Source organism: Xiphias gladius, chromosome 8, assembly GCF_016859285.1.
Source record: "Xiphias gladius isolate SHS-SW01 ecotype Sanya breed wild chromosome 8, ASM1685928v1, whole genome shotgun sequence".
NCBI lineage: Eukaryota > Metazoa > Chordata > Actinopteri > Istiophoriformes > Xiphiidae > Xiphias > Xiphias gladius.
In genome coordinates, this window is record NC_053407.1 from 16771840 (window position 1) to 16916018 (window position 144179).

The 144179-nt window shown below is 40.3% G+C and overlaps 6 protein-coding genes across 8 annotated transcripts; 3 read left to right on the forward strand and 3 right to left on the reverse strand.

The window, feature by feature from the left end:
* The first annotated feature begins 16043 nt into the window (after positions 1 to 16043).
* On the forward strand, positions 16044 to 29453 carry rgma (repulsive guidance molecule BMP co-receptor a). Its single transcript, XM_040133564.1, has 4 exons — positions 16044 to 16492; positions 21136 to 21251; positions 23167 to 23684; positions 26241 to 29453. Exons 1-4 carry the CDS (start codon positions 16479 to 16481, stop codon positions 26943 to 26945), a joined length of 1353 nt encoding a protein of 450 aa, XP_039989498.1. The 5' UTR covers positions 16044 to 16478; the 3' UTR covers positions 26946 to 29453.
* Positions 29454 to 31554: 2101 nt separating this feature from the next.
* Positions 31555 to 58403, reverse strand: chd2 (chromodomain helicase DNA binding protein 2). 2 transcript variants are annotated; one of them, XM_040133836.1, is made up of 42 exons: positions 58077 to 58395; positions 56599 to 56665; positions 56393 to 56461; positions 53307 to 53362; positions 49821 to 51795; positions 45877 to 46111; positions 44901 to 44987; positions 44619 to 44680; positions 43995 to 44117; positions 43453 to 43632; positions 43110 to 43249; positions 42760 to 42985; positions 42569 to 42669; positions 42404 to 42445; positions 42086 to 42264; positions 41843 to 41967; positions 41518 to 41734; positions 41341 to 41430; positions 41032 to 41222; positions 40740 to 40928; positions 40446 to 40608; positions 40112 to 40264; positions 39299 to 39370; positions 38769 to 38918; positions 38530 to 38678; positions 38329 to 38425; positions 38152 to 38244; positions 37840 to 38013; positions 37499 to 37668; positions 37342 to 37383; positions 37082 to 37221; positions 36862 to 37000; positions 36600 to 36750; positions 36143 to 36265; positions 35900 to 36022; positions 35333 to 35473; positions 34935 to 35051; positions 34532 to 34710; positions 34343 to 34442; positions 34039 to 34231; positions 33617 to 33860; positions 31555 to 33510 (listed from the first exon to the last, which is right to left on the reverse strand). In XM_040133836.1, exons 5-42 carry the CDS (start codon positions 49880 to 49882, stop codon positions 33225 to 33227), a joined length of 5448 nt encoding a protein of 1815 aa, XP_039989770.1. In that variant the 5' UTR covers positions 49883 to 51795; positions 53307 to 53362; positions 56393 to 56461; positions 56599 to 56665; positions 58077 to 58395; the 3' UTR covers positions 31555 to 33224. The 2 variants fall into 2 exon arrangements, with proteins under 2 accessions (XP_039989770.1, XP_039989771.1); XM_040133837.1 differs by lacking the exon at positions 56599 to 56665 and having other exon boundaries at positions 58077 to 58403.
* Positions 58404 to 61609: 3206 nt separating this feature from the next.
* fam174b (family with sequence similarity 174 member B) lies at positions 61610 to 67097 on the forward strand. Of its 2 annotated transcripts, none has more exons than XM_040132843.1 (4): positions 61610 to 61937; positions 62507 to 63197; positions 64158 to 64289; positions 65231 to 67097. In XM_040132843.1, the coding sequence occupies exons 2-4, from the start codon at positions 62926 to 62928 to the stop codon at positions 65232 to 65234; spliced, it is 408 nt and encodes a 135-aa protein (XP_039988777.1). In that variant the 5' UTR covers positions 61610 to 61937; positions 62507 to 62925; the 3' UTR covers positions 65235 to 67097. The 2 variants fall into 2 exon arrangements, with proteins under 2 accessions (XP_039988777.1, XP_039988776.1); XM_040132842.1 differs by having other exon boundaries at positions 61610 to 61853.
* A 1248-nt stretch (positions 67098 to 68345) lies between these two features.
* Positions 68346 to 81085, reverse strand: st8sia2 (ST8 alpha-N-acetyl-neuraminide alpha-2,8-sialyltransferase 2). Its single transcript, XM_040132841.1, has 6 exons — positions 80680 to 81085; positions 79189 to 79245; positions 78024 to 78164; positions 77672 to 77929; positions 74644 to 74937; positions 68346 to 70596 (listed from the first exon to the last, which is right to left on the reverse strand). Exons 1-6 carry the CDS (start codon positions 80775 to 80777, stop codon positions 70284 to 70286), a joined length of 1161 nt encoding a protein of 386 aa, XP_039988775.1. The 5' UTR covers positions 80778 to 81085; the 3' UTR covers positions 68346 to 70283.
* Positions 81086 to 86385: 5300 nt separating this feature from the next.
* Positions 86386 to 123252, reverse strand: slco3a1 (solute carrier organic anion transporter family, member 3A1). The gene is made up of 10 exons (XM_040133180.1): positions 122602 to 123252; positions 116365 to 116821; positions 94178 to 94276; positions 93798 to 94070; positions 92712 to 92876; positions 92412 to 92610; positions 90412 to 90580; positions 89733 to 89905; positions 89540 to 89604; positions 86386 to 88194 (listed from the first exon to the last, which is right to left on the reverse strand). Exons 1-10 carry the CDS (start codon positions 122758 to 122760, stop codon positions 87842 to 87844), a joined length of 2112 nt encoding a protein of 703 aa, XP_039989114.1. The 5' UTR covers positions 122761 to 123252; the 3' UTR covers positions 86386 to 87841.
* An 18213-nt stretch (positions 123253 to 141465) lies between these two features.
* On the forward strand, positions 141466 to 143682 carry si:dkeyp-59c12.1. Its single transcript, XM_040133566.1, has 4 exons — positions 141466 to 141563; positions 141714 to 141767; positions 141884 to 141960; positions 142619 to 143682. Exons 1-4 carry the CDS (start codon positions 141515 to 141517, stop codon positions 143042 to 143044), a joined length of 606 nt encoding a protein of 201 aa, XP_039989500.1. The 5' UTR covers positions 141466 to 141514; the 3' UTR covers positions 143045 to 143682.
* Positions 143683 to 144179: the final 497 nt, after the last annotated feature.

Below are 144179 nucleotides of genomic sequence, written 5' to 3' on the forward strand. Positions count from 1 at the left end.
AGCCACTGGGATGTCAGTCACTTCAGATGTTGCAGAAATGGCTGTTAGAAATGTTTAATCTGGTCATTGCGTTTGCTCAGCCTGTATACAACATCTAACTTCTTGGATTTAGTTGGTGTTTTTATGATGCTTATCAGGTGTGACAGGTCTTTGTCGTGACGATCGTCATGCTTCATAATGTCTTCAACATAATCTACCGCAGACCCCCAAGAAAAAGGATGAAAGGGAAAATATCTGCAAAATAAGTGGGAACAGAGAATGATATGCCATCCGCGCCTCTCGTGACTGGCTTGATTAAGATCTAGCAACAGCGCATTTCTGCACTTTCAGCCAGGATTTATGTTGTTATTCCTTCGCTCCACTGGGAAGGCAGAGGAGGGCTTGGTGTAAACACCTAGAGAGGGCTTTCATTCTCTTTCTATGCAGGTGAGAAGCAGCAGCAGCCCTTGCTCCACAATGCACCTCTGGAGCGGGAGCCCCCTGCACAGCAGCTATCTCTTCACCGGGTTCGGGGGGTCACTATTTTCCCACCAGGGAAACTCTTGTTCAGTTCATATGCGAAGGATGCATTATGGCCTCTGAATGAGCATCGTAGCTTTCAATGTGCATTCCAGTGGGTTTCCGTTCTTACAGAGGACCAGTGAATAAGAAATCAGCATCTCTATAAAACGCTCTTTTTGGCTCACACTCACCCCTCCTCTCTCTTCCTAACCCCCCCTCCCACTGCCATTCTGTGAAGTTAGGAATCCATAGGAGGTTTATTTGAGATGCAAGCACAAGTGTGAGAACACTGGGCTTGGGAAAAATCCTTTCCTTTGGCCTGAATGGGGGTATTTCAAAACCGGACATTTTTTTCAGGGACTCCTTCAGCAACAGGCCTGGTCCGCTGTCGACTGAACAAAACACTGCTGCCATTCAGGAAAAATAAAGCTTCATTACTGCTAATTTGATTGACTGTCATTGTAATAAAAAAAAAAAGCTTAATTTACAGTCTTTCCTCCCTCTGTTGTTTCTGTGTAGTCATATAAGGATAATAATTGTAACAGCCCTATCTAGTAAATATGGTAGAGCCCAGACAATGTTAAAGGGCAGAGATCAGATGCTTTATCCATAGCTGAGGCTCTGCTTAGCTACTGGTGTTCAGATATGAAAAGAGAAGTCAGTAACACAGTGATACCCAGCCGCTTCATTCAACTCTGCTCCCATTTACACTTTCTACAAAACATCAAAGTTGGTCGCTGTCAGAGTTGAATCACAGAAACAGGGACACAGAAGAGAAAGTCCCTTTAAACTCAACATCAAATATGCTTTCGTGAGGACCAGTTTATGTGTCACAGACATGAATAATGCATTTCATTTGGGGGTTATGAGTTAATTTGTTATTTTAATCTTAAGACCTAATAATTTATGGGACTTTTTTTCTATTCGTGTGGTACAGAACATTTTAATCATAAAAATGTTTGCAACCTTATTTGCATGCATCCTTTCTGCATACATTTAAGCACCTAACTGTTTGGTGGAGTTCACATTTTTTGTATCTAGAAAAAGCTGCACACACTCCATTTCATAAGAAAGAAAGGAAGTCATTTCTGCTGGCTACCCCGATTGTATTTTCAGGAAGGAGTTAACACTGTGAACAGATCGAAGGATGACATTTGCGGAGGCATTGCCGGTGCAGCATAATGAGGTGAATCAATTATAATTATTGCAAAAAACATTCAAAATGTGGACTAATGCACAGATATGGACAGCAGTAGGAGGCTGGCTTTGAATACAAACTCTGACTTGGCTTGGCTATCGCCAGATACTTTGGCATTTTTCCTCCTGATGGCTTTTGCTCAAGTTTTGTTCTGCACCCAAATTTAGAGACTTCTAATGAAACCTTTCAGACTATATTCGGTGATGGCAGGGAGGCTTTCAGTAAGTCTGTTGCATAATTACTCACAGACTTTACATATCAATGGTGCTGATGGTGAAAATGAGTAATGCAACTATTTTTGTAGAGTAATTCTCTTTAATTTAAGAATTATTTGAACATATTTACTTCACAAACCTTTATTTTGCTGCCTGTCCAGGCTCAGTGAGATTATGTTGAATTGCAATTGATTTTGAAAATAATCTACAAACACAGTCCTTGTGTTTACTTCCAAATGAGCCTCTGTAGTGCCTGGATGGATTGGATCAATTTGTTGTAACTGATGTTGTCTCATTGTGCTGAATATTATGACTGAGAAAACAAAAATATCTGAGAACAAAGGTCCCTGGAGATGAAGTTGACACAAATCCAATTGTGCAGGAGACATTGCACATTTGTGTTTCATTCAGTCTGCTGTGGCTGATTTGTGTCTGTGCGCCTGAAAATGCAACGCAGTAGAGCAACGTCATGTAAGCTCTGAAAGGAAAGTGCGTAAAATGACTAAGTCCTTTCTCCATCCAAAAATGATTTGATTCTGCTACATGATTTTGATACAACTAAATCATTATTTTCCCAATTACATCATTGATTTTTTAGTTTAAAAATGGTCAGAAAATAACAATTTTAAAAATGGCAATTATAATTACCCAGGGTCCAAAGAGACATATTCAAATGTCTTGTTTTATCTGCTCTACAGTCCAAAACGAAATAATATCTGTAAGATCATACAATGAACTATCATATAGGGCTAAAACTAATGATAACTTATTTTAATTACCAATTAATCTGCCAATTATTTTCTTGATGAATCATCTATAAAATGTCAGAAAATACGGAAAAAAATTTGTTATAAATTTGTTAGAGCCCAAGGTGACATCTTCACATGTCTTGTTGTTGTCTGCTCAACATTCCAAAATCCAAAGATATTTAGTTTACTGCAGATAAGCTTGAAATTCTCAAATTTGAGAGGCAAAACGATCACTAAATTATCAAAATCGTTGCTGGTTAATTTAATGTCGATCCACTAATCGATTAATCAACTAATCGTTGCAGCTCAGCTATAATATATGACAAAGAAAAACATCGAATCTTCACATTTGAGAGGCTGGAACCAGGAAACGTTTGGCATTTTGGCTTGATAAATTGCTTAAACGATTAATAGATTATTAAAATAGTTGCTGATTCATTTTCACTTGATCAACTAATCGATACAATTGTTTCAGCTTCATCAGTCGATTCATCTTCACAATTGAGTTCATTTCAGTGCACTGCTGTTCACTGAGAACACACTGTATGATGTTAAGTCATTAACTGGAGCTCCAAATCCAGTTCATCTAAGTGCTAAATATTCCATAATATTTGGTTTGTTTACACTTTACATTCTTGTTGTAATATGTTCGGCTAAACAACACCAAGCTGTTGGAATAAACATCTTTTTGGGAGGTCCATCACCTTAATTGACAGTGAGGGTGAGCCTGACAGCTGTGATGGCAATGGGTGAGCCAATCACAGGTGCTCTGTGGGCCACAGGGAGGAATGTGAGGGACTGTTTGACAGAAGAGGCCATGTGCAGAAATAAGATGACAGGTGGTTAGCCTGATCCAACGCCAGGCTGCCAAAAGGAGTTTGCCTTTGGGAGCTCCGGAGATACACGACAGTGTTAATGAAAATGGCAGCGTATAAATGTGTTACGCTCCACAACAGCATATCCCAAGGTTAGGGTGGTTAAAAAAAAAAAAAAAAAAAAAAACAACAAAAAAAAAAAACAGTTTTAAATGAACTGAAATAGAAATTCTTGAATGGCATGAATGGAGGTTTTTTTTTTTTTTTACACCCGTGGACTCTTTTGAACTTCACTGGATGTATTCAGTTTTTAATCAAGTCTTAAACATAAAAATGGCTCATCTGCATCAGCAGTTGAGCGCTCGCATTTTCGATACAACTGTTCTGTGCATGATTTGGGTCTCAGTGAGAGTTGCTCTAAATACCTCATAACTCCCAGGAAGTAAAAGAAGACACTCCCATGTGCAACAATACAAGAGTGACACACATGCAACAGAAACACGCAAAGTACAAGTTTCTTTTTTTTTTTTTTTTTAAGTAAAGGCTTTTTCGTAGGTGTCTGCAAGCGTAGAACCATTTGTCTCTCAACATACTGTACTGTATTAAACCCTTTCACACATGTAGAGAAGCATCGACCAACAAATACATATCCAACATATGCTCCCTGGCTCTTAAGTACTCAAATCATGTACTTAAGTCAGTGCAACAATGTAAAAATATTACATTACAAGTAAAATTCCTTTATTTTAAATCCCACAGAATAATTTACAGAAAAATGCAGAAACATGCCCCCGTGAAGGATACATTACTATATATTATACTATTAGATTGTTAATATTGATGCAGCAATGTGTAAGCAGCATTTTACTGTCATAGCTGGGTAAAGCAGAGCTAGTTTTAACAATTTTATATACAGTTGGGTGGTTTAACCCAGTGGTTCGCAAATTGGGGTTGGGCCCCTCGCTGTTTTCACAAAATAAATCTGAGAGGTCCTGAGATGATTCACGATTGAAACTTTGATTTTGTTCTGTGAAATAATGGAAAATTTTGGATTCTTTTTTTATGTATTTTCTAATGTAAAATCTTAACTATAGCTGTCAGATAAATGTAGTACAGTAAAAAGTATAACAATTATCTATGAAATGTGGTTAAGCAGATGTAGAGAATAGTGAAATACTCCAGTACATTTGCTTCAAAATTGTAATCTACAGTACTTAAGTAAATGTATTTTATGATTTTCCACCACTGCTGTACTGCACACATCCCTATTTCCTTAACTTGCCAGCAAGACCAAACTAAATTCATGTTATTCTCCTAACTGGATACAATTATTTTACCCTCACCTTTAACTCACTATTTCATGCGTAAATGAAGACATCCACCCTTTCCTGTCGTTTTCTCCCACAGGTCAAATTAAGTCACCTGATATCTACAAGATACTGCAGGAGAAAACTGCTAAGCACATACACAAAAACATTACCAGTAGTCAATAGATGGTACAATTTGTCCCGTGGGCATGTATTAATGTGTACGTATAGATGTGTTCTCATCCCTGCCAGCATTATTCCTCCATATCACTGTAGATGTTCTCAGTTTCCACAGTGTTGCTGCTGTGCGAGGAGCCGTGCGTGCTGGGGCCTGTTTCTTAAGACTGCCATTCTGACACATACAAAAGTGCTGCTCATCCAGGCTTTGTGTCAAGGATTAGCAGAGCAGATATGCTGCGGCCACAGAGAGACACACATTCAAAATTGCTGCTTCCGCTTTCTCACATACCCTCACATTTGAAACGGCTGGTAAATTCCTGAGAGTATGACACAGGATTGTCCCACGTGGAGCATTGAAAGGCTCATCAGTAGCCTATGATGTCGGACAGTCTAAAAAGTGAAATCTACTACAGTAGATGTAATTAGCGAGTCGCCATGAGGGTAAAATGGTTAGTGTTATTGGCAAACAAAGTAGTCTGTCGGAAAATAATTTAACTAGCCTGGCAAGTCAAGGGTTTTATCACTGAGCTCACAGCACAGTACAAAGGGAATCCAGTTGTTTCTAACTGGTTTTTGACCAGAGAGCAGCATGAGCCATCAAGTCCAATCAGCGTTGCACGCTAATGTCACAACCCAGAGGTTCAGAGTGCAGGACTGAGGGCAGCAGGAGAGGCTTAATGGTCTGAGGTTGTCAGAAATATACAGCAGAAATGGGTTAAACTGTTAGACTAAACCTTCTTTATCCAGGATCCAATCATCTTTTGGACCTGAATGGTGTTTGAGTCTCAGTCTTTGCTTGCTGAGCTTTTATTTTTTCACTAAATAAACAGTTTGCAATTGTTCTCACATTTGTATGGACGATGTATTATTGTCTGCTTGATCGTAAATCAATGTCTGATGTGTGCTTTACAGAGAAGCTTGAAAAAAAAGAACTTTAAAAGAAAAGTTAAAACATGGCATGAAAGCACTGATTAAGCAAGAATAAAGACAGATGTTGTCACTGCATGCACGGCTGTCAATATAATGGATGATTTTTAATGTCAACGCCAAATAAACCTTTCTCTGCAACGTATTTGTTTTGCTTTCATTTGTGTTGATAAAAGCAAGAATCCAGCTGCATGGATGTCAGTAGAGCTGTAGATTGCTGTGAGGCCTGTCTATGCGGATCTCTGGATCTTCCAGCTCGCTTTTCATACACCCTTCATGCTTTCTGTATCTCTCTAAGTCTTCCCTGCCTGGTTTTATTTAAGCCGTTTGCCTGTGTGGTTCCAATTGGTTGCCTTAGAAGATTTTTTTTCTGCCCTCCATTGTGCAAAAACTGTACTGGCTGACGGTTGCCTCTGTGAAACCATGGCTTCAGTTCTTTTGTCAGGCTGCTGCATTGTGACAGCAGATTCGCAGGTGCATAAAGAAGGACTTGGGAAATGCAAAGAAAAATATTGTGGGAAAGGTATGTGTCTGAGTGCACATGCAAAAGAAAGACAATTTCTGAGAGACAGAAAAAGAAAGCAGGAGGACGTAAAATCCCCAGCAACTCCGGATGTTTTAAAATAATACAAATGAGCCCTGTGGGTGTCATATTGGATGGGTGTGGGTAGGTTTGGATAGTGGATAGGTGAAGATTTCAAAAAATGCATGAGGGTATTTTATACAAAAAACAAAAACAATACTGACCAATAAATTGGAGTCTCCATTCTTCAACAGCTTCTCTCACTATAACTGCTTTGAATCTACTCGGAAAAGTACTTGATGCCGCCAATCAATACTGTTAAAATGCATCAGAAGACAAGTATGGGCAGATTCTCCAGTTTTAGCACTGCAGAATTCTTGGCTCTGGGATCTGACAGAAAAAGAGTTTCTTATCTAAAATGGCAGAGTGATTTCAGATTTCCTGTGGGCTGCACTGACTGCCTGAGAGTTCTGGATTTATTTCCATTTTTCCACATATGGATGGTAATGCCAGTATGTCAGAAACACAACCTTCAGTAGGCTATATTGTAAAGATATTATAGGTAAACTCAAATGAAACTCTAAACCTATCTTTGCATTTGGTCTCATCTTGTTTATTTATCCACTACCTACTCTGCACTCTGTTTTATTCTCTTGTGTATGGGGTGTGGTCATGTTTTCCGAATGGGGTAAAGTGGGGTCTTAGACAAGAGATGGTGAGTGTTTGACTGCTGATACCTTGGAATTTGCTGCAAAGATACAGCTGGGATCATGAGTGCAGATCACCTTACTGTGAAAAAGAGACTGATAGCAGCTGGAAAGGAAATGAACATGTGTCAGCCATCTGGAAAAGTCACCCAAAACTGTGCTAAGACAAAGGACTCATTTTACTATTATGAAAGACTTGTTCTCCTTTTTCCACTGCAAATGAAGCAGAAAACTACAGTTCCTTTTTAGTCAGTTTCAACATAACTGTAATCAATGCAACAATATTTGGGTATTAGCACTCCTTGAAGTCTCCTTCAAATCACATTTCACATTCTACAGACTCTACTGCACTTTGATAGTCTGCAGTCCAAATGTGCTCCAAGTGAACCGTACCTGCTGCTGTCAAAAATCTAAAAGCTAAAAGCCTGAATTTGGTAGGTTATAAGAACTTTATGAGAACAGCTTTAAACTCTCCCTTAGACCGATTGCTCAGCCCTGAGCCTAACCACGAACACCAAATCTTGACATTTAACCTACAGTCAGTCCTCATAGGCTGCTGACATCATGCATGGTTACCATTTGTTTCACTCGAGAAAATTCAGGTTGAATACTGATTACAAGCGGGGCTTGAAACGAACTAGTTCAAATGACAATTTGTCCAAATATGTCTGAAGGCAAAAGTATTGAAGCTGTTCTGAATGGCCATACACAAAGAATGGGTGGTGTCATAAAGTGCATTTCCATCCAACTATTTTTTAATGCACATTTGTAGTCTGTGCATCAATAAGGCTGAGTGGAAATGCCAGAATTAGAAGAAAAAAATAAAATATTGCAAAAACTTTTCATGGTTGGCTGAGATGTAAAAGTCGGTGTATTGATAAAAACCAAATGCAAACCAGGTCCAGTGAATAAATCATGAAATTCATGAAGGTTTTGACCCAGACAGCCCTTTGACTACACTGAAGACATTGAAAATAGTAGCACACAAAAACATAAAATTTGTGAAATTTGTGTGGAGTGTTGAGGAGGCTGAAATTCCATAAAATTAATGCATGAAGCAAACATAAATACCATATTTCCACCACATTTTCTATATGATTTTGACTGGTGCTCTTTTAATTAGGCCATCTCACTGTGCCCTCTTTTTCTACTACTCTTGGAAAATTAGCCCCACCACCTGTTTATCTTTATGTACTCAACTCCTAATATTTGCATAGTTGTAGTGGATGGAAATGCAATTTAATTTACATTTTCTTTTGTAGATTTTCTGGAAATTCTCTTTAAATTTGCACCTAATAAAACCAGTTATACTTGTTCTGGCCCTTGAGCTCATCCAGGTGTGGTTTGAAACTCATATTAAGGAATATGGTATAATCTCTCACCTAATGAGGGACTTTAGGTCTACACCTCTCTGCTGCTAGTGCAATCAGTTTGTACCAACTAGAATCCCTTACTTCACTTTAAAGCACAAAAAGGTTGTCTCCTTCTCTATACAGAGACTCCCCAGTCTTGCTACGGGCTTTGGTGACATTCACAAATTAAAAGGAAACTTGCTTTCACATTTTTGTTCAGCTAGTGCGCAGAAAATAACTTGCTTGTCTTTAAATGTGCAGCTCAGAAGTACAAAGAGCTCATTTTCTGTCTCCTCACAACTTCAGTAAAGTTGAAGTGGCAGCTCCAGCTCCTATCAGGGTGCCGGACATAATAGCCGAATGCTAAATGGATGGCTGGGTGTACAGCCTTGGGCTCTCCCACTGGCAGAGACCTTTCAGACTTTGGCTTCAGGGGAAATTTTATTTCCTTGATCGTGCAGGAATCTGTGCACTTGATCTTTAAAAAAAACAACTATTGAACTGGTTACCTTTTTCCTGCTAGTGACAAAAACACAATTTAATGTGGTTGTGGTGCTTTATTCCTTTCAACCAATGGTGCATGGCCTGTGATATCACAGTTTCCTGTCATGGATATTCTCAGTTACTGTACCTACATGCCTTTTTGGACTCTTTTTCTAACCTCAGGGCTAATTTGGCAGCTCAATGTCTCAGTGGTTGCACAGGTCAAGAACAGTGCATGCTGTTTAATAGCAGCACAGGATTTTATTCTGACTAATAATAAACACTCTGGCGTTGCACAACAGTATATCATACCCTTCTGAACAATTGAATTAATGGAATATTAAGTGTTTTTTGTTGAGATTAACTTACTTTTTTCTTTCTTTTTGAGCCAATGGTTTAGGTGATTTATGTGCCCTGGCAGTTACCCTAAGTGTCTGTCAGGACATGTGATAGCACTTCGTAGAAGATAACCTATTTTACCTAATATGTCATTCGTCGTATCAATGGATTTGCAACAGTAAAAGGTATGCCTCTCCCTCAGTTTGCTTTGATTGGCACAAAGAGAGGAAATTTAGACAATGCATGGGCAAGTAGAGTCATAAAGACTGAATCACACACTTCCAAATTAGGCTTGAAGACCTTTATCATTCACTTTCCCTCTTTTCCCCACAAAATATATCTTAACTGCCACTTGACAAGGAGAGGTTGTAAATCATTTGCTATTATAATTGCATTTGTATCACACAATGGTGGCAACTTGTCTGAGTAAAGTTTTTAACAGTCACATAAATGTAAATCTTGACACACACCATCTACACATTTTGCGCAAACTAGCCTTGAACCACAAAGGGAGTTGAAGACAGCACGATCATTTTCAATTTTTTTAAGTTGCACAATATGACGATGAGGTTAAATATGTGGCCACTCCTACTCTCACTTTAATTAAAGTTACCGGTGAAAGGACCAGCCTGCGTGTTGAGACACAGGAGATAAAGTCAATGTGGCCTGAAGGCAACTATGACTCACTGATGTTATTTTGGCTCTGGAGTAGGGATTTTTTTCTGAGGGGGGCTTGAGTCTCCTCCTATTTCACAACTTTTCAGGAGAGCCATGCTACGTGAGGTGTTTGCCACAAAGAGCTCTCAGTAAAACATCAACAGCCTCCATCATCATTCCACTCTTCAGCAAACACCTGACCAAACACCAGGCGCCAACTACTCTTTGTCGTAGGACTCTATGAGCTATGAGGACAGGGCCAGTCTGTGGAACTCCACACCCGTTCAACATACTGTTAATTAATTAACCTCATTGCATATTAAGCACAATCCTCGAGCTAAGGCATCTACATAACAAATCAAACCTTTGTAGCTTGTTCAGCACCAATTTTTTACTTTTCTTTTACTTTTTAGGGTCTGTTCCAATTAACCTGCTTCTATTGCAACAGTCGAGACAGAGAAATTACAATATCATTTTACATACAACGATCAATAACAGCATCATTTAGCCAGGGGGATAGGTCTACTGTCTCAGAGAGCTGGAGATATCGATAAGTCTTTTTCCTGTAATTAGACGTCCGTGGGCTTTTCAATTAATCTGAACCTAAAGCACTGACATTTCCACAGCTCGTTAATGAACCACAGCACACTTTACAGAGATGGAGTGGACGACAAGGCTGCACAGGGATATGAACATGGATGACACACAGCCCTGCTGTCTTCACTAACATTACAAGACACATTTCCAAATGTTTGGGAGCATCTATTGGGAAATAGCTACTTCTTTGGCCTGACAAGAAGATAGCATACATCTTAATGAGTTTCAAATTAATGAGTTCTTTTAGCCACCACTAAATTCCACTCTTCAACAGTTTTAAGGAGTCTATAAATATTTCAGCATGGAAATTAGCCTTTTCTAGGCACTAGAATTGCAAATTCATTCCCCTCCACTGGCTGAGGACATAATTATGCTCTTGGATGGATTGTCCTGAAATTTTATTGAGCAACTGACCCAGTTGCTCGATCAAAAAAAAAAAAAAACTTACATAGGACTGCCAATTCATATTGCAAATAAAATCTACTTTACTGTGCAGATATTGGCAGGAATGACTCCAAACTTTTACTTCCAATAATAGCTATATTTGCTAGAAATAATGAAAATTTGAAAGGAATTAGTATATGAAATTGTGAAATCAAGCAAGTTGTGGGATTTGTAGGAGCAGCAAGCTTGGCTGGGGAACTTTAAAGTCAATGTGTGTGGTCAAAGTAATAAAGAGAGAGAGCTAGAAGCAACTGGGGCAAAAGGTGACCCATGAAAAACTTGCAAGCCAACAGTGCCATAATGATGAACAGTTACTTGATGGACCAGTTAGGAATACATTTTACATTGTGTCTTATTGGATTTTAGCCTTGTGATGTTTTCTACAAGCAAAGTGTGAGTTGACTCATATGATAAACATTAAAATGTTTGTTTGTATTAGGCAACAGAAAAAACTACATGCATCAGATTCCCTGTGCAGCTTGAGAATAAATGCCTGATTCCCATTTCCCACTACTGCCAATGCATGGAAGCTGCAAAGAGTTTTTGCAAAAACTTGAAAGTTTTTGCTGTTGTTATTGTGACAAGATGGGAAAAAAGGAAAGGCAGGAGGTAGCCCCTGCAGCTGTGCATACAGCACAACACTGCAGGACACTAGTAAAGTTCAACAACCAAGCAGATAGAAACCAAGACATAAAAGGGTTATGTAGAATTCAGTCTGGCTGTTTATTTTCCAGCAAACAGACATTAACAGCATTCACCTTTAAATGCACATAATGCAAACAATTGGACAAAGATTGTGAATCAGCTTGCTGTGATAAAGTCTACATTCTCTCTGTGGTTGTGTGCTATCGTCACTCTGCATTTACACAGGTCAAGGATTGATAATCAGAGTTTAGATGGAGGGGAAAATATTGGTGCAGATAGGAGGCTATTCCAAGATTATTCCAAGACATAGTGCTGCATGTCTGCAGCACAGAGAAATTGTATGTAAGCCATAGGCATACTAAATAGAGTGCTGCTAATACAGCTGTGACAGTGAAGAATATAATGGGTATCCTAATACTGAAATGTTAGATTAATTACTATATTAATCCACATAGTCATAAGAATAAATGTGATTCACGCAATTGTATAATTTTAATTTCAGTTTCCTTAGTGTCAAAATTGGAGTACCCATTTCCATTGTTTGCATGAAATGCAAAACAAAAAGATGAAATAATTGTTTTTATGACAATGAAGACAAATATAGGCATAATGCCAATATTTTCATTATTTCACAGACTGATTATTACAAAAAATGCATTTCACACATTCTGGAGTAAAACCTTATCTAATTTTATATTGATAAATCGAATACTAGATGGTCCTCTACTTTGTGTGCGGAATTTCAGAAGCAGGAAATTAAAGAGGCAGCTGTTTTATTGAGATAAGCCTCTGTTGTTTTTTTTCATGCATTTATGGCATCTTGCATGCTAATGGAGTCATGGCTGCTCACCAACATGTTTTCTTAAACCCTGTCAGGTGCAAAATTGTGATGGTCATTCATGGTCTAAAACAGTTATTCATTCACTAATGTTCCTCTCTGAAAATTGACTTGATGTGTTGTGTCTTTCATTGAGATCAGTTCTGTTTAGCAGCAGAGCTAATTATTTGTCTCGCAGTCTGTACACACTCTGTCTACTTCGGTCCATGTCTGGAATTAAACAGCGTGCATAATTCTCACTGGATTGCAGCCTGGCTTTTGAAGGAAAAAAAAAGAAGAAGAAACTCACCTTCTCTGCTTAAAACGAGAGAGGAGATTCTGTAATGAGGGTTTACACATTCAAGCCCAGTCCTCTGTGTGCACCAACAGGCCAATTTGCAAGCTTCCTGCATTCATATTTTTACTGACTGTGGCAGTAATTCCACACAGTGTCTGAGCCCCACATATCAACTGTTAATAGACATTTTTGAATTCATGCTCACACCATACAAAGACAATGCTGCTGGATGCACCTCCCCCTCCCTTTTAATGCCATTCCTGTACATGAAACACAAATCTTAGTCTATTTGTATTTTCACTGAATATCAAAGGACTCTCACTGGTTAACTGTGTAACATGTCTCTCATTTAATAGCCTCTTAAGAAAGAAATACCTTGGGCAGTAACACAAGTTCAGTTTTAATGCTAAACAATGTTCTCCAGACATATTTGATGCAGCCAGTGAAATCTGCAAGATGTGTTTGAGGTCAAAATACCACATCAGCAATACAATAGTCCATGCTTTGTGTATAGAGATATAGAGTATATGTATTCTTAAATGGACATTACTCCTTATTTAAGCCAGCTCTTATTGTGTATGGAGAGTACAATGGGAGGGCTGTCTCATTTAAAGAAGCAGATAGACATTAGCATTTGTTACAGTTGGTAGCCAACGCCGTCTTGTTTCAAGTCAACGAAACAGAACCATTTCTCTAATAAATGATACTCAAAGCAGTACATAAGCTACAGTATGTTCCTGAACAATTGCAAACGCTTTATACTGTATACTGCCATATACTGCCATTAGCCTCATTAATCTGTATTTAATCCCTTAATTTCCAAAATCAAAACGGGCACAACAGGTTTCTTAAAAATCTGAAAAATCCCTTCAAAGCTAAATAACGTCTTTTGCTCTTTTAGGCCGTATTTTTTAACAAAACCAATTAGGAACACAGTTCCTTTCATTTCAAATGTAATAACCTGTTATTATTGCTGATTAGGGCTGCAATTAACCATTATTTTCTCAATTAATCCATTCACGGTTTGATCTATAATTGTCAAAAAGTACTGAAAAATGCACAGAACCATGTCTTAAAGCCCAAGGCGATGTCATGAAAATCCAGAAATCCTAACGAGGCTTAGGTTATTATCAAATAAGGGAAAGAAAAGTAGCAAATCCTCACAACTGAGAAAATAAAATAGGGAATGTTTCATATTTTCAATCAACTCCACGTGACAAATTACAAAAGAGACTGCAATTAGCGGAAAAGATAACATATCTCCTTCAGGTGATACAAGATCACAGGAGGAAACTGGCCTGTCAAGTCTTTCTGAGCCGTCCAAACACAATGTATTGTGACACCTCAGAAATAAGAGGCATGACGCACTGTAATGAGCTCATTGTTATACTGCGAGAGTTCAAAAGCCAACTGGAAGGTCAGCAAGAGCATATGGTGTTTACCAATCTGTGTCTGATTCAGAAATACTGTAAACACTGACTAATTTCGCACCAAATCATGATTTTCCGTTAACAGGAAGACAACAGTGACGTTTTGATCCTCTACAGGGGAAGCCCAGCATGTGATAATCTGAAGAAATCAACAGGAAATGAAGCAAGATTTGAATGACCCCTCTGCATCTGTTGAATTGAAAGTATTTGACTTGCGATTAATCGTGTTGCAGAAATCTTGCAGCAGTTGTGTGACAGGAAAAGTTTGAGTAAATCGATCGGGGTTTTTTTGGATATATATTCCCTCTTTATCAAGAATTATTTTCTGTCTCCATATAGTTTCGGTCTCCCTTGCTGAGGCAGCCTGACCTTATCAAATTTTTATAATGGACTAAATTGCAGGCTACTAAAGGAAATCACAGAGAGCCGCAAGGGCTAGCATTACTGAATCCTTCTTTCATTTGTTGGCATAATAGTTACATGGCTGACTGTCACTGATTTGTTCTGTAAAATGAAGCAGAAACTGAATTGCAGCACAGAAAAAAAAAAAATCAAAGCATTGTAATAATCCAGTGATATGTAAAGCAGATCTGTTGTGTTAACTCGCCATAATACCTCAGCAAGGCAGCGTCTACACCAGCTGTGTTTGAGATGGGGCCTGCATCCGGCACCTCTAAAACCATTCTTTTCACACTGGGGTGTCACTCTTTCATGTTCTTCTGTTACATCAATGTAAAATATGCTGGCTCTCAGTGGCCATCTGGAGAGGGCAGGTCTGAGCTGTGATAGTAAATGAGTGGATTACAGGGGTCAGTTTCTTGCTGGATGCACAAAGGGATGATGTAATGTGACAGCCCTGTTCGGTAGCTGCATGAAAATAACATCTACTGCACCAGCGTTAGTAGGTGAAATCATGGGCTCACTAGGGCAGGTTTTAACTATCAGCTCTGCATTTCTGTTGGCCTGCCAGACAGTAAGAAAACTAAACTACTCATTCTGCTCCTTCAGTCAGATACTGTAAGTCTCTGCCCTCCCTGGTGTGATGGATTTTCTTCATCAGTGGGAAACTGGAGCGGAGAGAAGCAGTTATGTTGCAGGGAGTGGAGGCTTGAAAAGCTAGGGAGGAAGGGGGTGGTGGTATTTTCCTGCATGCAGTCTGATCCTAAAACACAGGTGCAGCCTCCATGCCTTTGAGCACACCCCACCCCCCTCCTCCCTGCTGCAAAGTGTTTGTCCATCTGATCCTCCATTAAATCCTGATTATTATGGATTTGTCTTTTTCCAACCTGTGATTTACAAAGATGAGGGACTGCTAAGGGTTTTCTTGGGAGGGTGTAGGTCTGACAATGGGGGTATTAGTTGGCAATTAATGTCAGAAATTAATATAGTAATATGCACGTGGATCATTTAAAATCTTATTTCTGTTGTCAAATGTGCAGAAGCAAAAGTCAGTATCCTGAAATAAGGCAGAAAATGAGGCACATATCCTCAGTACCTATCAAGACAATGACATTTGATTCAGGTTTAAGCATTGCTGGGGTTTCAGTCCTGCTTTTCTAAAAAAATAAGCGTGGAATGGTCAGTTTTGGCTTGTTTTTCAGTGCAACTGCGACCCACTCTGACTCCTATTCTCTAACTAGTACAAATGATGGGGGCTCACAGCTGAGATCTGGGGCTCCCAGCGGCGACACGCAGAGCCGATCATTGTCTCTCTCACACTTTCTCACTAGCCATTTCACAACATCTAGACAGCGGATCGAGCCGTACGCAGCAGCAGCAGCAACAGCCGCAGCAGCAGCTTTGCCCTCAGGGCCCCCCCCCCCTCCTTCTCGCTCCCCGACGTCGACCATAACTAACAATTTGGATTCAGCGTGCGGATTAGGGCAATTACTGGAGTTAATCTATCATAATGTCTGCTTTCCGATCGACTTGTAGTCAAATGAGTTAAGTTAGGGGCTGAGGAGGTCTGAGTCCGCCGGGTGCGAGAAGTGGCTGTTTAAATGAATCCCAACTAGAAGAAAGCAAGAAAAAAAAAAAAAAAAAAAAAAAGACTTTCATTTCACAGCAGAGCAGGACCTGGGGAAGCTGATCGGTGGACATCATGTACAGATTGGCAGATTTCACACTCAGAAAGCCACTGAGTGCCTTTGATTTCGGATTACTGTGACACACAGGACGTGTTTTCAAGGGGGAGATTTTTTTTTTTAATTTTTTTTTTTTAAGGAGTCCGCTTCCTCTCGCTCCTGTTCGCTGTCCTCCGGGTTCCAGCGGGACTCCAGAGTCGCGGAGAGCCCATGCAGTCGCCAAGGTCGGTTTGTTTTATTTGTTGGAGACTTGTTTTAGAATTTTAACCAACATCATCGGCGTTTATTTCACCCAGGGGTCTTGTCAGTTTTTGCTTTGCCTGCTGGGTCGCCAAACTATATCTGAATGTCCTAGAAAAAAATGCCCTTTTATCAACCATCTGTACAGTCACAGGAGCTGGATTTCTGCATTGTTGGGAACTTGATCTATTTGCCGGTGTCACACAACAAACTGGGGGGAAACTGAATTTGGTAAACGGAGTTGATTATAAAACTGCATTCACTTGACTCTTCCCGTTAAATGTTAAAGTATAGAGAGTCAACATCATGCAGCACTGTTTCACTTTCAATGTTGTTCACATTTATGACAATCTATCCCAGACCAAAAATACCGCTGAGGCTACTTTGATCCGACACAGAATAAAGGAGGATCTCCCTCTGAGCAGGGCAACGGGACAGACGCGCCCGCTGGCTGCAGAACTTCACCTTTCAAAGCCTAATTGCGTGACAGCTGTAATTAGACCAATAACCGAGCCGTCCATAAGGCTCGTAGGTAATGAGAGGTTTGGTTGTCCTCCTAATGCCATGTGCGTTTGTGTCATGACTCGAGGTTTCGCATCGCAGCTCGTAACAAGCGCCATCTGTTGGCAAGGACACTCAGTCCGCCGTGACTCCCGAGACGGATGCACCGGGAAACGTGGGCTGGTGCATCACAGTTTCGCACGGCGCGAAAGAGGCGTAGCGGCTCACCAGTACATTACTTACATTAAGCCACATCAACATGTCAGAATTTCGTATGCTGTAATCCTTTTGACAACAGGTTTGACAGGTGACGGCAGGGGTTTAAAGCAGCACACCATCTGAACGCGATTGGATCATACCGACTTGATTTATGGACACGTTTTATTGTTATATTGTGTCACCTTTACCTGTTGCAGCCTGTGGAGCACGCGGTCTGCCTGATGTCCCTATATTTCGTTTCTAGGCAAAGATTTTCTCATTCACAAATGGTTTGTCGTTTCAGTACATGGCCATGTAAAATCCAATGGGTAAAACTCATAGAAGCAATCAAAGAATTTGATTGATTTGATACATCAGCCACTAATACCGTTGTCCAAAAGCCAAAATACAGGCCACAGCGAAGGCCGAATGAGAAAAGGCTGTTGAAGAGAAGAGGTCCTGTAACCTAATTTGGATTTGAAGTGTACTGTATATGACAGTATTGTAGAATAAGGGCTGCAGCTGATTATTTTCACTGATGATTATTGAAGTCTATAAAATGCTAGAAAATAGTAAAAAAAAAAAAAAAAAAAAAGGGTCTCTGAGAAAAAACATGAATCCATGCATTGGAGAAGCTGGAACCAGACAGTGTTTGGCATTTTTGCTTCCTAAATGATGATTTTGATAAATTATTGATAAATGACTGAACTGATGAAATTGATTATCAAAATAGCTGCGGAAGAATTCTATATTGATCGACTACTTATTTAAACACTAATTAGGATAATTAGATATTCCTGATGAGAATAAATAGGGTTGTCCTGAATAAAAAAAATGGATGGTGGACTAAAATAATTCATTGTCTACTGATAAATGTAAGAAATCTGTCAAATAATTAGTTTCTCCAGTTTTATTGTCATTTTGCGGATGAATGCAGTCATGCCAAAGTAACTCTAAATATCTAGTGCTTATCAAAGACCAAAGCTTAGTTGTGACTATTACGATACTAGAGATGGTATTTTCATTTAAATATTCTTAAATATTTAAATAATCATTAGCTTATTCCTCATAAACATACCATAAAAATGACTAATGGACTAAAACTTTCTTAGTTGACCAAATACTTAACAACCAATCAGTCGAGTCATTGTCCGAATGGGGGCCATCCGTGTAAAAAGACGTACATATTAACATCTTGAGAGTTTATGTAAAAACATTTTGTACCTTTGTCTGCAAATTCAGTCCAACAGGGGGAATACATTTGGTCTATAAGCTATCTGCAACATCTATTTTTCAGATCTGACGTACAGAAACACCAATTCGGAGGTTTTTCTACCAACAGTCGACTAATGCTTGAATCAGTCGCAATTAGGGAATATTTACACCAAAGCCTTTATTGTGCTATTACAAAATTTTAATTCCTGACTTTGCTTCTACAACCACACTTTCACTGCTGAAAGCCAAAAATGTTCCACCGGGCAGCTTATACCTTTCAGCTGCGGTCATTCATTTCATATATGGGTGCCAGGTATATTGGAGCTGGAAATCAGTCTGCACAGGGCCACCCTTGTTGAAAACATGCATAGGCTCAGGCCTCATTGTACACGAACATATCCATCATCCGGAGGGACAGCAATCACAAAGACATTCACCGCCTTGTGGAAAACTACTGTACAGCCAGTCACAACCTGAGTATGCAGCCATCTGTCTGGTAGTATTTTGGTTTAAATTTCAGTAAAAGACACGAGTAATGTGCCGTTTGTACAACTGAAAGGCAGTTGAATGAGGGGGTCAATGCCTTTTGGGGGGTGGGGGTGGGGATGGGGGGTGAGGGTGGCTGGGTGGGGTCACTCTCCGCTTTTCTGAGTAGTGGTGGAAATGTATTCAAATCAGCAACATGCAAAAATTGAGTCAATCGATTTGGGGTGGTTTAAACTACAGCAGGGCATTATATTTTATTATTTTTCTGGGATTTTTTGTCATTTGACAACGTGAGGATGAGTTTACATCTTATAATTACAGACATACTAAACATATTGGTACTTAAATGCTTATTCTGATATTCTTTACCCTTAAATTCTTTAAATTTGGTGGGTTTTTTTAAACAGCATGTAAACCATCATGTAGCAGGACAACATTTACAGAAAATATAAATGAAAACTTAAATGAATTAATACTTTATATTGCGAGTTTTTGCTCGGTGTCTAGTCAAACATTTTGCAGGGAGGTGGGGTTGAGCTGGGGGAATATGGACTCATGACTGTCAGTATTTCTAAAATTATTGCTGTGGCCCAGTTTCTGTCTGAAATGTAGGTCACAAAAGTGTTTGTCTCGACAAACAGGAAAGTGAGATTGGATTAGCCTACCTTTAAAATCATACTTACAAAGCCTATATGTATAAATGGCCGTTCTTTACTTTCCATATGTGATATTCAGTTTGATGTTGACAGGTTATATTTTGGAAGTTAAATTCCATTAAAACCTTTTAAAATCCAGTTCCCTCCATTTATTTCCCCCTCACCTGGCTGACAGTATGCTGACAGCATCATACATAGCGCTGAAACTATTAGTCAATATTCACTTTGTCAGCCAACAGTAAGATTAATTTGACTTTTAATGATAATTGTTGCTCGTTTCAATCACTTGTCAAGCATAAGTGGCAACTGTTTGCTAGTTTCACCATGTTAAAAGTGCGGATTTGAAGCTCTCTGTCACGTTCTATAGTAAACTATCATATCTTTGGGTCTTGGGCTGTTAGCCGGCTAGTACAAGCAATCTGAACACATCACCTCGGACTCTGGGAAACTGTGATGGGCATTTTTCCACTATTTTCTGACATCTTACAGACAAAACGATTAATTGCAAAAATAACTGGCAGATTAATAGATGTTGAAAGTAATCGTTAGTTAGCCCTCATCATGTATAGACTATATTGCATCAGCTTGTCTTCATTGAGGCTATTTACGCTGGGTGAAATACTCAAACCCAAGACTCCCATGTTTTTGTGGCTGCGCAATACTATCGAATGGGAATATTCTTGATGATCATTTTGTATAGTTTATCCAACTTTCTAACCGACATATTTGGTATGTTTGGAAACTTTGGGACCCACATTAGAACATAAAATAAAACTGGATTCGATCAATGTTTGGCTGCACAGCACAAGTTTGACCTAGCAGTGGGTCTGTGAGGTTGGGGAGGTTATCTTGGCTTGTAGCCAACATTTTAGGTTCATGTAAACGTGCCACAGTGGGTTCAAACATGCTAGTGAGAAGTAATATGCAGAAGAAAAGTTGGTAAATGACGGTTTTCTGAGAAGAGAAGTGATGTGTGTTTTTTCCCTCCTTTTTCCTCGGCATTAATCCCCTCACAAGCTCTGTGGAGGGGAGGACATTGTTTTCCTTTTCAGGTTGTCCCTCCACAGAGGGGGTTTTTGTTGTCATCTTGGGAGCGAATCAAGCCTTTTCTTATATGGCGCTGTGGACAGCCGCTTTGTGGGTCGTGAAGACTCGTTCGGCGTGTAAGTCTGCACACTAAGATGTAATGTGAAACTTGGAGAGGGGGGTTTAAGGGCAGAACAGGCGGCCGTGATTGGTTCAGTGCGTCCGCTAGCCCTCAGAGGCTGCACCTTCTCGACACTCCCTGAAAGGAAGATAGGTTGCCAGGCTGCCTTCAGCCGTTTGTCCCGCACTGAGCGTTAGCTAGCTAACTCGGCTGCAGCCGTTGAGTTAACTCTCACACCGAAGAGGGCAAAATAAAAAACAAAAAAAAAACAAACAAACAAAAAAAACAACTGCTTCTTACCTGGTAGTAATGAGAGGACGGGACGGACTTCTTTTAGGGACTTTTTTTTTTAGTTTTCTCAACCAGGACAACCAGGCGGCTCTAACTCTGCTCCTCTGTCCTCTCCTTAATTCGGTTTGACCAGGGAGAGGAGTGAAGTGCGACCCCGAGCTGGATGGATGGTTATGGGGAAAAGAGGAAGACCCTCGGCGCTTGAAGTGTGCAGAGTCCTCGCCGTGTTTCTCTCACTCTTCCCCTCCGGTAAGAAACGACTCGTTACTCTGTAGGATAAATCAGCGGCCAACAGGCATCCTCTGCGTCGATACGGTTCACATGCTACAGGCTGAACTTTGTAAATCACAACGAGGTCTCCCCAGAAGTTCCTGGCGTTGACTGACTACTAGTTAGCTGCTTTTTCACTTCGAGCAGCAAAGTTGCCAGTTCCGTTCACTATTTATAAGCCGAAATATTATAGTGATATATTAATTGAACTACGGTTACTTAGTACATCTAAAATGATGAAGTGTTTAACTAAAGTCCTTAAATTGTTATAAATATAGCTAAATATGTATAATTCTCTGTAGTAATTGTTTGGAATCCCACCAAACTCCACTTGAAAAATGATTCGATTGAAGTAGATGACAGAAAATTAGGGCGAAGTGGCTTACTTGAAGATGTGTGGAAAAGGTTGAAGGTTTGGAAAATGTGACAGCAGGCTTGAAAGTGAGCAAGCAGAGATGTGATTTAATTTCGGTAGTTTTAGTCCATGTTTTATTTTTATTTCATCGCAGAAAGACAAAAACACCCCGAGAGGTCTTCTTGGAGCTGCTGCGGCTCTCAAACCTTGTTTTGTTTGGGGGGATGGGGCATGCCTCAGTATTTCACGTTAGCTTCATGAAAGTAACTGTTTTGTTCCAACCTTTAGTGTGGTCAAGCGAGGAATTACAATTTTTTTTATGCTAAAATGTAAAGAAACGTATATTTGTAGAGATTGGGGTGGGTTTTTTTTTTCTTTTTTTTAATTTGCCCGTTGAACTGTTTTTAAAGCCCACCACAGCCGCTATTTTTGAGGGGGAAAAAAAAAAAAAGCTCCTACGAAAAAACAAAAGAATATTCCCAATAACACAGCGGGTCACTTTTTGCAGTGAAGACACCCCGTCCACTCACCTTGCACATTCGCCAAACCCCTTATCGGTTTCCCTCTAAGGCCACTTACAGTCAAACAACAACGCGATAATGCACTGATAGTTGAGATCAAGATTAGTTTACTGCCACCTATCAAATGGGTGGGAAACGGAGAGGCGGTGTGGGGGTTGGAGAGAGCGGCGGTGAAGCTTTGAGGAGCGATATTGTTTAAAGTGTGACTTCAAAGTGTTGATATGCCCCCCCCCCCCCGTCCTCCAGAGGGACTGGGAGAAACTTCTCACAGCCCATTCAGATAAAAGCTCTATTAGTCGAAGGTAATACTAGTCAAACACAGTGTTGCAACAGGGCATCCTGAGAAATATTTGAAGAACATTTGTGTAAAGAGTTGGCCGGATGTGGCATTAAAGCTGGAGACAACAATCTGCAGTCAAGCAGCGTATGAAAAGGTAAGGGTGTTGATTAGGATCCCAAATGGTATTTTTACAGAAACCAAAAGCCACTGGGTGTGAAAGGGCAGTACACCTCTCTGCAATAAACAGAGAGGCCACCTTATATCCAGGTTGACCTGAGGGAGGCTTAAACCTGCTTACTTACTACTAGAAGACATTATTACATGGGGTTAAATGTATACATTTTTATAAAAAAAATAGACAAGGGTTCTTTTCCTCTCAAATCCTTTTTTTTTCTTCTTTTTTTTCCTTTTTTTTATAAGCATTGGAGTGTTTTGACCAGTTTTGACGAAATGCCAACTAGATAATAGACAGAACAACGTATGCGGCAAAAGATAACAATTACTGCTTTGTCACTAATACAATGTGTATGATTTAATGTATAGTATGCAGGAAAAGTAAGAAGAGATTTGGCATTGGAGCCTTTAAGAGAAACAACAATGGCTGTGTGGGCATTAGACGTTGATTACTTAGAAAAGTTCTTGATTAAATTGTATTTATAGCTTTATCTGTGGACTTGTATCATGTGAGCCCCTGGATTGCTTCTGTGGTTCATACGGTATCTTGTTCCACCCTGACAGTGAGTCTGCAGTGCAAGATCCTCAAGTGTAACTCGGAATTTTGGGCCTCCACCTCAAATTCTGGAACGGAGGAGGAGCTTTGCACGGCGCTGCGAGCGTACAACAGTTGCGTACGCCGGACTGCACGCACCTGCCGGGGCGACTTGGCGTACCACTCCGCCCAGCATGGCATAGAGGATCTAATGAGCCAACACAACTGCTCCAAGGAGGGGCCGACATCCCAACCACGTGCCCGGACCCCACTTCCTCCGCCAACCCCTCCACACCCGTCCGACAGACAGGTACACTCTGATAGCCCGGAATTGTGCAACTATGAGCGCAGTCTTCCACGCAACACGTCGCCGCCCAACTACACCCACTGTGGCTTCTTCGGAGACCCGCACCTCCGAACCTTTGGAGACGACTTCCAGACGTGTAAGGTGGAAGGAGCCTGGCCACTTATCCACAACAAATACCTGTCTGTCCAGGTGACCAACACTCCTGTGGTGCAGGGGTCTTTGGCCACCGCCACAACCAAGGTGGGGATCTTTTCTGATCACCCAGTATGCATGTTTGTGTGTAAATCTATTGATTGTATTGTCAATCAGCTAGGGTTCTCCATTGATCAAATAGTTGTTTTTGTTTTTTCTGAAAACAACATTATTCAAATTTCCAGAAGTCACAGAAAAGCAGCAAATCTCGAAATTTGAGAAGCCAGAACTCTATTATTTTGGGCATTTTTGCTGAGACAAGTACTTAAAGGATTATGAAAAAAGTTGCAGAGGAATTTTTCTGTTGATCCACTGATCGATTAATAGATCACTCTTTTCAGCTCTACAATCAAAAGGAAAATTATTCCGCAACAATTGCGATGATCAGTTAAAGTTGTTTATGAGGCAAAAATGCCACACATTAGCTGGTTCTAGCTTCTCAAAAGTTGTATCACTGCGTATCGAATATGTAGGGTATTTGGAGTGTTGTACGGACACAAAAAAAGAAATCGGAAGACTTGTGCTCAGTGAAATTGATAAAAATCTGCATTTTTGAAGTTTTCTAGGTTAAAAGATTAAAAAATAATAGACTAATTAATCAATAATATGCCCAAGCTGTACTGATTTACATTACTTGTTAGTGATTTAAATTATCACAATGTTTTTTGTTGGTTTTAGCTCCTTGAATGTCAGCGCTACAGCAGAATATCAAGCTGTTCATATTTTTGTATGCGCGAGTCTCTTCTTTCAAGTGGTGATACTGTGAGAGCTGCTGTGGGGCTGGTTTTCCGTCAGTCTGTGGACTCTGGTTAGTGTTTGGATGAGTTCCCTAATGACAGATGAAAAAGCTCAGCCCAGCACAATTGCTCAGATCTTGATAAGCTTTATAAATGATATGTTAGTGTTATAACAGCAGTGCTGCGATAAATGTTAACATGAGGCTCCATTTTCACTTTTCACTTTGGACAGTTCAGGCTGATGGTTGGCCTACTTAGAGTATATCCATACTGAGTACAGTAAAATGTTGTCTGCACATTACTGTAGGTATTTTCTTTACAACATAAGATAGTTAGCTTTATCAGCAGTGTATACCTCATTATTTTTGTTTTGTTTAACAGTATATTGGTTAGCATGGATGGCTGCCCCTAAAAAGGCTTTCAGTAGGACTTTAGGGCAAAAAGAAATAGGAGTATTTGTACTTGGCAAATTCACTTAGAGTTGGTTCGGTTTTGGCATCGTTTTTGACAGCAATGATTGTGGACCTCAGTCACAATGCAGAGTATCGTAACTGAAGTATTTAGACTGAGGTATAAGAGGACATTGTCCTTAATCACTTTCGTAGAAAGTATAATTTTCTGTAATCAAGGTTTCTTAATGACACTCTATTAAGCATTCATGTTTTTGTTTTGTTTTTTTTAGATTTTAAACTAATGACATTTTTATATTGCTGTTCTTGGAAGCAAATGAGACATTTTTTTTTTTTTTTAAGATCTTGATTCTGGACAAAGGGAAAACAAGGCAGCAGCCAGTGCCACCTGTGCAAACAAGGCCCTTCTGGTAAAGGATCTGCGTTTGCTGAGCTCTGTGTTGGTACATTGCTCATGCTACAACAAATAAAACTGTCTGGTTATTTCCATCTTCATTCTGATGGAGGGATAATAGAGGCATTTTTCCCTCGTTTGTTTTCATTAAAAGCTTAAGAAATTAACCTGGAAAAAAAACAGAAGTCGATGTAGGTAGGAAATGTTAGCTGAGGGTAAAGGGAATTGAGACAGAAGTGGTGCAACAGATGAACAGTCAAGCTAAGAAAGTATTCTGTAGACTCCCCCCATCCTCTGTCCCAAGTGAGCAGACTTCAGAGTCCTAAGGCTGTCCTGGTATTGCTGCTCTGACAATGGCTCATTGGTGTCCTGATGAAACCAAGCTTGCAGAGTCCTGACCAGTCTCACTTAATTAGCTACAGAGTGTATCGCTCCGTCCTGGCCCGACGCCACTCCCTGGAGCATAGTTCTGGGGTTCACAGGCAGGTTTTTCAGTGCTATGAATGGATCGTCTTTGTGTCTGCAAACTGAGGCCTGATTTTTACATGGCCCAGACTCGTGTTTTTTGAGGGCGTTTACCTTGGCCTCCCCCATGTTGAGCCGACGCTGAAATGTGACACTTAAGTGGGGTAGATGGCACATATTGCACAAACTTGTTCTTAATGTAAAAGTGTAAGCACTGTACTCTTTAAATTTCATGTTAACATTTACTGCGGATTAGTAGGATTCTGTGTGTGAGCAGAAAACATTGCTTCCAAGAAACCACTTACACCAAAACTGACAAATCCACTCATGTGCAATATCAATGTATAGTACATATCAATATTTCCTATTTGCAGTAATCTGACTTCAGCCATTGTGTCTGTTTACTCATTTATTTTACTTATTTTGTTAATAGATTCTGTTAACTTACATTTTGTTTTACCGATGCTCTTGCTATTGCCCTTTTCTACACAGCAGCTAATGACTGCATTTGTGCCTTTCTGAGAAGCTTTCAGTCAGAGTGAGATTATCATGTTTGCAAAATTTAAACGACATTTCTGTTGTGTCTTTTATCCTGCAGTTGACCATCATCTTTAAGAATTTCCAGGAATGTGTGGACCAAAAGATGTACCACGCAGAGACAGATGAACTGCCGGCTGCATTCGCAGATGGCTCCAAGAACGGAGGGGATTGGCACAGAGCGAACACCCTGCGCGTGGTGGAGAAGGTTCCTGGGCAGCATGTGGAGATTCAGGCCAAGTACATTGGAACAACCATAGTGGTCCGGCAGGTGGGCCGCTACCTGACCTTTGCAGTGCGGATGCCGGAGGAAGTTGTGAACTCCGTGGAGGAAGGCGATAACCAGGACTTGTACCTGTGTCTTCACGGCTGTCCTGCCAACCAGCGCATCGACTTCAGGAACTTCAGGGCTCGAACAGCAGAGGCCCACGGCACAGGCAGGACCAGGAGCGGCACCGGGGCACATGGCTTTACCTACCAATCTGCAGAGGCCAAATGCAAAGAGCGACTCCCAGTGGAGGATGTGTATTTTCACTCCTGCGTATTTGACCTCCTCTCCTCGGGGGACATTAACTTCACCATGGCAGCCTATTACGCCTTTGAGGATGTAAAAATGCTCCACTCAAACAGCAACAGATACCACATCTTTGAAAAGGGTGCTTTTATGAATAATGCAGCACAGAGGGGCAAAGATTTACTCTCTCTCTTCCTCATCAACCTCCTCGCTGTCTTATTGTGGATTGAGTGTTGCACAGTTCATCTATAGTCCCTTTACAACAACATCCTCATGGCGCATCTGTCAGTGAGTGCTAGAGTACCATCGCTGTGGTCTGCATGGGCTCCTCTCTTCTGCTCTGATTCTGTTAGGTGACCCGGAGCTTGCCAATAGGGTCATCCCAGCCCTAAGTCTCATTTTAGTTGTATTGTCATGTCTTGACTTCAGTCTAATGACAAGGGGATTCCACCTATCATCACATGTGTTTAGCTGGTTCATAGGACTGGTCTTTGAAGAGAGCAGCGGTGAGAGAGCCCAGCTACCCCAGAGCTCAGGATATCCACCTGGGATTAAATCCCACATTCTCACCAGGCCTGCATGCCTATGGGAAGCCGGACGAGATGATCTTTTGCAGAAAGAGGAGTTTGCTGATCCTCCCTCCCCTGATCCCCTCATTGCTGCCAAGCCAGTGAAGTTCTCTGTGGCTCATGTGGCAAAGCAAGAGGACCTGACAGGGGCTTTTGTTAACCTAAGGCCAGAAGCAGCTCTATGTTTGATTAGTTTCCAGCTTTGGAAAAGCCTGAGCCTTGTGGAGGAAGCACTCAGCCAAAAGGATGTCAGAGCAGCGTCTCCAGTTGTCTGCTTCGGAGATTAGTGGTTCATATTGTTAGGTTATATGTGCTTGCGTGTGTGTGTTTGTACGCGTCTGTGTGTGAGTACGTTAGTAGAATATGTGTGCAGAACTCAGCGTCTGTGGTTAATTTTGTGTGTTTGTGGGTGCAGGCGTTACCAGAAATGAGAAATCCGTCCCAAGTCTTTCTGTTGCACCCAAAGATTCAGAAATAGACAAGAAGAGATGCTCCACAGTCTCTTCAGATGGACTGTGTCCGCCAAGTAGCAAATCCCAGGAGGGAACTGATAAAAATAATCTCCTTTGATCTGTACATCATTTCCAGTGTCGTACAGCCTTTCCCTCCATTGTTTGAGCTGACATGTTGATCAGACAGTGTTCGTATTTTAAGTCTGTTATGTGAATGTAGCTAAAATGACAGCAGAAGAACAAACTTAGTTAAGGGCACTTAGAGCGTTTACACGTGTAGATCAACCAATCAAACTATGACACCTCTTTGAGGGCGTTTGGTGAATTTAACTCTCCATTTCCAGTAACAGTGGTGTAGATGCTGTACTATCTGTAACGACGTCACCTCTCGTCGGTTTAGCATTTTATAGACTACCACTGTGCTGACCTGACCGTGGCTTATTGAGTAAATGATAAGCATATGTCTGTAGACGTGTTTTCATGGCTTAAGTCATTGCCAAAGAACAAGCCCTTGTGCCAACATTTCCTCAACAACTGAATTTTCATCTTTCAGTCTTAAACAATTCACATTAGTGGGATTCTTTCTTGTATATAACTTGTGTTTGTGGGTCGATTTTGCAGTACGCATTAAAATTCCAGTAACACACTGTAAAAGCAGCATTTGTCTCTCTTTTTCTTTTCTTTTTTTTTTTAGCAGTCTCACCATTTTGCTTTTCTTGTGTTTCATGATAACACTCCTCATTACGAGGTTTCCTTTTGAACTTTGGCTCTCAGTTGCAGTATCTGCTAAAGTGTAAGTCATCCCTGTAGATACTGTTACTACTTGGGCACAGTTTGACAGTCATTTATCCTTTACACTGAAGTATTTGGCAGGCCTTACTACTGCTATTTGGAGTATGTATTGGTGGAGTTTGACAGCAACAAAAGAGAAAAAAAAATCATACAAAGAAATGATTGTAATGTTGAATCTTGTGTTAATAGATGTAATTTGTATTGTGAGTTTTACAGTATATGGTTCTACATGTGTAATGTGAGATTGTACATATGTTTTGTGAGTTGTTGAGTTTGAATTTGTATATTACCAGTTGTGTTTTGAATTTATCACTCCAGTTTTTGTACATCAGATGCTTTGGTGAATGTGAACCTTTTTTTATTTGAAAAGGGATTTTTTGCAAAAACATGAACGACACAGAACAAAGTATCCAAAAACAGCACACACACTTAGTCTTTGTAGATATGTTGGTTGTCATCACTTTTTGCATACTTGGGCGTAGATGAAGTAAAACACCCTGAATGCAGCCCACCTTCTCTAGGAAAGGGAATGTAGAAAGTGTTCTGGGGCGTTCATGTTTTTGAGTTTAAAGCACTTTATGTTTTCTCTTTCATTTAGCTCTTTTTTTTGTTTGAAATTCTGTGTTAGATTTGTAATGGTTAAAAAGAATTAAAAAAAACATAGCTGAATGGGAAATGCCAGAAAGATCAAACTGTGTTTGTATGTAAAGCAAATGTGGTGCCACACGCCAGCTGTTTATAATGTAAATTATTTATTGAATAAAAGAAAATGTCTTGTTAATGAGGTGCCCTCCTGTCTCATTTGCTGCTGTTGTGAGCATTTTTTGAAAAATTATCATGTGTTTTGTCTCGCCATAAGTCGCTGGTGTTTGACTGCCCCCTGCTGTAGAGTTGTTGAGATGGATGTGAGCAGTTGTCAAAACTTCTAATAAACGGTCTTGAATGGTCTTAGACTTTGACTAATGAGGCAAAAACTTCATAGTAAAAAGTAAAACACGCGCTATGTAAAAAGAAGTTGAAAGCAACTTTTAAGTTCAAAATTAAAACTGTATATACCCTTGGGACATGTATATTATGCCTGTATTGGGATCACAATGATTTCTGCAGCTGTTTTTTTTTTTTTTTTTTTTTTTTCCTTTCAAAGAAAATTGCACTATTTCGCAAAAATAATTTCACAAATTTGTTTTTTTTTTTTTAACAAAATAATTGTGCGTCTTCTGAAAATAAAATGTAAAATAATGGTCAAGAATCTTCATGTAGCACAGCTATAATTTGGTTTGCATGTCCCCTTTCACCTTAACCAGCTGTTTTTGGTAGTTATCAGAAAGCCTCTGGCTTTGACATCATGATTGTCTTGCATGGACTCGTCCTTTCAGGTCAGTCGGCATACACACGGGGCTGAGGTCAGGACTTTGGGAAGGCCATTTCAAAAGCTCATTTTTAGGTTGGATAAGAAATCCCAAACCCACTTTTGACGTGCGTTTCGGGTCATTGCCCCGTTATAACATCCGATCGTGTCAAGGATTAAACTTTCTAGCCGCTGGTTTGAAGTTGTCCTGAAGAATTCTGAGTAATCCTCCTCCAACAGTGGTCCATCCACTCTCAGTTCTGTACCAGTGGCAAACGTACAGTAAGTGTGCTTCTTAAGTGCATGCTTTAGTGACCCCTAAGTGTTGGAAAATCAGACTACAATCACAATCAGTCTACCCGAAATTAGCAGAGCTCCACCGGTGTCCTGTAATCGCAGCTTCATTCACACTCTGTCGTGATTAAGACATTGCATCCAAGATTATATACTGAATATGCTTCGGTATATTGTAGAATTCGAGAGGAAAGTTTATAAGACATCTCTCTCACATTTATGTTGACATAATCAATATAATCAATATGTGGTCATAAAGGGATGCATATGGTCAGCAAAAAAATTCAGATAGGCTGTGGCATTCAAACGATGATTGACTGGTATTAAGGGGGCCGAAAGTGTGCCAATAAAACATTTCCAACAACATTACACCACCACCAGCAGCCTGGACTGTCGACTCAAGATTTCTGATCATGGCTGACAGAAGTGGAACCTGATGAGGTCTTCTGCCGTCGTAGCCCATCCACCTCAAGGCTCGATGTGTGAAGAGTGGTCATCTGAGTTACCGTGGCCCGTCTGTCAGCTCCAACCAGTCTGGCCACCCTCCTCTGACCCCTCTCATCAACAAGGCGTTTCCGTCCGAGGAATCTCTAGAGTCAGTTGCGCGTGAAAATCCCAGGAGATCAGCAGCTTCAGAAATACTCAAACCCGCCTGTCTGACACCAGTGCTCATGCCTCGGCAAAAAGTCACTGAGATCACATTTTTTCCCCATTCTGAGGTTTGATGTGAACATTAACTGAAGCTCCTGACCTGTATCTGCAGGATTTTATGCATTGCACTGTCGCCACATGATTGGGCTAACTGGATAATTGCTTGAATAGGCAGGTGTACAGGTGTTCCTCGTAAAGTCCTCGGAGAGTGTATGCTTTACTGTCTTTCAGACTCACCAGAATTCTTTTACCTCACAGCTCAGCTAAAATAATTACTGAACTTTTTAAAATAATTAATATAGATCTGGTTAATGTGAACATCAGCAGGAGCCACACTAACATTTTAACATTTGACTGTATTCGTGCGGAATCCATCATATCATTAATTTTTTTCAGGTGGTGCACGATGTGTGAGGATATGAACAGACCTGGTCTCTCGTGTCATCTGACGGTCATTTGTTTCCAGAATGTGGGAGGTGTGTAGCTGCTGCCCCTTCTGGTCACTCTGGAGCTATCTTCGGTTAGTTGGGACCTAAGACCAGGTCTGACCACTTTAAATGACATCACTCGTAATTTTGGCACGCTAAAGACTAAAATGTTAATCTTTATAGATACCAGCCCTGAACATCTGTTGTGCATCTTTGCCAAAGAGATTATATGATGGTGCAATTATTAAGGTTTAAAAGTATTTATTGGCTAGATTTTAATCAAGTCAGCCACAAGGAAATGAAAGAAGACACACTGTCATTGTGTAACAAAGTTTATTACATATGTCCAAACATATGTACAGCACATTTCTCATGAAGAGTGGTTTTGTCACAAATATAAATTATTTAGACTTTCTTAAAGAACGTATGATACAGGAACTGTAGCTTGCTTAACGTGGAAGAAGAGATGTGTTGGCTTATCACTTCTAAATGTCGACTAAGTGCCCTGGACAAAACACACACGATTTCCTTTATATTAAGGTTTATATTTTCCCCTCAAATCATCAAGTCTTTTAGAAATCACAGAACCACATTACAAATTACCAGAATATGTGGACCCTTCACCAGTTTTCACTGAATTAGGATTTAGCCTTTCAGAGGAATTTCCTTAAAATGTGTCTGTTTAATACTACTTCCTGCCTGTGTTAGGCCCCAGTGCTGTCCATGAACCAATATACAGTATGGTAATACACACATAAATAAGGCACAAATGGAGAAGCATTTATAAAAAAAAAAAAAAAAGAAAAAAAAAGAAAGGGCCAGAGCAGGACCAGATTGGCACAGGAAAAGAGTGACGGAAGGTAATAAACATAATGAAATGTCACCAGCAACTTCCTGTTAACCTTTTTTTAATCAACCTACCAGCAACAGCACAACTGTCTGTGAATCAAAAATATTGTCAAACCATTGATGAGGAAAGAAAGCGTTTTCATTTTGTAGTACTTTCAGGCATAAGTGAGTACTTATGTGGAAGGATGGGGGAGTTAATGAAACTACGCTGAAGTACCGTCCTTAACCATTATAATACTGAAAGGCAAAAGTAAGGGATCTTTCTAAGTCATAGTGTTATGAACCTTTCCACTAGTTGTTGCAATAAATACTGCTCACAAAGCTTCCATTTCATTGGGCCTACTAAGAGGAAAGTGATTAAAGTGAACAAAGCAAGAGGACTGCAATGATTTATATAGATACACAGTTAAAGAAATGATTATTTGTACAAGGGAGAAATGTGAATTCGTTAAAACCTTTTTCAAACTATCTGCTGAGTTTTTCAAGGAAACATACTGGCTTGATTGATCATTCAAATTTGAAAAAGAACTAGGCCGTCCCGTCACGCCACCATTTTAACCCACATGGCGATGCTCAATGTTTCGGCTCAGCTACATGTTCAAGATAAACATTTAAAGGTGCAGATGATAACACATTACACATTCCTTTGTACTGAAATCTTCTAATGACATCATTTGCAAGACTTAAAGCTAAACACAAAAAAAAAAAAAAAAAAAAAAAATGTCATGGTTCCTTTGGGAAAAATCCCATACATTTACCATTCAAAAAGGCCAAAACCTTCAGGCACTTTTAGGATTGAGATCAGTCATCAGTTCATGCGTCCTAAATTCTCCTTAGATAATAGTCCATGGGACTAAGCATCGATAAGCATTCCATTCAGTCTTACCATGACTGACTGATCGAGTGGAGATGACAGGAGGAAACAAACTTCTTCCTTCAGGGCACAAAATCATTCACAGCCACAGTCACTGGGGGGTTCGGGGAGAGCAAAATAGTTTGGTTTTGCTGGTAAAGAGGGTACATGTTGATTCCCTTTCCAACTGTGAGCTTATGACTGGCGAGTCCAGACTTGTCCATCAGCAGCAATATGTGGCTTTGACCCTGGACAAAAACACCCAGATCAGTTTCTTAGCCAGCACTGGCAGACTTTATGTTTTCCTGTTGTTCCAGTTTGGCTCGGCGGCAGCGTTCTGCTCCGCAGGTCGCTCGAGTGGCGAGCGGGAGTCCTGGGGAGACTTCTGAGCCTGCGGGGAGCGAGGGTCCAACAGTGGAGGAGGTTTGTCAGGGTGGAAGGGCCTGCTGTAGTGCTCCTGCCCAGGTGGACCTGCCGGCCGGTGCTCCGGCATCCTCCTGAAGTCCTGAAGAGGGCCTTCTCGTCCCTGGTGGTAGTTGGGACGGAATTCATCAGGACGTCTTCTCTTAGGGTCTGGATGCCTTGGAATATCAGTCAAAGCAAGTTTTTTAAAACCATAAAACAACAACAAAAACCAAAACAAAACCCTAAACCCAAACAGATCACTAGGTTTATAAGAACCCTCACCTGTCGTAATAGGGTCTGTGACCCCTGTGGTCCCGGTCATTGCTGTACTGCTCATATGGCCTTTTTCGAGGGGAGCTGTTGCGGTAACTGCCTGAGCTGCGATACGTGTCTCCATGTGCACGTCGATCACCATAGTGATCCTTATAGCGATGTGGGTCATAAGGATGATGTCGGTCTCCCTGCCATGACTGGTTACTGTTACCGGGGTAACTGTATTTACGGTCCCTCTGCCAGTCTCCTCTATCTGTAATGAAATATGAAAAAGTTAATACTAAATGAACCATGTTTGGCTTTTCTTAGTGAGAAGGTTTAAGAGTGCTGCCAATACTTTGATAATAATTGTCATTCTATTGATGGTCTATATTTCTCCGTTCAGAAAATGATACCTATGCCTTAAACAAAACAGATCTATTCCCACGTACCGTCACTGCCAAAGTGCCGCTTGTTAGTCGCATTGTACGGTTCTCTGTGGTGCCCGTGGGGGCCTGGCTGAGTTGGATGAGATGCGGGTTTGGAGGATGGCTGTGTACCCATGGAGTCTCGACTAGAACCAGAAGGTTCTGGTCTGAAAGATTTTACCCTCCCTGCAGGATCATCCTTCTTCTTCTGCTCCTTCTGGAAATGTCAAAAGGATAATTTCCACGTTGGTTATATACAAGAGATCATGTTCACTTCAGGAGTCTTAATAAACCAGTGTGTTAACAACTTGAGACAGGAGCAGCTTGCCTCTTCCTCATGCAGTCGTTTCTTCTGTGCCATTTTATAAAGCTTGTGAAGCTTCCTGGCACCAAACTCGGTAAATTTAGACACAAAAATCCAGAGGTTTCTGCCAAAAAAGGCACAAGTAATCATTAGCTGAGTTATACAGGTTGGCATCAGGATTTGTTTCACAAAGCTCACATCCAATCATCTTACCTTCGCCATATTTTGACATGTTCGGGGTCACTGTAGGCTTTAAGGCACTCTGTGATTCGGTCTCCAATCTTCAGCAGGCATGTGCGTGTGTGCTGGAGCTGCTCCTGGTCGGACAGACCCTCGTCTGGTTTATCCAGCTGCTTAAGGGCCTTTTTCACCGGCCTCATGCGCTCCTTACACTAGACACGTAAACAAATTGGCCAGATTACTGAAATGCGCTGCCTGTCGGACGCCATGATTTTTAAAAAAAACAACAAACAAACAAACAAAAACAACAACAACAAAATCAAAGACCAAAGCATATACGCAACTCTTCAGCCAGGGTCTTCTTACACATTACTGATCGAGCTCCAGCGGCTTAATCTTTGCACAAAAAATAAAGAATAGAGAAAGAGAAACTTACAATACTGAAAGTTTCCTGGTCGAGTTCATCGTCCTCCTTTCCTTCAATGGGAACAGGCTCAGACCCAGCCGTAATGTGAACTGGACCTTGAGTCTTCTTCCCTTTCGCCCCTTTAGCCTGAAAGACAGAAGTACCAGACATCCCGACAATTCACCTTGTCCGCTATTCACATCTTTAACAGATGATTCACAGGGTGGGGATACAGAGGCAGAAGGCCTTGACTTTCGAGCCACCTTCCTTTAGCTGCGTGTAGAATTTTAATGCTATAATGATGTGCAACATACCAAAGAATAATATATATCAATAATAACATATATATGAATAACCTCAAGTCCATGTCAAAATGAAACCCTGAGTAAAGCACAAACGTAAAAGTCCTGAATTCTTTTCTGAAATACCTTTTCTTTTCTGGGCTTGGAGCCCTTCTTTTCTTTGTCCCCGTCCTTCTCCTTTTTAGGAGTCCCCTGTTTTTCTTTGTTCTCTTTGTTGTCCTTTTTCTTTTGTCTCTTCTTGGCGGGGGACTTCTCCGTTCCATCATCCTACTCAAACATGAGAAAAGACGATGCACGTTCAACACTATAATACATGTGCTGCTCCTCTGCTACTCTAGAAGTAAGGCTGAGTTATACTTCTCTGTAGAGGTTCGTGATGATTACTCTGTAGTTTCCTGCTTCACAGGATCTGATTTACAGTGTGGTGTGCAATTCATCCACTGACTGTTGTAGCCTCACTGCAACAGTAGATGGAAATGTGGTGTACTTTTAGAGCATTGGAAATAAAAAGCAGTTTCCATATAGCCCCTATTTGTAGGAACCTTTTTTAGGAGCAGCACAAACACTACAGTGGGGACCTACACATACGTACAGAGCCCTCACACGCACTTTAGGCACCACAGAACCTGGACAAAGAGATATAACTCAGCCTACACCCGACAGGTGACACTGCCGTGGCCTAATATGGCTGACCTTGACTTCGCCCTCCTCTGATGGGTTGTCCGACAGGCGGGGGGAGGAGATGTCGTTGCCCTGCTCATCCTTGAGAATCTTGTTCTCCTTTTTCACCCGGGGCTTCCTCTTCTTCACTTTGACCTTTAGAGGAAAAGATTGCACGAGTGATGTGGGAGGTAGGCGGCTTTGTGTTTAGATCAAAGACAAACTTCATGCGGTGAAAACAGTATGGATGAGCGACTGCCATTATTAGCAGCATACCTCTTCCCCTGCTTTAGACACGTCTGTATTGTCTTGTTCTTTTTTCAGCAGCTTGAGAAGATACTCGGCTCTTGCCTGCAACTGCTTAGCCTGAGGCTTCTTGCTTGGGTCGTCTGGGAGAATCTGTGCAGAGGGAAGTAAATGTTAAACTGCTTCATTCATCTTCTGATAGACAAACTGGATTTAAGAGATGCTGATAATGGTTTGAGTGCTAATGAAGACCAACAGAGAAATGTAACTGCAATCACAATTTTGGACCACCTTTTTGATCAGATCAGGTATTTTTCAAAGCTTTTACAATACATCAACAAGCTAGTTCTGGTTCAAATACTTACAATAGATCCGTTCATTTATTCTGAGATTGTGCCTGTGCTTTTGTATTTCTATTTTCCTTCATTATTCCTCATTATCGAACAGCTATCCAACTCGGTGTTTAAGGTAGACTTTTGGTGTTCACCTTATCAGCCAGTTTAAGATCGGGATCCGTCTTTATCAGATCCCAGTTGCCGAAGCCGTGCTCGTAGATGCCAAGCAAGAGTTGAATATCTTCCTGCAGATCCCAGTCCACATCAAAGTGGGCTACTTTGACCCTGCATGTCAGCTTGAACCTGTGGGAAACAGAGTGTTGTCAAATCTAATCTGCAACAGCCATGCACTTTTTCTGAACATCTTATCTTCAACATAATACAAAACCCACGCTCTTTGCAGTGGTATCTTACTTATTTCTCTCTGCGGGGTTGGAGGGCACTGCCTTGTGCAGCGGCTCAAACTCTTCCTCGTGCTGGATGATGGACTTGGCATTGACCTGCACCCCTGAGATCTTGATATTAATTCCTCGCCGCTTCCCAGGACCTTTGGCTGGAACAACAACATGCATCATTTTTGGGCCAGGAAAATAATATAATCTGAAAGAAATCTAAACAAGTAAAACCAACATACCTTCAACTGGGTTCTCTTTGAGGTTTTCCTCGTGCTCCTGCACTGCAGCCACACAGCTGGTATGAATCAGTTCACCCAGTCTCTTCAGGTCTGCTATGGATTTGTCCACCAGCTCAGAGTCTCGGGCGATCGCCTCTAACCTGATTTCAGAAAAGAGCACTTGAATTCATGGTTTGTCTGACAACTTAACTGGTCATACTTAGGCAATGTATTCCTAGATCATTTGATTGCCTGATAATATCATTTAACAATATGTTTACCTTTCAAGCGGCGACCCAAATTTCTTGTATGCCTTAATGAACCTGTAAAGGATATTATTATGACAACATTAATATCTGTGATCCTGAAAGGACACTAAAAAAAAATGCACCGGAGCTTCACTGCAACACAAAAAAATGAGTTTACAGAATACTTTACCTGCGGATCTCTGCATCAGTGAAACCCTCCACATTGTTCTTGCGGGCTCGAGGTCTGCCTCTCTTCTTTGGCTTCTTGTCATCATCACTATCATCAGTCTCACTCTCAGAGCCTGAGGAGCGGTGCTTCAGCTTGGAGCCCACATCACTATCACTATCATTGGCCTGAGCCTGAAAGACAGAAGACGCAAAGTGGCACTCATGAAATCACAGAGACCTGATTCAAGAGCTGAGAAGCTGGTGGAAGACGGCACATGACTTAAATAATGGCGTCATCGGTGCTGAAAAATGGGCAAACAACATTTTTACTTTCTCAAATTAAACTGTAAATTCTCCTCTTACCCTCTTGTTAGAGCTCCTACTTCTGGGAAGCATGAAGATGTCCTCCATCTCCCGCTGCTTTTCCTCCTCCTCAATTTTGCGTCGCTGCTCCTCAGGGATGATATCGTCCCATTCCCGAATGGGCCTCTCCTCAAACTCTGGAGTGCTCTCTTCCATGCTGGAGAAATTGGCCACCTGCAGCAACAAGCAGAGAGGAGCGAGAGACAAAAGAATCAGAAGTTGAGAGGGATGTCTGGCATTGTTTTAGATCAGGGTCTGAAATCACGTTTTTAGATACTCAACTTTAAATTACCAATGCAAACTTGCAGTTACCTTGAACTGAGAAAGAAGTTCATCTGTAGCACTTGAGCCCTGATCACTCTCTCTGGTTTCAGCCAACCTCAGGATCTCATCGATATCCATCTCCTACAGAAACATAGAAATTCTGGTTTCATTTTCAAAATATGTAACAAGTATTTTTACGGCAAGATTATTTACAAATTGTGATACCTGTGGTTCAGACTCCTCTCCTTCTGCCTCTTTGAAAAGATCCTCTGCACCAAACTTGAGAATAGCAGTCAGTTCTTCTTTATTGAATGGGTTTGAACTGTGAAAAATGGGGCAATGTTGAACACACGGAGAGCTTCAGCATCTCAACATTGAAAAAAAAATCAATATGCAAAAACCCGAAAATCGTTTTTGACGTCTTACTTAGTGTTTCCTGAGTTACTGTCAAGTACAGTTCGACCAGTGGTGTCCATTCTCTGAATGACAAGATGGTCCAAAACCATCTTCTTTTTTGCCCTCTCAATGATGTCCTCTTCCACTGTTCCTTTGGTGACCAGTCGGTATATATTCACCTATACAGAGAGCCCAGAGATATATTTTTAGACAATATATCTTACTAATTATGCAGCATATCTATAATGACGACTCGAAACCAGGATTACCTGTTTCTTCTGGCCAATTCTGTGAGCTCTGGCTTGAGCCTGCAGGTCGTTTTGAGGGTTCCAGTCAGAGTCAAAGATGACTACAGTGTCTGCTGAGGCCAAGTTAATCCCTAAACCTCCGGCTCGTGTGGACAACAGGAAGCAGAAGTCCTACAAAAACGGAAGAAACTGTTACTACAGATCTCAAGTTCATCCAAGTAATCGTGTTACTTGACCCTTTTTTCATCATTTGTCAAATAAACATCGCACCTGCTACTTTCAAATCAAGTCACAGGAAAAACAAGCTGAACATCTACTGCATGTCTGTTTAAGAAGTAGCATCATCCCTTCGCTGCAGGTGCTTTTTATAACATGGCAAAAATCAAATAATTGTGGGAAGTGCATTTGACAATGATATCAACAATTATAATAAAAAAACCAAAATAACTTATTTACTGCAGACTGAAGAAATATTTAGGGCTAAATCAAATCTCCTGACTTGTAATCTCTGTTAGTATCAGTTAGTAGCAGTAGGTCATTAGAATACCCACCTCTGAGCCTTCTGCATTAAAGTGGTCAAGTGCTTGCTTTCGGATTTCTCCCTTTATGGAACCGTCCAATCGCTGAAGAGTAGAGAGGCAAACAGAGAGATTTAACCTTCGAAATATTCCTGGGCACCTATCTGCTATAACCTTGGCACCACTCTTCTTTACATACCATTGTACCCTGTCTATAAGATCAGACCAATCATAGCAACACACTGCAAAGAATAAGTCAGCAAAAACAACCCGAGTCGAGTGACCTGCAGGAGTCTGGCTGGTCTTAAGGAGAAAATAACTTGATATAAATAACCACATGAACTCTCAGCCCGGCGGAGTATGTGTGCAACAACACTGACATCCGATCCTCACCCGAGTCAAACCCGCCCAACGCAACCACCCCAAAAGCCCCTTCCTGTAAATATCAATAGAGACAACAGTCAAAAACTGAAGTCTGCCTTCATAAACTGTCAAGTTAGATGGAGCCAGTTACACTTGTTAGAAAATGCTAGAGGAACCAGATGGAGGTATGATATTCAGTAACATTAACACGGGGACAGAGGTTGTGGTCAACAGTTTTTCACAATCCAAATAGATCTGCTCTGTCTAATGTTCCGTCACATACTTCCTTTTGTGCAGCAGACCTTTGTCCTTTTGATCTGTGATAGCTTAATGAGCAGGAAATGGTGTACATCTCTCAGAGGTACATCACTGCGGCAACCACAAACTCCTATACTGATGGTGGTACTGATTTTTAGGTGTTGCCCTGACACAACACATTGCTGAGTGAAATCTGACCTCGACCCCAAACTGTGCAAATCATACCTGGAATGGATAGCGGTTCTTGGCGAGGTATTCCGCCAGAATGTCCAACATCCTGACCATCTGGGAGAAGATCAGGACTCGGTTGCCTCTTTCTCTGAGTCTGGTCAGGAGCTTGTCGAGCAGCACCAGCTTCCCACTACCCCTCACTAGACTCTATGACATACAAATTCAAGGTGTTAACACTGTAAATTTAGAAATATTAAAGTAGCACGGAGCTATTTGTTGGGACTGTCATGTTTTCTTCTATGTTAAGTCACAACTAGTTTTTTCTTTACAGAGCAGAGTTGTCCTGAGGTAATGCTCGGAGCTAGAGAGGGTTCACAGGGAGACTTACCTGCAGGTGTTCCTGTTGTGTTTCATTGTCTCCATCCTCGGGCTGTTTAATGAGGAAACTATGGTTGCAGCACTTTTTGAGCTCCATAACGATGTTCAGGAAGCCGGCGGAGCTGCCTCGGGTGCCCTTGGAAAGAGCTTTGTAATTCCTTGTTAAAATCCACCTGGAAATATTCAGGAACAAATTAAGTTAATGGAGAGAAGAAATGCAGCTACTGTATGAGTGGTTTATGTGAAAGGCGAGTGATAACAAGGTTATTTTAAAAAAAAAAAAAAAGCTGAAATAAAATCATACTTGTAAAATTGTTTCTGCTGTGCAGACATGTCTACACGCAGGATCTGTTCCACCTTGGCGGGCAGAGATTTTTCCACATCTTTCTTGACACGTCGGAGAAGGAAGGGCTCAAGGACTTTGTGAAGACTCTGATAACCATTTTCTCTTCCTTTCCCGTGTTCGTCCTCAAAATCCTCCCAGGAATCAAACCTGCAGTGCACGGCAGAGATAACAAATGTCACTCATCTCTGGCCGGAAATTCAGACTGATGTTTTTGTTCAGTATCATATTCAACATCTAAACTAGGACGTACTTGTCAGGCATGAGGAAGTGCAACAGTGACCAGAGCTCTTTGAGAGAATTCTGCAGTGGAGTGCCAGTAATGAGGAGTCTGTGGTTGGACCTGAACTCCATTAATGTTTTGTACAGCAGGGAGTCATCGTTCTTCAGCCTGTGAGCTTCATCCACGCCCAGGAACGCCCAGTTAATGTTCCCAAGCACACCCTGGAGAAAAAATGTTAAGACGTCGTATGTTATTGACGCTCTTCATGCAAACGAAGACTGTGTAGTAAAATCATACTGTGAACACAACCGTAAACATTTGACTTATCGTTGCGCCTACCTTGTCTTTAAGTAGAATCTCATAAGTGGTTAATAGTGCATTGAAACGGATTCTTTTCGTTTGATGGTTCACCCACTCGTAGTCACGGATCTGCACAAAACAGAGGCAGGTTCACTTAACCAACTCTGGAGATACCACAGTGATAAAAACAACCCCCTCCAGACTAGTCCAACCTACGGTTTTCCTGCTCATGACGTCACCGAGGTAGACCACCACATTCATGTCTGGGGCCCAGGTGTCGAACTCCCTCTGCCAGGAGGTGAGCGTGGACAGAGGCACCACCAATAAGAATGGTCCGTACAGCTGATGCTGGTGAAACAGGTAGGACAGGAAGGAGATGGTCTGGATGGTCTTTCCCAGTCCCATCTCATCGGCGAGGATAACACTATTGCACCTGAGGTGGAGGAAGAAGGTAAAAGGATGGTTTTCGTTCTCACCCCGTCTTTTTTCCAAATAAGGTAAATACAACCAACACACATTATTTCATTTATTTGCACAGTACCTGCACCAGGAGTGAGCCAGCCAGTTCAACCCGTCCAGCTGATAATCTCTCAGTTCTAGGCTCTCATCTCCAATATATGAAGGTTGTTTCTTCAGAGCAACAAACCTTGGCCTTTGCTTTAACACCTGAAATAATAGTTAGAAACACTTTTCTTGAATTATGAGCAGAGAAATCTCACCATGTCACATTTAGCGTTCACTCATTCAATTCTGAAAGTAACGATAGGACTGCTTTGACTCTTACCTTGCAGTCCTTAGAGGGGACGGTTTTGCAGGAGTTTCGGTTCGTGAAGCTGTCTATGCAGTGCTGAAACTTCTTTCTAACCAGAGCTCCGTCTTCCCAGCTGCACTCTGAATAGGGTAACCCCATCCATTTACATAGATACTCTGGCTCATTGGAGGATGGTGCCTTGTGACTATGAGCTGTTTAAAACGCAGACGAATTATTAGGAAAAAGGAGTGTGACAAAAAGTAAAAGCAATTAATATTACACAGAAATGTACAGCACAGGAGACCATTAAAAACAGAATGTGCCTGGTGAAACATAGGAAAAGGGACTTACAGGGAAAGTCAGAGGATCCTGGTGTCTTTCCTGTTTTTGTTGCTGTTAATAATAAGATTCATTTTAGTACGACCTAAGTGGAATATGCAGTTCTATATTTAAAAAAATATATATGTCTGCAGCACTGAGAGACAACAGCAAATGCATTTCATAACGACTTCTTACCGATGACACGCTCCACAATCTGAAACTGCTTGTTCAAGTCGGCAGTGAGCTCCTGTTGGCAGTTATGAAATTCCACATCCTCGGGGGACGCCTTCCTTAACCTGAAAACAAGCACAGGATGAACAGTGAAACTTCCAAAAAAAGATGTACACCTGCAAATGAAATGTTAATGCCGAGACAAAGATTTTCACCATGAATTGAGCTCTTCGCTTTTCTTTTTGTAGTTGTCCAGTTTCTTTAGTCCCTTGACCTTCTGTTGTGTCAGAGAGTCCATGCTCTCCCATGTGTTGTGGATGTAAGACCAGCCCTTCCACTTAATCAGATACTGAGTCTCCCCCTCATCATTCTCAGGGTCAAAGCCTTCACATGGGTCCCCATTTTCCACTATAGCATACACAGTAGTGGAAGCCCCAGTGGCTAGAAGAGGGGGAAAGGGGAAAAAACATTACTATTTTTTTTTTTTTTAGACTGTGCCATAATGTATTTTGATGAGAAACAGCATAGTTTCCATCATGGTGAGAGACAAGTGAAAATGAATCACCTCCTTTTTTGCCTATTCTGTTGTCCATAACCTTCTCAATGGTCTCGCTGTCATCGTCCTGCTGCTCCTCGCCTGCGTCCCCCGTCATTTCAATCAGGTCATCAGAGTCTGTTTCGAAGTCGTGTTGGTCCTCTTTATAACTAAGACAACAGAAAGGCAGGGGGATAACCGCCGATGTACAGGTGGTGGTGATCTATCCATAGAGCAACTTTTTAGTAGCTGTTGTAATGGAGGTCTGGAGTCCTGATAAAACTAAACTAAAAGCCCCTGTCTACTTCACTGAAAAGGGAAACTTGCAAAAATTCTCTGGGAGGAAAAAAATACTTTGGGTTCAAAAATGCACCTTTTGACTTTTGTTGCGCCCCTTCTTCGAGTCTGTCTCTTTGGAGTGTCTTCCTCATCGTCATCGTCGTCATCGTCGTCCTCGTCGTCGTCATCTTCTTCTGCTGACGACTCCGGTTTCCTGGACTTACGCGCTTTCTGAGACAGCTGCTTTTTGACCGTTGATGATTTGGTCTGAGGTCTGTAAAACACAGAGTTAAGCACACAAACATGCAAACCACTTAGGGATGAGGAACTAATCTCCCGGATCATTGTCAAAGGGATTTTGCTCTCTGGCCATCCGGTGGCCGATTGCCAAACTGCAGCCACATATTTTAGAATTTGAAAAATATTTGCAACATGTTTTACGATTAGACTGAATTTTAATATTTTAGATGTTGTATTTTACACCGGATGTTTAGAACATCAGGCTGAGGGATTCAGGTATATACTTCACACCAAGGTAAGTGCATAATACAGTATTTTACTGCTCGCACAATATGGAATGATTTCGAGATGACCAGTGGGTAGCTGTCTGATGGCCAGGCTGCGCTACACTCTTACCTTCTAGCAGGAAGTCGTCTGGATCTAACTTTTTTCTCTTCCTGCTCACTGTCTGTACTGTCGGAAGCCTCCTCCTCCTCCTCCTCCTCTTCATCATTTGAGTCATCATCTTTCCAGATATTTCTTACAACAAAGAAATGCCACAAGTTCACCCTCAAGGCCCACCACTGCTATAACCAATTATAATTTCATGAAATACTGGCCATTGGTGGGTGTTCAGCACATCCCAAATTTAATCAGGGATAAGCCACTGATCTAACCAATTAAATTTGATGCAAATCTATAAATATCACCTGGCTGGCTGAAACTAACTGAGCCGATTCTGAGCCAAACAGATACCCATTTATAAATAAGCATTAAATGATAAGAATCACAATATGAACACATACTGGCAACAGAATGATGCAAACAGACATGAACTGTGAAAAACTACTGTATGGATCGAGTGTTAAATAACGAAAATCTTTGTAACAAAAAGTTCTGTACAAGTGTCTCAGCATGGCAGAATTCAAAAAGATTTGAAAGAATATGGTGCTGTGCTGCCAAATAAATTATAAATAAATAAAATAATAATTAAAATAATAATACAAATCCCACAAAGATGTTCACTCCCTTCATACTTACTCCTTTTTCTTAGCCCGTGATGTTTTTCTCTTGGGACTTTCACTCTCAGAGTCACTGCTACCCTGTAAATAGTCAACACAGCAGATACACAATTAATGAAAAGCTGCTTTTCCATATGAAATTTTGTAGCACTTCCACATAACATCCACTAGATGGCACGAGAGGCTAGTTTAAAACAGCCGCTGCCAACAGAGCTTATCGTGCATAGACAGGCCGTGCAGCATAGTATTTGTCTTTATTGTTTCATTGTTCGTCTTCAAGCTTTTATTCACATCAGCTTACCCCAGCTCCAATGTTTAAACGAGCCGGCTCCTGTCTGCTGCGATTTGACCTCCTGACTCCATACACATCTGGATGTTCTTCCCACATCTGTAATCACAGAGAAGCTGGTGTCAGAGAGCCACAGACTTACTGTTCCACTATACACAACGTGTCCAAATTCCATTTCAATTAGTAAGAATGTGCTATAGTGCTACAACTATAGCTTATTTTCATTATCTATTATTCTGCTGTTTATTGTTTCAATTATTAGATAAATTGTTTGGTCTATAAAATACAAGGCAGTATTGACAAATATCCCAGTTTCCCTGAAGCCAAGATGATGTTTTGAAATGTCTTATTTTGTACGACCAACAGTCCAAAACCCACAGATGTTCATTTTACGATTATATGAAATGGAGAAAAAGCAGCTGATATTCACAATGGATAAGATGTAACTGAGTGTTTTTTATTTTCGCATATCAAATTGTGCCATGAATGTCAATCAAAACTGCAACTTTGGAAAGCCATGAAGATTTATTTTGGAAAGATTTAATTCTTATATTTTGTTTTCCTGGATGTTTCTGTTGCTATCCTACCACCACCCACAATTTACTATACTGTTTTGCAGCAACAGCACAATTAAAAAGTCAACTGTCCTTTATCATGCATACTCACTAGTTTTAATAAACTCTCTCATCAGTTTTGTCACTTTTCCAACGTGAACTACATACTCATATTTAGAATGATGATGCAGTTTGGAGCTGGGACACAGCCACAGTCTAACACAGATAAAAAGACAATACAGCTGGAGTAAAACTTGCATAACTGAGGATGCAACTGCAACAGTCCTACGCGTCAAACCTTCATAATCACATTAACAGCCTGTTTACACAAATAAAGTTAACCATTTTTAGAGGAGAGGAGCCTTAATCCACTTTAGAAACATTAAGTCCCCACAGATGATTTAGGAATCTCTCGTAAGTTCAGTGACCTTTACCTTCTTCACATCTGCCAGACGCTCCTTCTTTCTAACTGGCTTGTCTTTGACTTCTGCTGTGGTTTGCTGTGATTTGGACTCGGCAGATTCGCTCTCTGACTCTGAGTGACTCTCTGACTCTGAGGAGCTGTTTGACTCGGAGTTGTGCGATCTCCTCCTCTCACTGCCATGCTCGCTCTCTGACTGACTCCCCGACTCTGACGCAGAGTGGTTGGATTCTTCTGAAGCTGAATTGCTACAGGGACAAGAAAATGTTCATTCTTTTGATTTTTTTTTTTTTAAGTGCAAACATATTCTGAATTTATATTTCTATAATAAGCAACTACATAATCAAAAAAAATGTGAGTTGATAGTTGCAGCAACTGAGTATCTTAAAATTCAAAGTCAAAGTTCACACTCACTAGCACATGGAGAAACTGCAAGAGCTTGATACACGAGTAAACGGTGACTCTTAGTCGAGAGGAAACAGAAACCTCATTACATCATGCACCGTGTTCCTTTCTCGGCTAACAGTCTTATAATGACCTCATTCTCTCTAAATCACACTAATCCTCTTACAGTCATTTTGAAAAGCCTAAGAGTTCACAGATCTGCTTTAAACACTAAAATAACGGGTTAAAACTGGCACAATCTGTAATTTAACAAGACATCAACTCTGAGTTGTTACACCCACTACAACAGTTTCAAGGTCTTTCCACTCTTCTAACCGCAAACAACTTCAGTAAGAAAATACCACATTAACCATAATCCATTTTATGAAACAGTGATCAGAGTGGAACAAGGATTGATAATAAATGAACAACACCACAGAAAAATTGCATTAATTACTCTCACACTTAGAAGCCTAACTCACATCCTCATTAGGCTTGAAACCTTTTTTATATGTTTGTTTTTTGGAGGAATAAGAATCTTAAAACTGTTTCCTATGCTTTTGAGCTCATGATTAAACTGAAGCAATGTCTACTTGTGACCCCTCCTCACAGGTTATGGCCTTGGCTGAACATGAACAAAACTGATCTTTTCTTCTCACAGTGTTTCATTTGAAGGATATTTTAGAGGCCGGAAAAGATGAATGTATTCAATATTTCACAAGAAAAAGGGAAATATCGGAGATGCATCAAGAAAATGAACATAGTGTTTTTGTTTTTTTAATAATTTTGATCATCTCAAGACCCCAGGATAATTATATCCTGGGTCGCCTTTAGAGGCCCCAACCCCCCGTTATTATTATTTTTTTAAAAGTGGCATATTACTCGGTGTCACTGCACACAAGGAGCTTCAAATATTTTTGGGACCCCTTTGAAAATAAGATGGTACATCTCAAGGGGTGTATCCTGATACAATAAAGTTCAAATTTGATTCAAATTTATCAATTTTGCATACAGTAAGTACTATAAACCTTAACTTATATTTACAAAATCACAGTCATTTGATGTGAGCGGGGTGGGAACCATCAATATTTAAAATGTCTTGGTATGGTGACCTCTCCTGTCTGGCTTTATCTGCATGCAGTATTTTGTAAGGACACATGGGGGCGTTAGACCCGTTCAGAATACAGGAAACACTGCTTTACATGGACTGTTTTGCAAAGACATATGGTCTCATGTCTTACAAAGATTAAAAATTGTTTTTATTCATTACTTCATCTATTGGGTATTTTTATGACAACACTTTTATTTTGAAGATTGAAAGGATTTATATTTTGCCTTATTAGATATGTAACAAAAAAAAACGGTCTATTCTGTCATTTATACAGTTATGGGAAATATAATGAAGGTGAGCAATAATTAACTTGTTGGACCTAAATAACTACAATGAAATTAATGATTACAAAAAGGTGATAAATGTCCCTGTCCCTTTCACAGGTTCAATGACCGAACTCGGAAGTACATGTCTCCTTCCGCTTTAAGTGAGGTCAAAAGTAGGCGGGACTGGGAAATGGTTTTGAATTGCTATTGGTTGACGTGTTGCTAGGTGGAAAACCTAGCCTATAGGAGTGCGTTGTGCAGGCCCTCCAAGGTCTGAACTGTTCCTGTTCCTCCTCCGTGTAGTTCTGAGCTGAGTTTTAATACAGATAAGTGAGCAAGCTGGGCACACAAAGCAAGGGCCATTTTGTGACTCAGGAGAGCATGTATACAATGCTTTACTAAGATATAATGTCACATAAAGTCACCAGATTTTCTGCTGCTCACTCTGCTGCTCTGCATGCCCACAGAGTTCATCTATCTGTATGAAAAAGTTAGGCTGTCATCAGCAGCAGAGGACATATTTCACTCACTACTAAAAATACTAAAATGGCTGCCACAAGATCACACACAAAAAACTACAAGTGTGATGTAACCTGCTGCAGTGTATTGTCAGTAAAATGCTATAAGGGTGATTACCTGCATTTAGCATCCAAACGTCTTTGTCTTTATCTAAAAACACAACAGTCTATTGAGATCAGGCTGCAATATTTGTTGTGAAAACATGGCAGCAATTCTAATACTGAGAACTTAAGCTAGGATACAGCATTGGTGCAATAAATACAAACATCCTCTTGTTTGTAGTGGCTAGTCACTTGTAGTTTCTGCATTGTCCTGACACCATGCAAATGATCTGGTATTAGTTTTTAAAATCATCTTTATTGATCAAAATGTAATTTTCAATATATTTCGATATATGAAGAAGAATTACCTGAGGATGATAAATACACACTTGCAAATGTTATCACTTAATGATATGAAAAACAGACAATATTGTGAAAACTGTCACCACACTCAAGTGTCCAGATTCTTGGCCACTGGGCCTTTATAATCTACCTGACAGGTAATACAAATATAACCAGATTTAAATAGAAATTGACATTGTTTAGCTGTAACACTCACAAGCATCAGACATTGTCAAAACAGATGCTTCAATCAACACACCAACCACCATGTAGCTGATAACATTGATTAATACAAAAGTGCCTTTTAAACTTATCTGATACTTAAAAATGACAGTAAATTTATGTGATAGGTGCCATCAGTGGATAAAATATCTTGTTTGACAAGTAAAAGGAAATCATTCAATAATTCTAATCATAAACAATCATTCTCTGTCAAAGAAATATTTAAATTGAAACTGTCTATTTACAAAAAGACCCCCAAGGCCAAAGTAAAAAAAAAAAACCTTCCCCTGAAAACAATTAAAGCTGAATGTTAAAATTGTGTTATAACATAAGCATGTGAACACTGGCATAACTTCATAATACACAAAAGTGAAGTAGTTTTCAGATGCTTTTACTAACCATCTAAAAACAAGACAAATTTATTTACCAGGCATTAAAATCTTAATTAAGGTTTTTAATAAGAAGAAATAAGGATGCATAAGCAAACTTGGATTTCCTATAACTTGGTCAAAACTTTATGTACATGTTCAAATAAAAAGTATAGATCGATATAAAAATGAAAATTGTAGCCACATGCAAACTGATTTGAGGTCCAAGAACTAAAGTATGTTATCTATAACACATCCAAAAGACTGGATATATTACTGACCATGAGTAACACCAAATCAAAACAGTGTTTCTGAAATAAATAAAATCGAAACAACAACGTTGATAAAATGGTGCAATGCAGTACCATCTAGATAGACAAGGTCATATTACATTATAGCGACAGGACATCAAACATTTGTGACATATCATTTGCAACATAATACAGGACAAATGAGCTTTCCTGTGGTCTAACACATACATCTTGTGGGCAATGATCTCTTAACACGGGCCTGAAACCTCAGTATTGAGTCAAGAAATGGAAGGAAAATCAGGGTGTGGCTATTAAACAGTAGCAAGGTCATTCATGACACTGGTGCACTTCATCAAAAACACGTCGCAAATGTATACACAGGTGATCAACCATGCTTGACAAGGTAAACAATCAAAACAGATATGGAAAAGGTAAAACGTATAAGGATCATACCTTGATGCATTGCTTTGAGTCGATCCTTCATCCTCTTGTTTTTTACTTTTATTCTTCATCATCGTAGTATCCTGAAAATCTCTGATAGGATGATCTTTTGTCCTGGTATTTACTGTCAAAAAGTTACGGGAAGCACGAACTATCGAACAAGTCCCACAAGATTGCCTTTGCGCAGATGGCAGTTAAAACCCAGGCGATGCGACACGAGTGAAGAAAAAGGCATTAAATCGTAAGAGTTGAGGATCATTACTAACATCGCTAATTTAAATCTAAGTAAGATAAATGACAGGTGCTGTTACAATAAGTCAAATATCCAACGCATGTTTTTCAATATAGTCCACGGATCAAGCCGCATGCAATTAATTCTAACTGCGTCATCAGATGAAGGATTAGAAAAATAAGATTTAAGGATGAGAAAATCAGTAAATTATGAACTACACAATGTAAACATACCAATTCAATGTGAAGAAAGGTGGTAGCCAATAAATGAACTATTAGTTTCACGTTCGCTCTATCACAGGGTTTAAATATTATTACGACTCGAATAAGAATAACAAATTGTAAAAATAATAACTTAACAATAAATTACAGAAATAAGCCTTGTTCCAAAAAGCTTGTAGGCCTCTACAGTCTTCATCTACTGTCAGACTCAGAGCGACAGAGGCGAGCAGCACACCAGAAAAATGGAGGAACGCAAATGCTGCTGTATGGAAAACAACGACAAGCACTCCCCCAGCACAGACGGCTCCTACGGCTCGACAAGTCAGCCCAAAAAACACACAAAACGCCAAAATTTCCGTTAAAACACCGATCACACGACCACAGCCCTCAAGTTTTCGTCAAAATCAAGCGATCGCGGTCGAAAAACAGCAAGAGAAACGGTCTGACGAAAGCCCATGGCTCCCTTCCCAAGGCTCAGCCGCCATCTAGAGCTTCTTCCTAGCTCTGAAAGCTTTGCCTTTGATTGACGTTATTTCCATTTACCCCACACTCAGGTGATGTTTAAGTCCCACCCCTTTTATTATGTTTAAAATGTTCTTTTATATGAACTTGCATAGTTTCTCAGACCCAGGACACAAGCATGACAATGAAAGCTTTCTTCCCACTTCATTATAAGGTAAAAACACTGAGAGGCTGTAAAAGTATATAATTTTTTTTTTTGCAGCAATTGCATCACTTCCTGCCCAGACAGGAAGGAGGACAACCAGGAGCCATTTTAGAGAGCCTTTGTAAACCATTTCTGGTCAGACCAAAACCATTTCATGTATCCTCACACAAATTAGTGTATTCTCCCAGTGTTTTAATATTTAATTAAGTAGAGATTTTCCAATGGAACGGATTAAAGCACAAGGGTGGATTTTAACCAACAATTTTTCTTTTATCGTGTCAATCAAGGGGATAATTTCCTCTGCAGAGCCACACCAGAAAAAGAACGAAAGCATTACTTCAGGAGCTTCATCAAACCAGTAAAAAGCACTTATGCTAGCTCATAATTACATGGGCAAACCTAGAGAACAGTGACACAAAGTCAATGCAATCCAAGAACATTTGTTGTCTGGATTAACTGAAATATTAAGACCAACTACCGATCTGAAGGACTTCAACGTTACCAAAATATTACGCCAAATATCCTCTTTGATATTCTGGTTAATTAGCTAATGAAACAAAGCCAGGGAAAAAATACGAGGACATACACTTTATTTAAAAACAACATTTGAATATCAAATGTACAAAGGCTGGTTTTGTTTTTCCCAAAAACAACAGTGTAACTTTTCAACGAGTCCACTATACAGCCAGCAACGGTGTTCCAGTGTCCATGTTGTTGTTAAGAAAAAAAAAATAAAAAATCCAAACATGAAAGTCCAGTCAGAAAAATGGTTTCATCTTGTCATAATTTGGCTAACTGCCAAATTACTTTCCATCTTCACGTTAAACAACGCTGTCTCCACTTCAGCAATATCCAGTTGAATGGGGTCTTGATAGGATAAAAAAAGAAGGAAAAGTTGTAAGCCCACAGTGCAACTGAAATGAGTAATGATTCACTGTCCAGCAGTTAAAGAAGGCATGCTAAACTAGACTAAAATTAAGACAGTTTAGTAGCTTATGTGGCTAGCTTTCAGTTGCATTAGCTAGCACTGCGCAATTGCGTGTGTTACTTTGAAATACGAACATTTGTAAAAATATACAGTTATTGTTTTTTTTTTTTTAATTTAAAAATTTTCTAAAAGAAAGTTGCTATTCCAATAAATTTTTCTTCAAAGTCATCATATCGACATAAAGTATAGAACGCAAACTACCGACTTGGACGGGTTTGTAACCCAGCTATATCACTTATTCCTTTTAGGATCAAAGCTGTTGAAATATTGTATTACAGCCAAACTTCGATGTACAAAATTCCGATGAGATGCACACAACGCAACTTTTCATGCATCACATGGAAATAAATAAATAGGTTTGGCTGAAGCTCCCACAATTGGAAATTGTTAACATAAAGTTATACAGTGAGAAGCACAACAACCTATACTCTTGATGTCATTTCTATTAAATTTTTGTTGAGTTGAGTAAATGTTCCAACAATTTGCAAAAAAAAAATTCATCAGCTGACCACCAGGGGTATGATGAGTCTGGTGTTAGCCTGATTCACATCATGCGTTGTGCATAAAACTTAATTACACAACAGCTGTAATGTTCAAACAAATTAAGATACAAAACAACAAAACACTGGCTTGTGACCAAACAATGCTGTGTACAAAATAAAACCCATTGCCTGAACAGAAGGATTACCAGAGGAAACCAAAGCAAAGACATGACTGACCCAAAGATAGACAAATAATAGCATCCAATAACTATTAAAGCAACCCTTCAACCAATGGTTATTTACTTACATCCAGAAAAGGTCCCTCATAGCTGTTAAAGCGTTGAAATACGGCAGTAAAATAAAAATAATTGTGACATGGTATTGCTCGATTTATCAGGCTTTCAATATAAGCCAAAAACCTATCAGAGATTTTAGCAAAAATGGAGAATATAGCAACTCCTGGAGAAATGTGGCTTTTTCTACTAAGTGCCAACAGTGGGCAACACAGCCAATTTTCACATAAAGCAGCACAATAAAAATAACTTATATTTTAGTTAATAATGAAAGTAGCTACATAATGAAAATTGTTATGCGTGTCATACCATAAAGTTTTTTTTTGTTTTTTTTTTTTTACACAAACTTACCATTTGTTTATGCACTTTACCTGCTAACATCTAGTTCTTTTGCTAGCCTTTAGTACTTAAAAGTGAATGGCAGCAATAAATATTCCAGACAAATGAGTCATTAAGATCAGCTTAACATAGTAGGGAGATATCCTCAAGCTCTTTAGAAATCCGAATGGGATACAAAGAACATATAATCTCTATTAAGTTACATTTTCTATTCATTATATTCATGAGCTCAGAAAGCAGGTGAATAAATATTCTGGTCAAACATGAACAACTTACAGAGCTGTCTTCTTTTTCTTCAGAATAGAATATCTTCACTCCAGTCCATGTCCCCGCTGTAGGAAGAATAAGTAACATACATGTGTTAACATACATCAGACTCACAAAAATAGAAAATAAGTAGACCACTCATTTTGGCTGGCTTTAACTGGTTTGAAGCTTTTGGGTCTTTTAAATGTTGACAGCAACTGACAAATACAACTGAAAGAAACTACTTCCAGCAAAAAATCCTTTGAAAGTGGGGAATGTGTTTATCTCCGAGAGAAAATACACAATTTTCTGCAACCTTCACAGTAACAACAACTATTGATTAGTAGCTCACGTCTATACAACGATGCTTGAAATTGACTGAAGACGGAGCTAATATAAAGCTTTAATCTTTTTTTAAGTAAAACACTTTGATATCAGTAAGATTTTTTCAAGTTTTGTTAGTTTTGTATTATTTTTCAAGAACCATATTTTCAAATTACCCTAAAGCCTAAATGACATGCATCTTTTCATGTCTCTTTTCAAGTTTTGATGGCTGTTCACTGCCCAAAATGGATCTTTTCATATTTTGCTTCATTAAAACCTTCGATACTACAATCTTCCCAATCAACGTTAACCAACTAACAACAATTATTGTCAGCCAACTGTTGTGATGTTTCACTCAATATCATGTGGTTTAAAACATCCTCTGGGGGTTTAAAATGTTTGGGAGGCCAAATCAGACAAACAAGGAAAATTTAACTGTTGTTATTATTTCACCACTGGAATCTGACTAATAATTACAACTGACTACGTGGACGATTACCATAATAAGTACACCGGATCCTCAAGTCTTTTAAAGGATTTTGCAAAAAACTGACTCTAGAACAGATGCTGTTCTGTTTTTTTCCCCCAGGGCAGGAAAAAAGCAACACCGGTGGTGCACGGTCACCGAAGGACCCTGCCTTTTTAACTAAGGGATGTGCAGATTTGAACGAAGCAAACGTCAGTCTGCATAGGTTGACAGTTCTTGTGCTATATGTTGCATTTACGTGCTCTAGGGAAAGTCATGCATCTCAAAGTTGTCAATAGACCGGAAAACTTTTTTTAAACATTATTTAAAAATCTACCAAATTCATATTATCGAATTAAGCAATTAATGCTGTTAACTGTATGGTTTGCCTTAATGTTCTTTTTAGCACATTTTTAGCCTTCTGCTTCTATCTGTAAGGACTGCTGCCTGTTTCTACAGATACTTCTTACACTTAAAAGAAAGAAAAAAATACATTGAAAAGGATAGCCAAAAAAATTTACTTTTCTGTGTTCAGAGCCACTTGCTATATGAATTTCATTTGGATATTTAGACAATTTTAGATTTTATCTTACTCATTAACCATTATCTGTGAATTTGTCACAGTACTGACTATATGTATTGATCACAACGAGGAGATAGTTCATGTTTATTGTCACTGTTCCAGAAATTGTGGTATTTTGCAAATTTCCCCCGAGGGAATAATACGGTTAATCTTATTTTACTTTAGAAGTAGCTTTTTAATTCATATTTTGGTGCACATGTATTTGCACTGACATTCTTATGGCAGCAAATAAAGCAACAGCTAGCTATAAAGACAAGCACTAATCGTCCTCTAACTTTCATTTGGCTGAAATTTTTGGGGTTCTCTGAGCATTTTTTCCAGGTGTCAGAAACTAAAAGCAGTGGAATGAGGAAATAACGAATTGTAGATCAAATCAAAAATGCGGCACCTAATATTAAGAGTTACATTCAACGAAGGGATATTGATAAAATTCATTTGACATTACTCTTGTTGATGCCTGCTTCCGGCCATAATTGAAATTGTATTTCTAGCACTAAACTGTATAAATAAATTAACAAAAAGTTCTTCTACAGTCACCCTTAAAAAATGTCACCAGTTTGCTAACTTACAAAATAGAATCAAAAAATGTAAATGTAACCAAATTTGGAAATGTTCGCACAGCTCTCAATCTACTGACTCGTATGGCAGAACGAGCGGGAAAAAAAATGTGCTAAATGTGACTCGAGGTTATATGTTTAACATTATCTGCACCATCTCTGTTAAACTATGAGTCTTAGAACAAGTCTTTAATTTGAGTACGACTCAAGTAGTAAAGTGGTAAAAACAAGCAATGAATGAAGCATTACAAAAGTTTGCGTGGCTGGTGTATTCACACCCTAAAATTTGAGGCATGATCTGATGTATCTTTAGGGATCGCAAACCCACCAAATTCAGTACTTGCCTAGCAGCCAGGTAGTGTTGTAAAATGACATTGTTTTAAATATGACTGTTATGAGTGATATGCGATTATTGTTGGGTGTTTCTATTACACTAGACAGTGTTATCACAAAAAGCAATAATCAAAGATCGTAAGTTCTTCACATGCTAGTTAGCTAGTAGAACATCGACATATTACAAATCTGAATGTTAGTAAAAATAATGGAATGTTTATTACAATAAATTATATGAATGAATCCGCTAACTCGAAGTCTATCAGTAATGTCTACACTGAAAATATAGAAGGAAATACTGCACAGTGAGGTAAACATTGAAGATAACCTCTGGGCACCTACTATGTTTATAGTAACGTTTCAGCTGTACAGTTACATGTCAAACTCCATTTTGATGATATGTCAAAAGAGTACTCTAAAATTTATGAGTTGAATTTACATACGTATTTAAGTCATAACGAAAATTATTTGAAACTAACCATAAAGTGTCTCGCACACAATCAGGTATTGATCATCTACGTATGTTTTTAATTGACGTGGATATCCTCGCCACAGCACACACTAGGGGGCAGAACTGTCCTGCCTTTAGACATGACTGTCATTGTTTTTAGTCAATTCAAACCGCTATAATGCACAGAAACAATATAAGAACTTAAGTTTAGCAGTACTTCCTAATAATTACATTGACATGAAAGTGAAAAAATGCACCGTTCACTCAGCATTTTATTCAGTTAAGTTTGCGTGGTCCGTAAAAACAGTTGATTTGATTTGACATATATGAAGAGTTCAATGCAAAGATAACATGCAAGGAATCTTCTGCAGATATTTAATCTATTTTAAGAATGATACTTACAAATCCCCGCTGCAGTGCTAATCACCCGAATCCTTCAATCCACGACTCCAGGATGACTAAATGTCAACCCTTTAAAAGAGAAAAATAAAGGTTCTGAGAGGCTATATGAAACAGCACACCCTACTGGCTACACGCATGTCGCAGTACAGACAAAGAAGCTAGTAAGACTGTAAAAACGACGCCTGGACAGGTTAATTAAAACATACCATTTAGCTAGGGTAAGATGATCTCCTTGCTTCTTTGACGCAATTTGTGAAACATCGAGACGAATCCCTGCAAAATACAAAACACGATTATGATCATTATTTTTGTAGTAAAGATTAACAAAACTGCTAGTTACGTTGGTTTAAAAAAAACAGATATAAATAGAGTATTGGATTTAAATAACTTTTTAAAGATTATTTTTTGAGAATGTTTCAGAGCTCATTAACATATTAAGAAAATCATAAATAAGTTGTTGCGTATTGAGTCAGAGAAATGTTTCATCTTTGCATGTCTTGGGGGCTCAAAATGCAACTAAACATGTCTTCAACAGTAACATCCTATTGAGAATAGCTTAGAGAGGACATTTTGTTATGTGCAGGGTGGTACTAATCCTTTGGATTTAACAATATAGTGTAAGATACAAATATCTATTATAAAAGATTGAACATAATCTGTTTTATTGTGCGTAGAATTTGCCTTCATATGTGGATAAATCAACAACCATGTCCGTGAGACCGTGATATTAAGATGATTTTTATTTTTTTTAGTTTATTTTATTGCAGTATTTAGAGTGTCCTCAAATTCATACTTGTAATGAAGGTTTCTAACATAAAATCTTTCTTTACATGTCGTGCAGGTGTAGTGTAACATGGAAAAACAAAATTAATGTACATATTTAAATTACTTCTCCATTCAGTGCCTCAAGGGGTTAAAAGCCAACACCCTATTTTGTATTTCGAAGTATATCTAAGCTTTTATAAACATATAGAACCTTTATTTAACAAAAAAACCGAGTATAGTTTAAGTGTAGTGTCTACAATGTAAGAATAGATGTAAATAGTATTATTCTGAGCATTTTGACAACTTGTCACAATTTATTGAACTATTTTTAAATAATAAGTTTTAAGCATCTAACACTTACCCAGATCCTGTCATTCACTACATTTTTACACTCTGTGGTAAGATAAGGTGAAAAATGTTCGACTTTTTTATGTTTTTTTGATTTATAACTCGATGAAAAACCTCAAAAAACGAATATACTGAAATTAAAAAAAATGTGCTCAAGATACTTATATTGATGTCAATCAGTCTCAACACAACATTTAAAAAATGAAACATTGGCTTATTTTTGTTGTTTTTGTCGAGCAAATTCAGACAAGGGCATTTGCCCTTTCAAGGACAAAGCAATTTTTAAATGCGTAGGTTGAAATAACTCCAAACAGGTCGAGAACAAATGTGCTTGTCCACATATGTACTAAGTTAACTCGAAATAGAGCTAGCAAACATGTAAATTCCATCAACTAAAACCAAAGTATATGCACTTTACACTCTACAGATCGTTTTCTTTATTCTTCGCTGACAACACACCATGGCCATTTTTACAACACTGCGTCTAACTGTCGTTCTTTCCACCATATTGCCATACACCCCCGATCCGTATTTTACAGCTATTAATGTATGATTACTCGGAAGTTCTTACCCATTATCCAGGCCGTATTCATCCCCCGCCATCTGCCTCGGCCAGTGTAGCGTTTTTGGGCGATTTTCGTCGTTTTGGTGGGTCTTTCGAGCGCATCGTTCTGCCCTTCCTCCTCTCCATTCTCGCTGCTTTGCTCCTCTGTTGTGTGTGTGTCCTCCTCTCCGTCTCTGCCTGAGCTGATATCCTTCAGCGGCTCTGCCCACTTTCCTCTCAACGTAAGCCAAACTCCACTTCCTCTCCAGCCCCATCTAGCTAGCGTTAGCAGCCCACTAAATACGTATAAAAAAAAAACGCTGAAACTCTTCTTGCCAGAACCTAAACTCACGGCAATATATTTTAAAACCTTTTTTTTTTTTAACAAAAAAGTGGCGTCATCAAAACATGTTTTATGTTGTTTTTTTATTACCCAGGAAAACAAAACAACGTAAATGAAGCTGTAAAGTCAGATCGAGCTAATTTTTTAAACAAAGTTGTAAACACTTAACCTGTTTGGCCGTCTAATATATGAAATAAACTAGTTTTTAAGGAAAAGAAGTATCATTTTGAAAAAGCAGTGTTACCTGCGTCATGGTAAGTGGTACTATACTACTGTAACTATGCAGATAGAACTACGTGTTGGCTAAGTGGCAGAAAAACACCAGTGTGTCTGCTTCCTGCCTTCAGGAAGCCACACAGGAACACTTTGCTCACAACAAAATTAGCATTAGCTATATTATGTGTGCAGTATCCTATGTCTTGCCAGAAACACAGGCCTTCTTTGAACCCTTTCCTTCATTTGAACCTTACCAGGTAGTGTATTTTATGTGCAGGGCTATTAATACATGATCAATAACGTGTTAATTCAGTGGTTTATATACAACAGACTTAAGACATCAGACTGTGTTCCTAATATAAATGTAGGCTACCTGATTGCCATTTTTCACAGTGATGAAAGTGTAATTGAGGCCATGCACCACTCCATTTTTGAGCAACATATGCCATGTTTTTATTGTTTTTTTGTATTGAACTAAAAGTTCATTTTTACAGATATGACTTGAGATAGTGCAACTTGAAAGCTGCTTCACGGTTAAGACCAGTTAGAAAAAGTGTAACAGAACATTTAGGCAGATGCTTTACAGAGGTCTGCCCGTGCCTGTGGCAAAGTTACCAAATCAATGAAATGACTCTCATTATTTATCTTATCTGGAAAGGTTTGAAAAAAGTAGTATCAGAAGTCTAATGGGGACAACCAAACTTGGGAAAATATGGCAGTTTAGTCACTGCAGCCTTTATTGGACAGTTTATGGAGTCTGTGGTATGCACTCCACCCCCATCACTGACCAATGAGGTGTTCGCCACGACAGCGCATGCTCTTTGCAGTGGAAGATTTCTTTAAAAAGATCCTCAGCCTAGCAACAGGGGCGCCCTGCAAGTGTATTACAAACCCAGACATTACTGGTGAAGTAAGCACAGCCTTATATTGACTGACTGGTTAGATGGGTTTGAATAGGGAAGTGCTTATCCACCAAATCAGTTAAGATCCCCGAAAATCTAAGTAGTGTCTTTCGCTTTTATCCGTTTGTTCACAAGTCGCCTAAATGTTAAAAATATAAAATTGTATATTTAGAGATTGAAAATTGGAAATGTACTCGTAATAGTCAGTGCTGTTGCATCTCAGAGCTCAGTGAAGATCTAACTCTCAGGAGCACCAATTCGGTTTCAGTTAGGGCAGGATGTTAATTGTCGGTGCAGCATTAAAGAAACACAGGAAAAGTAAATAAATGTCTGTTCAACTGGTCTGGCTAGTTCAGATGTTTTTCTTTCAATGCTTGATATAGTGTCTTAACTACAGACGCTACAGAAAGTACAGAACTTAGCTGTAGTCACTGTAAGCAAGTCTATCGTTAATGTAGCTTACAGGTTGCCATTTTATATGGGAGTACAAACTTAAGTTAGTAGTCAGTGGGGGCAGCCATGACAGTATATGGGCTTCATGTTTACAATAGTATGATATCACTTACTATGACACATTAGCACATTATGAAGTCACACTAACCCGCAGCAAGGATCAAGTACAGAGCAAGAATTTTTCATGAATTGGTTCATTGTCAGAATGGGAAGGCAGAAATGCAGCCATTTGCTCTGTAAAGAGAAAAGCACACAACACTGTTGAAGAAGGGTGTGCCTTAACACATTGCAAAAACAGCACCAACAACAGGCAGGTTTGCATTCAGGGGTGTTTAATCTTAGATAAAAGCATACACTGAATATAATGTTAAACTGCAAATAACCTTTGACAGTTGACCTAAGAACAACTAGGCTCTGTTCTTATGTTTACTTTTCCCTTAGAAAGACAAATGATGCTGTATGCTAGGTGTGGTTATGCTGTTCAGTCACCTTTTGACAATCAAATTGTCAAAGTGTGGAGATTAATGGTAAAGCATGTCTTCAACTTTTATTTCATGAAGGGACAACAGTAGCGCATTTCAAAATGCCAATCACAAGTTCCCAGAGGCCCATGTGCTGTGATCAGGTTGCTCCACAATGATATAGAAGAGATGACAAAAACACAAATCTTTACATTTAAGAAGTTAGAACAAGAGAACTCTTGCTATGTAGGTTGATAAAGTACAATGATGGCTAAACTGAAACTGAAGCATAAAAATCCCTAAACTGTGTTGTAAGAAAGCTTAAAACAATGTAACACGATCACCGTAGTCACAGTCTGAGCTGTTTCTCTGTGCAAAGTTCAGGCCAACCTCTCAGAATGTGAAAACCCCCTTCAGCTAAAGATTTGTATCGTCCTTTGTTGCAGCCAAATCATGCTTCACAGAGGGAAAATCTGCTCAATGAGCAATAACTCTCCATGCAGAATCAAGATAAAGTTAATGCACAGCTACTTTACGGTAGACTATGACTGTTGATTTTGTGGGCGTGTTAGTGCACAGCAGGTTCCTCACTTAGAAACTCATCTGATATCTTAATATTGTAACACATCTATTCTGAAACACATTTGAGCTACCGTTTTTATTAATGTTACAGATGTTGAGTAATGTTACAGATCATTAAGTTCTACTCAGGCCAGTCTGAGCTGTATTGCGAAACTTTGCGTCGAAGGAAAATGCAGGCTCTGTTGTTATTTTGTGCTGCCATCTGGTGGGCTTTGATCAAATCAAATAGCTCTCACATACATGAGTGCAGTAAAGCCCAGAACTCCCAGTAGTAGGTGTACAGATATGACACCAGACATCAAAAACAGGCAAAACTAAACAGGCTTTCCTCTGTCTTTGTTTTCAGATAAAGGGAGCCCGTACAGGTTCACACCCAGCATGAAATGCTGAATGAGTCTGATGCGTTTCTAAAGTAGTTTTAACTGCAAGTTCTCCTACACACTAGCCATCAGAGGGAATATTTCTAGTAGTGAATCCAAGTGTTGGTCTCCTTTTTCAATAGGACTGTGCAGATTGTAAACCCAGAGCCTAGCGAAAACAGAAGTGGGGATAAATCATAAATTGTGTCTGTCTGCGTCAAAGAGGGAGACAAAGACAGAGATTGATTTTGTGTTTGCTTGATGCCTATGGATTTGCTGAATGATTTTCACGGTCACTGATCAGTTGACTGCTTATCACTGTTTTGTCTCGTCGAGAATTTCCCTGGAATCTGCGGTCGTGACCCGGGAGTCTGCTGTCCTTGGAAAACTGTGTCTTCTATGGCCCATGGGTAAACAGAGCGATGCTGCCTTCAGATACCTTTGGCAACTTATCAACTGCCAGTTGACCCCAAATGTGCAGCAAAGTGGTAAGAGATGTTAGCAAGATCTGTGACACCAAGGCCTTGAAGATGTGACAACATACTATCCAACCTATGCACTGTGTCAAAAAAGTAAAGTAGAACTGTATTCTGTTTTTTTTGTAGATTACAGCGTTAGTGCTATTTTCAGTATTTTGTCATTAGACATCTTTGTTTTAATGATAGGCTATAGACACACCTGTAGCATGTTTTCTCTTCTAGATTTTGTGTCAATTATAAAAAAACTATGGACCACAGGGCCTAATTTCTAAGAATGCCAAAGTAATGTATTGAAAAAGCATTGGCTTGCTTTCTCTATAGGACAGTGGCTCTTCAGCAAAAGGAACAATGCAGTGATATGCAAGTAATCCAAATATAAGGCTCACTCTAAACAGGGTTCGTATCTACCATACCAGGACACCAAGGTGATGTCCTCCGTATTGTTACAGATAATGTGGGAAACATGATGTGTGTACACATCTAACTGTGATACTTTTGACTATTTTTTTGTAAAGTCTGTACCACAGATGATTAAATCACAAAACGATTCCAAACACACTTCGACAAAAATAAAAAACGAAAAAACAAAACAAAACAAAACAAAACAAAACAACCGTGCCTTGCAGCTCAAGCTGCCAACATAATGTTCTTGATGACAACAGGTCCGTGGGAGTTAGGAAGTACGAGGCTGTCCTGAAGGCAACACGAGCCCACATAATGCTCCTCTTCAGCACCAGGAGCAGCGTGCCAGCCCGCAGAGCGCTTCCCGAGGCGGATAATCCCCATCTCTACACGAAGTCCTAATGCAATCAGGAAGGGACTGCTGTAACTCACCTCAACGAAGACTGGCTCTGGAGGCAAATGCGAGCCACGACCTGAACGTCCACCAATAGGAAAAAGCCTGGACGGGCAGAGACATGGATCATTTGCGTTTCACATTGTCTTCATTGTGAATATAGGAAAATCTGACAATGATAAGCCGACCCTCTATAATGTGACAGCCGCTGTCGCATTTCGACCTGCAGAAACTTCTCACCGAACAGCTTGCATTTTGTTTTATTTTATTTTTTTTCCCAGCACCATGGTGACATACAATCTGGCTTTAACTTTCATCATTGCGGCCCTTTGGCGGGCCAGTGGCGAACCACAAACTATTTCTTCACCCCCGATAAATTCAACTTCATCACCGTCCATCATCAGCGAAGACGCGCTGACAAACAATGCCACAGACGCTGCCGTGGGATCCCGGATTTCAGCGCTAATAACGCATCTCCCAACTCTGAAAAACGTTGTTATTTTCGTCTGCGTGCTGACAGCTGCTCTCATCACATGCCTGGTCGTCAAAGTGGTCAGGTAGGCGGGTTGACGCAAATGGTTTTTTTCTCAGAGGGTTATAAGGCCTATAATAAACAGCCTTACAATTATGCCGTCACATATATATATATATATGCTGTCTGAAATCCCAGCAGCGTTCCCGGTAAAGTAATCGATAAGGAGCATGTGGTTGTGTCAGGCTCCATGTGACGGTGGGAGCCGAGAGGAAAGGTCCGGGCCTGTTTAATAATTCTACTGGGAGTTCTGGTGTGGATGCACCTGAGTAAGCAGCATCCTAACCTGATAGCGCCTTATGGGGGCTATTTTTAATCCCATGTGTCCGTGACCTGTGAATCCGATCAGCGCATAAGCGACGTGAAGTATATTTTTTCACATTTATGATCATAACCATAGTCTTTGTATTGATCACATAAAACTTATTTTAGCTTAACAGTAGTCATGTTGTATATTAGGGCTGCAACTAATGACTATTTGCATGATTGATTAATCTGTTAATCTGTTCATTTTCTGATCAATTAATCATTTTGTCAAAAAAAAAAACAGTGTCAATAAATAGTGGAAAATGCCCATCACAAGTTCCCAGAGCCCCATGTGCTGTGATCAGGTTGCTTCACAAGGATATAGAAGAGATGAAAAAAACGCAAATCTTTACATTTAAAAAGCTAAAACAAGAGAATGTTTGTTATTTTGGTTGATTAATTACTAATCGTTTATCACACTTGATGGAAATTAATGTCCTGTCAATTAATGTTATAGTACTATTTAATTTGAGGACAAAATTAGACTATTAAGACTACAGTACCAGCCAGTTTGAGCATTAATATGGTTGTAAGAACTCAAAATTTACCAATTTAATCTACCCCAGCTGGCGAAACCCGAGTAGGTTTATAGCTAAAGTTGTAGGCTCCGCCAGCCTGAATGTTGGGAGTTCATCTCTTGTGCTCCTCTCATGTGTGGCACTGATTTTCCTTCCCACAGATCTGGGAGACGAATCAGAAAAACACGAAAATACGATATTATAACGACGCCTGCAGAGCGTGTCGAGATGGCCCCTCTCAATGAGGAGAACGATGATGAGGATGACTCTACTCTCTTTGATGTCAAATACAGGTTTGTTCTTTTTAAATCCCCCCAAAGCGTCCTGCAACAGATATTCATGTCCTTCTGAGACCAAAGAAAACGTTTTCTTCCTTTCTCCTGTTTCTACTGCACGAATAAGAATGGTTGCAGGCCTCTACTCATTGAGGGTGATCCACACATATCAAAGAAGTTAGGCTAGTGATACCCTATGGACTCAGTGGACATACTGTAACTGTGGACATATTGACCACTGTGTGTGATCAGGGCATTATAAACTACGCTGTAATACACCATGTACAGCAGCTCTTTATTTCTACAGGAGTGTATGAAATATTGTAGTATTTCTTTTTGAGTGTTTGACTCCACTCAGCATATTTACTTAAAAGATCAGTGCAGATTATAAATAAACTGGACCTTTTTATAATATATTTTTTAAAATGCCTGGTATTACTCGCCTTAAAGTTGTGCCTTTTTCTCAAGCCTCTACTTATCTCGCTTGTTACCATTGTAGTCATAAAACGTTTTAGCCTTGATGTGCCTACGTAAAGCAACTTGTAACGAGAGTTTTGTGCAAAGTTAATTTGTCTGTGTTACTGAGGCAGCTGTGGCTCTTACTTCAGCTAAAGTCCTACTTACAGGGATGCAATACAAAACCACACTGACAGTAGAAAGTACACATTTAAAACGTGTATTTGAACGGCTTGTTTTTCTCGGAGAAACACATTACTTTAAAGAAACACTGTTTTAGTTGGAATCCCATGTTGACATTAGGTTTCACCCTTCCGTCCTTTCATTTATTCTTTAACACACCACCACTTCCTCGAAGGAAGATATGACGTCGTGTTTTCCTGACTTTCTTGACTTCCAGGTCAGACAGGACCGTGCAAGCAAACCTGTACCCTCCTCACCAAGTGGACAGTAGCAGCAGAGTATTTGTTGTAAAGTAATTGTGAGTTTTTCATTTTTTGCAGGTGAATCGCAGCATGGACATCCACATTTGATACCACCGGTTTTGCCCGGGACAACTCAAGTGATTTCCTACATCTTTTTTTGTTGTCAAGTCTAACCCAATCAACAACTTCATATGCTGCTTGTGCATGGCTTTTATTTGTGTTTAGAGGACTTGAGCCACATGGATATCATCGTTTGCTGCTTTACCGATGCTTCTATCACATTGTCCGAACTAACCTGCCTAGTTCTTTCCCGTGTTAATGTCATCATCTAGTCATCTCCAACAATTCAGTACATGGAAATAATATTTTATTTTTTAAATTGTGTGACAGTTACTGTAGTTTACATTTAATTTTTACAGTCGAGCTACAGTATAAAGTATCATGGACTGAAGAGTTTATGTAGGAATCAACGCCTGTGATCCAGGGTGAATCACACCTTTTTATGATTTAATTTGTAATCTTTAAATAAATACTTGGTGGCCACTAAAGACCATCAGTTGATGCACAAAGTGTTAACATGCAACAAATATTGTGCAGAGAATACTTTATTCAAATGTAAAATTTGCACACTATGAAAAATCTAGTTATATACACAGTAATTGATTTTTTTAATTAAACTTTAATACCAAATATATCTCTATCTACTAACCACTTTATTGTGCATATATACTGTCGAAGGCTTTCTGTCCTTATGTATGGTCCAAGTGCATATTTTTTTACTGTGTGTTGTCTCAGACATTCCTATTTTGCTGCTATGTCAGCTGACGTTTTAAGTTTTCAAATTTGATTAAAAACTCAAAGAATATCGTCAGTATATATTTGTAAGGTATTAATGAAGAATGTGAATGTGAATGTGAATGCTGTAATCTGCTGTGATCAGGTGTGTTCAATCATGTGACAATTTTATTTGATCAAGTAACCACTAAACAATATCATAACAGGTTTAAAGACTGTAGTGAAGTAGTTGAAGTATCTGACATGCACATTGTGCACCCAGTGTCTTATTTTCTAAATCAAAACAATGTTATATCACCATATAAAGTCTAGTTAAATTAAATAAAGGATAAATAAAAATTTATTGAAAAAATGTGGTATCTCTTGTTTGAGAGTGTACATGAACAGCTAGTCCAGTATTATGTAAAATCCCCCACAATCATTTCCATCAATGGCTCACTGAGTATGTTCATATTTAACTCTAAAAGGGCCATTTGTTTCCTGAAGAGTTGCTTCTCTGTCCAATACAGCCTCCGGTAAATAAGGTTTATCTGTCTTCGTTTGGGTGTAATATTCTGAATATTTTTCATAAATCAGTCACATCGTGTAAGCCATTCTCATCAAATGGGATTTTCCTGGACTCTGGATGTATCAGATGTACTAGTTTAGATGCAGTGGAAGCCGGCTTAGACAAATCAGTACAAACACTAGATAAGTATCTCAGTACAATACGTAAAACTAAAGTAAGTAAAGGCAACATTCATAGGCTTTTATGCATCTTACACACACTGGCAATGACATTTGATGGAAATATTTTTGATATTTGGCTTTAAAATGGGAGTTTTTACCAAATGCTGACAAATGATTCACATATTTTTCCCATGAAATAATTAAGAAGTCACTGTTGTGAATAATGAAAGACACAGCTAATTTGTCATATTTGTTGTATTTTTGATTCAAACACCAAAGGCACAATAATTCACCAAAAGTCTGATCCAAACTAAATGAAAGGAATAGCAGAGGAGTTCACAAACCTAGAGTTTGCAGAGTGCACCTAGATTAGGCTTCTGCAGCAAACGTGTGGGTTTGTTGTAGGTGACCTTGTGTTTTAATTCAAACTGTTGATAGTGCACCATACCCTACAGGTGCAGCCATTTTCAAATGACCTCCATCCCTGGTTAAATAAGAAAAAGAAAAAAAAAAAAAGAAGCTGCATTGGCCGGTTGTACAACATGTTCCTCCCCTTTCTTTCCAGGAGAAAGGACATTGTGTATTTCCCCTTTGTTAAAAACTAAAGTTATTGACATTCACGTCAGACTGGATGCATATATTGTCATTGTTTAAGATAGAGGTGGTATGAAGGAGTGTCTGTGAATGTTTAATAAGGTTCTTGGATCATTCATTGAGTCATATGTGAATCAAACCTTCAACCATGTTTTTGATTTAATGCTCTTCAGTATTCCTTTAGCAGACTACTGGCTATTTCATGTGCTTTTTCATCAGACTATATGTCCAATGTTCATTTCAATATTGTGTTACGTTTAACTTAAATCCCTCACTTTCAGTCCAGAAAGCTACAGATCCATATTTGTGCCTCTGCTAAGTGTGTCTCAGGCGAGTCCGTCAACCTTCTGCTGTTATCCCCTTCCATCTCGGCAACATCTTTTATTTTTATCTTTAGTTTTGTGTGAACCCCAGTCCTCTTAAGATGCTAATTCTGGACTTTTATTAGAGCTGAATCTTTTGCTACAGAAAGGTCCTCTCGTAAAACGAATCAAAGTCAGTGTGTCAGCTATTTGAAGACTGTAGCTAATTTCTCTAATCCCACATTTAAACCAAAAAACGTTAAATGTTCAAACTGTTTTGGAAGTTTATTGAAAACAAGTCCCTGCTTGGTCTCGGTCACAGAGGTGTTATGTGTACCCACTTCTGTTTACTCAGTTTCCATTTATTTGAAACACTACTGAAATAAAACGACTTCCTTTGAAGTGCTGAATCATTTTAAGGATGAGGCTCAAGTGTTATTTTTGACAGTCTGATCTTTTGTGTATTTTCTGCCACAGAAATGTACATTCACTTTGTCATTACTGAACAATTTAACTGTCATTGGGTCATTCAGAATATTTTGAAAATAAAATTTGAAATATACTCAAGTTGTATGTGTTAAGACAAGACAGACATGCAAAAGCTAACATTTTTTTCCCGGAACTTGGACTTTAAACAGATGTTAACATCCAGTATACATGAGAAAAAGTAAGATAAAACTATACAACACAATCCTCAAAGTTTCACAGCAGAAACTACATGTCAGTAGAAAATTTTCTAAGCTGTGGCAAATTCCCAACTCTGGGTTAATTAACTTAATATTGTGGGTCACAGAATGTTTCTATTTTTTCCCGGACTCAGATGAGCTTTCACAAATAAACCTTTCATTGCCTCAAACTGCTGACGTCTCTGGTGCAATTTTCATGTCTATTCTTAACGTAATTGGCAACGTAATAAGGCCAACATGCAAGTCAACAGGCGCATCCTGTGTAAGCAACACTTCTTATGGACAAATCACATGGCTGGGAGCACATGAGAGGCTATTTGTTTAGCTGCAGAGCTCTTTAAATGTTTCGTATACGTCTGTTAATTTCTATTAACAGAGGCATTTTGCCGCAGAAAAATACGCCGAGTTTGGCAAAAGGCCAAGTGTCAAGACATCTCCTGAAAACAACCCTAAAAACTCAACAACTCAATTTAGAGACTTTAACTGAGGTGGAGCTTGAAAGAGAAAAAAATATAATCCAAACTAGCATTAATCTGATGTATTAGTTTGATACTATTGGCCTTGTATTGGAGCTTCTTCCTTGGCCACAACTACATAAAAACAAGTCTGCAGACCTGCAATAAAATGCAAAGTTTTTTTTTTTAGTGTCTATTCATATCTGGGTTTCAGAACTGAGTAACACTATTAAGACAATCATGTAACTTGGATAAATCCTGGATGTTTTTTTTATTTCTGAGCATTTGAAGTGATCAAATTTTAAATGGTCAGATTTATTTTGTTATAGGCACAAATACTGGAAGCTTCATCAAATCCACGAATATCTGCATCAATATTGCATCATTAGTTGGATACTAACCCAAACAAACTATACAAGTATAATTCGTACACCATCTCAGCTGAATAAAGGCATTCAACTTATCATGTCTTTGTCCTCTCAGTGTTATTGCACTGAAACCATCGCTAACTGTGACTAGGAATTGATTTAAAGCAGGAATCATTTCTTACAGGGCTCATTTCTTACAGCATTTGTAAGAATATCACCAATACATTCATTAAAAAAAAAAAAAAAAAAAGCAAAGCTCCTCTTACTACCAACATACAACTTAAGTTTGACCTAACTACTAGCATTTCCAGGGCAGAAATGGGGCTGGTGTTCTTTGAGAAAAGTTTACAAAGTGAGTTTACTAAGTCTGTGTAAACATTCTTCTGTGAACAGCTGGTACACGCCTTATTTATCCTCACAGAAGCCGAGTACAATTCAACATACTTCCATTTGTTCGTTTGGTTCTCAAGGTGACCCAACATTATCACACGTCGGTTCTGTTTGACTGGACTTCTTGAATTTTTGCTCACGACTTACCTGTTTTAATGTGAGCATCATTTAAGGTACTTTATAAGAAGCTACAAAAGCAGACATGTAAAATGTTCTCTATCAGAGGAAAAGTTATCACAAGTTAAATATCATATCAGCTCTTTTAAAAAGAGCCTAATCAAAAGGGTTCATCATATTAAAAAGAAAAAATTGAAGAGTTGACCAACATTGTTTTTTCTTTTACCATCATTCTCCCTCAGTATTAAGTGCTTCCATCTTGTGGCCCAACCAGTGACTCACACAAACCATTAATTCAACTCCTCTTCATGCAGCTGATATTCTGTTACTACACACTCTTTATGAAGCCCTATCCTATCATAAACTAGGAATATTAATTTATGGCACCTCGTGACTAATTGAAATACACAAATATGTGTAATTCATAACCTATTACCATATGGGGAACTTAGTTTAAAATTGGCTGTTTGAGATAAATAAGGGGTCAATAGGCAGGCGTGACAGCATCTTCACGAACAGCAAAAGAGCTAGACAAAAAAGGTCTCATTATTTTAAAGGTTGCCATAGAAATCTCCTTAAAATGTAAAACACACCAGTGACACGAGTCACTAAAAGAGCTCAAAATAGAAAAAAAGTTCATTCCAATTACTGAAAATAAGTTAATTCAAGTTTCACAAAAGTACAGTAACAAGAAATCTCTTTGCACAAAGTCCTCTCAGTCAAGACGACGGTTTCCATGACAATCTTCCATCCAGCTATTTGCTCTGGAGCTCCTTCTGTGGTCTCATCTCAGTATCGCAGGTCCCAGTGTGGAGCCGCAGCGCCCCCTGTCTGTGCAATGTGCTCAGGGTCCTGAACTCCAAGGGCATGGTGTGAGGACTAGAGCTGGAGGTGTACTCATATTTTAGAGTATCGTAGTAGTGGTATTTAACTGGTTTGCCCTGTGGGTCGAGGGGAAAGGGCCAGAAGCCGTAAAGATGGATCTCCTCACAGAAGCGGGTGGCCATCGTGTACATGAGGAGGCCAGTGGTCGGACGCTTGATGTGGACATTGTTGGTAAGCCAGTACCTGTTGACAAAGGCATACAGTGTGTCATTAGCTAAAATAGAAATACAGCAAGAGGAAGTCTATGTTTAAGGTCTCCAGAGCTCTTTTAGCACACTGAAGTCGGTATTCACTAAGAAGCAACACGTATCTCCTTCAGTAAAGCCTTTCTCCCTCTGGGTTTCGGTGTTAAGCCAGATATACAGTACGCTAGGGCACACAGAAGGGAGCTGAATTCTAAAAAGTCAAGCAAGTAAAAATTCAGAGCTTGCTGGATATGTTTCTCTGTTGCAGACCAACAAGCTGCCCCTTCAAGAACCTTACCTTTTCTTCCTCTTTTTGCTCAGTGAATGCACTGCAGAAAAATCTCAACAAATCATTTAGTCTAGTGGTCATAAAATCTTCTTTCTTGACTTATGCTAAAGCATCTGGCAGATTAAATGACAGTCAATTGTGATGAAAAAAATAAAAGGTTAAGTCATTCATCAAGCAAAAGCACCAAACATTCTCTGGTTGAAGCTTCTCGAATGCGAGGATTTGATACTTAGCATTTTTGGTGGGACCGAAACAGCAGGGGCCAGCCCTATAGTCGCAAATGTCCATGACTGACTGACCGACTGATAAAGTCATTCATTAATCAGCTGAATGCCACATGACGTTACATCGTTGGTCTTTGCTCTTTCAAAATGAATTGGTGCAAACAGTTTCTATTGTGTCATCAGGGGAGGCACTTACAGGCACCGTTGCCAAGCTAGCAACAGTTTTTCCCTAGATTTGCCGACTTTTTGACCCCTTTAATGGGTTTTCTTCACAAAAACACCTAGCAACAAATCTAGAGACTTTCTGGACAAACCTTAGCTACTTTCTGTAGAAGAGAGTCGCCAGTATTGCCAGTGGGTCGGGCTCTCCTTCTGCAGGCACACTTCTTTATGCGTCTCGTGCAAATGACCGCTCGGCAGCTGACATAGACGTGAATGAACTAATAACTTTGTAATATAGCCGAAATCACAGCACAGCTGTTGTCTTTAACTTATGTATGTGGTGATTTGTCAGACGACAATGCGGTTATAAAACCAGGATTTTAGCAGTGCAGAGCAGCGCAGCAGCTTGGAAATGGCTTGGAATTGACTGCTGGTTAACATGTCATCTTAATGGGCCGCGTTTCAGTCGCTATTTCATACTTGTTCCGTTGTCTGACAACAGAAACAGAAAAACATGTATGTGAGAATATATGTGAGAGTAGGAGAGAAGCAAGCAGATAAAGAACAGTCCTGCCACATACTAGGTTTTGACCTAGTCCTGTTAACTATTATCTGACTTCTTTTTTCTTTCGACTTAATGGTTAATTAACAGATTAATAATAAAAGACAGTTGTTACTAGCACTATTCTTAACACAGTAAAACAAGGTTATTCCACACATTTACAATTCAAAGCATACTGGCTCAAGAATATTGAATCTAGTGTAATTTCCTCGGTAGCAGTGCAGCCATCTACAGAGGAAATAAATCATTTCTATCGGCCTAGTTTCAAGACAAAGACACACCTGAAATAATAACTGTAAGTAAAACAACTCTTGAAAGCTGAATATGAGATTAGTTCAGGTGGATATTTTTTTGCAGAGTGTTTGCTGAGCACACATGTTCTTTAAGTGCAGCAGACTGCACACAACACACAGTTGTGCCTTCTTCTACTTTAGGTGAGCTATGAGCTCCTATGGCAGTGAGATCCCCTCGCGATCCACTTCAGGGGCTGGTGGTCAAACATTCACTGCCCCAACTGCATTTTCCTTTCCAGTCAATAGCCCATTTTTCCAGCCTTGAGGCTATCGCCGCCCTCTCCAGCTCTCCTAACACTCTCTGCGGTTAGTGTGGAAGGTCGTGTTGAGATGCAGAGGTCGTACTATTTAAAGCGGTTCGTGTGCCATGAAGGGCAATCAGTGGGCAAGTTTACAGTCCGGCCAAACACTACAGCAGGTGATAAGCATCCCAACAAGCCGAACATCCACCGCTGTTCAGTGACCAAATTATGGTAGAGTAGATCGTCCAATTATCAGTGATATGATCTGATGTGGCATTTGGTTGGAATTGATATAAGCAGACCCCGTGGGTTCTACTGCACACGATAGGGATTTAAAGTTCAGCCTTACTGTGAAAAGGACAGTGTCAGTGGGAGCATTTATCAGACAGCACTATAGAACGGACAAAGGCATGCGTTTCATCTGCATGAGAAATTCAGGCAGATTATTTTCACCGATTTCGCAGACTGTTTACTACAAAAATCACGTCCCAGGTCTGCCCCTCTTGCGATGCCGAGTGTTAGTTGAGGCATACAAAATGGCATAATTTGGTCACTGAACAGCGGTGGATGTTCGGCTTTTAACGAGGCAGGAAAGATCCGGAGCAGAGTCTGGTTGTCATGAGACGGAGGCAAGGACAGCAAAAAAAACTACAGAGGGGGATTTTATAAAAGCCTGAAGGCAGCGGAGGCTTTGTTTTACAGATGCAAAAAGCCCTGCTCCAAAAAGATCCTTGACCAACACAAGATAAACAAAATGCACACACTATACCGCAGCTTAACAGCTTTGCTGAGAGGCCTTGTCAATCACAGAATCTAAATAACAATGTGGAGCTAACAAATGAGCAAATAAATTGATAAAAATCGATCTCTTCACAAATTCATATTTTCATTAGAAAGTATTTTCATAAATGTTGACTGTAAATCAGTGTCAACAGGTCGAGGATGAACGCCTGGTCAAACAGTGGAGAAATAAGCCTCAGCTAAAGGAATAGTTTGACATTTTGGGATATCCTCTCATTTGCTTTCTTGATGAGAGTTAGATCTATAGCATGAACAACAATTTATGCATCTGCTCAGAACTTCTTAGCCGCATGTCTGCTGGTTGCCTGGCAACCTCACAGCGAAGCCACTTCACCCGGCTGGTGTTCGCTAAGAAATAGTTAAAGCACGTAACTCCCGGTGAAAGCACAAACTGTTGCTTTTAGTTATGCTAGCGGCATGGTTCTAGCAAAGGAAATGTTACCCTGTCTGTCGTGCGGTCCACCACTTTGGTCCAGTCTGAAATATCTCAACAACCACAGGATGAATTGCAATGAATTTCTTATAAATAAATTAATGGCCCCCCAGATACTGAGTGACTTTGGCGATCCCCTGACATTTTCTTTGGTGCCATCATGAGGTTTGACGTGTGATTTGAATGAAATGTCTCAACAACTATTGGATGGATTGTTATGAAATTTGATGCACACATTCATGTACTCCTCAGAATGAATTGAGGACAAAATCTGAATTTGTCCAATATGTCAGTTTATAACCAAATGCCTGCAGAACTCATGACAGTCCCATTCCCATCAGCCTCAGCTGTACCTTTTGTGTATAGTGATAATTAAGCAAATGTTAGCATGCTGCCGAGCTAAACCAAGATGGTGAACGTTGTAAGCATTATACCTGCTAAACATCTACATTTCAGCATTGTAAGTGATGTTAGTAATTACATTTACAGCCTCATAGAGCTGCTACTGGTCTTGTTACATTTCTTCTTGTGTGTAGTTTAAAGAAACAAGACACAACACGCTAATCAGTGAGCTTTTGGGGTGTCGGTAGGTATAATTTTAAACTCTGAACTGAGCCAGGCGAACATTTCCCCGTTTCCAGTCTTTAAGCTAAGCTACGGGAGTGGTATTGATCTTCTCTTCCAACTCTCTGCAAGAATACAAACAAGTGCCTTTTCCAAAATGCCAAACTATTCCTTTAAGAGAGACAAAAAAAGATCCCGGTCTGCAAATAAAACCTAAACTATGTCATTCATTTTAGAATCAAACACACATTTCACACTTAATTATGACGGAATTGATGAGACATCTCGAGTGAGCAGACAAGAGTAGCTTTCTCACACTGACTGCCCCAGGTGATCAGCTCTACTGCTCCTGTATAAAATAGCCACCCTGGCTGAAGATTAGAGTTTGTCAGCCCCTTGATTATGCTGCTCACAGGTGCTCTTATGAGACGCAGCGCACCGGGAGCAGCGGCTGCGGGCCTGAGCTGCATCTTACCCTCTGACAGCATGGAGAAGGCGCAGCGAGGGGAAGGCGGTGCGTACATCTACAGCGTGCAGCAGGATGAGACGGAGGGCCCACTCCACGCGCTCCTCTCCCCCCTTGGCCATGAAGGCCGGGATCCACAGCACACTGTCGTTGAGGCTTTGAAGCCGCTGCAAGAAGCGGTCCCTCCATTCTTCATTGACCAGGTCCTGGAAGGCCCGCTGCACCACTGAGGGGTTCATGGTCACCAGGTTGGTGCGCCACCCCACATCCTGAGAGTATTCCTCCACCGGTGCCAGGTTACACCTTAGGACAAGCAAGCTTTGGTCACCCAATATCAGTGCCAGAAAATGTGACATTATTTCCTATCTTATAGGAATACCTGGTGTCTCTGTCTTTTGATCTGAACCTCTCTAACCAAACACATCTGCGAGCAGTTCAACAGGTAACTGAATGAAAGCAAACATAAAGGTTTCTCAATGTAGAGTAAGACCATGACAAGCAGCCGACACAGCTTCAGTTTAAGTATTTCATTGGAGGGGATGGTTCCATCATATAGTTAACACTCCTAATTCTCCCACAGGTTTCCCTTTCAATTTGCATTTAGTGACTGATAAAAACCTCTGACATCCCCTTTAGGGTGAGCACTCACAAATTTTCGCCTTACGGTTTTCTTTTTATTAACACACGCTGAGGAAGGCAGAGCCTGAAACGTCTGTGTGCGAAGTGGTATCTTGTTAATGAGTTAAATTTTTTTTTTTAAATTAAAAAAAAAAAAATTGTGAGTGCTTATCCTAAACGTGGTTTCAAGAGACTTAACACAAAGACAGCAAATAGAGCCTGTTCTTTCCTTTGTTTTGTCAAAACTAGGACATGTAAAGATGGGTGACAATTTAAAGGAAAAACCTGAATAAAAGAGTGGAGCAATATTCATGCAGATGCTTCCATAAAGGACATGAGGGGTCTGGTAAGTATGAAAATGATGAGAAACCTATGCAGTTCACTTTACAGTGATACTAATCATACTATAGTAAAACATTAATAAATGTTGAGTGGTACCAAGAAGTGAAATCTTGGGAGCTGACTACAGGGTATGTAAGGAGCACAGAAGCTATTCTAAGCCCTCATGCTGGCCCAACACCTTATTATGACACTTTTAGTTGACTTTTTCCTGTAATTTATCATCCATCTGCATGTCCCCAAGATTAGTCAAAGCATTTGCCCTGCAGGAACTTCTATCAGGGGTGAAACAGAAAATACAGAAATACAAGTGAGATTCAGCAGAGTAGCATTTTGGTGATTGACGTTAACCTCGGCCTCTAAGTAAATGCCAGAAAACACAATGCCGGTAATTATCTTCACGGTGGAGCATCTCAATTCTCTAAAACGTGGCAGGAAAACACACCAGGAGTTCTTTTTGTTAAATATCTTTGCTCACTGTAATTTACAATAATTGCTATCAATTTGTCGTCATCAATTTTTTCAGCTTTGTAATGATGCATTTTCCCTTTTGTTTAGTATAAGAAGTAGGATAATTTTCTCAACCAGTAAAAGAACATTTCATTCTTCACTTTATCCTTGAGAAAATTCAACACCACCAACTTTGGAAATTCATAGTTTTCAGTAGGGGACAGTAGGGGTTTCGATCTGATACCAAGTAATACCAGGGCCAAAATCACCGACATCGATACGCATATTGATACTTTTTATCATTAAAAGCAGCTCAGGTACTGTTTCGCAGGGTAGAAAAATGTCTCATGATTTATGAGCAGAATGCATCATTAATCGGCTACTTCCAGTTCTATTTTAATTACCACCAAATAATTTGCCAACATGGCCGTTTCATTCAACAATTAACTCTTAAATATTTATTCACACGCCTGTTAAAAGACAAGGCAGGTTCCATTAGTGAATAACAAATATTTCACGAGGGAATTCTCTGAGCTAAGGAGGTGATCGCTGTGCAACGGCAGCAGAGAAGCACGTGCACTAACAAGAGTGTTCATGTTTCCAGAAGGTAATGTTACATGAGTTGGATCCATTTTTTGGGCATCGATCCTACTGATGCTAGTATCGATACTCAAAACAAGACTTAGTATCGCCAGTATCGACAATTTGAGGATCGGCGATTACAACTGATAACATGTCCAGTTATTCCTGGACTTTACTGTAACACTGAGCTAAAAATCATCTATACCAAACACCCCACACACTGTCAACCTATTTGTGGAAATCAAGCACAGGGCAGAGAACTATATTTAGCCGAGACATTGTCTCCCTGTCTGATTCGTGAAAAAGCCAGAGCAAATTCCTCTGCTTCTCAAAATGCCACATTTATTGGGGTCTGCCTTCGGCCGACCCTTAGCGCCATTGCGCTGGCATTATTGTTATGCTGCCACAGTCTAGAAATCATGACCTCCCCTCGTCAGCGGATCATTGCAGCGGATAGAAAAGACAAGATGCGAAGGCAAGAGAATACATTTCAGAAATTAAAAAAAAGGGACAAAGAAGTCATTTTGAGGCCAATTCAGCTCAATGGGGGTTGCTATCACAGATAGCTACTTACTGCTCCATTTATACAACAACGCTGATTCCTCTCTGGCAAATAAGCGCACGACCCCTGATAGTACCGGTGTTTCTCTGAAAAGCACAATGAGTTGCTGCTGGATGCCAAAGCTTTTCAAAATGTCAATTTCATGTATAATCATGCATTTAATTGCTCTCATTCTGGCACTTTGTTTCCAAACTTCAGGCATTACAAAGCTTTGACAGCTTTTTCAAAAGTGCAATTAATATATTTCCAGCTGTGTGAGCAATAACTGCAAAACCTGAAATAAACTGAGAACTCGGGAAAGTGATTATCATTCCAATGTGAATTATACTCTTAGTAAAAGTGAGATAAATCTAAAACTGAGACTAATTTGCTAATCCATTTCAATTACAGTCCACTTTCACTTGCAGGTTTTATGATTTATTTCAAGTGGAAGACTTCCAACCCTGAAATCACTTATGCTGTTTCTGTGGGGGGGGGAAAAAATACCTGATAATAAAGTCGTGAGAGTCAATCTCGGGTCCACAGCTGCTGTTCAGCAGGATCCCAGAGTTTCCCACGATGGCGCAGCGCCTGTGATGTTGGTTCTTCATGGGGGATACATTTGGCAAAAGACGGTAGAGATTTTCTGAGATGTTTGTGGTGCTGTGGCGATCAAAAACATAGTGGATGATATCCCCCGGTTTCAGAGTGCCCTTCAGAATCGAGATGTCCCTCTCCGGGTCGAGGAATCTCAGGATATTCTTCCTGTAAAAAGAGAAGATACAGACTAGTTATGAAAGACTCTGCTTAGTAAAGTTTAAAAGCTTGCAGAGATAATTGTGGAGAATTATGATTCTGCCTGATGAGGTTTGAGAGGGTCTTGTTGAAGGTCCAGTTGTTTGACGAGAGCTTGGCAGTGTTATTGTTGCTCGGACGATGATGATTTCGATCTGTGCTCAATCTTGTCAAAGCAGTTGGATCCACGTGTGCCGCGGCCTTTCTAAATGAGGGTAGAAAGTCGTGTTATTGACACGCAATGCTGATCTTTGAAATTATGATCAGTTTTTACCATCTGAATCCGGGGTTTAAGGATAGGAGGTGTCATATTTTAGACAGATTTAAAGCCCTCTGTTTGTTTGGGAATGTAATTACATACATTTACTAAACTACTGTAATTACATGAGTGCAAATTTAACTTAGTATTACCATTTTATATTTCACACCTTTGCTCCAATATGTTTTAGAGAGAAACCATTGTATCTTAAGAATTTACACATAAAGATCACCTTAATATCAACATACATATTAAATATGATGTATTGTTCTAGATTACTCTACCAGTATTATAAAGTAGTTCTTCACAACCAAGTACAACAGTTAAATGCCATTTATACTTATTTGCCGCATACTGCAATACTGTTAAATAATAAAATAGAAGGTGCCATTTTCTGCATAACGAGTACTTTTGTTAAGTTACGTACATTTTAGTGACAATTCTTATGTTCTTTTAATTGTGCAAGTGCACTTATGCATTCGGTACTTTTCCTTGTAATGGAGCATTTCTTCATGGAGGTATTGCTGCTTCTGTTTACGTAAAGGCTCTGAATACTCCCTCCACTGTACATAAAAAAAACCCAGACTTCCCTGGACATGGCTTCAGTGGCGTTTTAGAATAATTTAAATGCAATGAAGTGATGTTATTTGAAATACAGCATTTTTTAAAAACCTTTACTTCAGCTTCATGCTTATGGCAGATGTTTTCCTTATCACATGGATACCACCACATTGACGGGCATTTGTAGCAGCTGCCTTCTCTCTGTAAAAACTAACGAGACACTCACTGTGAATGACTCACTGTGTTATCAAGGCTGCAAAGGAATCAAATGACCAGTACCAACTGAAAAAAATTATCCGGAGAGACCAGTTAGCTCCCCACTGATGGTCTATAACGACAGTATGTGTGTCTGTACTGTATGTGTGTTTGTATTTGTTTGTGCGTGTGTGAAAATAATTGGATTTCAGACCGGTGTGGTTTAGGCATGAGCCTCGGCAAGTTCATCTTCTTTGAACGTCCAGTATTCCTAGAGGAAAAAAAGGGATTTAAATTAAATTATGAATCACATACTGCAGCCCGAATTCTTGGTCGTTAATGGACAGATGCTCCAAATCCTTCCTGTAATCATATTTTGTAAAAAATAATGGACCCACTGTATTCACTACCAGGCGTGCTGTACATCCTCCTTTTAGGATTGAATGGAGGTGAAAGGCAGCGACGTCAAGGTATTTTTAGAGCAATCCACTGTGGGCCCATTTGCTGATGTAATGAGGAGAAATGTGGCCTTAATTGAGCCCCATTATACTGAAAGGGGGTTTTCTTTTCACAGGCAAGTTAGCAGTCTTTCCACGGGGATTTTGAATACACCAGCCAAGATGCATTTACAGTAAACATATTGTATATACATTGAATTTTTTTAAGCATCAGTCCATTTTGCAAATCATGACCTTGGCCACATCTGATAAAATCATGACAAGCTGCCAGCAGCTGAGTAAAACCCAAACAGAGGAGCGCTGCTCTGACAGACAAGTGGGCTGCTCCCATTCAATTTACAAACCTGGTGGCCTCTAAATATTTTGTTATAAATACACTAAGCGGCAATTGGTTCTGGTTCTTCTCCCCCCGGCGAATCACAAACCAATATGACCTCATTACAAAGTGAGCCACAGCCGGGTAATTGCATCCAAAACAAAATGTTCTTGCTGAAAGGGAAATGTGAGTATCCAAAAGATTGAGAGAGAAAAATGAGTACTCTTCTTTTTTTTTTTGCCTTTCAGGTAGCACAGCATCTTTACAGCTGTGATGAGAACAAGGAGAACAAGAGCTCTGGTTTGGTTGTACATGTGACAGAAGTATTTTGATGCTAAATTAAGAATGTATCTTCTTGCAGGTCAAATGCAAGTGGGGCATGTGTGTGACTTTGAAGATTTTTTTTATTTTTTTATTTTTTTTTTTGCTGCACTGCTCAACATCTCAAAGTCTGAAAAAAACGAAAGAGAAAAAAGAGGAAGCCTCTTTTGTTCCCAATCTGTTAACCCCCCCATCTCTCGTCTTTCTCTCTCTCTCACACACACACACGCACACACACTCACACACTCTCTCTTATAGTGTAAATGTATCCTATCCCGCATGCAGGCTGCTGCAAGACAAATAGCCTAATCCTCGGAGACCCAGGCAGGATGCTGCCGGAGCAGCTGCTACCGCTGCACCTAAGTGTTACAAATGAAGAAACACAGCACACACTCTCCACATTCAACTCCAAACTTCAATTCGGCTCAAATAAACTGCTTTATTCCACTCTTTTACCCCCCCTCCTCCCCCCATATATATAAAATCCTCTGAGAAAGCCTGAAGGAAATAACCTGCTGTACAGAACAGAACAAAAACAACAACAACAACAACAAAACAACAGACGGCACTAAACACACAATGCACGGGTAAATGACGCTAGGCTACTTACGCAGTTTCTTCCTCCACTTCTGCAATATCATCAACGATCAAAACCACGACCAGCAGCGTTACAAAGCCGAACAACAGCGTGCGGAATACAAGCGGCATGGCTGAGGGGGGGGGGGTCTGCGGCCGGGAGTCACTTCCTTTCAGCCAGCCCAGCGTTACGTTGACCTTCTTGTGTTTTTCCCTTTTATAAATCGAAAATCCGCTCAGTCATCTCCCCCTTTGTTCTTATCGCCGGAGTCGGACACTCCCAGGCGAGCTGCGGTCCTGGCGCGCCCCCCCACCACCACCACCCCCCTTTCTCAGAGGATGATTGCCGTGTGTCTGTCTCCCGACGGGGCGACGCTGCCGCCGTCTCCGCTGTTGCCTCGCTTCCCCCCGTCCAAACTTTGAGAGCGTGCACTCGCCGAGCCCTGCCACGGGGACGGCGAGCTGTGGACCACATGCGGTCTTAAAGGCGCAGGGGCCCACTCTCCGTCCTGACCCCCCCCCAGCCGGTTGGATCCCAGCCTCCAGGTGTTAGCTGGCCCACTGAGAGGAGGCGCGAGACTGCGGTGCACGGACGGCCGGCGCAGGGTCGCGCCAAGCGGACTCGCGTCCGAGCACGGAGGGGATCGGAGGGGGCGCAGCCCCGGGCAGCCGGGGATGTGCGGGCTGACAGCCCGCGTTTTAAAATGGAGGTCAGAGCTTCAGCGAGGCTCTTCTGGCCGCCAGACCCAGTGAGCGAGCCCTGGGCCGGACACCCGCTGAGGGTAAAGGGGACGTCTTTTTATAGGCCCGGTCACCAGTGGTGGAAAGTAGCGACCTACTTTACTTTATACTTCACTTGAGCGTTTCCATTTTATCCTTCGTTGAACTTCTTGACGGCTTTAGTTACTGATTTCGTGGCATATTAAGATCTTACATAACGAAACATATGATAGCACTGTTGAAGATTTAAACCAGTGGTCACCATCCATTAAGGCTTGTGGCTCCTTCCCGAAAAAGCAGCGTTTATTCGGGGGCCCCTTGTTAGATCTTAGATGAGTTGTGACGGTTCAACCCAAGACTGATTTCCCCTCCACACTTCTGTGATGGACCGAAGATGTAACATTAGCCCTTATTAAGAGAAAAAAAAAAGAAGAAGATCAAAACAATGAATGTTAACGTGCTCAGCAAAACTTTGTGTTTTCTTCTTTCCAACCCCCTCAGATTGATCTTGTGACCTTTGGAGGGGGTCTGACCCCTAGGTTGAGAACCACGGCGCTAAATTACCAAACCGCATCTTAAGTGGTTAAAAACCAGCTGCACCTTGACCGGCTAAAATGCTGCCGCACCATTTTGTCAGGTATAACTAGGATGACACCCAAGAGAGTGCAGACCTCCACCAAGGCCAATGGCAAACAACATACACCAGACTTCAGAGGGGGGGGGGTTTAAAAAAAAATTCAAATTCAAAAAGGTAGGACCCGGATGAGCCAGGCTGCAGGAGGTAGTTGTTACAATATGACCTGTTAGCTCCAGTTATTAGGCGGATGTCTGAGAAGGAAGTAATACGACTTTTTCTTCTTTTTCTTTTTCCATTTAGGGGTGAGATGTTCCCACAGAGTGATGGAAGGTTTTCGAAGCTTACATTTCTCAGGTCTTTTGCATTGCTTGGGGAATTTCATTTTTTTCATGTATAAAATGGCGGGACCGCTGATCTTGGAAAAAGAAATGCATCAGGCCAAAATATATCTCCATAAGACTGTATTACTGTTACTACTGCTGGCTTTACTGCGTCTAAGCTTTTCTTTGAGAATACACCTTTTTGAAAAGCTACTATTTATCATGAAAAGGCTAGCCGGGCATGTTTGCCCTCTCTCGCAGATTTTTTTTCCCGCTAAAATGTTTGCTACTGTTGGAGGAACAGCAAACACCGTTTTCACCTTTCGGAGAAACAGTTTACGTGGCAGTTCACTAACAGCGGCTCAATTAGTCTGTGATGAAGCGTTGAGTGAACACGTTCAAGTTTGAATGTTGTTACGAATGTTTGTCCAGAGGCCATTTTGATTAGAGCAGCTGTATTAACTAAAGTGGAAGCTGTCGGGTGAAGTAATTACAGTATGTGGCAACACTTTGGCCACATTTTTATGGTTTCCTGTTCACTTTTCCCTCATAAATAACTAAAAGTAAAACATTACTGCGTATAAAATTTGTCTTTACAGTATGTCATTGTTAAAGTGACTACAGTTTGCATTATACATTTGTTCATCATTAGCATCATCATCACCTTTGTGGACGTTCAGTCCTCCTCGCTTGGTGGCCATTGCAGTTGCCCATTGTATTGTTATCTATTTGCCGATTATGACTGAAACATACTTGATAGTAAACTGCAAGCAACGCTCGGTGGGTTGGTGTTTAATTGCAAATAAAGTATGAAGTGGTCAAAGCAAATCGAGAGTGTTGGCACTGTCGGTTTTTAAATTTCATGCACACATTATCTGCACAGTTTTATTTCACAGACACGAATAAAGGTTTCATTTACATAAAGTGAAAAGTGCAGCTGGAGCCTTGAGAGTGCACATAATGATGAGAACAATCTCAATCATATTTACCCTGGTAATAATATCTAATACTGTCTAACGCATTTTATATAGACTGATGTGATTCGACAAATTCATGTATTTTCCTAAATCTCAAATGCATCCCATATTGGCATTCTTCTTCTCCATTTTGGGATTGTTATTGTTGAAAAACCTGCATCCAAGCGTGAAAATCTAAATGTCAGCAGGCCGAGCTTAGTCACTCCAGCATATTCATATTCACTGAAACATATACAGTGAGTCCCAGAACATAAGTCAAAGTTTTCCACTGAGGATTTAGTGCATTATTTTTTTTCTGCTAGAGTTGTTGCGTAACAGTTCGTCTTACCAAGGCACCCATTAGGCTAATTGAGGCCTCTTGATTAAAAGAGAAAACCCTTGCCTGCAGCATCCTCTGTTTCGAGGATGGTGGCTGTGTGTGTGTGTGTGTGTTTAGCCTTTCGACAAGGACACTTTCCTAGAGATTCGCAGTTGTATTTTGTGGTTATTTGATGTGAAAGCATCAGGATTGAGGTGTGTATCAGCGAGTATTGTTAACAGAGGCAGATGCTGCTGATACCGTAGGTGTTGTCAAGCTCAAGCTTTCGTCTTGTTGAGTGTCATCGTGCTATTGTTAGATTTTTCAACCACCTGACAACCACACACACGCACACACACACACACACACACACACACACACACACACACAGACACTGGCAGAAACACACTTTACACTAATTTTTCAAAGCATGTTGTATTTACATTCACAAGAGCTTAGAATTGATAGTAATCATGACATGTTTTCATAAGAGGCTGTTTCTGCGGCTGCTTCAGTACACGAGCCAAAAGTTAAAATTTTGAATAAAGTTGTAATTTATTATTCATTGTTTACATGGTATCAATTATTTATTTCAGCCCAGTGAGATATATGATTGATTGAAAATGTTAGATTCATTCCAGTCCAGCAGAATGTATTTTGTTGTATTGGATAATGTTTGAAGATGACAAGGAAACGGTGCCTTGAAAAATGTTTTGTGCTGCTGCTATTTTTGGCAGAGTTGTTTTGAATTGCAGAGGGGTGTCGACTTTAGTGCTTTTTGGTCACTATTTTTGATTCATTTAAAAATTTTCAAAAACAAGCTTCTCCGGTCAGTCTTCACATTCACTGCGTGTAAATTGTGCACCGTGTGACAGAGACATTCTTACACCAAGCTGCCCTTCGCTGCAGCTACAGGCTCCGGTTGGCCACTAATTGGCTGTGTGCAGTTGCGACAGTTTTCTCCTTGAGACCTGCAGAGCGACCTTCTGATATATTTCAGGAATGTGATTGCTGTCTACAAGGAAAAGCCATCTTTTATTTCTTGCTGTCCACTTTAATGTAAATGATCGCTCATATGGTTAAAATGTTAAAGTCAGTGCTTTCACTTAAAAGGAACACTGACGATCATTCTTGTCCTCATGAGGAGCACTACTTCACATATGTAAATAGTTGTAGGATGTCTCCTGTGGTTCTGGAGGGAGCTTTCCAAAGTTTGAGAAAAACAAAATAGCCCTGATGACAGGATAAAAGATGTAGTTGCATTATGGGAAATGTAGGATCCAGCATGTCTTGAGCTTGATCCATACCGCTGCTTTGATTTCGACTATTCTCTTTCAAGTCTGTCTCTTGAGAGTCCTCCAAAAATACGGAAGTGCAACACTAAATAACTGGAATATCCCTTTAAGTATCTGCCAAGCTAGAGGTTGAAAATAAGCCTTTTGATCCACCTAATGGTTTAGAAGGCTGGTATTTATTGCTTTTGTATTAAGCCAGAAAGGGCCATTTCTCTTGAAAATCAGACCATATTTTGTTGCATCTTGGCTGCTTTGTATATTTTCATTACGTATGCAGTCATAAAAACTTTAAATTTAGGAAAAATTTACAGTTTTGGCCTCCCTGCCTCAGCAGTGTTTGCTGTTAGAGAATATATACTAAATCAGTATCAATATCAAGTTGCAAGCTGATGGAAGCTGATGGAAAGTTCTGTAGCTTTTAAAATATATGATAAAACCTTAAGTAGCAGCCTGGAAGAACTTTAAAAAAAAAAAAGATCCATGTTGCACATTATTTGTTGCATATTTACTTTCTTCATTTAGTTGAAAATGTGTTCGCTGAATTATTTAATATTTAGCATCACATTTTACAGCTTCTCAAATTCTCCATGCCTCCTTTGTACTCCTGAATAATAATTTACTGTTGAAATCTAAAAGCCAAACCTGAAGCTCTAAATCTGCTGCATGGATAAAAATATGAGATGTTTTTTTTTTGCTCGTGTGGTCCATTAGTTTCTCGGGTCAATACCTCACATCTTACTGAGTGAGCACTTAGTACAATAAAGTGTATAATGTAATGAGAACGTATTATGAGCCGTGAATAGAAAACTGACAGCTGGAAACTTCATGCTCTTCCCCTCACGGCGCTTCACTACTTAAATGAGAATGTTGAAAAGTTAAAAGAGTATTTTATGGAAAATAATATAGTCAGTATATCAGAGCCGATTAGTATGAGGAGCTCCGATCAATTTTAATTTCACTGGTAGGAATTAATGATGTATCCTTTTTAAATGATACATATAGATCACGCAGGTTAATCATCACAAAGTGTATATTTGTATTCAGTTGTCCTTTGGTTCTTATGGATATAAATCCTTTTCCAAAAATTGGAAAAGTTTAATAGATAACATTGTAACATGGTAAACTTTTTTAGTTTGTCAGAATCTATTACAGCTTTTAAAAACAGGTGTAAAAACCTATTATTCATTAAAGTGGAAAGAGGTGGGATCTGCATGTCACAACTTTCATTAGTCTTTAGGACCAATAAGGAAATAAGTTTTATTAACTGTTGGTGTTTTTATCCTGTGTCATGCTTCAGTTTAAGGCATAACATTGTTTGTATTGCGTATTTTTTTTATTTCATTGTATATTTTTTGCTTCTGAATGTCCACGTCTCTTATTGGACTTAAAACAAGTGTGTTTTCTGTGGGTTGTTTGACAGAATAAAACCAAACCAAATATAATGCAAGAATACTGGACACAGCAGCTCTCTAAAAGGGCTGTAAAGTCTGTAAAAAGAAAGCAAGAAACACTCGTATTTCAATTTATTTTCTGAAAAATTATTTATTTCCAGAGTAAAATAAAAGATATGTTGCCATACAAAAAGTGTAAGAAAAGGGACAATGTCAAAACCGTAACTGCAGAGAGATCAGTAGAGTAGCAGGTCGTATGTGCCGAGTCGCGTTAAAGAGTTCTTCAAACACAGGTCCCGGAATAAATTCAGCGTTCTTCACTTTGTTTGACCATTCATACACAGCCTCCTCTAGCGTTCCTGTTACCTTTATCCCAAATATTAAAGGCCTAGCTTGAAGACACAGATTGTGTTTTTTCCCCCCAGTAATGCAACATACTACTCTCATTGCTATGAATTGTCCCAAATCTTTTGTGACATCAGACACACACATCTCTTGTATATAATTTATATTTTACCTTTCAAACACAATCTAAGGAAACATTCTGGGCCTAATGAAATAAATATATTACTCCTAATCTTTTTTACTTGAATGTCAAAACACATAAAAATATTACTCTTGATTTTCATCTTTGCTTTCTCACTAGGTGCAAAAGTCAAAAGAAAATATAATTAACATTCTTAACTGAATAATCCCTTATTAAGACATATTAGGCTGAATAAATTCTGCAGATGTAAAAAACAAACATGGAAAATGAAACAAACTGCTATAATGAAAAACAAACTTGTAGTCTGACACAAGACTAGTAAAGAACATGGACGCATCGGATATGAATTGCACATTTGCACCTATGAGACAAGACTTCATAGTCTAGTCTAAGGAGTATCAAAAACAGTGCCTATGATCCAGCAAGAGAACAAGAAACTGAACAGTGCATGATGACATGCAAACACTATCTTGTTTAAAGTCATGAAACTGGATTTTCTGACAGTTAAAACATCTAACAGGCCACTATAATAACCCAGTCAGAGTGTTTCTGTTCTCTTTTTATACGGAACCTATCTGCATCGTACTAAAATGCATTAACCGATGAACTATTAGTGTGTAAACACTTGGCAACTTTTAAATATGAATAACTGAAGAGCCATCCCAACTTTCAAATCTCATTTGGGAGAGTGACAGGCAGAGCACACAGTGCACTGACTGAAAGGAAACTGTCATATCCCACACAGATCACTGGGATCCTGACAGACCTAAAAACAATATGGCAACTATAGTTGTAGTAGCATCATGTCCACTCACTAATAATCAACTAGGACTCAGCCAGACAGTACTGCAGAGGTCTTCTACCACCAAGTCAACACAGGAATCACCGGCAACACTGGACAACACCTCGCTGATTAATGTAAACGACTAAAAATGGACCCTTTCGAAAGTTTACCGAGGACATGGAGCCAAGTGGAGTGCAGCGTCTCCTATGACCTGGAGGGCCCGTTAAATAGATCGCCTTTATCAAAAACAATTTTGTTTCATCCTTTCAAGAAAAGTAGAATAAAATCATAAAATATTCCTTTGAGAGAATATGAATGTCCACATTGTCCTTTTCTTGATTTACAAACTATAAAACTGACTCCATATTTTCACAAAACTCATGGTCCTCTAGGTTATATATAAACTTCGTCCGGTCGACTAGTTTGGGGCCGTCCGTGAGAGAGGGGTAAAACTCAGTCGGAGTCATGTGGCACTCGTGGCCTTTGATGTACTTCTTGTAGTTCCTGCGTAAGCAATACCATGTGGTGGTGTAGAGGAGGAAGGCGACGCCCTTCAGGATGATGGCAAGGCTCACATACAGATGCCTGTAGGCTATGTTGTCATACAGCAGGCAAGCGCCCCTGTCGCCACAGTCTGAACTCCAGAAAAGGCAAGTAGAGTCGATCCCAGCACCGAAGATCAGAGGAGGAGGGATGAATCCTGTAAAACAGCGCCCACAAAATCATTCTCCTTCCATATCATAACTTTATGTGCATTCTGGGTTAATGCTAATTCACCTCTTCCCCCCCTTTTACTGATTTTTTTCCCTCCTTTCTTTTCATTATTTTATTACTGTACCCGGACACAGTATACTTGTGCCAACAGCCTCGGTAAATCACTTCTCAAATTTAAAACCACTACTCACTCGCCAGACCCGATCTCAAGACTTTTTAACTCTAGCAACCTCTCAGGTAAACGCTGTACTTGGGAAGACTGTCTCCCACTACTTTGCACCTTATAAACGGAATCAATTATAGAGGATTTCAAGACTTGAATGTCTCATCTCACTGGCCCATTTTAAACTCTTAACTTTGCATCTATTTAGTGATGTCTGTGATTATCACTGATGCTGTATTTGCTTTCGTTATGTCTGGCTATTTTTGTTTTATTTTCTTTCTGCTGTATGTGTGTGTTCTCTTGAGAACTGAGATCTTGATCTCAATGAGACTACCTGATTAAATAAAGGTTACATAACTGCTCTACATTTACACGCAGAATAATTTGCGTACCAGCACTTCTGAAGCTCACTATCATATTATTTCTCTCTCTGTCTATATCTATAACTGGCTGCTGGCAGTAGCTTCTCATTCACCATACAGTCATAAGAGTGATGCACAAAAAATAGCTTGGAAAAGAGGAGCAATAGCGGAAGAGTTATAGGGCCTGTCCTAATACCAACATAAACACAAAAAAGTGTATGACATGTTGGATTTAGCATGAATATTATTATTATTCAAGCTCAAACACTACACAATTATGGCAGAACCTCCATTATATTACATCAGAAATCTATTCTTCAAGATATCTTATATCAGACATTGTCGACATAAATATTAAATACAATATTCTTTTGTCAGTGATTAAAGAAAAAAAAAATTCTTTACCAAAACATTTCCCAAACACAGAAATCTTTCAAAATAATATCACGCTATGTCTTTTATGTGCAGTATGCCTACGTGCTTCTTGATAACTGGATTTTGACTTTTCTTACTTCCATTTCTCCTCCCACCTCCATCTGTTTTTCCACTGTCATCAGCTGTAATGCTGTATAGTTTTCCCCAGTTTATCTGTGCTGTGTGTGGAAATAAGTAAAACCAATAAAGCATCTGAGGTTGATTGAGCCACCTATGCGCGTGAGGGATGAGATTATCTGAGCGTGGGCCAGTGAGGTCTGGTAAAACCTCCACAAACTGTGGCGGATGCTGCAAGCGTGTAAGCGTGAGACAGATCCAGTCTATCGAAAAATTAATGTTTTATCTGATAAAAGCTGTTGAACAATTCTTACCAAGGAGTCGTAACAAAAGAAACAACACTCCAAGCGCGTACGATTTCAGTTCAGGGCTCACGGTCCTTCAAGAGAAGCAGACAGAATAAATCACTGTGTTTTATTTTCAAAATAGATTCTGTGACTGATCAAACCTGTTCAGGTATTCTTCCCAAACGCTGTATTCTCATACTTTTAAATCCACAAAACGTACCTGATTAGGATGATAACAGAGGGAGTCTGGGCCATGGCTCCGACCAGGCTGCAGGCACAGATCACACACAGGAAGATGAGGAAAGCCTCCTGGCAGCCCGGCGTCGGACATTTCCCCGGAACCGCTGTGGCCAATTCGTTTTCAGCGGATACACAGGAACATCCTGTCAGGTTCTGTAAATGAAATTACAGGGAGCACGTTACATCTGATGGCACACCATTTTCAAATTCGGACGAAAGCCCGGGATCGCCACATTGGAACTAAATGATCTGCACTTTAAAAAGAATAACATTCATGCTAAAACTCCTGCGGTGAGACAGCAGTGACGGTGAGATTTTACGCTGCTGAGCTGAGTGCAATCCTCTCTGCATGTGATTCGAATATAGAGGACATCAATCTGCAGTCTTCATCTGATCTCAGAACAGCAACAGTACAACTTGATTGCCCGGCAAAGGGCTAGCTAGTGACAGAATTCAGAAAAACTGGGACTTTTTTGACTTTGAACATTAAATTAAAAAAAAGCACGTAGAACATTTTTAATGAGTTCAAAGAAAAATTTGCATCATCTGTGATTAAAATGTTAGTTTTCCTGCAGTACAATGGGGTAGATAACTATCCCCTGCAGAGATTGTGATTCCATTTACTCTCACTGATCACACAGCAATCGTAGGGGAAAGACCTGAGAGTTAGTCGACGTGGTCCGAGCGCTTCCTGTTCGGGTGCAGCCGGCGAAGCAGGCGGACAGGTAGGTGACACCGTTGGAGCCGCACACGGGGCTGATGGAGGAGGTGAAGCAGTTGCAGTGACTGATGCACTGAGCTTCTGGTTTCTCGCCCACCTGCAGCGTCCTGAACGGAGACACAGAAAAACCTGAGCATCCTTTCCCACGGTAAGTACCAACTATATCTGTACAAGGCACATACAAAATCATAGAAGCACTCTCGCTCCTTTATCAGTGATACTACGGGTCTCTGGTTCTCCTCTAACATCTCCATGGAAACTGCACTGCACAGCTGCACCTGCTCTGGAGCAGGTTGGGTTCAGGCTATCAAAATCGAAAAGTAGTAAAAGCCTAAAGTCACTATTTCTACAAGACAAGTATCAAGTATTTTACTGGGGCTAAAGAAGAAACCTTGGACTCGCGCAGATGAAAAAAATTAATCCTCTTTCGGTGGATCCATGAAAACCTCCTCCTAACACAACGGTACAGAGAAATGTTTGCGTTTTTCCAATGAAAAGATCAGCAAAAAAATAAAAGGAAACGACAACAGCTGTATGGATCAGTAACAGCTCCTGACGTTTTCTATGTAACACTCACAGTGGATTTGCTTGTACACACCATGAATTGAGGAATAATGTATACATGTTTGTAAAATGTGTCCTTCATAATATCGTTACTGTGTAAAGGATCAGTGATTCCCCCCTTTTCTCCCCTCTCTCTTCTTTTCTATCCTCCCTCTTATAGCTCAGGCTTATGATGTGTGATGCTATGATACTGTTGTTTGGGCATTGTACAAAATACAAAATATAATTATTTTACAAACTGTCGAGTCTTGACTTCTTCTTTCAGCAGAAATGTACTGATTGAAATCATAATTGTGCGAGGTTTTTTTAGTTATTGTATGGCTCGTTGTTTCTTTATACTAAGTATCATTACGGTAAAACGTAGGCATTGTACCAGCACTGATATATTGTGTTTCTGATCCATTATTATTCTTGTGTATTTGTATTTTATTTCCTTTTTTGGACTTTCTAAAAATCTCACGTTATTCTACTTTAATTGATTTTATTTTCCTTTTTTATTTTGCTTTTAAATGTTGCTCTAATCTATTTCTTCTGCTTATGTAAATATTCTGTACCAATAAATTTGCTTTGCCTAATATTAAAAACTTTAAAATGATTCCCAGCTCTAGACAGCAGTCGGCTACAATGAATTAACTGACAGTGATCAAATGAGGGTGATATAATGGATGTCTCTGTATATAAAACAGCAGCACGGAGTAACAGTTGACCAGTTAATTAATCTAATTAAACGTCCAGTCTGTTGCATTCATATTCAGTCTGTGCAGCACTCAGGAACACAAGGCCAAGTTCAAAAATCTTTTCATAGACTCTGTGACATGACGCAAAGTAGTCTGGACAAGCCCACCGTGCCCCAGTGACCGTCAGGGGTAAGAATTTTTATTTACACATCTAGAATCTCAATAAAGTCCTCTAACCTTGGCAGCAGTGTTAATTTTCATTGCTATACTGTTGTTAAATGCTCATATAGACTAATTACAATAACTGGGTCCTTATGATAGGACACAAATGTTAACAATGCATTTTCATTTCACAACTTAAGGCAATAAAGCACACACTGCCAGGTGCAATAATAAGAATACTCTGTTCCTGATCTGCTGAAGTTTCATGTGGTTGGTTAATTGTTACAATGCCAGCTTTCTCATGAAAATGGATTCAGCTACGTTTTGAACCCGGAGAACTCTGTGATTATGTTGAACTTCATGTGAGCAGCTCAACATGCCCTAGTCACTTTATAGCGCTCCAACCCAGTGGTTCACATCCTTTTCTCCCCTTTCCTCTTCTGTTAATCATCTCAAAAAAGCCTAAAATCTCCTGCCTTAACCTGTATTCAGCATTAAATACACACAGCTGCCATATATTCAGGTTCTCTCTTACTCATTGCCATATGTGACCGTCACTCCGGCGACGGGGCCTGTGTCACAGCCCAGGAACAGGAAGGAGACGTAGCAGGCAGTGGATATCAGGTTGACCAACATGGCCATGCGGATAGCTCCCAGCGCCGACAGGTTCAGCTTCTTCACCAGCAGACCGCCCATGAAGATCCCCAGACATGCACAAGGAATAGCCGTCATACCTTGAAAAGAAAATGACCCAGAACTGGTTTATTGTGCTGGATATACTAGAGTGCGTGGCCATGCGTGTGTGAGCTTGTGCACGTTTGCTCTGAATGCAGACCTAACAGCTGGTTTGCTGAGGTGGTGGTGAGGTTGAACTGCTGCTCGAGGTACTTCCCCAGAAAGGCTGCAAAGCCGGCCACAACAGCGATCTCCATACAGGCTGCCAGGATGATGCAGGTGAACACTGGGTTGGACAGGAGGTGCTTGGTCACCTTGGGGATCACTAGCCATAAAGAAATAAGGAAGACCATTACTATCCTAGGATACTGGTTAGCAGGACAGACAGGATTCTCTTGTTGCCTCTACCTGTACCTGCTATGATCTCAGATGATTAAATTTGTCCAGCAATCAAGTGAAATCTCAATGGACAAAATGGAGGGTTCTAAAACCTTTTTCTTTTTTTCTACAGTTGTGCACAACAAAACACATTTGAGCTAATTCCAATGACTAAAAACTCGTTTAGGTTCATGAAGTAGCTTATGTAACAGCAAATTTTCATTACGTTGAGTGCTTCTACTTTTAAAACAAGCAGCTGCAGTGGTGGAACAAATTGCAACTAAGTACATTTAGTCAAGTACAAGTACTTTTAAAGTACTTCACTTGAGTACTTCCCTTCGATACCACTTTATAATTTTACTCTAATAGATTTCAGAAGGAAATCTTGTACTTTTTTAATCCACTACATACTATAGTTACTTTGCAGATAATGATTTTACACACAAAGCATGTGACAAGTGTATAAAAAATGCCATTTTATAGCTCAAACTATCCAACATGATGAAAAAAGAAAAATAATAGTTGAAATTATCTCAATCTGCAGCAGCTACAAAATTAAAATGCTGCTTACTTACTACAGTAGTATAATGTATAAAAATTTAACTCCGGCAAGGAAAACTACGCAAAATGTGTGAGTAAATTTTGCCGATAGCATTTTCGTAGTTTTGTTTAAGTTACATGCTTGATTCAGAATTGTTACCTGTAATAGAGTATTTTTACATTTTGGTATCACAACTGTTACGTAATTAAAGGAGCTGAATACTTTTTCCTCTTAAATTAATCAATATATCAAATTTATTCTAACTTTGAACGTGACTGTTCCTCACATAAAAACACTGCAGCACTACACTGGATCTTGCACGCTCACCCCTGAGTTGCTGACAGCAGGTGGGGCTGTTGGCAGGCTCGTGGTTTTGGACAACCCCATTGCTGGGCTTTGGAGTCTCATAGTCTGGATTCAGAGAGGGAGGGAGCATAACCTGCTCGCTGTCTGCCCCTTCCTCTCTCTCCCTGGTCGGCAGCGACTGAGGGAAGCCAAACATCAAGACGGCAGAGCCAAAGAGTAAGGCACCGCACAGGAGGAAGCCTGCCCACCAGGCCCCGATCCACCGCGGGTCATCTGGAGTGATGCTCAGCTTACCTGTGGAGAGGCACCGCAGAAGTCAATAAACCACATGCACGGTAAAAAAAACAAAACAAAAACAAAACACAGGAAATAACGCCACACTGGAGCAATATTAAACTCACTGGTGTCAATGAAGATAACGTCCACGTAGAATTTAGTGCAGAGGGAGCCAAGGATGAAGCCACAGGCAGGCCCAAACACCAGCGTAGAAAAGAGAATCCCTGCACAGAAAAGACAAACAAATACCAACTTTAATGTTTGGCCTGGTCTAACTTCAGTCATCGGGCACTTTCAGCAATAGGTTTTTAGTGACAAAAACAAGTAGAGTAGTTCTGTTAGAACAGCCATGGATATTGTACTTTAGGCCACCAACCAAAATCATTGGCCTTAAGTAAATGCATCCTGGACGATAATTTGAGACACCACCAAAAAAAACAGATATATAAGGGGATCATTTGTACCATGTGTGACCACAAGCAGCATGAAAATGTCCTCATGCCGGGAGATTTCAACAAATAGTGTCAACTTTTGCATACATATTGCTGATGATTTGTGATGCTCGTTGTGTTTAATAATCATTGTCATTATTAGTGGGACAAAGACAAATTTCCTGCACTGGCTGGACAAGTTTTATTCTAGTTTAAAAGCTCACAAATGCCTTAAAAATCAACATTTTATTAAGAATGCAGAGCAAAGGAACCATTTTATAAATGTATCAACATCAAGGAAGGTCAGGTGATTCCGTGTTTGCAAGTTTCTAACTTGTAAGTCTTGCTTGCTTTAATGTGGCTTTTTCTTGAAGGTGCAGGGGGAAGCAAGACAGCAAACAGGGAAACATTTTGGCTGTCATGAAAGATCAATTCAGCTACTTAAAACCACAAGGCAAGTGCAGCAGTGGTGGCAGCACACGCCATGACTCTGCTTGTTATGATCACATGGCTAAGCCTTCTCATCCCCGCCCGGTAACACAATGAACAAACAGATACAAACACACACGTAAGGGAGACACCTGACAACAACAAAAAACAGTTGTTTTGTTTCCCAATCTACTCTGGTGGGCAGCTGGGGATAAAAATGCGGAGCTTGATCCACAATCCTCGTTAGAGCGCCGCCAGCGCCGTGAGAGTCTGGCACTGTGACTCAGACTGCAGGCGGATAATGAAGACTCAAAGCTCAATTTGGAAGACAAATTTCCCCCTGTCTGTATGTCCTGTGATCTGTGGTATTATTAGACTGCAGCACGGAGTGTTGGACTGTATCTTGGCATGCTTAGATCTTGTTCTAAGTTGGAAAACTCACAAGAACGGGAATGCTAGCTTGAAATCACCATCAAAATAAAATGAAATTATCTCTGCTCATGCTGCTTCCTCCTCCCGCTTTGCAGCATTAGTAGCTTCCTTTTTTTTTCTTTTTTTTTTACTGGCTGCAGATCGATCTGAACATTGCTGCTATCAGCACGGCGTCTCCAATAAGACGTAGTTCGAATGCCAGGAGCAGGCACTTAATGAACAAGCGTGGAAACTGTGACTAAGCTCTGTATGTCTCTGCAAGTGCTGAGAGTGAATGCACAGTCTGCTTCCTGCCTTGACCACCCACATAGGAAGGGAGTCAACACATTCACATAATTGTAGCCCCATTCACATCATAGTTTATTCTTCACATAAAAGAAATGGCTCACAGCCTTGTTAGGTGCGGCTCAGTACCTATAAATTGGCATGAACAGGCTCATTTAGGCAAAGCAAGGCGTGAAACAAAAGAAAAGGGGCTTTCATAGTGGGATGGAAACATAATGCTGTTTTTTCACACAACCGAAACCTCTTTGCGGTTAACAGTCAAAGCACGGAAATGAACAAATATACAGATGTGTGTCCATGAAGTGTCAGAGCACGACAGGTTTCCTCCTGCTAGCTTCTCAGTTTTTGTAATATGTAAAGGAGGTAGGTAGCAGACTAGTGCTAATTTGCTCTGCTCACAGTCAAAATACAAGACCGCCAAATGTGAAGTTAGAGTTAAAAAAAAAAAAAAAAAAAAAAAAAAATCAAACTGGAACAACAGCAATTAGCCATATCTATCATACACAGACAGAGGGATTCACACCCAAAAACACACACAGACAACAATCAAAGGAGTGGTTGTGGCTCATCAGGGAGTGTTTACTGGACAACAGTGAAAACAAGTAACTTAACAGCACTTACATGTAGGAAGGCTGCAGTCGATCTGTGACTAGAAAATTTGCCTGCGGTGTCGCAAATGAGGCCTGTGCACTCTCTGTTTTGAGCGTTTCCTTAGAAACTGAGTTTTGACTCTTCATAACAACAACATCACAACTGCTCTCACCACAGGAAACCTCAAAGAGGAAATTCAGTTAGTGAAATCATATTCCAGGAGATGACGCCTCAGAAGTCCACGACCACCGAGGGGATAAATGTTTCCACTGAGATCTGTGCCCTCCCCAGGTTGTGTTAAGAAACGCTGCGTCCTTGATGATAACATTGTGCCACAGCACGAGACTCGCATGTGGAAAAGATCAGTAATCTGAGAAGGATCTTGCCTCCCCATCAATCTGCTGCATCTGAACAAGAAAGGAGGGGCGTGCGATTTTGAATTTGGTGATAATGTCCTCGTGAAGGATTAAATAAAATATTTTTGATAGCTTTCTTTTTTTTTTTTTTTGTCTCAAGGTCACAGCCGGCAGAGGAAAAGCATGCAGCAAAGCTGAGTCTTTTACAGTGGGATTAAGCTGGCACGAACATGACCTGGATCTTGTAGTCAAAACACAAGCAAAGTATCAAGTCCAGCACTGCCTCAGTATGGTTTCCCTCGTTTTTTCCCCTCCATCAACGAGAACCTAATCTACTTAATGTGAGATGCTAAATATAAAAACTATTTCTTTTAAGTTCCTACATGGAAAGACAGAAAATACCAGATCTCAAATATCACAAACATTCTGTCCAAATGGAAGAATTAATTTTACCAGTTTGACTTAAGGGAACGGTTGAACATTTTGGGAAATACTTTTCATTGTATTTCACAGAGCCAGTCGCAAAGATCGATATGATTAGCCTAGCTTAGCATTAAAAACTGGAAGCAGAGGGAAACAGTCTTTATGCTAAGCTAAACAAATTGCCACCCAAGTTTAGACGTTAAAGCACAGTCCAAAAATTGGGGAAATATACTTATTCGCCTTTTTTTTCCCTTTTTTTTGCTGAGAGTTAGATAAGAAGATCGATACCACTCTCATCTCATTACGGTAAATATGAAGCTACAGCTAGCCGCTGGTTAGCTTAGCTTAGTTTAGCTTAGCTTAGTACAAGGACTGTAACCAGGGGGAGACAGTTAGCCTGGCTTTATCCAAAGGTATCTGAATCCAACCAACAGAACCTCTCGAGCTCACTGATTAACGCTATATCTCGTTTGTTTGTACAGGTTTAACAAATGAGATATAACATGTTAATCAGTGAGCATTAGAGGTCCTGGTGGGTGAATTTTGTTACCTTGGACAGACACCTATTTTTTTTCCATTTCCATTCTTTATGCTATCATGCCATTATGTTTTAGATATATTCTTCTATGTGCAGACAAGCTTCTGTGTACGGGAGCAGAGCAGAGCAAATGTCACGTGACCATAAATCTGAGCTGATTTGGTCTGCTTCATGTGAAGGATTCCCCTGGGCACATATTGTCAAGCTTGGATACTTTTACAACAAACTTCTCTTTCCCCATCAACCTTGGTGCTTCCTCCTACTCTCATTCCAATTCACTAGCTCTGACTGTGACTGAAGATCTTCGCTCTCAGTTCAAAAATAAAAAAGGAAACTGTGCCTGTACAGGCTGTAACGGGACATATTTCATGTTTTTAATGACAGGATTAAACGGAGAAAAAACAGAAACCCTACGTTAAGCACATTAAATCTCCATGAAGGACAATACACGACCACAGCCGTGGGTAATCTTTGTAATACACTACTTTTCAAAACTGCCTCTAAATCCCTTTCCCCTTCCAGCAGTCCTGTTACGAGATAAGTACAAAACAAACTAATTTGTTCATGTTGTACTTTGCCTGAGCCTTTTAGTATCCTGTGAATTATACTCTCAGGGGAGCATGTCAGATCTAATTCAATAACAAAGCTCGGCTCTAGTGTTTTTGTCTCCTTCTAATTTGTTTAGAGACCATGAGGCTTGTCCTTTTCCGGATACTAATTAACCCACAGATGCATCCCATAACCTACACGCTACATTTGGAAAGTTAACTTGATATAAATGTTGAATATACATGTGCTCACACATTTCCTTTTTTGTATCTTGCGCAAAGTGTAGATCACGATCAGCATTTCAAATGTAGTGCTTGTGGTTTGGCAAAAGTGGAAATCATCATGCTACTAATCTTCACACTTGGACAGCATTTCCACACACGGTACAAGCACCTGCATCTTACAGACGTGTAATGGTTGAGCCAAAACACCATGCAAGGATTAAGACATAACAGAAAAGATAATAAGAGTGACAGGCTGGGCTGCACTCTTCATAAAACCACCCCTGAGATTAACGTGGAGCTAGGTGAAACCAAGCGAGAGGCCGTTTTAATGCCGCTCGACACGGATACAAGGTCCTCCACAAAGCTGACGGGCTTTTAAAAAGCCCCCAGTCGCAAAGGTTTGTTTCTTTAGACAATCCAAGCCAAGCGTTTGAGATTACAAACAAACACAGCACAAGGCTAAACAGAAAAGCTCATGGCAATCGAAATGTTAGAGGCATTACGGCTGCACCATTCTCAGTTCATTTCCTGCTCTCACTGTACAACGGGAATTCCTTCTCCTCCTCCATTAATCCTGCTCAAGTTGGCTCAGTAATCCCCGAAGCTAAATAAGAGCAGAGGGCCACTGCGATGTGGAAGGCCAAACAACAGCTTGTGCCACTTTCACGTGGGGCCAGACTGAAACTGAGAGTGAGTTAAATGATTACTAAAGATAAAGCCAAGAGCCAGTGTCTCCACCTTTCACCTCAGGTCCCTCGACATGACTTCATGTCAGAAGGTCAATCGAGAGCAGGGAAAAAAAGAGCTTTGGGACAGAGGAACTGCATAAAGCCGGCACAAGATTTTTAAAAGTAACTATAATGTTTTAGGACTATGAGATTTATAGAGCTTTCAAACCAAAGGCCTCTCTTCCTCCCCTGCTGTACATCAGATCCTAACATCCTCTGTGTACAAGTGTAAAGACATTTTTAAGATTGAAGAGATTCAGGAGAAACACTCAAACCAGATGATGTCAGACTGAGAACAGGCTATTTCCTGGATGTCCACTGAACTAGGATGGCATCACTCTCACTGACAGCTTTACAAGAGACACAGACAATAACGACAAGACTTGAACTAAGAAAATACATTCTGGAAGTTGATGAAGTTAATGAAATTAATTCAGGAAGAGCACAAACTTCACGGCTTCTTATCTATGGCTTTGAATGGAAAATGTGTCACGTTTTTATGCTTATAGATCTCCAGAGGAAAAAAATGAAACAGGCTTAGAGAATCTCTTTTCACGATCCTGTCTGGCTGATCAATATTACCGATTAAATCCTGAAAAGACACAGTTTGTCGGGAGTGAAGCTCTGAATGTTTACACGAGTTTTTGCATGAATGCATCACATCTGGCAGATATCCAGTGTCTGGTAAATTTTGAGGAAAGAGGAGATTTTCATGCATGCTATTGCTACTAAGACAAGAACCAGAAGTCGCGTGCCAGTGCTCTTAACGTGTGCAGTGGGTGAACAGCCTGACAGCGTAAAAAGGTGTACAGCGCAAGGATGTGTGTCGAATACAGATTCACATCTAAACAGTGATTTTACGGGTTTCCAGCAATCCGTTTTATTTCTAAATAGTGAAAGTGTCTGTATATATGTTGTTATGACATTGGGAAATGCGACTATTAACCATGGATGGATACGCCGACGTCACTCAGCCTTGCTGCCAATTTGTCCCAGTGGCCTCTCACAATATTGCCTTGAAAAACAGAAAAAGCATTTTCCACATAGACCATCAATATAACAGAGCGTCCGTAAAACCTCTGACACCTCAAAATGCAAACAAGGTCAATTATTGCTTTCTGAGTCATGAATTTTAATACCATGACAGTTTTACACTGTATTTGTTAAACTTGAGCCAAACTGCTGACTACAAGCTAGACAGTGGACATGTGTCTGACAAAATCACTAACATAACATGACAGATAATTACTGCAAGAGGCTAAAGAGCCTCCGTCTCACACATTTCCCTCTCAGGCTTGTCAATGTGAGGCTGTTGGCCGGGCTACTTCCCACAATCCGCTAATCTCATCTCCTGTTTCAGTCCAAACGAGCCACATTGGGGAAGAAATCATCATGTGTCTGCATATCTTCCATGCTAGTGTACTGTAGGTAAGGATCTTTCAAACCACTAAATGTCCAGGATTTGGAGTTCCCTCATCCAATCACAGTGACTGGCCGGTCACCAACTTGAAGCCTCTTTTGGGCAAAAATGGCAGTAATAATATTTAAGTGAATTTATCACACACACGGTCGCCTACACGTGTCATCTTCTTTCACAGTCCCAAAACTGTAAAAAAGACAGAACATAGGGCCCATATCAGTTTTTCACAAGCTGCTGCAATTTTACGCTAGCATTTCATTTTGAAATTGCATTTAGATATTGGGTCTTAGTACGTCATTCCTAAGTAAAACGCTATTCAAGTGAGCCATTACATAATCTCTCCGGTTCTCAAATTACTGCCTGTTAAATCTGCTAATAACGAAGACAGGCTCTGCTAAACATACTGTACCTGCAGAATATTTTCAGCTATGAAACTTGAGATACTCAAAGAGCATTTTATCTGCTCGTCTGCTCTCTGTAAAGTTTTGTCTCTTCCCGTTTCTTTTTTGTACTTTTTTCACTGTCACATCTGATCTCCATCTCAAAGTCATTCGTCTTCAAGCTCTCTGAGGGAAACTGACAAAATTCTTATCTTACATATCTCAGAGAGCATCTATTTGAGGCACCACCTCCCCTTCTATCTTTGGACGATACTACTGACACTCTGATCCTGAGGACTCTCGCTGATTGGCTCCATGACATTTGGTTTACGCCTAAAAATGCGAACCTTTACACAACAACAAAAAAACAAAAAAAAACAAACAAACAAACCCGAAGACAGGAAATGAGCTCATTCAGACATAATAAATCTCTTTACTGAGAACAAATCAGATTTAAAATTGTGTGAAGGTTTAGCAAAATCCAAATGTCAGACAGGATTGGAGTATGACATCAATTTATGCATTTAGCTGTTATGTACAGCCAGCCCCTCTCACGGCGACAGGATTAATCACAAACAGATAAAAGTCATGCAAAAGTCACCTCTAAGGTCAAGTCTATTTTGATGAGGTACAGAGGAGATTAATGGCTACCAAATCTTCAGCGACCCATAAGTAAGTACTAACAGCATTAGACAGCAGCTTTTACCCCAGGAAGTGAAGCCGTAGCCCACCTGAGTGGCTTTTAGTATCAACGTCAACATCCGTTGTCAAGGAACACATTTTCCACACTGAAGGCAGGACGTCCTACTGGGTAATTTAATACATACCTTAAAAATCCTATAGAACAGATATTTGTACCATTGTACATTTAACAAAGCTTCTAAGCCCTATGAAGGACACCATGGATCTCCAAAATGTCAACTTTTAATGACCGAAGAATCAAACAAACAAACAAATAATTTAAAAAAAAAACTTTTGTTTTGCAAAGCGTTCTTTGGTTTATTTTGCTTGAGAGGTTTTTTTCAAACCATACAATTTAAAATCACCAAAAACTGGAGATACATGGATGGAAAGCGATTATTGATGAATCTGCAGATTATTTTCTAAATATATAATTTGTCTATAAAACGCAAGAAAATGAACAGTGAAAACCCCAAAAATATTACGTTTACTATCATATATGACAAAGAAAAGTGAAAAATTTGAGAATTTATGATACTGGAAACAGCAAACATTTGGCATTCTGGTGATGGTTTGTCGGTCAGCTGTAGCCTATAGTAACCCATTTGACTCTACACAGCCATGACCTAAATAACAAGCCAAAGCTTAAAGTAGGTTCTCAACTCACATTCAAATGCCATTACATCAGGATCATCCTACTTTAACTTCCGCTTACGTCCAAACTTATAAAATTGGAACCTGGCCCTCTGCACATGTCCGGCTGTGACGTGACACCAAAACAGTGTCTTAACTCCTTAATTCCACTGGAGCAGGCGAGCGTTGAAAGGGTTTCACTGGGGCCATATGGTTGCTATATAAAAAGTGTACCTAAAGGACACATTTAAAACTATTAGCATTATGACCCTGAGGATGAGCAGTGGGGTTACCGCAGAGCTGCGTCCAGGCTGCAGCCGGCCGACACACCGGTTACTCAGCGGCTCTCTTCCCCTCAACACCCTGTCAACCTAAGCCGAGCTCTGGCTCAATCTAAGCCTCCGAGAGGTCGCGGCCTGAAATGTAAGGTCAACGTCAGGCCTCACTGAAGGCTTCAGTCCCTCATATCAGCAGCCTGTTTTAACAGACTCCTGATACAGGTCTAGACCGCTGATAAGAGATTCTTTTTATGTAGCTCCACAATCAAGTGACTTCCACTGACCTGACTGTACGTGCACTTTGTGTTGTACTACATCGGCTTCTGTAATTCAACACAAAACACTCCATTATTTTACGCAGACGCCTGCATCTTCACCGCCTCACATCCTAATGTCAGACACATGAAGCTTGTTATTACTATAAATACGAAATGGGAAATGGTGCTTGATGTAACATTAAATGCAAGACTACGGCACAAATATGATTTATCCATTCACTACCAATCTTTTCAGGCAGAGGAAAAAACTGTCAAACACAATAAAACACCCTGAAACATTTTTGTAAATGCTAATTCTATTTAGTGTGAGCATGTCAATATTAAAAGTGTAGTATATTATCTGGCCCTTTCACGGATTTAAAAAAAAAAATCATTGTAAATTGAATATCTTTGGGTTTAGACTGTTGGTCAAGACGTTTAAAGACGTCCCATTGTGCTCTGAAAACTATTTTTGACATTATATGGACTAATTGAATAATCTATTATACTATACATACTAACTGTTATATATCAGAGGTAAAAAAAACAAACAAAAACCAAAAACCAAAAAAAAAAAAAAAAAACTGTAAATGCTGACTGAAGATCTGCAGTGCCCAACAGATCTCTGTCCTATTCTATAATTCAGGGGCTGCGACAACCGAGCTGCCACATCCCATGACTCTTTGGATGACAATACAGAGAAAAATCACTTAAGTAAAACACACTGCCTCGGGATCGGAAGAGGAAAAAAGGTTATCTGAAAGAGTGAAGCCTTGTCACGGAAATAAATGCTTTCTTAATCTAAAATAGAAAAAAAAAAAAAACCACATCCGTCTCTCTTACATTATGTAAGCCAGAGCAATGCCATCATATTAAACTTTGGGAAAAGAGTGTGTTCATATCCTGTGTGTCTCCTTCCAGATAAATACAGTAATACTGATAATAAATGCAGAGAAGAGGTCAAGTCAACAAATGGACGTGAGGGAAATTAAAAGTGGGAATGACTGTTTAAAAAGCGTCAGTTGCATTTAGTTCACAGCTCCCGTATTTTCTAGCTAATTTCTTGGAAGCTCAGATTTTACTCAGAAATTTCCGAGAGAAAGGCCTATGCAATTTCATACTAATGATAAGGGAAATGGGTGTGTTAGTTGCAACAGTTATTAAGTTCAATCACTCATTATATTTTAGTTTTTAAGAAAAAAACTAGGAAATCCTCCTACTTTTTGTCATCTACTAGTTATATTAACTTACACTATCATATATTATTTTGTGGTATAGTAGATATTTCCGTTAAAAAATATTTTTTTGTTAAATGTTGAGGTGTATTGTTGCTTACCCTACTTTTTTTCATTAAACTTTCTTACTCTAAAGAAGAAGTGGTAAAATGTTTCTTGTGTGTATACAGTATGTCTGCCTGTAATCATGTTCTTCTTCTACCTTGGAGGTCAATAGCATTAGGCACCTTTAACCTGACATGCAGTAACTTAATCTTTGAGTCCAATTAACCTTGTGTCATCACACTCCAACTATTCCAGGAAGCAGTAAAATCCCTCATTAACCTGAAAGCCATCAGTATTAGTTTGCTTTAACTGGAGTTCACTTGTTTTTGTTTCATGTCCTATAGATTTAAATCCACACTCCCGATTACTGTACTTATCGTCATTGATAGTAGCATGAAGATAAACATTTCAATTCTCTGTTTCTATGAATCAGTGCTGCCAGGTCTTTTCCGCGCAAAGCTAGCAATTTTCAGATATTACAGTAATGCAAGCTTTCGACCGCATGCTGTTACAATAATAATGATGGTCTTTCCGTTCCATAAGATTACATAAACAGACCAGGCATGTTTTCAAGCAGGGCACTGATGTGATGTTGGAAGCTCAGAGGACTCGGTCAGGCTGCCAACTCTGAACACCGGGTCAGCAAAGTAGAGAGAGAGAGAGAGAGAGACATCCAGAGAGACAGAGGGAGACAAGGGTGGATAGACGGTGGGTAGGAGTTAATGTAACAGAGCAAAGCCATGTCATTCTGCCCCGCTACACTGATCTGTTTGTAATCCTGCTTCAGATGTTTGCTTGGAGCCGGGACGGAGCTACACACAGTCTCCATTGTTGGGCAGTTGGGTGGTAGGATGAAGGCATGGAGGAGTGCGGGCGCAGGACCAGAGCGTTTACGTCTATTCACTGGAGAGTCGCAGCTGCTCTATTGAAGACGAGGAGCCCAGAGAGGATTTGGGACTGTTTGACAGCAGCTGGTAACAGCTTCTTCAGCGGGTGGCTTGGCCTAATTATCAGGATAGAGATGCCAGCAGGCCGCTTCCCTGCTTTCTCCAGGAACATGTGAGAAGAAGGCGCACAATATACAGCTGATTGTACAACACCATGTCTGCCACCAATTATAACGGAGCACTAATTGTGCTGCATCCTGAGGAAGAGGAGAACCGACCGGGCCAAATGTGGAAGGTGTTTTGAGGAGGAAAAAAGATGAATGAGAAGTAAAGACCCATAGGTCTGGGTGAAATGGCTGAAATCAGAATAACGCTATTAAGATGAATATTTCTTCCGGTATTCATTTAAATCCCAAAATGGCAAATTAAGAAAAAGTTAATCAAGCCCAAGTTCAATGCGATGAACTGTGTTATACTTCCTTTAGAATCTCTTTTAGAGTTTAAACAGCTTTAGCTTCAGCTTTAAGTAACTAAAAAAGTAGAACTCAATGATTCATTTCGCATCCACAACCACCGTTTGTTTGTTGCGTTAAGACAAAAACACTGCAGTGTTGAGTGTTGGCCTAATCAATGTTCACAACAAGCAGCTACAACCTGAAATTCAGATAAACCCCAGACGATACAATATGAGGTGTTGATTAAGTATGAATATGACACACTATTAGGCTACTGCAGTAACAGTAGCCTCATTACTTCGCACACCTTCAATCACGAGCTACGCTCTCTGAAGGTTCAGATTCACAACACGTAAGCTTAAATTGTTTTTGTGATATGCATAAAAATTCAACTGGGAGATTATGACGACTGAGACTGATGTGACTGGATTAGCTTCCCCGCTGTTCTGCAAAAATACATTTCCATTTGCAAATGTGCTGCTCCAGCATAATTAGTCTTCCCTTTTTGAATGTTGTGAATGTTGAATGTGTTTTACACTTCTCTTTGCGAATAAAACAGTGCAAAGATTGTGAAAAATATTCAATATAGAGATTTCTTTGCCTTGGAGCCTAGGGAATCCAGGTATTTTGCCGAGTTGGCAAGCGGGCCCTCGGTGAAAACCAGCTATTGAAATGTAACTCTATCCACTGGTATGCTTTACATCCGACTAAACTCTTCACATATTTATAACAACAAGACCAAGTGACGACAGCCATGCCAGGGGCTCTGTGAGGCTGTACTCAGTCACAGTGATGCTTTGAGCTACATGCTAACATCAGCATGCTAACATGTTCACATTGACAATGCTAACATGATGATGTTTAGCATAAGTATTACCATGTTTGCCATGTCTACCATGTCTACTGCTTTAGTTAAGTGTTTTAGTATGTTAAAGTTTGCTAATTAGCGCTAAATAAAACATACAGCTAAGGCGGAAGGGAATTACGCGGGATTTATATTCCTGACTACAAACACATTTGATTTTTGACGTGGTCAGACAGCACGTCTAGCAGTTCTGAGAGACCATAAACCTGCCCGTAGTTATGCAGGTATTTGGTCATTAACCAAAGACCTGGACAAAGTGAAATGTTGACCTCATGGTGGCCCAAGAGAAAAAGTCAGGAGACCACCAGAGACAGTTTTCAAATTCATCTTTGGGGGACCATGAATCCATCACACAGTTGTTGAGATATTTAAGTCTGAACCAAAGTGGTGGACCGACCGACTGAAAAAAATCATCATTCCTAGAGCGTCTGTTGCTCAGCAGGGAGAGCGGGTTGTAAGAAGGAAGGTCGGTGGTTTCGATCCCAGGCTCCTCCATTTTGCATGCAGAAGTGTCCTCGGGCAAGATACTGAACCTCTGCTTCTGATGGCCGTGCCATCACTATGTGTCAGCGTGCATGTGTGAATGGGTGAATGTGGCATGTAGTGTAAAGCGCTCTGAGATGCTGATAAAACTAGAAAAGCGCTATATATAAGTGCTGTCCATTTACCATTTAGAGCGACATCATTTTTTTGGAATCTCTTTCTGTAACACAGTGATGTGATTTAATCATGTCATCACAATATGAATCCTCTAAAAGTGACTAAAAAAATTGTATTAAGTTATCGACATAAACCCAAAACTGAGGATTCATATTATACAACAACAAAAAAATCCCCCTGGATAACAGTTTGATTTACAATTTGAGGTTTCTATATCACTGAAAATCAAAGTGTTTTGTGGCAGGAAAAACATTTAACGCTTATCAAATGAAGCATTACATGGTTGAATTAGAGTTGAGACTCACTTCTGTTTGCCCACTGAGTAAATAAAAGTTGACTGAATCAAACAGTTGACTATAATTCCTGCCCACCTATTGATCAGAGTCCATTTAATTAGGCACTGTTATCCCTCTCTCTCCACCATCAATGATATGGGGATTAAGTGCTGAACATGCTTCTGAGTAATCCTAGGAGCCCACAGAGCAACCACTTAAACACCACTCAATCAATGAGGCCTGGGATTTGTGGTAGAGCCACGGGTGCAGTGTGAATCTGTATTTCCTGGGCAAAGCCCTTGTCCAAGGTCGGGAATGCTCATTTTTCAGAATGAAACATGAGTACTTAAGTGTATAGCGAGTCCATGATGGGCGATGGGTGTGATGATGAGTCGCCATCCCTGCGAAGTTCCGGCCGAGCAAAATGACAGCGGCATCTTCCACAGCAGGGGCAGAGATAGGACTAGGCATCTCAATCCAATAGTAAACAAAAAAAAAAAAAAAAACAGCCTAACAACCAGTCTTTTCTGTGGCAACGGCTTGCTGATGCTGCTGTGTTTATGATCTGGTCTCCTCCCACCTCTTATCCCAACACTCCTCCCCCAATAGATGACAAAAAAAAAAATCCCCTTTTTAATCAGCAGTGACAGAGCCTGACCCAGATTGCCTCAAGAAGGCTGCATGGTGGCGTGTTGAGGTTTGCTGAGGCCGAAGGGCTCGTGATGGAGAGGAAAAGGTGCCACAAGCATGTTTAGGTCAAAATAAAAGCCGTGATTCAGCAGGGTGCTACACAGCGGACCTTTCAGGCCACTGAGCCTCGTATCCACTGCTGCAGATGGCACTCTGAGAGAGTGAGAGAGAGAGAGAGAGAGAGAAAAAAAAAAAAAAACATGCTTGTGGCAATAGCCAGAAGGTTCAACATACGGCTCTGCAGGCTCTGGTGAGAAGGCCCAGGGTCTCATATCTGATATCCATTGCCGATCCATTTCATGAAGAGGTCTGACCTATTTGCTGGCTTCCAAACTCACATTTTCTCTGTCCCCTGATGGTCCAACTGAGGGATGACCGGAAAAGTTGGACCTTTAAAAATCTTTCAAAGGTCAACCTCTCCAGACAGTGCAGTGCAGGGGCCTGTTTCACAAAGATATTTCTGACTGGTTTGCAGTGTCACACAAGTCTTGATTTTGCCCTTAGATTAGTCCAATGCAAGTTAAACAGTTTCACAAAAATAAAGAAAGACTTATTTTAAGCCTAAAGAGTTACCCAGCCTACCCCCACACCAACTCAAGGTTAAGAGCCACGTTTCCATGGTAACAATTGGTGACACCTGCTAACCGGTGGCACCGAATGACGAAAAAGGACAAAAAGAGTCCTACTTAAGATAGTCAGGAACTAGAAACCCATGTGCAGCTGATGAATATGGACGTCTGTCTGAATCCTTGCTATTAGTTTGATCTAAGCCATAGTAAAAGCTTATCTTTGTGGGCTGACATGAAGCAGTATGATTCAAGCTGCTCTCTGCTGCTTGTGGACAACAGGCCGCCCTGTTTCCTGCAGCTACACTCTGCTAAGTTAATCAGTGCACGTCAAGCAGTGGCCACATTTATGGGAAATATGGCTGGTTGAAAAATACCAGAATCTTCCTTTGAGTTATTTTAGTAGTGGCTGCAGGTTTCATCAGTGTCTCACAGCCACAAACACGGAAGGAATATAATTCCTTTTCAACACCTGTAACACTGTCTACAGCTGAGGAATATGAACAAATTGAGTGTCACTACAATCCAAAGAAAGTTAAGATGTGAAGAAATAAAGTATCTCACAGATATAAAAAGTGACATGATAAAAGATGTGGGGCCGCAACTACCAATTATTTTCACTATTGATATGTTACCATTTTTTGTGTAATTGGACTAAATGGACGGATTCATTTATATAGTGCTCATACACACGTGCACATACACACTCACCAATGGCTACCATGCAAGGGGCTTGCCTTGCTCAAGGACACTTCGTCATGAAGACAGCTGGAGATCGAACCCCACACGCTGCGATTACTGGATGCCCCGCTCCAACTCCTGACCCACAGTTTCTCAGCTTATCTAACTGTCCCTCTTTTTCACGTTGTTTGAGACATTTTTATTTTTTCTTCATGAAATGCAGTAACTATGAGCAACTAAAATGTCACATATAAATTCCATGTCATTACCAACGCCGCCACCAACCCTGAACACTCTCTACACAGCAGCACTTTTCAAATCTTTATTTAAAATACTAGCCAAGATCTATGTGATGACTATATATATTTATATATGTATGATGTTAAAAAACAGAGTGAAAACATGTTTTATCTGTTGCTTCACAGAACAGTTAAGATGAAATCTGGTTCATTTATGTTCCTCTGCTTTCCTCTATGTTGTCAAAAACAAAACAAAATGGGGGATTTAACTTTGGACATTTACATCTGATATGACCAGCCAAACACCCAACAGACAGGACTGGACAGACTATAGCAAAACATGCACTTACATAATTACAGAGTTGCTGCCATACTATCCCACAAAACCAGCAGATTGACTGGGGGAGGTGATTCACTTCAGACACGCGGCCAGATGACGAGCCCTCCTGAGGCTACTAAACGGCCTGACACTCAGCAGAAATTTGTGAATGTAAAAATCAACTCTGTGCCACGTCCACACCCATCTGAGGTTCATTTAACATTTTCAGATAGTTTCGCAGACCTACACCATCTCACTCATATCAGAGCTACATGTAAACAAACAACTCCTCAATGAGCTCTCGTCATCTGCAGACAACGGCTATGGAAAAATCTAAAATTATTAACAGTGGACAAATTTGCTCTGAATGTTTTCCCTCATCACTGCGCAGGACTGAGAGATGACCCTACTAGATTCAAGGAAGGATGGCAGACTCAAATCAAATAACTCCCTCTGCTTAAATCTAATGAAACTTTCACTCGGGGCAGTCCCTAATCAATCACGACGTCTTCCTATTTACCAAAGCAGGAACGCTGTGAAGTGTGCAGTCTCCCTCTACACAGCATGTTGGCTCAGTTCCTTTCTGACTCCTTTACATGATCTGATACTCAGAGTATTTGAAGATAATTACTGATTAGCATTGAGACAGCAGCAGCATGTTGTTGACCAGTTGGATACAAGATAATCTCATGTTCACTGCCCCCAACCAACCCACACTAGGACCAGACTAAGAGTAACAGGGGGCGGCCGCTGTAGTCGGGGCCTGCAGCCCCATGTAAAATTCTCTGGGTCATTCAGCTCGTAGCTGACTGCAGCCTCCTGTCACACATAGCAGAAAGGCAAGCCCACACAGTTCTTAACAGCGATGCAGAGGAGCAGCAGCTGGCTGATGAACGGTTTTACTGCAACACCGTTTATCATCTTGAGATAAAACAAACTGGTGTTGCTAGGCAAACTCAGCATGCAGCTTATGGCAGGGACGGAAAAACCCATTTAGAATCTAATCCTTCAAGATGACATTAACATGCGCTGAGTTTAAGTAGCTTATATAAACGCCCTACTGCAGCAACTCTTTGGAGTCAGAGCATTTTAGCAGGAATGTTGACAAGTCTCTCGAGGATCCTTCTGAGACCTTTGTCACTGTGACTACTGCTATCGGTTTTCCTAACAAACCTGAAGCTAAATTTATCCCCACATAGCTGAAATGAGCACAATGTGATCAAATATATCATTAGGAAATAGCTGGAATATGTAAGTTTGAGGAAGCTTTGGTAAAAGACAGCTGTAAGGCCTGAAAATAAAATATAAACCAGTGGTTGGCAGTAAAATATAGAGTTATGGAAGCCACATATTTTTATACATCTACTCTCCAGATACAGGCAGTTATCTTGTCTCGGGCCACAACGGGAAAAAAAGGGCCTTTGTGTTTCCCCACAGCTCGTCTATCATTCCTAGTTTGGTAGTTAGGCACAGAAAGAGAGAGAGAGTGTATGTCTTCTACAGTGCCTCTGACAGGCTTGTGTTCGGCAAAAAAACTCAGACGCACTTCATTCTCTCGGCTGCTGCGCTGCTGTATCGAGCGACTGCTGTCTGTCATTGGCGCATGGAGTTGTAAAGTCCAGCTGAAATCACAATCACAATCCCTTCCTGCATGTTTTCATTTGTAGAAATGAAGTGGACCTTAGCCAGAAAGCTAAAGTGGGCTGTTCAAAGTAAGCGGCTCTTTTTTCTTTGCGTAAATTTCTGTTGTCTGGCAACTAGTTAGTCAATGACAGAACACTGACGTTAGTGCTTTATGCAAATACAATTTAAATCAGCTATTTTGACTGATATGCAAAGACATTTGCTGGTTGTGTAGATAGATTACCAATGACAATGCAAATGCAAAGTAGGGGGTGCTGTCATGAGACCAATAAACATAAAATATATATATTTTTTAAACTGCATTAGTTGCATGTTTCAAGGTACAGCAATGTTGGCCGGACAGTCAAATTTGACTTAGTCCAACACTTTGGTTTATGACCGAATACCAGCAAGGCTATTACTAATAAATGCTAGTATGCTAACCCGCTAAACTGAGATGGTGAGCATGGCAAACAGTATACCTGCTAAACATGGGCACGTTAGCAATGTCACTGTTAACATGCTGTTGCTAGCATTTAGCTCAAAGCACCATAGTGCAACAGTACAGTCTCACAGAGCTAGCATGGCTGTAGGTCAGTGGTGGAAAAAGGATTCAGATGCTTTACTTAAGCAGGAGTAGCAATACTATAGTGTAAAAATACTCTGCTAAAAGTAAAAGTACCACATTCAAAATTTTACTCCAGTAAAAGTACAGAAGGATTAACAGAAAAATGCACGTACCGTATAAAAAGTAAAAGTGCCAATTATGCAGAATGCACCTTGTCAGTGTTATGTTTTTTTACATTATTGATTTTTTCCTGCTGATGCATTTATTATGAGCAGTATTTTAATGCTGTACCTTATAATAATCTACTTTTACTATCTGGTAGTTTAATCAATAAAAACGCATCACAAACTCCTGCAAAGTCCATAGTCCAACTACACAGGTGTTATCTTTTATGCTGCCTAGTGAAGCCTCTTTTTAGGATTGATATACTCCTCACCTTTTTTTTTTTTTTTTTTTTTAAAAACCTATCAGGGCGGGGCAGCATACCCAGTTATAATTCTTATTGGCACATAGAGTTTGGTGACATGACGTAATTCCCAGCAACCTACACCAGACAATAGGTTCTAATAAGCCAGAGTGATTGAAAACACAAACACAAACCTGGGTGGATGTGTAGAGCCATGAATTTAACTAAATCAATAAAATAAATGTAGTGGAGTAGTGGATATTTAAACTAAAAAAATTGTATTTAAAAACAGTACTTGAGTAAATGTACTGAATTGCTTTCCACCACTGCTGTATACTCTCAGTCCTAAAAAGTTAGCACTGGACATCTAACTTACAAAGCAGATAGGGTATATATGCTTCAGCAGTCGAAAAACCTGCTATTTAGACTTTAAACTTTATAACGACCTGAGCAAGACTGTGTCACTTATGCCAGGAAAAGAAGCTGCTTTGGAAAGTTGCACCTTAAACCTCCTCCTCCTCCATCAGCACTTTTAAATCTGATCGTACATTTCTTATATTTATAATGCAACAAGTGACGTCCACATGTCCAACTCTGTGGGATTTTACATGAAAAGGCTAGACATTGATGAATTAATTAATGTCAGACTTTCAAATTCCCCGTACTGCGGGCACTGCATAGCGTAGATTACAGTTTAATGAAGAGATCCCAGACTGTTTAAAAGCGTCTGAAACCTGCAGAGGCTGCGGGGTGGAGACTGTGTTGTACAATACACAATGTAAGCTCTAAACCCTTCTCTGTGTGTCCTGTACAGTATATTTATACAGTCAGGGGTCCTGTGGGAAGAGCCAGAATTAGCTGTGGATAGTGAAAGGTCATAGAGCAGTGGGAGTGGAGATCCTGTTGACGCAATCTGTCCAATTATATTTGTTTCTTTTGGCCAGAGACGAGTGCCTCCTTCTAGACTCGGGAAACAACCCAAAACAAAACAATCCGATAAAATACATGTGTTTATGTTTGACCCTGCTTTTGAAGCTGCTTTTTGAGGGCGGTGGTGACGGCATTCAAACCGGTTTCTTAGGAACACTGAAGAACATTGCACCAATTAGCAGCACGAGCTCCTACAAAAAAAAAAAAAAAACTTAACAATGACAGAGAACATTGCTTAAGCAGAGAGAGACGAAGACAAAGAGCTCTCTAAAAGAGTCAGTGCAAAATTTGCCTGAGTGTGTTTCACACTTGTTTACGCAGCAGTAAGCCATGGACTGCTGTTGTATACACAGTGAGAGAAGGCAGTCGGAGCCTCTGGAGGAGTTGTTTTTCACAGGCCTGTGTGGTATTCATGTACGTCCTGGCCCACTCAGAACTACCTCATAGCTGGCTGGTTGAAATTCCTGCCTCACTCTGTAATTATGGCTCTTCTCCAGGCCTCTCGACTCTGCTCTCCCTGCACCGCCATACTCTTAACAGGGCAGGGAGCTGCACACTTGTCACCTGGCCATTTAGCTCAGGCTCTAATTTTAACAATAACAGATCACCGGGCGAGAATGTGCTTTGACAACAGCGGTGCGCAACAGTTGCAGCGTGTTTAAAAAAAAAAAAAAAAGAAGAAGCTTCAGTTACACTTGGGGTCATGTATCATAAATCGGGGTTAATTGTGATGTTTTAACCTTGGAGTTTAAATCATGGGACATCAAATAAGTCAAATGAATTAAAGAATTACAGTGAAGCAAATACTCTGCTTTAAACACACTTCCTGATCAGTTTATTAAAAAGCTTTAACAATGAATGTTGTGAAAGAGTCCACACGCCAAACAGCACGTAGAAAAGACACAGTATGAGCAGAGGAAGTTTTACTGTACACGTTCATGTAGCACATCTGCTTGCAGCTTCTAGATATGCAAGCGTAAAAGTTTCTGGTCTCAGATTTCAAAGGTGTTTCTGTCTAACAGCTTCTTTAACCACTCCTTAATTCTCCCTCATTTATAAATCCCAGAGTATAACTACGTTTATCTGATCTTAGATTCGATAATTGTGATGTTGACATGCTAAATACCATTGGACTTATTCACAGGTGTGTTTTACAGAGGGTTAAAAGACTGAAGCTGAAGCCTTGAAAATAAGCAAATGGTTTGACAAAATGTTTCGAAACTCAACTTTCTGCCGCTGCTTCAACAATATGGACTTGTTGACGTAAACTGATGAATAATCCAAATACATTATCAGTATGTGAAAAGAAATCTCACAGAATTTCAGACAATCTACTCCATTCATGCAGCTGGGGGCACATGACATGCCTGCAGCAGAAGGATTAGGACGATCAGCTGAGCGCGACTCAATACCACATTGTTCCTCGCTGCTCACCGCTTGCTTTTCCTCCAACTCTCCTTGCAGCTTATCAGAGGAGGACAGAACCAAATCTCTGCCCCCCTACGCCTGCCAAACTTCAATCACTGACTGTCCAGTTCCCACCGTAAACTGCTTACAAGTCACTATGACTGTGCCAAAAATGTAAAAGTCTTTTTTGGGCTACTTTTTTTTTTTTTTTTTTTCAAACAAAGCTCTAGGTGATTTTTGTAAAAACAGCTAATGTTCAGGACACATAAATACAGCGAATGGCAATGAAGAAAATCAGCTTTGGGCTTGAGATTACAAGATTGCACACTGCTGCCTTTGTTCGCAGGTCACATCTGTATTTGAGTGACAAAAGGCAGCCACACAGCCTGCTGCTGTGTGAATGTATCAGAAAGGGTGTGTGCCAGCCTGAACTCATCCTCCATTCAGGCTCATTGTCTCTGCTCCACGCTGATAACAAAAACACACACTACGCAAACACATGCCATCAACTCCATCAAAGGCAGATGTGGCAGTCTGGACAACAAATTGAAGGCAGGCCTTAGTAAAACAAAGAAACATACTATTATATGGATTTATGGCTGTGGATCAAAGGTACCTGTGGAAAGGTTTACCAGGCAGGAAACCTGTGAAAAAGCTACTGTTTTTAACTTTTAACAAATAGTTTTGGGAAATATGCTGATAACAGTATTATGTCTGTATGGTAAATATGTAGCTGGGGCTGGCAGCCAGTTAGCTTAGCCTAGCATAAAGACTGCTCCATGCCTCTTTGAAACAGTTGTTTATTACACTTTGATTTTTACACATTAAACATACAAGGTATAACATGATAACTAGTGAGCTTTGGAGATGCTGGTAGGTGGATATTTTTTTACCTTCGGAGAGAGTCAGGCTAGCTGTTTCCCCGTGTTTCCAGTCTTTGTGCTAAACTAAGCTAAGCTAACGGACTGCGGGCCCCAGCAGGATACTTACCATACAGAAATGAAAGGGGCCTGAATCTTCTCATCAAGCTCTGGGCAAGACAGCAAATAAGCATGCTTCCCAAAATTGGCACTGGGTGGTTGTTCCTTTAAAATATCTGACATAGATTAAAAGGGAAAGGCTACAGAAGTGAAAATCCTCCATGGCTTAAAGAGAAAAGTATTAAAGCTACCTTCTGTATAACAAAACAGCAAAATATACATATCACAGCAAATACATATCCCTAAACAGCCAGTGTGCGTTCAGAATTCTGCACAGAAAGCACTTTGAAGGCATCTTTAAACCTCACAGAGCCACATCAGCACCACATTGCCTTTGAGAGAAGGACTGAGCGAAGCAGAGACATTTAACCTGCATCTGGCCTCATCATCCACTGAAACCTCTGTAACGGAGATTAAAAGGCTCTAAGATGTGCTCACCTGGCACTCACGTGAACAGGCCTGTGCTTGAACAAAGGGAGATGGTGTGCAGCGGAAGAGCACAAATACAGTATACGTACATACTGCGTTGACTCAAACCATGCAAACGTTGCACCTGATGATGAACAAACAAATTCATGGCTGACTTTCTGCTGTACCAGTTCAGTTGCCTTGGGAAATCAGTGTGCTGCAGCAAACAGATTTTTACTTTCCAGCGTGATAATCATCTGTTTCCTTGAGCCCTGCTTATCTTTAACAGTAATTTCATTCGGCCAATGGCTCTCAAACCTTCCCTCACTGTGGCCTTTGGCAATCCTTCTTTCATTTTTGTCTTTTTTTCCACCAATAGATTAGGCGCAACCTGGATTTTGGACATTTTGTTCATACAGTTTCATGAATATGGCTCACCTATATAGAGTGAGGAGTCTTTCTTCTTCACATGATCATCAATATAGGACACCCCCAGAGGCTGCACCGGCGTGGCTCCGATCCCCAGCAGGACCTGGGCTCCGATCAGCAGCAGGTACATCATGTTGGTGTTGGCTTTGTTGGAGCACAGAGCATCCTCTGCCGGCTGGGCGTCCCTGCCGCTGGTGTTGGAGCAATCATCCCGACCCATATCAGTCCTCCACATATCCCCTATCTCATACTGATTTGTCAGAAACTCCGGGAGAGCTGAGAGAAGGGCGCCGAGCGCCATGACGATGCCCCCACAGCCTATCAGACGGGGGCGATGTGCTTTGGCCCCAAAGTAGCTGACAAACAGGATCAGTGCCAGGTTGCCTATCTCAAAGCTGCTGGCTATCACTCCAACATCAGCGCTCTGCAGGTTGAACCGCCGCTCCAGGGTGGTCAGCACACTGACCTGAAAACAACAGCAGAGCACAAAATCAAACCTGGCTCATGGGAATGATGCTGAACGAAGCAAAAAATGTGGCACAAAAAAACAAAAAGCCACGGATGTGGGAAATTGTCACCAACTGAAAGAGAAAACTCATATGATTCATCACAATACACATAAGCATTTCAACTCTATGACCCCCATTTACACCTCGCATTAATGTGTGATCTGTTACTGCAGGTGAGAGTGCACGCACAGAACACATCGTGATCTAATCGTGATCAGATCGGCCAGTGTGCACCTCGATGTGACGTGTAAATGCAAATTGCACGATGTGATTCTGTCACACAGCATATCAACTCCGCCTCTTCCTGCTAGCCTGAGCAAGCCCAGCAAACACTGGCAGTAGCAGCAGCTAGCAAGTCTTCCCTCACAAAAAGGGATTTTAAAATGAATAATGCCCGTCTACTAGTGTGCCAGCTCCACCCAACTAATTTGCATATTAAGATCCGAAGAATGGAGATAAGAAGAACGCTGAATACCAGGGGGGAAATGCAAAGGCCTGTGGATCAGATGTCATTATCCAGATAACGTATCCAGATACAGATCACATATTAATGTGTAAACGGGGTCTACAGTATATTTGATTCTTTTGGACATGGTCTTGGAGAAATCATCAGTCACGCGGTTTTAAACTGTGCCTTTCCATTGGAATATCCTGACTGACAAGCTGCTCAGATGTTCCACACCGTGTCTCCTCCCTGCCAACAGGCCTCTGTTTCTGATTAGCCACGCACAGCAACATGTACTTCCGCAGCTTTAGTTAGAACAGCTCATCACAAGCTTTCTCTCTCTTTCACCAGCTGTCATCCACACAAGAGTTGGAGCCTACCAGTGACTTCCAGCTGAAGCAAACACAGCAGAGTGGTTGTTCACAAAACCATTTGTCAGATGTCATTCGTCAGATGTGATTCAAAGGTCAGTGATTAAACACTGTCAGGTAGTAAAGCCTTTATCAAATGAAGCATAATCAAACTATTTTGTAAAGCAGAGCAGGGATGTGTTTGCTTGTGATATGTGGGAGCAGTCTCTCTGTGCCTATGAAACCACAGTGACACATTTAAAGAATTATCAAGCTATTTTCAGATCTTTCCCAAACTGTCCTTGAAAGGGCATCACAATTTTTCCATTTTCCCAACCGGCTCCATTTAAGAATTTTGTATGAGCTCTTAAAAAAAAAAAAAAAAAAAGGACCCTGCCAACACAAACATCCCGTTCTGAAAAGAATGACTTCATTGTTAAGATAAAACAACTCTCAGTTTGTTGTTGGAACATTTTTCCATCAAATGCTCAATTTTGCCAATTTAATGTACACAGTGGATTTGAACTGGAGGAGAAGTTGTTTAAACAACATAATGACTTCAGGGCCAAATGTGGAAGTGGCTGATCATTTTTTATGCAGCTACACTTGAATTCCACCTTCAACTTGACATTCAGCATCATACCGGGCTACATATAAAATGTCATACAGAAATACAGTTTCTTTCTGTTGAGCAACTGTACACTCAGTCTTTTAAAACTATTTGTAAAATATCACATATTGAGAACCACAATATTTTTGAAAAAAGATACTTGTCTTTTTTTTTTTCCCCCAACTTTCTGCGGCATTCAGCACGTATCATCCACTTTCGACCTCAGTGACACTTTACACACTAAATCTGCTTTACAGTCCACACACCAGATGTGTTGCTGAATTACAAATGAACAGTAATGTTACATTTTAGAGCTACAGGATTTTGAAAATTCACTTTGTTCTATAATACTACAATCTGTCCTGAAGGAGAGAAGAAAGCCTGTACCCTTCAGTCCCACCTGATCCCTGGTATTAAACTATGATCTGTTTCTAAAAATGCCTGTCCCGTTTCAGACAAGGGTTAAGGCACACCAGGCAATTAGATGAGGAGATATCATTGTCAACAAAGACAAACATTGTGTAGCCTGTTTGCTTTATCTTTCAAGTTTTGTTTTTACTTAGTTTTTTAAGTTGTCCTCTGTGACTCTTAGGAGGCAAAAGTGACAGCAGGTCGTCCCTTGCAGCTGCTCTGAACACGACTGCACTGACTCCTTCACTACGGATCAAGGCACAGGGAGGATGATTGTTGGGAGTGGTTCGTGCCGGTGCCCTTCAGTGATGTTGAGTGGATGGAAAACTTCAGAATGAATCATGGCGTTTCTGCCCCCTCGGGCGGCTCTTTCTCCCAAACGCGAAACGCACTGGACATGGTGCATTTACGCCTGGCTGGCTCCGCCCCGGCTTGGATCTGATCAAAACGTTGCCTCATCCTGTTCTTAGAAGCGATGCCAAGCCCAAACAAGCTTTTAACGTTGTAGCTTTAGCTCTACACAGACATCAACACTGCAATAAAGTATAGCAGAGGGAATGAAGCCATGATTTAATCAGATCCCATCCCAACCGAGAGCTCCTTCAGTGGAAACACTCTGGATGAGCTAAGGTCTCGTTGCCAGGTTCAACATGTTTGTGCACCTCCACTGCGACTTAAACAGGCAGCCTTCCAGGAGAATTAAAAACCAGAATAAACGATACAGGAAAAACCGAGTGGATTGCAGATTGGTCGGCAGCCACAGCCACATTTTGTCCGGATAACAACTTAAACTGTGGAAATGTTTAATCGGTTGCACGGCAACAAAACAAACCTCGTCATGCCGCGTGACATCCCATCACCTAACAGAAGAGTGAGTCTTGTCTGAGCAAAAGGAATCCCAACTTCCAGCGACTTATTTCAGGATGTAGTGACAGGGTCTGTATTATCAGCACGCAGAAAAAGCTGCTCAATGCCGACATTAACTTCAGCACATTAAGGTTTGGCACTGATATGAAAGTGCTGAAACGGTGCTATTTGTGAAGGCATGGCAGCTGTTTATAAGTGAAGCCTCAGCTTTTTAGAATCATTTCCACTCTGTTTTATGAGGTGTGACTTACTCAGGGTTGACTGAAGGTTAGCTAAATGTACTTTTACTCTTCTGAATTAGCTATTTTTAAGAGCCGTCCTTTTTGAATCCAAAAGAAGCTACATCGATGGTATTAGCTTTGGGCATACGGCATATTTTCTACGTTTGAAATTTATTTTATCCGTACCTTTTATCCCAATTCTTTGAGCACAAATGAAGTTATTAGGAAGTTGGATTTCTACATTTTTACCACTTTCTCAAGAGCAACTGACGTCAGGTACTACACCTATGACCAAGACCAAGGCTGATGCCAGTAATAAATTACCTGGGGGATGCCTGTTTTGAATTACGTCTCCTTATATTAACCTGAAATAAAACTGAATCATTTAAGGTCTCAGCATAAATTTAATTAATGGATAAATAAATATGAATAAGTATTACTTAATGACTACCAAGTATTATCTGGACAAATACATGCACTTTATTTGAACATAGCAGTCAATGCTGATATTCAATATAGTTTTAAAAAAGATAATAATGCTCCTGTTGAGCAGTTTGGGCTTCTCCCCCCAACACTCATCTGATTCAGTGCGACCGCAGTTTGACAGGTCTGCTCAGCTGAGACGAACACAGTTCAGGCTCAGGTGTTAGTCGCACTCTGCAGCTCGAGCCCTGAAGTGTCAGATTTGGTTCTTATCAGGGACGTGTTACTCTCAACAGCAGAGCTTAGACCCTCACGTGCTGCATACGCAGAAGTCACAAATAGAGCTTCCCATGGCTTTATGTATAATACTAACTCCCACAATTAAAATAATCTAAAATTAACGTCAACATATGTGACGGCATGCTTGAATGTGCAGCCAAATCTGGTACATTTCAGAGTCCCCTAACGTCAAAAAGGTGGTACACAAAATTCTCACAAAATACAATTGTTCCTGTAGTTTTTCATTGGTTAAAACAAGACAACTCAACTGACTCCACTGTAAACTGCATAGAATCTAGATGACCTACTCAGGTTATCAATACTCACATCAGGATTGCAATATTTTTTTTGCACATTGTTTTTTGACATTTTACAGATAAAACAATTACTCGATAAACTGGAAAAGTAATCATCAGATGAATCAATAGTGAAAATAATCATTAGTTGCAGCCCTAATGTCAAGTAGCCAAGTCATCAACTGCTGAGGAGGAGCCGTTCATGAAATTATTAACTTCTGATATGAATTTTTAATGGAAACCACAATCCCTCCAATCAAAAACAGTAAAGGTATCAAAGTGATTTTCCAGGAAGTGAGAAAAACCCAAGTAAATCGCAAACAATGACGGTATCATACTCAGATCCTATCTCCCGTGGCATTTGCCTGTACAGGTTGACGGGCTGCAGTCTGGCTGCTAAGCCAGGACACGCACTGTTTTGCTAAGTGTCTTGCACTGTAAGCAGCTCACAGAAAGCAGAGGGGCCATGATAGTTGAGTTGTGTCTCTTCGCTGCCAGCAAACACTCTTAAGTCCCATCATCCAATCAGATATAACACAGAAGCTCATGTAGGTTGATTCCAGTTCACCAGATTGTCACCGAACCGGGTACCTAACGTCCTGCCCCTGTAAATGAAGCTCCGTGTAAGGGAGCTCTGTTTCTGCCGATGAACACAAGCAGGCCAGAGAGCCTCATGTGTTTGTCTAAGTAAATGATTCCAAACTGCACCTGAAGCCCCGCGTCTATTGTTCAAACTGAACAGGTGTGCAACACCACTGTGCCATAACAAAAAGCAGAAATGCGACACCTGTTTTATCAGAAATAAATGACAAAGGGGAAGAGGATCCTCTCTAGGATGTTCAGCCTAACGGACTGTGAGTGACACTGCTGTGCTCTCTGGCTGCTCTGAGCCGCAGGATGCTCGATGCTCGATGCTCAGCAGGTTCACTAACAGAGAAGATAAGATGTTCCACTCCAAATATGGCAAAAGCATTTAGTGTTTAGTCTATTAATTGCAACTGAGCTGAGGAAACAGCGTGATTCTCGGAGTACAAACATTGCAAATGTCAAAACTAAATGTTCACAGTGGTTGCCGGAGGCTGTGTAGCTCCCCTGGGACACTTTGAGGAATATTTTGGAGCACTTCGGGGAGCTTTGTCCCACAAAACCTACATTACAGCCTCGGCGGGCTTTCAGCTTTTTGCTCCTCTTGATTTTTTTCATCTCAATAGGATGACAGAGATAGTCATCATTTTAGGTTTTAATAAGTACAAAGAACATATTGGAAACGTTAAGCGTCACCGTGGTTGCTTTTGCTATGACTGGAATAATAGTAATACTGAAAGAGTGAGTAAAACTCAGAAGTAGGAAACAGGAGGTATGGGAGGAGGATGTCCTTGACCTTGAATCACATTTTGGGTAAAAATCAGCCAATTTCTGCCGTCCCAAATACGATAAGACTATTATAATTAGTGCCAACCAAAGATTAAAAGGTCACCCCGTGGTTTCTACATAGTTGATTAATAACTGGCTCCGTTTGAGTTGTGACACATGGGAGGAAAATTGGACATAATGACAGACAAGCAGTGGGACATTTCCCCACAATAATAACTTAACACGGGACAGCTGAGCAGCACGGAATCTGCCCCGCAGGCTGCACTTCACCGCGCAGGAGACAGGTTTCTATCTCGGGTCAATGCTCAGCCGCACGTTCTTTTTAGTCCGCGGCGCGAGGGGAAGCAGAAGCCCCAAAGGCGAGGGCCAGACCCGGGTAAGACGAGTCTAGCTATGACCCTTAAGGCAGCAGGGGTCTCGGTGCAGGCAGTGCCCTGCCGTACGGGTTGTGTTGCACTCACCAGGTACGCCCCGACGGTGCCCTGGGCCAACATGAGGGCGCACTCCGATATCAAGAATATCTTGATATTTGAGAAGCACGAGGAGTTTCTGCGGAGGCCGTCTGCTTCCAGCATGTCCCCGCCGCTCCGGTCCGAGTCCCGGTGCTTCTTCACCTGCATCCTCCCGGGCTTTACCCACACACAGCACTACGAGAAGCCGAAAACACACACACACACACGCACACGCACGCACGCACACTCGCGCGCTCACACACACGAGGGGTGACCGCAGGAAGACACTGGTAGGTACAGTGTTTCGCTTTCCCAAGAAGACTACATTCGCGGTCCTCCTCGTCGCTGCGTCTCCCGTTTCAGCCCTCTCTCATTTGACAGGCTACGAGACACACATCCGAAACTCCGCGGGGCTCTGCCGGTCGTCTGCGCCTAAACATTGCCTCCTCGTCGACGCGCAGGAGCATGTGAACTCCCTGAAGGTGTTTGCAAAGGCACCAGAGAACCACGGGCGCGCAAATCTCTCTCCGATCTCATGTTTCCGTCGCGGGGTTCTGGGGGTTTTAGCTGCAGGTGAAGGTCCAGGTGACAAGTTTCTTCCTCGTCTCTTCTAACTCCCGCTGCCGCTCCGGACTGTCACGGTCCTTCGCGGACAATGACGGCTCCCTGTGTCTGCACTCCCTCCTCTCTCTCTCTCTCTCTCTCTCTCGCTCTCTATCTCTCTCTCTCTGTCCTCCAGTGTGTGCACATGCACGGCCCTAGAGGCGCTGTGCAGCAGCATCAAGAGTCTGCTCAACTTGCCATTGACTTAAAACATCACTACACTAGTCCTGTGGGGCCCCATGTGTTTGTGTGTGTGTGTGTGTGTGTGTGTGTGTGTTCGTGTGTGTGTGTGTGTGTGTGTGTGTGTGTGTGTGTGTGTAGCGCTGCACAGCGAGTCTAAAGCGACTTACTGCCATTTTCTGATTTATAATTTTCCCCACATGAAATCCGCAGGAATTGTGTCTGTGGTGCTGTTTGGGAATTTTGCTCAGTCAGGGCTGCAACTAAGGATTACTTTAGAGCTGAGACTACCTGAGGCCAGTCAGTAAATTGATTAGTCGATCAAGTGAAAAATGAGATGAGGAAAAACTTTCTAATATTTGCTTGTAAGAACAAAAAACAACCCAAATACGGTATCTCGATTTGAGTACACACTAGATATATCGTCTAGCCAATTCTTTCTAATGATATTCTGTATTTTTTTTTAAAGCATCCTTGAATTACCCCCGAGTATCTTCATTAACAGGCTGAAGAGGACAATGAATGAAAAATGAAATAACCAATAAATAGTTCATGTTCAGGCACTGATAACATCTAGGGCTTCAACTATATATTGTTTTTATTATCTGCTGATTATTTTCTCGATTAATCATTTAGTCCATGAAAGGTCAGAAAATAGTGCATCACATGTTCCTAGAGCCCAAGGTGATATCTTGAAACATCCTGTTTTACTTGACCTACAGTCCAAAACGCAAACAGATTTATTTTACTAATGCAGATGACAAAGACAACCAGAAAATACATTCACATTTGAGAAGCTAAAACAAATTATTTATTTATTTATTTTAACAATTTTTGTTTAAAAGTGTCTTAAATGATTAATGACTAATCAGTTCTGTTCTATTGTTACCTATAACTTTAATCTGCTGGTTATTTTCTCTATTAATTGGGTAAGACAGTGCAGCTTAAATGACTTTACTGGAACCATCAAATGTTTGGAGATTTATTCTTTTTAAAAATGGCCTAAAAGAATAGCACAACATTTTGGGAAACTTGCTTACTTGCTTTCTTGCTGAGAGTTAGATGAGAAGATTGATACCAATCTCATGTCTGTCTGTTAAGCACGAAGCAACCACCAGCAGCCAGTTAGGTTAGTTTAGCACAAGACTGGAAAACACCAAGCCTGGCTTTGTCAAAATCATGATCCAAATCAAGAAATCGTCTGGTACATACGGTCATACTGTAACTTCCTGTAAAAACAAAATGTGTTTTTTTTTACTCTTCAGCTTTGTAATGATTAAACAAACACGTTAATCAGCGAGCTTTAGAGGTTCTGGTGGGTGGGTTTTGTTACCTTTGGACCGAAGCAGGCTAGCTGTTTCCCCCGTGCCTCCAGTTTTTGTGCTAAGCTGAGCTAACCTAAGCTAAACAGCTGCTGGCTGTGGCTTTGTCATTACTGTACAGACATGAGAGTGGTATCGATTTTCTCATCTAACACTTTAAACTCTTAATCCATCATCAAAACAGTTGCTGATTAAATCTGTTGCCCGACTAAAAAATTAATGAAACTAATCACTGCAGCTTTTGCTCTTTAACCTTGCTTTGGTGAAGTGAGCTTCGATGTTTTCACAGAATGTTTCCGACATTTATTATTGGATTATGATGTTGTCAGCATGTCTGGGATGAGGTATTGCATTGACTGTGATGCAATGAGACCACATAATGTGATGATGATGGGGTGGAACCAAACAGGATGATGAACAAATGCCGGGCTAAGGCTGCGAGGGTTTTCTGCAAAGCTGTTTGCACAGTTTTGGATACAGCAGCCGCCGCCGCAGCAGCAGCATGAGGACATGTAAAGGTCAATGAAAGAGCTGGTAATTGGTGAAGTGTGAAGTATGTTTTTGAACCAAAGTGAACATTTACTGGTCAAAGCACCACAGTGACATGCAAGGGGTTTATAGGGTTATTATTAGATGTATTAGATATTTTAAATCAATGCCAGTAGAGCTGAATTGATTATGTGAACAAAAAAAGACAACTGAAGATGTGACCTTGGACTCTGGGAACGTGTGATGGACATTTTTCACTATATTATGACATTGTATAGACCAATTGATCAATCAAGAAAATGACTGGCTGATCAATTGAAAATGAAAACTTGTTAAGGCCCTAAAAGCTGTTAACTACATTTTTAATTCATTGTCTTGTTTGAACTGTTTATTGAAATACTTAATGCTAAACGTTCCTAAAAATGCAATGTACAGTTAGAAAGACGGCATATTTATGGCTAGAGGATAAATCCATTGTCATCTCCATACAACCATATTATGACAACATTCTCACATCAAGATATAATTTTTGTTCTTATGAATAAACAAATGTTAGAAAGATCAATTTTGAGATCTTAAATACATAAGAACATAAAATAAAAAAAAATGACATCTTCCTCTAGTAAAACACAAACAGCATCAACATAAAGTGAACCTTTAACCCCAGGACAGTGAATACCTTTAATAGAAACAGAGGACATATCAGTATTTAAATGTTGCTGTCCAAGTTATCACAATATTAATCTGACCCACAGTTCCACTCTTACATTAAACTCAGAGGACCTGAAAACGACTCTGTTTCACTTCCTTATGCAAAAGATGAACTGATCCACAATGAAAACTGTAACTGATCACAGGAGGATTTAACAGCCAACTGTGATTTCACCCCCCCCCCCCCCCTTACTCTTTTGGCAGGTATCCAATACAAAATGATCATCAGTGGCTCAGATGCTTCCTCACTCTCGACCAGCGCACTCCCACACAGAAATACTTCCTACACTTCTGCATGTTGCTTTCCTACATTCAGCCTGCTGGGAGAAGCAAAACGTAGATCGTCAAGCTGACAGTTTTGGTGTCAGAAGCTTGAATCAGACAAACCCTGCGTGTTACAGTGTTAAGATCCCACTGAGCGCTGCTGTGCCAAAACTGAGACAAGTATGTAAATAGTGAAAGGTAAATGAAACAGCGGCATGAGAAATGTAAATCTAACGTACAGTAGAGCGGTTTCGGCCATATGTTAGTCTCCGAAGGTTTGTTTGAAACCGAGCAAAGATGACTGATTCAGGGACCCTGAAACCTACACAGGTGCGGCAGTAACGTGTGTTTCAGGACTTCAGAACAAATCTCTAACCCTACGGTTCCCGACCTTCTTAGCTTGTGACCCCTGAAGGTACCAGTCGTGCTTTAACCGAGGTGCTCTGGTCAGTTTGAAGTTGGGTGGGGCTCTGTTGGAAATTGCATGATGACACCAAAGCCTGTGAATGTGTGAAATTTTATTCCAGTGAGCTAGCTGCGATGCTTAGAATATTTTGGAGCAATTTACGGAGCTTTGTCCCACAAAATCTATATTAGAGTCTCTGCATGCTTTCAGACTTTTCTGTGTTTTGATGTTTTCACTGCGATATACACATTTTGAGGTGTTAGAAAAAAAGAACATAATTAAAGCCTGATTTGTTATACAGATCTGATTTAATGTCTTTGCGAGTAATAGTGAAAAACTACACACACACACACACCCACACACATCACACACTACTAGTGTGTGTGTGTGTGGGTGTGTGTGTGGACCAATGTTTACATAGAGTGGATGTGCAGGGACATGAGTCAGGTATTAACAGGCAGTGGGCGGTGACGGTTCGGACCGGTGCCAGGAATGTATGAATGGAAAAGCCTGCCGAGTATTGTTCTGCCCTCTGGAACAGCTGCTATTTATAGGATTTGGAAAAGGGTGGACTGTGGAAAAGAAGCCTGGCCCGTCTGCTGGGAGACACTGGGAAATGGGAGAAGTCTGAGGAATAACTGGGAGTACAAACAATGCTGTATGGTAACTTTTCCTGTTTAAATGTTTGAGGAAAACATGCCCGCACTACCTGTTATTTCACAACGTTCACCAAAGAAGAGCTGCCTTATGTGCTTTCAGTGCATATAAACACCAACTACGTCGCAAAAAATACAGCTTTTTGGTTCATGTTTACTTCATTATGTAATGTAGAGAGCCCATCATAAAGCCCATCGTCTGTAGTTTATGGCGTAGCCCGAGCTGCGTGATCAATGTTCTTAGTGTTATTGACTGTCCCACACTGACTCAATTAAATTTACGCTGCAGACATTATAATGTATACTGGCATCGTTCAGTATTACGAAATGATTGTGACAGCACTTGTATCTACTTAATCCATACTCCTAGATACCATGGCTTAACTCTCTCAGCACCACTTACACAACATTATGGAGTTTGGTGCAAGAAACTAGATGTATCCTTAGAGACGTGAAGCGAAGTGTGGCACTGCCTGTAAATGAGTGATGACTGACGTTTGTTTTGTTAAAATATTCAAGCTCGCCTCTTTTTGAACGGATATGTGGTTATGTGTCAATTTGTTTTCAAAAGAGACCTATATACAAGAATAAACACATACAAGTTACAACAAATTCATATTAAGAAAATGAATTACAGGTGAAATTATGAATACTTGATTATAGTCTTTCGAAATCCTCGAGTGAAATGAGAGATTTCAGTTTCTGCAGCCACAGGGAGCTTAGTCCCTGAACCCACTTCTCCCATGCTCAGTTTGAGCATGAGGTACAGCTAATGTTAAAATATCCTGAGACCTGACATTGTGTGTGTTTATATGAGACCGGAGAGCAAAGGGGAATGAGGCAGTTTTCGCAGTATAGAAAAATAACAAGCTGTCAGTTAAGGAGGGCCATGCCATCTTTTCACATAAGGCACAGTGCACTGCGATACACGGAGTCAAGAGGCTTTAAGATGGAGGGAGAGGCTTGGATATAAACAATATCAACCTAACCAAGCACAAACATTATAGTAGATTTTACAGTCATTAATTTGACTAACAATAGAGAAGAGTTGTTTCTATACCAAAGCCAATTTTGAGTCAGTTTGCTTGTCAGGTGTTCCAGGTGGGTCTTAATAAAAACATAATAGGCCTAAAAGTGTATTTCCATTGTCCAGATAAACAGCAACATTTTGGATGAAATATTAAAAATAGACAGTCTATTGTGTATTTAAAGCACTGAGCAACTTTCATCAGTCCTCAGATTAATGGGTATATATTGTAGATTCATAACCAATTTTTATTGCAGTGAAATCAAAGTTCGGATAAAATTTCCTTTCAGATTTTCAGCGCATCCGCTCCCTCACATACCAGCATTTGGTCTTATTTCGAGTGTCTTTACATGTTAAGGTCCCGATGTGTCCAGTATTTTTCACATATTCGAGTCCACAGCACGGACAGCATTGGGCCTGGGACACAGGATGGGTTCCAATCTAATTTTTTCTGTGTAATTATTTCCTTACTGACCAGTATTTTTCTCACACAGCTCCAGTGAGGAAAGAGGCATAAACCGTTGCCTTCCCAAACCAACGCTGTCTCTGACTTTTAATGGCTCGCTGCACTTTTGGGTTTCCCACACAGGGTTTCACCTCCAGTAAAAAGGCTCAGGGGCAGTCTCTCCTCGTCCGTGTGTTACCTGCAGCCGTCGAGCTTAGTTTTTGTCTCTGTGCTACTACTGAAAACTCCATCCGAAAAATCTTCAGCCCCGCTCTTATGCCGCAGCAGTTGCCATGGAAACGGTTCCGGGAGGATATGGGCAGCAGGCTCAGTGCGGAGGGACTTTGTACTCATCTTGTGAACTTATCAACAGATTTAATTGGAAATGAGATGCATGACTTACTGTAAAAAAAAAAAAAAAAAACCATGGTCATTATGGGTAACTGCTGATGCTGCGTCTGCTTCATTAAGATGCTAAACTGGTGTTTTTCTCTCTTTTTAATCTACTTCTAACTTTTAAATGTATGGATTTTCTAAGTACTGTGTCCCTTCAGTGCGACTCCGGATGACTGGATCTGTACTTTGCAAAATGATTGGACAAAAAAAAGCCTTACAGGAAATGTAGATACAAACCTTGATTTTAATTTAAATAAGTTACAATTAGTTTAGCAGTTAGCTTGGTCTAACATAAAGATTGTTTGCAGGGGGAAACGGCCACCCTGACTCTCTGAAAAATCCAGGTACCAGCACCTCTAAAGCTCATTAATTAACATATTGTATCTTGTCGTTTTAATCCATAGAAAAACCATTAGGTAAAAATTACGAGTCGAGGTTTTATGGAGAGTTATGTGCCTGCCTCATGTTGTCCATTTCTACCCAAACTAGATGTTTCTTACATCAAGTCTACATGATAATACTTAACTTGTATTAAATTTCAGAATGGAATTTGAACCATTTCAATTTATCACTATCAATACTTACCTCAAGACAACAATTGTGACTGAAATGACTGAAGTCACCTCTTGCTTTTACTTATCCAAAAACATAATACAAGGCACAAGGGTTTTACAGCTGAAAGCAGTTCCCCATGAATTCCACTACGTGTTCAGACAGTGTCAGCTTCCTGCCTAATTCTGGGCTCAGAGCTGTCTCCTTCAGACCGATGTTCAGCCAGTCTGGTCCCGGGTCCTGCATCCCCCAGCAATGCAGCTCAGAGATACTAAAGGGGAATTTTCAGTGGAAAACTCCCAGCATGTTCCCTGGATCGTCAGGTCTCCTTCAGATACCTTGCCCCCCTTTCATAACCCTGCGTGTAAGGTAGGCAGCGGCTTCGGCCTTATCCACTTTCATCATGGGCCAAGCAAAACAACAAAGAGGCAGTGTTAAGATACAACTTCAGCTGATGGAATCGAGCCACGTATTTAGGAGCCATCTGTGTTGAGTGTTTGATTTACTTTGAACCGGATTCATATTGTGTCCCTTCACATACTTTGTAACCAGTTCTGAATGATTGTTCTCTCCATATGAGATCTTCACCCCTCATTTCTTACAACAGTGACAAGAGGGAGAGTAATTGGGGGTCAGACTCAAACTGGGCAGACTTTGCCTACCAATACTTGGTGCCATAGTCCATTTGCTTGCAGTCACATAGAGTGACCAGAAGTGAAGTTACACCTCAAACCCAAACCTGTCCTCAGACATTAGCGGAGATCTTCAGGGCACATAAATACTGCATGAATGTAAGGACAGTCAAATGGCATTTGCAGCTTCACTGGGGAGTTACTAAATGTCATGAGGCACTTTTTGTGATTGTGTTTCGTCTAAATATAGCGTGCTGCTGTCTGTTCTACATTTTAAACCATTTCATGCTGCGGCTCTGCTGTCTATTTTTACACTGGTATCAATAGAAAGGGCAGCGTGTGGTTTTGAAATAGAGCAATATCATCTGCGCTTCTGGGGAGAGGGTTTCAAACAAAGCACAGATAAAGCAACATGGTCCAGTTTTCTCTCAAGGGTAAATAAAGCCAAGGGATATGTGTGTGTGTTTCTGGATACAACCTCTCCTCATGAGGCTGAAGAGCCTGCTGGTCACTCAGCTTTAATCCAAATGATCTTTCCTGGAACATGTGATTTTATAAAACACAGTAGATTCACAGAAAAATGACTCCACCCAGCAGAGGTGGCACTCTGAAAAGTACAGCTACATATTTGTTGACATCTCTGTGAGGATATTTCAAACACCAGTCTGACCCGCTTCATGGGAATGACCGCAAAAAAAGTTTGCAGTGGAACATGAACATCCACCAGGAGAAAAAATGCGAAGCTGCTAAAACCAGAGTCAGATGGCATCCGCAAAAAGAGTCAAGAAAGAAGAAGAAGCACTGTGGGCAAGCGAGCATGGGGAATAACACACACATAAAAACTTATGAGTTACAAGTGGGGTAAGATGGAAACAATGGCAGAGGCGTCGAATGGATATTTCAGTCAGACTTCAACTACTCACAGTTTTTCTGTTCACATCAGCCTCCATTTGTCTGTCAAAACACTAACACACACATACACACACACACTCATATATATATATATATATATATATATTAGCAAACATGAACAACCCACTCCCAACTTGAGAAGGCACAGAGTCGAGGTGCTTTGATGTCATCGACATGTACAACCTGGGGCGAAACCACTGGAACTTCATCGACTCATGTTTGAGCTTTTTTGAACATGAGCCTCATTTTAAAGCCTTTTAATGATGTGAACCAGGAATATACAGATACCATATATACAAATAAAATTTCTCGTATATCGTCGCAGGATAATCCCAAGTTTGTTTTAAAGAGTGTCCCGAGGCTGAAGGGCAGATCTGAACACTAAAATAAACAGGTTATCATAAGAATGATTGTACACTGTGAAACCTATGTTAAGAAGTTTAAGGAAAAACCCTTATATAACCTTAAGCAGCAGCCACATGCCTCTGGATCACTTTCTTACCACAATGTGCTACAGTCGAGCCAGAACTTATTTTGTCTGCCCTCAGAAGACCTTTGTGCACAGTCCATATGTTTGTGTGTTATTTTTAATCGTATGTCTGTATTTAATGAACAGAGAGACAGCCTGAGCTATTGAGTGGCCATGTTTGTACATTCACGTTTGCTCCGTCCTGAGCTTTCTGGGCATGATTTTACCTTTTCCAGCTGTATGATACTCCTGTGCTTCATGACTTGGAAGGTATTTGAGTTTGACACTGCGGATTCCGTGAATCATACACCGTACAACTGATTAAAAATCTTTTGCTGATATTATCTTAACTCTTTAGACCCAGGAAGATTTTTAGAGAGGAGCACCTGGAATTTGAACATTATGAGGGTATTTTTCAACAACCAAACTGGATAGTAATATGTAATAGCTACACTACTTCTAAATAACTCAAAAATATTTTTGACATTTCTCTGCTACAGTTTTTTGTTACTTATACGCAGATGTTGATACATCTGCAATAAGCTAATAACAGCCGACATATTAACGTCTCGCTCTAACTTTTTGCAATGACACACCACTGAACAGCTATAATTTCATTACTGTAAAATGTAATATTAGGCTCCTTGTCATCATCAATATCACATTCCACTGATACGTACAGTGCATGTTTTGTTGTCTGTAGAATCTACACATACTGAAAATCAAGTCTTTAAAATTTGTTAAATATTTGGAATTATATTTTTTATATTTTATAAGTTTTATTTCCCAACAGTAAGGTCTCGCTTTTCTTCACAATGCCAGGGAAAAAACTCTAATGGGGAAATACTAAGATTTACTGAGTTGCCGTACTTGCAATTAGTTTTTAATGCAGTTATCTCGAGATCGTGAGTTAATTATTTTATCATGGCCGGTGGGGCTGAGAGGTCGAGACTTGGTTGCGAGTGGCCAGTGAGCCCAGTCCCGGAACACATCACGCTCTCATGCACATCCTGAAGGACAGACACGGAGAGAGGGCCAGCAAAGAGACAGACAGGGCCTTCAAACACGTGGATTTTTTGACAGTCGATGTGTTGGCTTTGGGCATGGAAATATCCCAATGGCCAGTCCAACTATGCACGGAACGCACCAGGAAAACAGTGCCTGGAGCACATTGGACAATGCCTAGGTGCTAGCTGTTAAAACTAAACTGTCATCACAAAGCATTATTTATTTACATTTAATAATCAGAACATTACTGTCACTTTTTACAACCACAAAAAGCACGCAGGCGAAGAAACAGAAGTGACGTGCTCTGTCTGTCTGTCTGTCGTTCTCCTCCGAACTGTTTAAGTTCTATCACAGAGCTTCAGGTGTCACTGTGTGTCCTGACTCCCTCTCTTTTCTAAAAATCAGATTTAAAATACATCCAAAATAGGCACACAAAAAAAAAACAATTTACGAGTTTTTAATGTATTTACAGATTTTGACAGTGACAAAGGGGGTGCTAGTCCCAGTCTGGGAGGTCCCAAATCCTGTTCCGGCAGGATCCACCACAATTTAAGCCCCGGGTCAATTAACAAGATAGAATGAGCTTTGTTATCTCAGTATAGCCAAATAATTTACTTTAGATCTCGAGATAATGGCATTAAAAAAACAATCACTGTTCTTGGCTTCCGTAAAGATTTATATTTCCTGTTGGCCTAAAAATAGTTACTTTCAAATATATTTCAAAAATACTTCACTCAGCCTATAAAATGCACTGTATATTAGGTCCCTTTTTTGAATAATTGCAGAATGCAGAGGTTTGCATTGGCATTGCCACATGATGAGAACTGCCTCACTAGGAAAACATCTTTTCCCTCTTTTAAGTTATCGGACTGAAACGTCACTAAATAGTTGAAGCGGACATAAAGAGAACACCACCCTCACCAGCAGCTTAAGACTCGATGGTTATGGGTAGAAAGCTTTATTCCAAGAAGCATACGTTTTGTCATGTGACCTTTTTTGAAATGTGAATTACCACAGGCCTGTAATCCTGTAAATTAAAGCCTTCTTGCTATAGCTCAGCTACAACTGGCAACTATGGAGTACCAGACTCATCAATCAAACGTCGCCGTTCTGGACTTGAAAGGGAAGTTAAAGCAAAACTTTGTTTAAGATGGGTGGGGTTATCCACATGGGATTTGACAGCCACCCTAATTAGAAAAAGAAAGCAGCACTACATCTGCAGTATGGTCTAAAACAGGCATGAAACAGTCCATAGTAATGGCAAAGCAGTGTTGTAGGATTCAATCCTTCTCCCTGCAGATTTAATCGCTCCTTTTGCAAGTGAGATATTTTAGTTTGACATTTTGATTGTCATTGTTTGGCATGGGGTGGGCTGATAATTCACGTTGAAAAGCTGACTAATTAGGCACCACATCCAAAAGGCTCTCTGTCACTGGAGGCTGTCCAGAATTACGATGATTTCATGCTACTGAGGAGATAATTCAGTTGCAAATTTTGCTCAGCACAGCACAAGATATGCATGTGACTTTTCTGGCTTTGATGGTATTCCTAGTCTCCGTGTAGATCAGTCTCACAATTAAATTTGATGTTGTTATTTCAACATTTGTTCTAATGGCAACTGGCATTAAACCGGCACGATATCTTCAGCACAGATTTTTAAGATTTTAAGTTTTTTTAAGATGATTAGACTGAAATTTCTCTTCTGCCATCCTGGCTTAAAACATAGACAAAAAATGAAAAGAGTGAAAAGAGTTATGTATGTTTCCATTGCTCTCTCTCTATCTCTCTGGCTCAAGCCATGAGGTCTTGTCAAACATGGGGATTACTGTTTCCTCAGTCTCTCTCCAGCCCATTTATATACAGTCAATGTAGGCCAATGAACAGGAAGCTACCAAGTGTGTGAACTTCTCCACAAACGGCAAAAACCCAGGAGTAATCTGATTCTCCTCTGATCTACAGCGAATTTAAATTTTAAAGAGAGAAAAAAAAAATCCAGAAATAGAAAATAATAAATGGTACCCAGTTTACAGTCCTTGATTTTACAGATACAGTCCTTGATTTTGTTGTGGCATCTTGGAGTCTCCAGATATTGCAAAATGTCCCCTCAACTCCTGGCTGATCTTTTAAAACTCAGTTCAGAGTTAAGTTTAAGAAGATGAACTTAGGGCGAAATATTTGGATTTGTGCCATAAAAAACAAAAACAAACAAACCAACAAACAAACAGTGTGTCTTTAAAGCTGCATCAGTTGATTTTGTTGGCCACTTGGGGGCAGCACAACAAGCTGTAAACAGAATAATGAAATATTATCATCTTCTAAAGTTCTTGTGGTGAACTTGTTAGCAAACAGTTGTCTTCTTACACATCCAGAAGACGTGGAGCAGCATTAGCATTTATTTGGAGTTGTGTTTCTTCGCACCTGATGAATATATGTCCAATATTCACTCTTCTGGCTCTACAGCTGCTAAATGCTCCCCTATGTTCACCTGCCAGTTGCTTACTCTGTTTTTATGCCTGTTTTGATGTTGGGTAAGTACTGCTGGAAATCAGGCTGACAAGCACGGGGGACAGTTAGGGGCCCTAAAACCAAAACAAATACCTGAAAGACACTCAAATGTTCTGTTGCTTCTATGAGACTGTCATTATACAAGTAACTACTTTTACACTACACAGTCATTTTGCCATTTTTAATATGAAAATCTTGATTAGTGCAGCTTTAAAAGTACACTTTTTGGTTTCTCTCAACTTCAAGGCACACGTAATCAAAATCTTGTTTGTCAAAAGAATAAATCATGAATGCTTTTATGTACAAAAATGTCAAAATTGTGAATGTTCTGCTAAACATTGTGCTGTCATATCTATAATTATCTTTTAAAAAAGCGGTTTAGGTGGGAAACATTCAGTGGCTCTCATACCCCGCGGCACATACTGAGAGGAAACATGGGAATGATGGAGAGGACATTATGTGAAATTCTGAAGAACCTTCAGGGACCATTACAAACCACTTACCGTATTTATACCATGAAATATTCAGGCAGCACTTTTCCCAGTAAGCACACAACCATTCTTGAGGTAAAATGCAAACAAACTAAAAGCAACATGTGAACATATGGTCGCTTGACAAACTCACTCACAGAGGGACAGTAGCCTGGAAAAGATGTTTTTTCATTGAGGACGTTTGCAAAGTGGAGTCTGTACTGTACACGCCATTAAATCACATACTTTATAAGATGTTGGGAGATTAAACATGATAATATCTGCATGGTCAACAGCTGAAACTTGTTATATCTTTAATTAGATGCAAGCTAAAAACAGAATTTAGCTGAGAACATTTCTAAAGGATTACTGTTGTGTAATAACCTCTCTCCATATTTGCCAGATTTTGTTTGGAGAGGCCTCTTTCCTCCTCTTTCCCTACCAATGTTGGCAAGGATATCATAACCGGTGCCCTGGTCTTTCTTCCTCATCCTGTAATTCTGTTGGTGTGAGTCTGAAAGCTTCCTTCCTGTCTGGGAAATGACATGCTAATAGCCTGCTCTTCCCTCTACTCCAGTTCTGTATCACAGCTGTCTAATGAGAGCATCAGTGTATAAGTGCCTGCTGATGATGGATGCCTACAGTTTTATCAGCTGCAAGCAACTGATACTTGTAGTCCTGAAGATATAATCTTTTTGCTTTGGACTGAAATGCTCCATCTGTCTTTGTCAGCAAAGGTCCAAATATAGATTGCTGTACTGCGTCTTTTGGTCATATAAATATTCTCATTTAAAATGGCATTGTTTTACCAAATGCTAAGAATGCACTTTCGCTATAAGTATTTTCTGTTCAGATGGTCCACATGCTGCGTTTAAAGCTGCTCTGATCAATGTTTTTTAGCCATGCTAGCGGCATATGAGGATGGCAACGTCTGTCTGTCAGTCGGTCGGTCCACCACTTTGGTCCAGATTGAAATATCTCAACGACTACTGGATGGATTAAGATGAAACTCTATACAGACATTCATGCTTCCCAGAGGATGTATCCTACCGATACAGGTGGAGATTTGTAGTTTTGAGTGAAATGTCTGGACAAATATTGGATAGACGGCCAATATATTCGGTGCAGACATTCATATTCCCCTCAGGATGAATTGTAATGATTTGTCATGACCAAATACCTGCAAAACTAAGTGCTAACTGGTAAATGTTAGCGTGCTGACGTACTGAAGTAAAACAGTGAACATGGTATATATTATATCTTTTACACAACAGCATGTTAGCATTATCACTGCGACCGTGTTAGACTGCTGATGTTAACATTTAGCTCAAAGTATTGCCTGACAGCTCTCCTCAGTGTTGGTTTTATGGCCCACAACTCTACTGTTTTGATTACGTGTCTTTGATACGCCTTTTTCAGCCGCAGCAGGCAGCTGTTTTCAGCAACAAAACTCTAATAACCCACTGTACATTTCTTTCCTGGCACCAAAAAGCAGACAGAGGAAGTTAGAGACTAGCTGGCGGATCATTTTGCTGCTTTAGAGCCAGATATTTCCTTCATGAGGTGGTTGGTGACCAAATCAGAGCTAGAAAGAGGATGAGTACTGGACTCACATTCGTCAGGTTGCCGGAAACATGTCTCCAAATGAATGCTAATGTTGCTCTCTGCTGGATGTGTAAAAAGGAAACTGATGACACATTTGATAACCTGTTTGAGTGATACGTTAATGTTGTGTTAAAAGCTTGTTCTGTTGCCAACAAGTGGTCAAAATATATTTAAAAAATATGGTTTTAATATAGTTGAGCACAGAATGGAATGAGCCCACTAACACTCTCTACTCTTTGCCTGTATTTGTGTGCGTGCCAGTGTGTATGACATGAACAGTGACCATGTGGGGAGAAATCATCATCTCCTGGCTGCAGAAGAATCAGTTTGTGAAGGACAGGAAAATGCAGAGATGCATATCTGCTGCAAAGAATAAACACATGCAGGCATATTCCAATTAAATCAATACAGGCAGGAATGTGTGACGGTCTATAAGGAGGAATGCTGTTAACAGTTAGATTCTTCATCATTTCAGAGAGAGGGTATGAACCGTCTCATAAGCTGAGGCTGTCTGGACTTTGTGGTATGTGGATATGTCCGCTTCACCTGCGTCCTATAACACACTTACATTGCATAATAGTTTTAAAGTGCACCGAACATGGTTGTAGCGTGTACACTTCTCTGAGAAGCTGAGTGTCATACTACTTCCTCACTGGGTTCAGTTCTATCCTTCTCTATTTAAAGTGGCACATTTCAGATGGAATTGCAAATCGGGTGTAAATTTAAGTAGGGCCTGCCATCCGACGTCTTTTATCCAGAGGATAGTTTTCAGTTTATTTCCTTATCGCACAGAGAAACAGGGAAAAGTGGAATTATCACGCACATAAAGTGAGTGTAAGTTAAGTCCGTAAGAAGATTTATTTGCCTAAGCACACACAGCCGAAGCAGCTTCCTGTGAAACAGCTTTTGATGAAAAGACCTTGTTGGGGGAATATAACAACTGCTCCACTGAATGTTGCTGAGGTCTTCATTCCTCTAATTTCTTATGGAAAATATATATTTTAACATATTAATAAATGTGTTTGGTATTAACCTAAATCTGCTACAGTAATACCTGGGTCTTTTGAAATGATTAAACCCACAAATTTCTCTCTCTTCAAAGTACTGTTAGGCATTAAAACACTGAGGGGATGTAAATTTATTATGAAAGATGCAAGATAAGGATGTTTGCTTCATTAAATCCTTAAAATTCCACTTTTAAAATAGTCTTTCATGCCGCATGACATTCACTGCGCTGGCGGTCATAGAGGACCATCTGGTTTGGTTCAGTTCAGTTTACTTAGCCACCACCTACTGTGACGGAAGTGCGCGCATCCACCATCAGCACTGAAGCAGAGTTGTATATGTTCTGTTACTTATAGTGACTAAAAGAAATGTAGTGGCGATGAAGTTTGTCATTTAACATAATCTTCTCACTTTAGCATCGATTATCTCCACTGAGGTGAAGAGAGAACGAGGGCAGTGACAAAAGAACAGCACTCCAGCATCTATTAAGGCAAACTCCTGTTTTACTGAGACACAGAGGATTTGCACTTTAACAGACTGTCATGAGGCAAGTTTTTTTCTTTTATGAAATACGTTTCCAAAACCCACATCATTCCGGAAGCACTGTAAGTAAATAAACTACTTATGGATATAATTCACTTCCCTGTTTTGGTCACATATTTATTTGTTTGAGGACTGCATCCTTCTCAATCTTATGCCCTGGGACTGAAAACATTTATCACCACTGTAACATCTCGGTATATGCAATTTCACAAATATGGCACCTTCACTGTCCAGGCAACTTTATCTGGCTCTGACGTCAGTGATGAATTTCACACAGACGTGTCGTGGTGATCAGCGCCACTGACGCTGACAGCCTGGGAAATGTGAGGGGCTGGTTTATTCAGATCTTTGAGAAAAGCAACTGGACTTGATAATAAACAGTCACACTCTCAACGGTGAATCGTTTTCCACACATTAATTAATGTGTTTATCATTTTGGGAGTTATGCACAGCTTGTGTTTTTGAAATAACATGACCACGTTATAGTAATTATGATGCATTTGTCTATAATATAACCTACATGTGCGTATATTTCATGAACACAACTGCATGCATTAATGTGTCTTAGTTTTAATGAGTCAGTGCCATCCATGCTATCATCTCTCATAATGATGAACAGAGATAAATTAAAGAACACATGAAAAGCAGTATTTACACTGAGTTCCCAATTATATCCACATTTGTCTAAGGGCATTCACAGTTAATGCACCAGTAAACAAGGATAAAGGATGATAACCACTAATACAGACATTTTCAACTTACATCCATGCTAAGTATAAGTAATGAGCACATATCCTATGAAGCACTGAACATGGTCATATTTGCAGCTATCTCCAACAAAACCGCTGAGTTTTTCCTAACAATTTATATATTTGTGCGAAATGTATGCCAGAAAATCAGTCAGAACCATCATACCTACCATGGAAACAGCCAAATATTTGAATACCTGTCTCTTTGGAGCTTCAAGCCTCGGAATAATGTTATTTACACAAGATAAGAGAGAGGAAATGATATCAGAGATAATATTGTATGAAGGGGCATCTGTGAGCTGGTTTTACAGCTGCAGCTTAAATAAACTGCTGTAATCCCAAGACTGTAAAGTGTGGGAGAAATCAGAGGTACATGCAATAAAACATGCTTTGGTACAGGTGTATCGGAAAATGTGACCTGACTTGAACATGTGTGATTTATACTCGGAAGTATTTGCCTTCACGCACTGTGTTTACATGCACACAGAGCAACCAGGAGAAATCACACTAAAACAGGAAATTGTAGACACGGAGGAGCTAAGTATGGCTGCATAAGATAAGGATAAATCTCTCTCTCTCTCTGACACACACACACACACACACACACACACACACACACACACACACACACACACACACACACACACACACACACACACACACACGGGGAGGCGGCTGTTATAGTCTACAACCAGGCAATTATCTAAGTGTCTGTTTCTGTTCAGCCAATCAGTGTCTCTCTCTCTCTGCCTCTGCCTTTTCTGGCTACAAGAAGCAAAGTAAAGTCGTCTGTTGTGGGAGACATTTATTGGAATCTACTTCCCCCTTGTGGTTGCTCTTAATATCGCAGCAACCAACAGAAAGAGTCTTATTTTATTTAAAAATGTATATATATGTATACATATAAACACAAAAAGGGAAAACCAGAAGCCAGAGAACTATAGCCACAACACCAATGTTCACAACCCCTTACTGCTGAAAGCCTGCTGCTCACAAATTAATAATCAATACACAGATGACCAACTAATCGATAGCTATTGATATTTTCTATGCTGTTAAACGTTCCAACTATACAACCAGAAATAAGACTTGAAAACAACACTGTAATATATAAATGCAGCATTACCAGAAACAGACCTGCATTTAAAAAATTAAGTAAAAGTTTGTCGGCAAAATGTACTTCAAGTATCAAAAGTAAAATGACTGGAAAATGTCCCCTGTGAGTGATAGACACTATTCTGTTATCTCAGATGTTACTACTGATGCGTTGACGTCTGAGCAACCTTTTACTGTTGTAGCTGGTTGTGGTGAGGGCCAAACATCTTTGGGCGCTCTCGGGTATTTTAGTATTTAACAACGAATAGACTCGTTTTAATGTAGTAAAAAGTACGAGATTTCCCTCCAGATTGTGGTGGAGCTGACGCACAAGGCGGCATTATACGGAAAAAAAAACACTTGCCTAAAAAGCAAGTAGCCTGTCTCGGAGTTGTACTTCAGCGCAGTGCCTGAGCGAATGAACCACTGGCTGGAAAATCGGGACGGAAAAACGAGCCTAGGATAAAGCATGAGAAAGTCGGTCTATCTGTCGTTTTTGATAACAAGATGGAGTATCATAATAGCCTAATACTGTCGCGTAGAATAAAAAAAATACCTAGAAAAACTAGTTGGAGCTCTGTGTTTTGTCCAGTCTCCCACATCAGTTTCTCTTCGCGTTCACCTGCTCCGTGCAGCGGGCCCGTGCCATACAGAGACCGGGCCACGCGAGGGAGGCATCATTAAACCCCGGCTGCTGCTGCCGCCGCTGCAGCTGCCGCTTGTTGTTGTTGTTGTTGTCGTCGTCGCGGATGATTTGTTTACTCCGCCCACCTGTCTGCGCTATAATAACCGCTCTCGAGCGGCACCGGCGGCACAGCGGCAGCCTCCTCCCGCCCTCACGTGCAGCTGAGCGGCCCGGCACAGCTGTTTCGCCGAGCATGGATGCCAACGTGGTTGTTATGGGGACAGAGAGCGTCGGCAAGTCAGGTAAACGAGCCGAAACGGAAAACGGAACGAACGAGCGGAGATGGAGTTATACGTGTGCTTCTGTTGCACATGTTGAGTTAAATGCTCTTTATACAGCACTTAACTATTTGCCACATGTATAAATACTTTTTTTTTCTTCTTTTTTCCCAGCGCTGACTGTGCGGCTCTTAACCCGGCGATTTATTGGAGAGTACGGAGACATCGGTAGGTGTCGAGTCTGTTTTACTAACGTCGATGAAATGCAGCCGTTTCAGTTAATCCATCTTCATCATGAACTGCACTTTATTTATTAATTTATTTATTTATTTTTGTTCTTGCAGAGTCCATCTATAGTCATAGTTTTATGGTCGATGGGAGGGAGATCACTCTCAATATTTGGGATTCACCTTACTCTGAGGTAAGGACAAACTAAACTATTCTGACGGTTACTATCAGTAACTCTCGGTGTTAATAATGCTGCTTTATTCTGCTGACATGCTGAGCTGTTACCAGTGGTACAGGAAGGACTCCTCAAATCCTCAAATGAAGTAAAAATAGAAACACTACAATCTAAAAACACTCCGTTACAAGTTAAGTTTCTTCATTCAAAATTCTACTTAAGTAAAAGTTCAGCAAAATATATCGCTTAAAAGTTCCTTTCATACTGTTATATTCTTGTGTTTATTATAATGCTGTTAATTAAAATCTTAATATAAACAGTATGGAAATGTTGCAGCTGGTGAGGATGTCCTTAATTTGAACTACTTTACATACCTTTGGGTAGTTTGAACTATAACAATATATATATATATATGTGTGTGTGTTGGAATCATGGATCATCCTATGTTTTCTGTGTAAAATCTTAATCTGCATTGTAGCTAACTAAAGCTGTGAAAATAAATGAACTGCAGTAAAAAGTACAATAGGTCCCTCTGAGCAGTAGCGGAAGAAACAAAATGGACAAACACAACAAGCATGTCATATTTGTGCTTAAGTAAAGTACTTGAGTAAATGTACTTTGTTACTTTCCACCAGGGGTTGTTGCTGTATTTTAACTTAAATGTGTGATTCCACAGGATTCGTCCGTGGAGACGTCACTCTTTGAGAAAAAGGTCCAGTGGGCAGACGGCTACGTCCTCGTCTACAGCATCTGCGACAGGGCCAGCTTCAACAGCGTCAGCAGGCTCATTCAGACCATCAAGTCCACCAAAGACTACATGAACGCAGACAAAGTGCCAATGGTGATTGTGGGTAACAAGAGGGACCTGCACCACAGGCGGACAGTGCTTAGCGAGGAGGGCCGGCTGCTGGCTCTCAACACAGACTGCCACTTCTACGAGGTGTCAGCGGCCGAGAACTACCACAGCGTGCTCACGGTGTTTCACGGGCTGATGGACAGGATGAAGGACACCAAGCCGACCACGAAGAGGCCTCTGGGGTTCAAGGGCATAGTGAAAAGCATGTCGGCGGTGTTTGCCAGGAGACGGACAGACTCCTTTTAGTAAGACCATGACGGAAGAGGAAGGAGTTTTCTGTGAATCCGCATCATGTTTGTTCGACTGGATGGATGTTACAGTCTGTCAGTGAGGTGTTACCAGGTGTGTCACGTGTTGCCGTGCCAAAGGTAACAATGAAGCCTCCAGAGGCAGAGACATTACAGAGATGGGAGCTGTTTTTCACTTGAAAAGTGTGGAAAGGAGAAAGCCATTACAACTAAGAAGACATGAAGACAATGCAATGTGACAGAGGTTACAGATGTTTTTTTTTCTGGTGACAGCTCAGCTGCACTTCATTTACACAAGACTGATGAACTGACATAAGTAATCTTTGTCATTTTACAGATATTTGACCTGTAACATATTGTGTGCAGCAAGGTATGCAAAATGTGTAAGTGTCATTTTAATGTTGTACAGATTACAGATCGGAATAAATTGTATGTACAAATTGAATGTGCCTTTACTTATGATGCCTATACCAAAGATAATGTCATAAGATTGACAAAGCTCTTCAAAACAGTGACTGAAAAATGTGCTGCTCAATCCTGTCATTAATTCTTGGAAGAGAAAAGAACATATTTGTATTCAATCAAGTCTGAACACTGTAAAGCTAAAGAACAAACCGTGTTTGATATTTATGAGCTTCCCCATGTTTAATTCATTGATTATGTGTCATATACTGAAATGTATTGTAAACCCTGTTTTACAGTTTATAAGGATTTGAATAAAACACAAAATTTACACAAATGTATGATTTTCATTTGTTTTGATTTTGAAACTCAAATGTTTGTTTCCCAGTGAGTTGATATATTTGTTGATCCAGATTTGGAAATACTCAGACTCCATAAGGTCAGCTTCAGATCAGCAAGGCATAATCTGGTAGAGTCTTGCTCAAGGGCAGCTAAGCAGGATGGAAGCTAATGGAAATAAGGACTTATTGACTTGTACCAGGGTCTGGAGGAAGAACAGTCTCCTCACTGATTATATCATCCTACTATCACAAAAACGGTGTCCCATGACTCTAGGGCATATCAGTGTCTGCAGTAACACAGCACACGACTTCAAAAGATGTATTTTAAAATGTTGCAATCTGCCAAGAAGGGTACTGTAGTCTTAGATAGTTCCCTGCCTTTTATTTAAA

Excerpts from the sequence above, each read along its gene's own strand:
- rgma (XM_040133564.1), top strand. Across the intron at positions 21,252-23,166 it reads TCTCTCACTCTTCCCCTCCG|TGAGTCTGCAGTGCAAGATC; the intron begins GTAAGAAACGAC and ends CCACCCTGACAG. Across the intron at positions 23,685-26,240 it reads TGGCCACCGCCACAACCAAG|TTGACCATCATCTTTAAGAA; the intron begins GTGGGGATCTTT and ends TTTATCCTGCAG.
- chd2 (XM_040133837.1), bottom strand. The coding sequence starts at position 49,882 with ATGATGAAGAATAAAAGTAAAAAACAAGAGGATGAAGGATCGACTCAA. Across the intron at positions 43,250-43,452 it reads GGCGCAACAAAAGTCAAAAG|TTATAAAGAGGACCAACACG; the intron begins GTGCATTTTTGA and ends CTGTTGTCTTAG. Across the intron at positions 41,968-42,085 it reads TCCCCTCTAAGGACTGCAAG|GTGTTAAAGCAAAGGCCAAG; the intron begins GTAAGAGTCAAA and ends CTATTATTTCAG.
- fam174b (XM_040132843.1), top strand. The coding sequence starts at position 62,926 with ATGGTGACATACAATCTGGCTTTAACTTTCATCATTGCGGCCCTTTGG. Across the intron at positions 63,198-64,157 it reads CTGGTCGTCAAAGTGGTCAG|ATCTGGGAGACGAATCAGAA; the intron begins GTAGGCGGGTTG and ends TCCTTCCCACAG.
- st8sia2 (XM_040132841.1), bottom strand. The coding sequence starts at position 80,777 with ATGCCGCTTGTATTCCGCACGCTGTTGTTCGGCTTTGTAACGCTGCTG. Across the intron at positions 78,165-79,188 it reads CTCATGCCTAAACCACACCG|AAAGGCCGCGGCACACGTGG; the intron begins GTCTGAAATCCA and ends ACCCTCATTTAG. Across the intron at positions 77,930-78,023 it reads ACCCTCTCAAACCTCATCAG|GAAGAATATCCTGAGATTCC; the intron begins GCAGAATCATAA and ends CTCTTTTTACAG.
- slco3a1 (XM_040133180.1), bottom strand. The coding sequence starts at position 122,760 with ATGCAGGTGAAGAAGCACCGGGACTCGGACCGGAGCGGCGGGGACATG. Across the intron at positions 89,906-90,411 it reads CCACGTCGACTAACTCTCAG|AACCTGACAGGATGTTCCTG; the intron begins GTCTTTCCCCTA and ends TTTCATTTACAG. Across the intron at positions 89,605-89,732 it reads TCTGTTATCATCCTAATCAG|GACCGTGAGCCCTGAACTGA; the intron begins GTACGTTTTGTG and ends CTTCTCTTGAAG.
- si:dkeyp-59c12.1 (XM_040133566.1), top strand. The coding sequence starts at position 141,515 with ATGGATGCCAACGTGGTTGTTATGGGGACAGAGAGCGTCGGCAAGTCA. Across the intron at positions 141,564-141,713 it reads AGAGAGCGTCGGCAAGTCAG|CGCTGACTGTGCGGCTCTTA; the intron begins GTAAACGAGCCG and ends CTTTTTTCCCAG. Across the intron at positions 141,768-141,883 it reads TGGAGAGTACGGAGACATCG|AGTCCATCTATAGTCATAGT; the intron begins GTAGGTGTCGAG and ends TTGTTCTTGCAG.